At 46.3% G+C, this 144,179-nt stretch overlaps 1 protein-coding gene and 4 pseudogenes across 1 annotated transcript; 3 read left to right on the top strand and 2 right to left on the bottom strand.

The window, feature by feature from the left end:
• Positions 1-23,384: 23,384 nt before the first annotated feature.
• Positions 23,385-23,851, bottom strand: LOC115317143 (annotated as a pseudogene).
• Positions 23,852-29,420: 5,569 nt separating this feature from the next.
• Positions 29,421-30,074, top strand: LOC115317136 (annotated as a pseudogene).
• Positions 30,075-38,588: 8,514 nt separating this feature from the next.
• On the top strand, positions 38,589-124,632 carry LOC8027533 (luciferin 4-monooxygenase). The gene is made up of 10 exons (XM_029976689.3): positions 38,589-38,953; positions 84,359-84,502; positions 91,239-91,440; positions 93,010-93,113; positions 94,647-94,849; positions 97,902-98,070; positions 103,431-103,703; positions 105,287-105,431; positions 117,848-118,102; positions 123,374-124,632. The coding sequence occupies exons 1-10, from the start codon at positions 38,951-38,953 to the stop codon at positions 123,496-123,498; spliced, it is 1,623 nt and encodes a 540-aa protein (XP_029832549.2). The 5' UTR covers positions 38,589-38,950; the 3' UTR covers positions 123,499-124,632.
• A 2,888-nt stretch (positions 124,633-127,520) lies between these two features.
• Positions 127,521-129,636, bottom strand: LOC120838857 (annotated as a pseudogene).
• A 10,880-nt stretch (positions 129,637-140,516) lies between these two features.
• LOC115317137 overlaps positions 140,517-144,179 on the top strand; it is a 5,042-nt pseudogene continuing 1,379 nt past the window's right edge.

Below are 144,179 nucleotides of genomic sequence, written 5' to 3'. Positions count from 1 at the left end.
TGCCATTGTGCCTTCCGTTCCATTCATCTACATTAGTATGTTCGGACTTGCCACGGCTAAACCAAATTCGTACGGTCACTCCACACTCGAGACAAGCTTGGCGGAAGACATCGAAGTTCATCGATGTGCAGATTCTGTTTTGGCAATACCTGCATGGATGAAAGTGTACTGTCCCGAGAAAATCGGCGTAAACTTGCACAAAAAGCAGACTCGCAATCGAAACAATGTCTTAAGGAGGCAGGTTAATGCCTTGCGGAAACATGACCTACAGTCCGAAGACAATTGGAATATAAGTGAGTCGATGTATCTCCGTCAGTGTTCATTCAATGTGTATCAAATTAGACGATTGATCGGGGGAAAACCCTCGATATATGGTATAAATGTCAATCAAAGTGAACGTTGCGTCCCTCGGACTTTTTGAATTAAGAGTAATAAAACACGCTACGTGCGTGTGTGTTGCGTGTTTGCGTGTGGTGTGTGTGGTGTGTGTGTGTGTCTCATACAAACGTGCAAAGTCTATTGAAAATACTCAATTGAGTGTAAAGAACATGATCGCATACATTTTTACTTTTTTATTTTTCAAATTTACGTGCTTTAAACTATTTTTCTTTTCTGTGAGAGGAGTCGTATCTTTCCATTTCACAAGGTACTGCAAAGCAGGTGCACGTCATTTTATCAAAATCTTCTCGGTGATCCAGGCGTTGTATTCGGGGATGGGAACACGTTGCAACTCAGTTTCGAAGAAGGAACCGAGAACGAGCTCTTTTTTTCACCACGGTGACAAGGTAATATGATGTGGGAATACCTAGTCGGATTGTGTCGACGATTAATACCACATCTGTGAAAGGCTGTTTCTACTTTTTTAAAAGAGGTGTCGTACTTTAGATATGCGCACATGGTCCCCGATCCGAAATTTCGGTGTCTTGGGTAGTCCCGACGGAGGAGGAAAATTATAAAAAAAAGAAATCGATCTGATATCCTCGGTGACGTCAATGGGCCGAGCACCCAGAGAGCAATGCCCTAGTTCCGTAATTTTCGACAGGCATAGCGGAATACTGCCCGCAAGACTGCCCCATGAAATGTATTCGCAAAACGTTATCTTGAGGGGGTCAGTGCTAAAGAATGCACGCCTCCCTGACTGGAATATATCGAGAAACCAAATGCGTTTATTAAATGCTACCATTCATTTTACATTTCATTTCTTTCGTTTTGAGAACTGTAATTTTTTTATGAACTTAGACTTTTCAATTATTGTTATTGCAAAACAAACTTTTTTATAAAAATAGGAAAATAAAACCCTATGTAATGTTAAACAGAGTAATATGTTCATGCATTTTATCTCCTAGTGGTCCCAGATAGGCTTCCGTCTATCTGCGCATTGGCAAGAGAGAACTGCTACGGCTAAACCTCTGCATCGCTGAAACCAAGCGAACAAACAAACACAAATTAATCCGCAGCGCAAACATTTAACTTCAGTATTTTCGGCGACATAAGCAGTGTCAAAATCTTTCGCTTGATCGGGATTTTTTTTTTTCTTTTTGTGGTGCACTTAGTGCGCAGTAACATTAGATCCGAAGATTCCGTTAGATTCAAAGTTACAGCGCACAAAAGAAAAAAACACAATTTGCACAGCCACACAATAAAGGGGGCACTCCAAGAGCGCCGCATGAGTGTGCTTTATTTTATTTGTTCCCGTGCTAATTGTCTATGTTTTTGTGCGCTGCATCGTCGGATATATGAGCACCCAAGTCGCCGACACCGCAGTCCGTTGACTGTTGCTCCGGCGTGACGATTGAGTAATGTAGAGGGAGACCACAGCGTGTCTATGAATCACCCGTGTCGGTTGGCGTGGACCACAGCTCCGTATCGCTGAGGATGTCACTTCTCGAGTACACAAGCGCTTGGAAATTCGCCAAGCCGTCACGAAAATAGATTTCTGGGAAGAACGAAGTTGGCATTGTTCGTCGGCTGGGTTGGCGAACGCCGCGACCTAGGGTGTAACCTCCCTGACCCGATGTCATCGTGAAAAAAAAAAAGAAAAGAAAAACTAAGCAAATATCGCTCATCGCTCATAGTTGATATACGGTGCGTGCAGTAATTCTTACCATGTTTTGTTGCCCGGGCAGAAACCGGTGTTTTCTCTGTGTTACACGTATACCTTTTTATGAATTAATGAATGAATAATCTCAAATTCCACGTACGGTAGAAAGTGAAAAAAAAAAAACGCAGGCGAGCTGGTCAGTTAACTGCATCATAAAAAAAAAAAAAAAACACAATGAAATGACTGCCTACAGGGACATTCTGCGCGACCAACTCCAGCAGTTCCACAATTTGAGACTCTATGTGTGCTTGTTCGTATTTTGATTTTTTCCTACTGTGGGGCTTTTCATTACGGACGTGCAACTAGTATCTCAATTTGCACTATGAAGGTGGTAATCGGTAACGCTGCGCGGGGGTTTAAATGGAGTATTGTACTTGTTGGTCACTCCAACCTTCCCCCTGTCGATTGTTTTCAATGGTCATCGGGCTCACGAGAAACCTCAAGAATTATTTTCGACAGCATGTTTGCTTACGACCTTGTAAAGGTCATCAGTGAGGTCACGCGTGGGTACCGATCGAGTGGTTCTTTTTTAGGCCTTGTATTTATTCAGTTTCAGTTCAACCAAGCTTTCTGACCACAAGCTCGTAATTTTTTTGTTGTTTTTATAAATAATCCATTACTCAACAAAAAGTATAAAGTAAAAGTTGACAAAGAGTTTTCTTGATCTAACGGTCGGCACATCATCTAATATTTGAAAAACACACTTCACTGTTTTCATGAACCTGACATGAATCAACCTCGCTACTGTCTGTACAGAAGGGAACATATTTAACCTTGATGGTTTAACATTGATACAATGATTCGGCCCTTTGGCCAAGATGCCTTTCGTTCGAAAAAAACTGATTGGCATGATAAGTGATTATCATAGAAGGAAATGTACGGTTATGTCTTCGGACCTCGAGTATTTATTCTAATTTTTCAAGAAGAAGAGGTTGATGAACTCGGTGAGAAAGTTTCTGGGGTTAAATTATTATATATGTGTTTAATATATGTGTGAAACACATATATTATTATAAATGTGTTTCAAGATGGTTTAGCGGAATCCCTCGAAAGATCGATGAGATCGTCGGCGCCAGCATTGCATTTCACCGTAGAAAATGCAGACAAATGAGCGCTACAGTTCTTAGACGCACGCTTACAGGTTAGAGATAGATTATGTTGAAAGTACGGTAAATTGGCAAAGCAACCAGTTTTTTTGAAACAGAGTTGTCATTCAAAAGCCGTAAAAGCCGCATTAGTCAAATACGGTATTCCCGCTTGTTTGGAGCCTGGTCTTTCTTCACTTTCCCTAGTTGTAAGGGCATTTAACTTTCTTATGAACGAATCTTGATAGCCCAAATCTTCCAGTCTTATCCACGAGCTGTCTAAAACATTTTTTACCGAATACTTTTGGTAACAAAAAACATGTTCTGACTGTTGCTCCAATTAATGAATCTGAAGTCTTGGAGGCAATTAAAAAATTGAAACCAAAGTTATCTACGGGAATAGATGGAATTCCCAGCTTCATAGTAAAAGATTGTGCTCCACTCCTTTGTCCAGTTTTGGTTCATATCTTTAACTTATCACTTGCATCTGAAACATTTCCTACCGCTTGGAAGTGCTCTGTTGTTGTTCCATTACATAAATCGGGAGATCGATCCATGGTTAACAACTATAGGCCAGTCTCCCTCCTTTGTAGTTTTTTTTAGGTTTATGAAATTGTTTTGCACACCCGCCTTTACGCATATTTTTGTCGGAAAATTATTCCTGAGCAACATGGTTTCATGAAAGGCCGCTCCACAGAAACAAACCTGTGTTCCTTCCTACATCAGATTGTACCACCTGTCCATAGCGGAGGACAAGCGGATGTAGTCTACTTTGATATGAGCAAAGCTTTTGACAAAGTTAATCACAGATTACTGTTGAGTAAACTTTGTAGTTACGGTCTGACCCTTAAGTACTGTCGTCTCCTCGATAGTTACTTATCTCATCGGCTTAACTTTGTGCGAGTATCCGGCCGATTATCTGCTCCTTTTTTATCTACTTCTGGGGTTCCTCAAGGCAGTAACCTCGGTCCTCTGCTGTTTTTGGTTTTTGTAAATGATCTAACTTCCTGCATCAAACACACGCGGTTTTTGTTATTTGCTGATGATATTAAGTTGTTTACAGCGGTTAAAACGGTTGACGATTGTAAATGTCTTCAGCGTGATATAGATTCTATTTCGGCGTGGTGTTTTTCAAATGACCTACTCTTAAATGAGTCAAAGACGAAAGTTATGTCCTTTTCTAGGAAGCGTGAAATTCTGAGTTTTCCCTATGTATTAGATTCCACCAATATTACTCGCGTTGAGGTCATTCGTGATCTAGGCGTTTTTATGGATCCTGCAATTAATTTCAACCATCACGTGACCACAATTACGAATGCTTCCTTTCGAGTGCTGGGAGCCATTACACGTGTGACACGCAATTTTTCTAAACCACTTTGTATTTTACGTTTGTTTTCTTCACTGGTGCGTAGTCGTGTTGAATATGCCTCAGTTGTCTGGAACTGTATTGGAGTGACAAATTCAGGTTTAATTGAGAGCGTTCAACGTAGGTTTGTTCGTGTTTTGTTTGATCGTTATTTTCAACCGAATTATTTCTATAGTTATGAGAGGATTTGTGAACTCGTGAAGTTAGACTCGTTGCACAACAGGAGAACAATTCGTGAACTGACATACTTGTATAAGACTGTAAATGGAATAATTGACTCCCCAGAGCTACTCAGCCACATCTATTTGCACGTTCCTCGTCAGTCTTGTAGATTTTATACTTTGTTTTATCCTATCGACTTTTATCATGCTGCACCCATAACACGCCTACAATTGACGTATAACCATTTAGAACAGATTTGTGCGAATGCTAGCCTTGATATATTCGATGAAAAGCGTAAATTTCGACAGTGTGTTGGGGCTATTGTTCTTTCCTAACGTTTCGCTTTTATCCTGTTTAGCGTTGTATTTCTGAAGGAATAAGTGCACCACTAAGGAGGCGTCAAGCTGTTGGTGGGTCACTGAAAATAAGAGAATAAGAATAAACAAACAAACAAATGCTTTAGAGATATCGTGGACGCATTTAATGAACCATGGGGTACAGAGGGGTCCATATCACATGAGCGAATGACGTTTTAGCGAACAGCGACGTTTGAGCGAATCGACGTTTTAGCGAATAACGGGGGCGCGCGTTAACCCATCCGCCGCGCTGCGCTTTCGCCGCTTCGCGGCGACAGTCTGCGGCGGCTCATTACAAATATGTAAACCCATTTGGGCCACCCGAAAACGCCGCTTTGCGGCGTCCGACTATTCGCTAAAGTGTCATTCGGTGAAACATGGGCGTTCGCTCAAACGTCATTCGATAAAGTGTGTGCCTCCCGTTACAGAGGAGCTCGAAAAAAGTGGAAGATGCGGGCTATCAAGATGCGTTTATAAAAAGGCAAATGGCCGTACAGTTTGGGATGTCAAGTGAGACGAAGCTCCAAAGAGCCGGAGAGCGGTAATACGTTATTTTCATGACATCTCAAACATCATAAAGGCTTGTACAAAAAGGTTCGGTGTTGACACAGTTTTCACTTCGGACTTCAAGTTGAGTAAATTGACACCCTTTCACAATGCTAACAGTGGATGTAAACAAAGCACCGTGAAAAGTCAGTATCTTGCGAAAGTGGGGTTGTATATGAGGCACCGGTGGCTTGTGGGTTTGAATATCTAGGTCAAACTTCAAGATGTATTAATGCCCGACTGACAGGGCATAAACGAAACGTAAAGATCTAGGTCTCAAGTTCGGAAATAGCTGCGGATATTCAGGAATATAACAAATGTACGGTTGATTGGCCAGTAACTTAGGTGTTTTGCAGAGCGTCAGATGACATGAAACGCACAGTGAAAGGAACAGGATAAATGTCAGGCAGTTACATCAGTCAAGCTTCAATGCAGCTCAGAAACCACTCAAAAGTTTCCAGAAGTTGAGCTAAAGTAGGACAGTTTTCTTCTTTTTGTTGTGTGTTTTGTTTTCGTTTTCAAGCAAAAAAGTAATTTTTGTATGCATTGTTAAAATGCAATCCCAGTTGTGCCCTCTAAGTATTTGTGTTTCGAAGGGCTTAGTTTTGTTTTATTCTTTCAGTCAAGTTCCCTCCTGGGCCGTTCGTTAGTGTGTTTTGCTGTACGGACTGGCTAAAATTTTAATCATCCTGGTCTCCTTTTCCTTGCACGATCTGTATGCCGCAAGCTCGTCATCTCAAATGACATTGTTCTTCTATTCCGTTGCGCATCTGTATGCCAAAAGACTGAGGTCGGTTTTCAACTGTTTCGGTCGGGATTCCCTCCTGGGCCTAGTGTTTCGGTTCTGCCTTTGTGTGACGAAGTGACTTAGAATTAAATCAACTTGACACAAAGTGTATGTTTTACGTTGTGGACGACCTTGGAAGAAGGGTAAAACTGCATTGTATGAAATGTATTTTGTTAGCTGAGTTTGAGACGTTTGCCTGTCACCTTTTTTCTGTTTACTTCCAATATATCTTCAAGTTGCCTTCCCAGTTTTAGCGTTTAAACATCATGATCAATAGGCACCAGATAACCTGCAAGTTATCGTTTTTTCCCCTTTTAGTAATTAGGAACGAATCCAGTTTATGATTTCCAGAGGACGCCTTATACCACGTGCTTATTTTTTTAATACGTTTTTTATGGGGAACTTGCTCAAATGCCTAACTACAACAAAAAGAAACATCGACCTGGCCAACTTTGTCTAGTATATTTGCCAATTTATGAACTGTAGACAGTAATTGCGCAGTGGTTGAAAAACTCTTTGTGAATCCGTGTTCAAACTGCCAGCTTATTGACTGCGGTTAAATATTTTCTATTTACGTTACCGATAACGTGCTCCAGCAGCTTGCAACATGCACAGGTAAAGGAGATGGGTCGGTAATCTCTCGGTTATAAACAGTCCCATTTTTAATAAACAAGTACAACACGCGCTCTAAGCCGGTCATTGGGAAAAAGATCGGTGCCAAAATAAACAATGAAGATCACATTAAAAATCCTTGCTAAAACTTCAGCGTCTCAACACTAAAAGGCATTAAGTATGCTGTCGGGGCTCCATAGTCTTTTTTTAACAGGATAAAAAATGGTGACTTTATGAGTGGATAACGTCTAAAGTCAGCATTTGAAAAATGACAGGCATTATATCAGTCGTGAGGATCAAGATGCTGATCAAAGGGTGAGCAATTTTACTATGGTCGTAAGTCAAAATGTCACTTGCTTTAATCTGATCGAGTGGCCCATTTGTGGTACTGAGGTAACTCCACACTTTTTCAGAGGCATTATTTTATTAATTTAAGAAGCTTATTGTAAGGTAGTAGATCCTCACTTGCTGAACATGCGTCTTCTAATTCACTCCGTTATTCTGGAAGGCGAGAATAGTTGCTGTTCCTCCTTTCTTCAATTCCAATTCTACACTTCAGGTGAGTGATTCATCTATTAAGGTAGGAATTGTTCTCTCAGCGTGCTTACGTACACTACGGAAAAACATATCTAAGCACAACTGCACGATATTTCGAGTTTGTCTCGATAAAGGTAATTCATGTCAGGTTCATAAAAACAGTGAAGTGTGTTTTTCAAATAATAGATGATGTACTGACCGTTAGATGAAGAAAAGTCTTTGTCTACTTTTACTTTATAATTTTTGTTGAGTAATGGATTATTTATAAAAACAACAAAAAAGTACCAGCTCGTGGTCAGAAAGCTTAGTTCCCCCTAAACTGAATAATCGGCAAAACTTCGAATAAAAACAGTCTAAAAAAAAAGAACCACTGGATCGGTACCCACGCGTGACCTCACTGATGACCTGTACAAGGTCGTAAGCAAACTTTTTTCTTTCAAGAGGCCGTGTCGACCACCCGAAAGAGACAAAATTCTCTTCTGCGGAGGGAGTGGGGAGAGGGGGAGCCGGTGACACCTTGAAAAACGAAGAAGCGGCCACTGAATAGCCGCGTGGGGCGTCCCTCATGACGTACAGACGCTCCTTTGAGAGTAAACAACTTTCCTAAATGTGGAGTTCTTGTTTGTTATCAAATTCATCAGAACTTTTCTATCAAATTACCCGGTATATCAAACTTGTAGACGGTTTTTTGCGAGCTCGATATAAAAGGGTTTGACTGCAGTACATTGGCACTCCATGCCCCTGTAGCTGAGCATAATACTGCATGATCTGTCCGCTGGTATCTGTGGCCGTCCACTAACAGGCTCGGAAAGAAACGCTGAGAATCGGCATTGGCTTGGTAGTTCCACGCGAATCTTTCCTAAGAATCAGAGAAAACGCTTCACCTTGACGTCAAAATGACGGTCGAAAACTTTGGCCAAGGCGCTCTCTTGAGACGGCTTGAGATCAGTGTTCATGACCAGCGTGACCGCTCCACGAGCATCCTGCGAACTGGAGTCCGTAAAGAGGGCATGAACGCAGCCTACAGAATACCCGCGTCGGAAATAGCAACAGCGAAGGTCGCGCCGGGCCCAGTGGCAGGTGGGATGCATATGGCGGGGAATGGGAGTTAAAATGATTGCCCTGGCGTTCGCACGCTCCTCCAGGAGGGACACGTCGGTGAGACCGCGCTCCGTGGCAGCGTGGACCGGCTTGAGATCAGTGTTCATGACCAGCGTGACCGCTCCACGAGCATCCTGCGGGCTGGAGTCCGTAAAGAGGGCATGAACGCAGCCTACAGAATACCCGCGTCGGAAATAGCAACAGCGAAGGTTGCGCCGGGCCCAGTGGCGGGTGGGATGCATATGGCGGGGAATGGGAGTTAAAATGATTGCCCTGGCGTTCGCACGCTCCTCCAGGAGGGACACGTCGGTGAGACCGCGCTCCGTGGCAGCGTGGACCGGCTTGAGATCAGTGTTCATGACCAGCGTGACCGCTCCACGAGCATCCTGCGGGCTGGAGTCCGTAAAGAGGGCATGAACGCAGCCTACAGAATACCCGCGTCGGAAATAGCAACAGCGAAGGTTGCGCCGGGCCCAGTGGCGGGTGGGATGCATATGGCGGGGAACGGGAGTTAAAATGATTGCCCTGGCGTTCGCACGCTCCTCCAGGAGGGACACGTCGGTGAGACCGCGCTCCGTGGCAGCGTGGACCGGCTTGAGATCAGTGTTCATGACCAGCGTGACCGCTCCACGAGCATCCTGCGGGCTGGAGTCCGTAAAGAGGGCATGAACGCAGCCTGCAGTATACCCGCGTCGGAAATAGCAACAGCGAAGGTTGCGCCGGGCCCAGTGGCGGGTGGGATGCATATGGCGGGGAATGGGAGTTAAAATGATTGCCCTGGCGTTCGCACGCTCCTCCAGGAGGGACACGTCGGTGAGACCGCGCTCCGTGGCAGCGTGGACCGGCTTGAGATCAGTGTTCATGACCAGCGTGACCGCTCCACGAGCATCCTGCGGGCTGGAGTCCGTAAAGAGGGCATGAACGCAGCCTACAGAATACCCGCGTCGGAAATAGCAACAGCGAAGGTTGCGCCGGGCCCAGTGGCGGGTGGGATGCATATGGCGGGGAATGGGAGTTAAAATGATTGCCCTGGCGTTCGCACGCTCCTCCAGGAGGGACACGTCGGTGAGACCGCGCTCCGTGGCAGCGTGGACCGGCTTGAGATCAGTGTTCATGACCAGCGTGACCGCTCCACGAGCATTCTGCGGGCTGGAGTCCGTAAAGAGGGCATGAACGCAGCCTGCAGTATACCCGCGTCGGAAATAGCAACAGCCAAGGTTGCGCCGGCCCCAGTGGCGGGTGGGATGCATATGGCGGGGAATGGGAGCCAAAATGACGCTCCTCCAGGAGGGACACGTCGGTGAGACCGCGCTCCGTGGCAGCGTGGACCGGCTTGAGATCAGTGTTCATGACCAGCGTGACCGCTCCACGAGCATCCTGCGGACTGGAGTCCGTAAAGAGGGCACGAACGCAGCCTACAGTATACCCGCGTCGGAAATAGCAACAGCGAAGGTCGCGCCGGGCCCAGTGGCGGGTGGGATGCATATGGCGGGGAATGGGAGTTAAAATGATTCCCCTGGCGTTCGCACGCTCCTCCAGGAGGGACACGTCGGTGAGACCGCGCTCCGTGGCAGCGTGGACCGGCTTGAGATCAGTGTTCATGACCAGCGTGACCGCTCCACGAGCACCCTGCGGGCTGGAGTCCGTAAAGAGGGCATGAACGCAGCCTACAGAATACCCGCGTCGGAAATAGCAACAGCGAAGGTTGCGCCGGGCCCAGTGGCGGGTGGGATGCATATGGCGGGGAATGGGAGCCAAAATGACGCTCCTCCAGGAGGGACACGTCGGCAAGACCGCGCTCCGTGGCAGCGTGGACCTGCTTGAGATCAGTGTTCATGACCAGCGTGACCGCTCCACGAGCATCCTGCGGGCTGGAGTCCGTAAAGAGGGCATGAACGCAGCCTACAGAATACCCGCGTCGGAAATAGCAACAGCGAAGGTTGCGCCGGGCCCAGTGGCGGGTGGGATGCATATGGCGGGGAATGGGAGTTAAAATGATTGCCCTGGCGTTCGCACGCTCCTCCAGGAGGGACACGTCGGTGAGACCGCGCTCCGTGGCAGCGTGGACCGGCTTGAGATCAGTGTTCATGACCAGCGTGACCGCTCCACGAGCACCCTGCGGGCTGGAGTCCGTAAAGAGGGCATGAACGCAGCCTACAGAATACCCGCGTCGGAAATAGCAACAGCGAAGGTTGCGCCGGGCCCAGTGGCGGGTGGGATGCATATGGCGGGGAATGGGAGTTAAAATGATTGCCCTGGCGTTCGCACGCTCCTCCAGGAGGGACACGTCGGTGAGACCGCGCTCCGTGGCAGCGTGGACCGGCTTGAGATCAGTGTTCATGACCAGCGTGACCGCTCCACGAGCATCCTGCGGGCTGGAATCCGTAAAGAGGGCATGAACGCAGCCTGCAGAATACCCGCGTCGGAAATAGCAACAGCGAAGGTTGCGCCGGGCCCAGTGGCGGGTGGGATGCATATGGCGGGGAATGGGAGCCAAAATGACGCTCCTCCAGGAGGGACACGTCGGTGAGACCGCGCTCCGTGGCAGCGTGGACCGGCTTGAGATCAGTGTTCATGACCAGCGTGACCGCTCCACGAGCATCCTGCGGGCTGGAGTCCGTAAAGAGGGCATGAACGCAGCCTACAGAATACCCGCGTCGGAAATGGCAACAGCGAAGGTCGCGCCTTGCCCAGTGGCGGGTGGGATGCATATGGCGGGGAATGGGAGCCAAAATGATTGCCCTGGCGTTCGCACGCTCCTCCAGGAGGGACACGTCGGTGAGACCGGGCTCCGTGGCAGCGTGGACCGGCTTGAGACCAGTGTTCATGACCAGCGTGACCACTCCACGAGCATCCTGCTGACTGGAGTCCGTAAAGAGGGCATGAACGCAGCCTGCAGTATACCCGCGTCGGAAATAGCAACAGCGGAGGTCGCGCCGGGCCCAGTGGCGGGTGGGATGCATATCGCGGGGGATGGGAGCCAAAATAAGTTTGCACGCGCAGCGGGTGAGAGATTCGCAGCGGTGAGGGAAGCGGGACAGGGTGGGAAACCATGGGTGGTAAGTAGAGTCCGCCCCTGAGCCGTGGAGCGCAAGCGCGTCAACTGGGCAGCCTAATGTGCTTCTGCGAGTTCCCCCAGGATGCTGGTCACCCAAGCCGCTCTAGGCAAACGGTGGGTGTGCGATTGTGGAGGCCGAGCGCAAGTTTCTGCGTCTTCCGTAGTAGGGTAGATGTGCGTTTTTGTTCGGTCTGGGTGCGGTTAGGTACGGTAGGTGGTATAGTAAGCCTGTGCGTATCAGGGCCTGGACATGGCGTAAGCGTAAGGCATATGCCTTTTTGAGGTCATTTCGACGGTTAGAGACGCGGCTTAGATTGTGCATAATTTGGTTTAACTGGGTGGTTAGTTGGTAGAGAGTGTGTGCTGCCCATAGGCGTAGACTACGGGGGGGCATCAGGGGTCGTGCCCCCCCCCCCCCCCCACTCCTTCGGGCCATGATCCTTACCGAGGCGCTGTTTGCGTGCCATGTAACGAGCTTCTAGTAGTGGCATGTAATCAAAATAACGTACACAGTGACGGACACATGGCGATATACATACGCTGTAAAATGTACCCCCTAAAACAAACTACTGATAATTGCCGGTGTAAAAAAAAATTGCGCGGAAAAGCGCCCCCCCCCCCCCCCCAGAGAACTTCTCAGCCTGCCCCCCCCCCCCCCCCCCCCCCCAGGAAAATGGAAAATCTACGCCGCTGGTGCTGCCTTAGCATTGGATTGTAACGTGAAGCCAAGCACCCGCATGGCCGATTCACGCGGGACAGATTTGTCATCTAGTGTGATAGTAAGGAGGAGATAAGTTTGTCCATGAGCGTATTCTGTCACGACTTGTAGCTCCGACCTCGTGGGCGAACATGTGAGGCCCACATGCCGGCCGTATTGCTTGATGGTAGTAGCAGCTTCCTGCAACTGAGTTCCGATGTATCCGAGGGAGCCTGTCGTCACCCGTACAGTGCTGTCATCCGCATCAAGAGATGAAAAGGTACAGAGCCTTGTGGAGTGCCATGATTTGCCACAGGTGCGGAGGGAGAACAAAGGTGACCAAGGACGAAGCTGGCAGATCTGTCGCGGAAGAAATTGCGGATGTAATTGTACACCTTCGATCCGCAGCCAGTAGCAACCAACTGTTCGAGAACCAGGTCCTGGGACAGGTTGTCAAAAACACCCTTTAGTTCTGCGCCAAGGCCAGCGCGATATTGGGTCGTGCTCGGAGACACTAGAACATCCTAGAGCATCGTATCTGAGGCGGAGCAGTACATCCTGAGTAGAAATACCACTACGGTAGCCATAGAGGGTGTCAAGAACGGCGGAGGTGTCGGCAAAACAATTCGTTTAAGCGAAGCCGTAGAGCCACCCCAAGCAGTTTTCCCAGACATGAGCCAAGGAAAATCGGGCACATATTCTCCAAGGAGAGGGGTTTGCCAGGCTTAGGAATAAGAACGACTGTGGCTTCCTTCCATACCTTCGGGAGGGTACCTCACTTCCACAACCCATACAAGTAAATAGAAAGATGAGTGGTGTCTGAATCAGAGAGGTTTTAGGGATGAGAGTAGTCAATCTTGTCAGGACCTGGGCACGTGTTTCGGCGAGTGCGCTGAGCAGAGCGCGAATCTCTATCTCCGTGATGGGCCTGTTAAAAAGAGAGTGTTCGTGGGACCCGTGTAGTTCGCGCAGCGTGCAGTGTCAGGAGGGGAAAGGTAACGCGTTTGTAGCTGTGTGAGGCATTGGGAGTCTGTTAGGTTAGGGGCGTGGGGGAGTTTGTAAATGCCTTTGGCTCTGTCCGATTTCGCTTGGGCTGGTTGTATTAGATGACGGAGTAGGGACCACGTTCGTGCAGTACCGAGCGTGCCGTTGAGCTCGTCGCACAGCGTATGCCAGTTTTAACCAGTGAGGTTGGCAGCATAGGCTGCCAACCTCACTAAATTTAGCGGGAAATTGAATTGGTGTTTCGGTCACTTGCCGTCAATTTTTCCGCTAAATCTAGCGGAGAAGCTAAATTTCTTCATAGGTGACGTGACACGATGTCACGGGACATCATTTTGCCCGCTAAATTTAGCGGGGAAACTGAACTGCTGTTGAGATCACGTGGCGTCAATTTTTCAGCTAAATTTAGCGGGGAAACTATGGGAGGAGGGGAGGGTATGGAGGAGGAGGAGGGGAGGGGGAGGAGATGAGGAGAAAAGGAGGGGTGGAGCAGAGGAGGACGGGAGGAAAAGGGGAGGAGGAGGGCATACCCTCCCCTCCTTCTCCTCCTCAAGAGCTGAGCTCTAATTTCGCATTACACATTTGTAAACGCCTTTCAATTTTCACTATATCGCTCCTGCGCCGCGCCGGCAGTTGGCCCCTGCCGGTAGTGGCGGACGGCGGGCGAACAAAAACTATTGGAGAGGAGATCGAACAGTCACGCCACTAGCGGTACGCTTCAGCTAGAGCCACTAAATGGGCTGTGCTTAGAGGATCGGCACTCTGTTCCCCGACAGTGTTATGGGCGCCGCCATTTTGGGGCTTGTGCAGAGCAGACGCAACTTCCGATCGTCATGAGTCAAAGGTGCAACTTCCTCAGCATTAGATTCTGTGTTAGGAAGCTCATGTAATATTGATTTTCTATGTAGCGAACTGTTTAATCATTTGTGTAAGGCAAAAAAAAAAATGTTTCCTGTGATTTCGGAAAAGGCTTTAGATAACTGGCCACCACGATTTTAAGACACAATATGGCCAGGTGTCATTACTCTGAAGCGTAGCTTATTTAGTGGCACTAGCTTCAGATGTGGAGACAACAAACCGACTTTTCTTGTTTGTTTTGGATGAGATATCAAAGACGACGATTCGAAGGTCGCTCTTTGTGCGACCAAAGCGCTGGTAAGACCGAGGCTCTCGTCCCCAGACCATGCTAGAGAGGTTCAATTTCTTTGTTATGCTGTGTTAGTAAACACTGGGCTGTGGGGACAACAATCTCGATAAAGCGCCCCCTATAGGCGGCGTTATTCCGCGGAATGACGCCGCCAGTGAAAGACGTGTCTAACGGCGCTCCCCAGAGAGGCGTATGTGGCACGTGTGATGCTCGCTTCTATGGAAAGCAGCAGTATCTAATCTGCTTGGCTGGTTACAACCGGCGCTTCCACTGCAAATGCCTGAACATCGGCCCGGAAGAATACAACATCTCTATGGAAAGTGGTGCTAGTGCCTCTAAATGCGAAGACTGTACCCGGACAGACGAAATTCGACAGAATTTGACATGGATACCAACCAGACCACTCAGCGGGGTTCAGCTCCGTCACCGCAGCCAGCCGACCAACTTTACGGCAAGTATTTTCCCCCTGATGTTCTTCGGTTCTTCAACACTATGGCTCTCAAGTTGGACGCACTAACCGCAGAGGTAAAGTGCCTAAGGGTTGAAATCGACAATTGCTTTCCGAGTTGACGTTGCTGAACAGGAGGATGCTCGAACAACTTCCTTCTGCGTCGGCTTCTCTCAGCTCATGCTCAGCGGCACTGGCATCCTCGAAGGTTCCATCGGTTGTACCCGACCCACCAGCAGCAAGTGTCATCTCCGGCCTGAAACCGGCTTCTAGCAAGGAAAGTGCCAGCCACAGTTCTCTTGTGTCTATGGTTGCACGTCCTTCTTGGCATGAAACGCCTGATGTGCCGGAGGACGACGGTTTCACCGTGGTAGCGAGAAAGAAGCGAACTCCACCGAAGCTTGGAACGGCCAAGTCACTCAAGGTAACGTCTGCTACTCGTCAGCCTAAGGCATTGTTTCTCTCGAGACTTCATCCCCGAACGACAGCAAATGACGTAAGGGATCTTGTCCAGCCCCATCTTGGCGGCAGGTTTCTAACAGTCACGCAGCTACAGCCAAAATGTAACTCTTATGCGTCTTTTCATCTCGAATGTGACTACTCTTTGTTTGACAGTTTAAACGTCCCTGAGGTGTGGCCTGAGGGGATTATTTTTCATCAGTTTTACGGAAACTTCACAGGACTCGTTTACATGTACCTGAGACAGAAAGCTTAGACGACGATGCATCTACGCCCTAAGGTTTTTTATCAGAATTCTCGTGGCTTAAGAACAAAAACCGCGGAATGGATGACGAGTATTATTTCTACTGATATAGACATAGTTTGTCTGACAGAAACGTGGCTCTGTGACAGAATATCCAGTGTTAAATATTTTCCTCCAAACTATGTTGTTCACAGGAGAGATCGCGACTATGCAAACACTGGTCGAAAATTTGGAGGCGGGGTTTTGGTGGCTGTGGACTGTGCTGTCCAGTCCCTTCGAAGAGCTGATTTTGAAACCTATGCCGAGTGTGTTTGGGTGGAAATTCCCGCCAGCGACGGTTTCCACTACTTAATAGGGAATTATTATTTCCCTCCACTTTTTGATGACGTTGCGTTTATTCACCATTTTGAGACCCTTTGTTGACTTTTCATTTTGACTTTTTTTTACTTTGTTTGTTGACTGTTGACTTTTCTAAATACAAGTTACAAATATATGGAGATTTTAACCTTCCTGGTCTTGATTGGTCGACCGGAACGGTGTCGCATATGAGTAGTGTTACTTCTAAAAAAAGCGGAATGGTTACTTTCTTTTTCAAATTTCTGTGGGTTTACTCAGTTTAACTTTTGCAGAAATACTGCTGATAACGTGCTTGATTTATGCTCATCAAATGCACCCATAGAGTATCTTGTTCCGGCTGTTATACCTTTGGTGCCTGTCGATGCATGTCATCCTCTGTAGTTCAGTTTTGTTTGTCATGTAGGCCCCGTGCAAATCAACAGTTGTCGTTTTGTTATCGAAATGGAGACTGGCGGTTTCTACGATAGTCTTGTTCAGCATAATTGGTCTGATTTTTTATCGGATCAAAATGCTGACTAAGCCACTACGAATTTGACTACGGTAGTGTCTACTGCAATGAGCGTTTTTATTCCGAAACAACAAGCACATAAATCTAAATACACCAGCTGGTTCTCTAGAGAGCTAAAACACCTATTTCGCAATAAGTCTCACTGTAATCGAATGTACAAAAAAACAGGACTAACCGTCTGGTACGATGAATTCAGCGTTTACCGTGCTCTGTTGAAAAAAGTCTATAAAAAGGATAAGCTATTGCACTCGTCGAATGTTGAAAAGAGTTTAAAAAGAGAAACTTCGGACGTTCTGGCGCTATGCTAAAAACCCCATGCGCGACAATGCACAAAAATTATGCTTACGTGAATCAACTGGCTATTTGGCCTCTCCAATTGACATAGCTAATCGTTTTTTTTTATTACTTTAGTCACTGCTAATGTAGTTTGAGAACTGCCGGTGCATCAGACAACATTAACAACACAGACTTTTTATCTGCTTTTACTGTCGATGTCTCAGAAGTTCCTGAGGCGATAAAAAATTAAAACCTAAGTTCTCGACGGGAATTGACGGTATCCCAATTTTATTATTAAGGCTTGCTCCGATATATTTGCTGAAAGTTTGGAACATTTATTTAATCTATCTCTAATGAAGGGTACTTTCCCTAGTTTGCGGAAGTCTTCTATAGTTGTGCCCATATTCAAGACTGGTGATCCGTCATTACTAACTATCGTCCCGTTTTGTTATTGTGCGGTTTTCCGAAAGTTTTCGAAATGGTTCTGCATAACCAGATCTCAAATTACCTCAGTCAAAAAATTAGTCCTTTTCAGCATGGTTTTTAAAGGGAAAGTCCGTTGAAACAAATTTGTGCTCTTTTCTAGATTTCTCTGTGCCGATAGTCACAAACAGAGGCCAAATTGATGCCGTATATTTTGACATGTCGAAGGCTTTTTACCGTGTAGACCATACTTTACTCCTCTGCAAACTTTCTTTTTAAGGCAAGTGCCCGTAGCTTTGTGAATGGTTTGGGAGCTACTTGAGTTTACGCAGTAATACTGCTCGTGTTGGCAACTCTTTTTCGCAGAGATTTACATCAACTTCTGGTGTACCCCAAGGTTCGAACCTGGGACCACTGTTTTTTTATATATATTTTGTTCGTAAACGATATAGTATCATGCGTCAATCACTCAAACGTCCTTCTTTTTGCTGACGACATAAAACTCCTTTTAAATATTAAAGACCACACTGATTGTACTCTATTGCAAACTGATATTGGTGCAATTTCAGAGGGGTGTGGAAAAAATGCTTTGTCGCTAAATCCTGTAAAAACTAAAGTGATTTCTTTATCGAGAAAGCGGGACGTTTTCTTTTACCCTTATGTGCTCGAGGGAAACGGGATAGATCGTGTATCTGCGGTAAGCGACCTGGGCCTCTATATTGACAGTACCCTGTCATTCACTGCGCACGTTTCTAAGATCGTTGCATCAGCGACAAGAAAGTTGGAAACGATCACACGGTTATCGAGTTATTTCACTTCACCATTATCTGCAGTGCTTTTATTTTGTAGCCTTGTACGCTCAGGACTTGAATTTGGTTCGATTAGCTGGAATTTAGTATCTTTAACACAAGCTCAAATCATTGAGCATGTGCAGAAGAAATTTATGCGAATTATTTATGACCCATACATTGTTCGGAAACAGTGTTTTAGCTACGATTTGTTACTGTTTTTATTTTGCCTTGAAAGGCTATCAACGAGGAGGGCTGTTAGAGACATTCGTTTTCTTCATAAGGTAGTGCATGGTACTGTTAATGCTGAACATTTACTTATGAATATAGACTTTCATGTGCCCTGCAGAGCTAGTCGACATTTTTGAACATTTTATCCTACTGGAATTTGTGAATCATCGCCATTATGTCGCATGCAGTTTGCCTATAATATTATATGCGATTGTGACGTAGATATATTTCTTGATTTTGTTAGTTTCAAGTCGGCTTTGAGAAAGTATATTTTATCCAATCAAGAATTAATGTAAGCTTGTATTGCCTCTGTAAACATGTATTTGTATCCTTACAAATATCTGTGTAGTTTTGTGCATGTTTGTATTTTGAATAGTGCGAAATGACAGTGCACCACACAAAAGGCGTTACAGCTGTTTATGGGCCCTAAAAAAAATAAAAGATTATTATATTATTATTATAGTTCAATCGCTTGCCCAAGAAATGCATGCTGTAATGACGGAGGCTCAGACCCGTGAACCTTGCTTAGCAAAATGCTTTTGTTGGCACGAGAACTCCTGCATATGAGCAATACCACCTAGAACACAAGGCCTGCGCGTTTCCTCCTCTAAACGTCATCACTAGTAGATCCTTTCAGCGCCCCCTAGCTAGCCCGGATGAGAAACATCGTCTGCTACACCGTCTGCTCCATCGCCTGCTTCAGTGGTTTGTGTAACAGATAATGAAACAGATGCTCACGCCGAGTTTCTCTTGCAAATAGCATACGATGAAGTTAGACGTTCACGTGGAGCGTCAAATGGATGAGCGAAATTGCCTTACTGCTGCGCGAAGGGCTGAAAAGCCCTTCGTTGGACGCTGGACGCTACGCCATTTTCGAGGGCGCTGTTTATATTCCGGGTAGCTGATTCGAAGCGTTCTACCGCAGAACGAGCGCGCGCGCTAGAAATGCGCGTCTCAAAGCCAGGAACGCGTGCTAGCTCGCGCTCCTGGCCGAGGGAGCGTTCGCGTGCACGTCGCAAATGCACTGGAAGCTCGCTATCAGCTCGCGCTCAGCAGTCACGCACACAGCTGCGGCCGCAAGTGAATGCGACGTAGTTGCGACGCGGGCCCTACTCTCGTCAAGCTTCGGGGTGTTTGCCGCTTGGGGCGGGTCGGGGATCTACTAACGAAACGTCATGCGCAGGCCTTGTCTTCCAGGTGGTATTGATATGAGGCTCTTTGGAAAGCCATGCGCTCGTGCACATGCCTTTGTTTGCCCTGTAGATGTTTGTAATATGGAGTATAGCTCACCTAGATCGACTGCAAACAGCCCGTAGCCCGAGCTCATTTGGAGCGCCCGACCTGCGTGCGCAGCTGCGTGCATGCAACTCGTTTTTACCTGAAACATTCTGCACCATCTATGAGGTAAATCGCGGGGGAATCCCTTACAAAAAACGAAACGAGTGTCAATTGAAATTGTGAAGAATCCGCTCAATACACCACGTTAAGTCTCAAATGAAAAGTTTTTTTTAGTTCCTATTGAACCGTTGCAGCCACCCACTTTTAGTTAGATTTTAGCTATTACATTTCAATTGATTTATGTCAATAGTTTTTTTAATGAATTTTTCAATCGAGTTTCAATAGAATTTTTGCAATTGAATATCAATAGAATGTTTGCAACTGTGTATCAATAATTTATTTTTGCAACTATGCATGAATAATTTGTTTTTGTAACTGCGTTTAAAAAAAGGTCTGGCAAGTTGTTGGGAATTTCTATCTTACAATTCCTTTCACGATGGAAAATGCAGAAACAAACTTACGTCTGTAGAACTTGATTTTAAAAAAAAACGACTACAGAGGGCTCAGGCAGACATTATGAAGAAACTTGACTTTATCGAAAACATGTTCACCAAGTACAAAACTAGGATAGCCGAAATAAACAATAAACTTTCAGTCGCAGAGTGACAGGTCGAAGCCGTTAGCAAACTGGTATATGAACAAGCTAATTCAATCAAATATTTAGCCCAACAAGTTGAGGACTTGAAAGGCAAGAGCGTAGACCTGGAAAATAGAAATCGCCGGCAAGATCTTGGTTTCTATGGTGTAGTTTACAACAACCACCGAGAAACGTGGGATCAGTCGGAAAAAATAATCGAGCAAATTTGTAAAACTAGCCTGGGTCTCGAGTTACATTGGTACAAAGGGCGCATCGTAATGGTTGTTACACTGACGAAGAAGAAAACCGATTATTGTAACCTTTGCGTCGTAAAAAGAAAAGCAGGACATTATGTTGAACGCCAAAATGTTTAAGGATACAACCTACAGCGCAGGCCAGGTCTACCCACCCGAAACTCGAAACATCGCCAAGCGACTGTGGAAATTTGCAAAAATTTAAAAGACAGATAGAGACAATCAGGTAAAATAAGTTTTTACAAACTAATTGTTAATGGTAAGTTTTTTCACTTGGGACAAAGAAAAAGAGTAAGTTGTTCCTGTCCCAATACATTGACGCCCCACTAAGGAAAAGAAAACAGTCCATCGTGATTTAGTTGCTGTTGTTGTAAATTACAGAAGTATAGTAAATAAGGTGGATGAATTTGCAGGATTAATCGGGTCCGTCAAGGCTGGTGTTGTGTTTGGGACAGAATCTTGGCTGAATCCCTCTATTAGCGATAGTGAAGTATTTCCGAAGGAATTTATTGCTTATCAGAAGGACAGGCCCCGGCTCGGTGGAGGGGTCTTTTTGCTAATTCATTTTTCACTAACGTCATCTGTACATGATGTTATTCACGACGCCGTCGAGTCAATCTGGTGCACAGTTACTTTAACTGATCATTCTTCATGTGTTGCCGGGGCGTTTTACCGACCATCAATCTCGGATTTCGGCACATCTCAGCTACTGTACGATATTGTCTCCGAGGCCTCTGGCCAAACTATTTTGCTTGTGGGAGTTTGTAACTTGCCTGACCTAGACCGGCAAAACAGCACTTGTGTAAACAAGGTTAATAGCCACGTCAACTTTGAAATAAAAAGCATATCATACACTTTTGGATTGTTACAGTACGTGAAAGAGCCAGCTCGGTATAGTAGTATTCTAGACCTCTTTTTTGCAGCACACCATATCTTGTTAGTTCGGTAGATGTCATTCCGAGAATTAGTGATCTACTCGCAGTCATTGCAGGCATCAAAAACTGAAACTAATCAGTCGAAGTCGTGTGCATCAAAACGAGTCCTTTTCTTTGAGAAAGGTGATTACCGTAGTATTTCCAGTGGACTTCTTGACCATTTGCCTGTTTTTGATTGTCTATCCGAGGATTATGATATCCACGCATTATGGTTGGTTTTTAAAACGAAATTACTTGAAATTACGAATAAATATACCCCAAGAACAGACTCGGCAATGCTTAAAACCGGAAAAAACCATGGCTGACTTCCCATGTTCTTGGAATAATTAAAAAAACGGAGGCAAGCATTTCTTAGATTAAAAAAAAAGTAATGATCACTTTGAGAAACTTGCTGAGCCAATTTGGGAATACAAGTTCAATATAAAATTGCTAAGGAAAATTGGTTTTGTAGACTAAATGATTGGATGAAAGCGAATTCCAAAATGTTTTGGCAGTACTTAAAGGGATACGGCACCACTTTAGGAGGAATAAACGAAATTACCTATAACCGGCAGCTAATTGTACATGATGCAGAAAACGCTTCGTCTTTAAATAATCTCTTTCAATCTGTTTCATTTTATTTTCATTTACTTACACATTAAGGGCCCGTAAAGGGCAGTACACAAAAAGGGAGGGGGGGGGGGGGGGGATTCAAGATTCATAAACTAGAGAAAACGCAAATACATGAAAAAGAGAAAAGTAAGCTAAAAAACTTAACACGCTCAGGACTGCTGATAATTACACAAATCATACAAACCATAAAACTAGTGAAAAATAAGTTTAATACAAGATAGAAAATGATTCGGGTACAGAGTGTTGACAATGGATGATGGGAGGTTATTCGAGTCGCTGATGTACTGAGGGAGGAATGATCGATTAAATGCGTTCGTAGAGCCTGGAATACGTTGGATGGCACGTGTGTTGTTAAGGCACGACGATGTTCGGTCGGGGAGTGATAGCAACTCATTTTTAAGGTCTGGAATGGAATAGTAGATTTTATGAAGAAGGCAGAGCTGAGAGACTTTCCTGTGCAGCTGCAAAGAGGACATGGTAAGTTGGCTTTTTAAGGCGGAAACACTGAATGAAGGATCATAGGTAGACAAGATGAATCGGGCAGCCCTGTTTTGAACTGCTTCGAGATTGTTAATTAAGTCAATCTGATGGGGATTCCAGATTGTAGCGGCATATTCTACTTTAAGTTTGACGTACGTGTCGTACTCCAGCTTGCGGACAATGGGAGGTGCAGATCGCAGTCTACGTCTTATTTGTCCAAGGGTTCTTGATGAGTCAGCAGTGATGGCTTGAATGTGATTATTCCAGGAGAGGCCTGGTGTTACTGTTACATCCAGATATTTATACATAGTAACAGTCTCAATTAAATCAGAGTCTAGGTAGTACTGGTAGGAGAGTACAGATATTTTTCTAGTGAAGCGAATTAGTTTGCATTTAGACTTGTTTGGTGACATCAGGCAGTCATTACACCATTTGTTGATATTAATCAGATCACCTTGAAGTTGGTTGTTATCTTGAACACTTGCTACTTTGCTATATACGACTCAGTTATCTGCAAAAAGAGGTATTCTAGAGGAAATGGTGCTAGGGGGGTCATTTATATATATTAAAACAATAGAGACCCTAAAACGGACCCCAGCGGAACGCCAGAAGACACGTTTGTTAAAGAAGATTCGTGGTCATTGATGAACGTTGGCTGCACGCAGGACAAATGAAAGTCACGTATCCACGCAAATGTGAGTGAGTCAAGACGAAGAGATGACAATTTAGAGAGCAGGCGTTGATGAGGGACACAGTCAAATGCTTTTGAGAAATCCAGAAAACGGCGTCAGTCTGAATATGACATTCAAGGTTAGAGTGCAGTTCCTGAACAAAATCACAAAGCTGAGTCTCGCTGGAAAGTTCCTTTTGAAATCCGTGCTGGTGTTTAAAGAAAAAAGAATCACTTGTAAGGTGAGCCATGATATGGGAGTAAAGTATATGCTCTAGTGGTTTGCGAGAGATAGAGGTTCAAGATATTGGGCGATAATTACACAGAAGAGCGACTACCCTGCTTAAAAACTGGGATGACCCCGCCTATCTTCCAGTCGGAGGGAAGGCGGCATTCGGATAGTGATTGGGTAAAGATCAGTTCCAAAAACTCACTAAAAATTATACTAGTATTTTTTTAGATTTTAGAGTTGATGTTATCGGGACCAGCAGATAATGATCCCGGCTTTTCGAATATGTTGCCAGCAAATGATGTAAGTTTGAGTTTATCCGCGAATTTTTTTTTTTATTCCAGCAGAGTTAATAGCGATAGGAAGCATAAGCTCATAGGGTTTATCGGCAAGGATGGGAACGCTGTACAAACAATCGTTTGTAAAAACCGAAGAAAACTAATTGTTGAACACTCTAGGGCAGTCGCCTTCCAGGATGGGGTCACCATTAGCGTTCGTGAGATGGATGATAGGGTTGCCACTTATCGGAAAGACCAAGTTCCAAAACTTCCTTGGATTCGTACGAAGTATGTTAGGTAAGTCATCCAAAAAAAACTTTTTTTACATAGTCTGAAGCCACTGCTGTACATCTTTAGGGCATAATTATAAGCATCCCAAACATGGGGAGTGTTCGTACGTTTTGCTTTAGCGAAGTCTTTTCTTCCTGTTTTCTAATGACAGCAAAGTTTTTGTAAACCATGGGTTAGTTGCATCAGAGCATATATAAATGGTTGGAATAAACATATGAACAAGGTTATTCATTTTATTCTTGTATAACGCCCAGTTTTCTTCTAATGATCTACGATAAACATTAGAAATGGAATGGTCGTAGAAAATGGCCAACTCACGGTTTATCGATGCGTAGTCAGCCTTGTTATAGTCGTGAATGATTTTGGAAATGGGATTTTTCATCAGAACGGGGAGTGACAAGTCGATGTGCAAACCTTTGTGATCACTGAGCCCATGGCAGTAGTGAATAGACTTGACAAGGTCTGCTGACGTAGTTAAAATCAAGTCGAGAATGCTGTCTGAACGTGTTATTTTATCAACTAGCAGCGTGAAGTTTAGAGTGAGGCACATATTTAAGAATACTTTTGATGCGACGGAGCCTCCGGGTGATCGATTAGACCAGTCTATGGAAGGAAAATTGAAATCGCCAGAAAAAGTCAAGTCAGCTTTGGGGGACGATCTTTTATGTCCAGGACAGAGCACAGTTCAGCATGAAAGGATGACGCACAATCGGGTGGCCTAAAGCATACACCAAGAATGACTTTACTAGACGGCGTACAAATGCATATACACATAAATTCTAAGCCATGGTTTATTAGGCAAATTATAAAAAAAGAAATATACCTTTTTATTGCAATTAGCACACCGCCGCCTCTCCGGCTGGGCCGGTCGTGCCAGAAAATGTTATAGCATAGATGTAGAGGGAAAAGTTCTTTATTGTCGATATTAGGTTTTAACCAGGTTTCGGTGAGAAGGAGTATTTTAGACGAATTGTCCTCAAGAACATTATGCAGCTCGTCTCGTTTTGGTATGATGCTGCGAATATTTGGGAAAAAGACAGAAAATGTATTATTTTTATCGCACGCTACGGTATAATAATAATAATAATAATATTAATAATAATAATAGTATTTATTTTGTGTGTCCACAGACAGGGCAAGACCTTTTGTGTGGTACAAAGCAAATGACAAGATAATAATAATAATAATAATCTTATGTTTAATTTTTTCTTTGGTACCCACAAACAGCTGTCACGCCTTTTGTGTAGTGCACTGTCATTTTGTGTTTACAGCAACACTATTTAAAATACAAACATGCACAAAATTACACAGACATTTGTAAGGACACAAATACAAGTTTGCAAAGCAAATACAAGCTTACGCTAACTCCTGGTTGGATAAAATACACTTTTTCAAAGCCGACTTGAAACTAACAAAATCAAGAAATATATCTACGTCACAATCGCATATAATATTATAGGCAAACTGCATGCGACATAATGGCGATGATTCACAAATTCCAGTAGGATAAAATGTTCAAAAATGTCGACTAGCTCTGCAGGGCACATGAAAGTCTATATTCATAAGTAAATGTTCAGCATTAACAGTACCATGCACTACCTTATGAAGAAAACGAATGTCTCTAACAGCCCTCCTCGTTGATAGCCTTTCAAGGCAAAATAAAAACAGTAACAAATCGTAGCTAAAACACTGTTTCCGAACAATGTATCGGTCATAAATAATTCGCATAAATTTCTTCTGCACACGCTCAATCATTTCAACTTGTGTTAAAGATAGTGAATTCCAACTAATCGAACCAAATTCAAGTCCTGAGCGTACAAGGCTACAAAATAAACGCACTACAGATAATGGTGAAGTGAAATAACTCGATAAACGTGTGATCGTTTCCAACTTTCTTATCGCTGACCAACGAACTTAGAAACGTGCGCAGTGAATGATAGCGTACTATCAATATAGACTCCAAGGTCTCTTACCAGAGATACGTTGCCCTCAAACACTTAAGGGTAAAAGAAAACGTCCCGCTTTCTCGATAAAGAAATCACTTTAGTCTTTTCAGGTTTTAACGACAAAGCATTTTTTCTAAACCACTCTGAAATTGCACCAATATCAGTTTGCAATAAAGTACGATCAGTAGGGTCTTTAACATTTAAAAAGAGTCTTATGTTCTTATGTCGTCAGCAAAAAGAAGGACATTTGAGTGATTGACACAGGATACTATATCGTTTACCAACAAAATAGAAAAAACAGTGGTCCCAGGTTCGAACCTTGGGGTACACCAGAAGTTGATGTAAATCTCTGCGAAAAAGAGTTTCCAACACGAGCAGTGTTACTGCGTAAACTCAAATAGCTCCTGAACCATTAACAAAGCTTTGGGCACATGCCATAAAAATGAAGTTTGCAGAGGAGTAAGGTATAATCTACACGGTCTAAGGCCTTCGACATGTCAAAATATACGGCATCAATTTGGCCTCTGTTTGTGACTATCGAAACAGAGAAATCAAAGAAAAGAACACAAATTTGAGGTCCGGTTATGCATAACCATTCCGAAAACCTTCGCAAAACCACACAATAAGGAAACGGGGTGATAGTTACTAACTAATGATGGATCACCAGCCTTGAATATGGGCACAACTATAGAAGATTTCCACAAACAAGGGAAAGTACCCTAAGAGGTATTTATTTATTTATTCACAATACCTTAGAGGCTCCTTTCCAGAGCATTGAGTAAAGGGAGTATTATACACATAAGTCCACAAAAGAAAATAGAACAAACGCACATACAGTCTCACACAAATTTGTCATGTAGGCACAGCATACAATGAAGACCCAACTAACTACAAATTCAGAAAAAAAAAACAATAACAAAAACACTGGACTGATATAAAACGTTTTCAAGTTACACAGAAATAGAATTAAGCGGAATCGCATTGCTTAGAAAATAAGATTCAAAAGTTTAGCACGGAACAGTCTGGTCTCGGCAATGGCGACTCTGGATTCGGGAAGGTCGTTCCATGCGCGGATGCCACGTGGAACAACTGAGTTAATAAACGCGTTGGTTGACCCAGTGAGGTGTTGAAAACTTTTACTGTTAGTGGTTCGATGAGATGATCTATTAGGGGGTTTAAGGAAAGTAACGCTTCATAAACGATTGTTATAATAGAACTTGCGAATTAGGCACAGAGTAAAAAGGGTTCGACGCACTTCGAGCAATGGCAGGGAAAATTGATGTTTTAGGAGAGAGACAGTCATGCTATATGAATAGGAAGATGTTATAAAGCGTGCTGCTCGAGTCTGGACTTTTTCAATGTGCGTGATTAGGTATCTCTGATGAGGTCTCCAAATCGCGGCAGAATATTCGAGTTAAGGACGGACATATGTATCGTAAGCGAGTTTGCGGAGATAGTTAGGGGCCGCTTCTAAGTTACGTTTAATATAACCGAGCGTTCTAGATGCGTCAGCGGTCACAGAGTTAACATGGGTGACCCATGAAAGGTTAGATGTAAAATGGACACCAAGATACTTGTAGGATGAACACACGCTAAGGGATGAAGTGCCTAATGTGTAGGGAACTGTGAAAGAGATCGTTTGCGAGTCAAGTTCATTACTTGGCATTTGGATTTATTTAGTGTCATGAGCCATTCTTCGCACCAGTTGTTAATGCAATCAAGATCATGCTGGAGTAGTACGTGGTCATCTGGAGTGTTTATTTTCCTGTACAAGACACAGTCATTCGCAAACAAACGCACATTAGAAAACAATGCATTTGGGAGGTCGTTTATGTAGATAAGAAATAACAAAGGACCCAAGACGCTGCCTTGCGGAAGGCCAGAGGTTACATTAGTACTGTCAGACTGAAAATTACCACAGACAGTATACTGAGAGCGACAGAAAGTTGCGAATCCATGAGACGGTTAAAGAATCAAGATTAAGTGACGAAAGCTTAGACAAAAGGCGACAGTGGGGAACGCCGTCGAATGCTTTAGAAAAATCCAGAAATATTGCATCGGTTTGAGAGTTAGAGTTCATGTTAAGATGTAGGTCATGGGTGAATTCCAGCAGTTGTGCTTCACAGGAAAGGCCTTTACGAAAACCATAACTGATCTTTATAAAAAAAATTGTTAGACTCAAGATACGATGCAACATGCGAAAAAAATTATATGTTCAAGTACTTTGCACACAACACTGGTTAAAGAGATGGGGCGGTAGTTCTCTGCGAGGTGGCGATCTCCGTTTTTGAAAACAGGAATGACCTTCCCTATCTTCCAGTCGTCTGGAAGTATACCGGTGGATAATGATTGTTGAAATAGTAGACTGCAAATTTCACTGGATACGCGTTTAGTATTTTTAAGAACCCTAGAGTTAATGTAATCTGTGCCAGCTGATGTAGTAATATTTAGGTTATCTGTAATATTTTCAATTCCCGAAGTTGATACGGAAATAGGACTCATGAATTGATAGCTAACGTCATTAATAACCGGCACTGTTGACGCATCCTCCTGCGTAAATATAGATGCCAAATGGTTATTCATAACAACAGGACATTCAACGTCAGAAATGGTGTCACCTTCCCGGTTAGCCAAAGATATTATATTTAACATATATATTATATTACATGTTATATATATTTACATATATACATTATATTTGTGGTTTCATTCGGTGCAATGAGCTTCCAGAATTTTTGAGGTTTGTGTTTAAGGACGGATGGTAGGTCACATTTATAAAATTTTCCTTTGAATTCTCGTAGGCGATTAACATAAAGTTGAGCACATGTATCGCAATTGTGTGGTAGACAGCCAGGTGGCGCCCCCTGCGCACCTGGTATATAAAGAGCATGTCGCACGAGATTAAAACAGATGAACACTGGGCAAGCTTGCGTGCGCTCGTCAATGACCCGCTGTCCCGGTCACTCGCCGAACATTACAGTGGCGACGAGGAAGTGGAAGTGTTGAACTGCTGCCGTCGGACCGTGCGCCTGTTCTGGAATGCCGGTGGTCGGCAAACTAGAGCCGTTTGACACTGCAACGAACTGGAGCGAGTATCGGGAGCGGGTTGAAGAGTACTTCATCGCCAACGATGTAACTGATGAGAAAAGGCGAGCCGTTTTACTTACGTGTTTTGGACCGGCCACATATTCGTTGCTTCGAAACCTGCTGGCTCCTGTCAAACCGTCGGAGGCCAGCCTAGAAACCATTTTCGAGGTATTAGGCGAGCATTTCTCAATGAAGCCTTCGGAAGTCGTCGCCAGCTTTAAGTTCAGTTCACGGATGCGTCATGACGGTGAGACAGCGGCGGATTTTTTTGCTTGTCTGAACAAGCTGGCGGATGATTGCGGATTCGGCGCGTTCCGAAATAGAATGCTGCGAGACCGCATCGTCGGAGGTATTAACGACGAGATGATACGAAGGCGACTCCTAGAGATTCCAGATTTGACCCTCGACCTCGCAAAAAAGACGGTCGTTGCAATGGAAGCAGCGAAAAACGGTTCGCAGATGCTATCGACGTCTATACAGCCAAACCTCGCGTCAGCTAACACCGTGTCACGCAATGCAGCTGTGAACCCGAAGTGGAAGACTGGCACCATCTCGTGTTTTCGTTGCGGAGGCGAGCATTACGCCACACAGTGCCGTCATGCAAGTACCACTTGTCACAAGTGTCGGGGCAAGGGGCATCTGGCATGAGTGTGCAAGGGGAAGACAGCGGATGCGACCGCTGGCGGCCCAACGACGTCCACTAGAATACCGAGGTCGGTCCACACCTTGGATGAAGCGGGCCAGTCGCAAGATGTCTGACTGCCAGAAGTCTACGAGATGTGGGAAATGACATCTCCTGCAGTCGACGGCCAACCTTTCCGAGTGGAAGTTACGGTGAACGGGACCTCATTGCTGTTGGAACTTGACACGGGAGCTAGCGTGTCTGTTGTGTCTGAGGAAACATTTCGACGCGAAATTCCATCAAGGTAGCTGGACCCGTCGCGCGTCATGCTGAAAAGCTATTCAGGTGAACTTTTCCCAGTTCAGGGAAGCCTTACTGCAACGGTGAGACTTGGAAACCGCGAATGTCAGGACATCTTGTATGTTGTCCCTGGCACCTGCCCATCTCTGCTAGGACGTGGCTGAATGAAAGGCATTGGCATGAAGCGTTCCAACGCGAAGGATGTCAACTTGGTGACTTCTGTTGCGAACCTCGTTGCATTTACTCCAGTATCTTTGATGAAGGTCTAAGAACTTTCAAGGGGGTGGCCGCAAAGATAAATCTACAGGACAACGCCAAACCAAGGTTTTTCAAGCCTCGTTCAGTTCCATTTGCGATGCTTGCCAAAGTCAACGAGGAGTTGCAACGCATGGAACGGGAGGGAGTCCTACCTCCAGTGAAGACTTCGCAATGGGCTGCCCCTATTGTACCGGTCCTGAAACAAAATGGGCAGATTCGCATCTGTGGAAACTTCAAAGTCACTGTGAATCCTGTGACTGTACCTGAAAAGTACCCCAACCCGCGAGTGGAGGACCTGTTTGCTAAGCTGAGCGGAGGCGAGAAATTTAGCAAGTTGGACTTAAAAGATGCATACCTACAAGTTAAACTTGATGAGAATTCGTCACAACTGGTTGCCATCAACACTCCACGAGGTCTGTACCAGTACACTCGCCTGCCGTTCGGTGTGACCTCTGCACCACCGATGTTTCAGCGAGAGATGGAGAACCTATTGCAAGGACTTAAGCACGTCGTAGTATATTTTGACGACATTCTCGTGACAGGGCGAAACGATCAAAACCACCTGGAAAACCTGAGCCAAGTGCTGAGTCGGCTGCAGCAAGCTGGGCTGAAGCTGAAGCTGTGCAAGTGCGATTTCTTGGTTCCCCAGGTTAAATACTTGGGTCATGTCGTTAGCTCTGCGAGATTCCAACCAAACCCAGAAAAGACTGACGCAGTACTGAAAGCTCCAAGGCCTACCGATGTAAAAACACTGCAGAGCTACCTGGGACTGGTCAATTTCTATCGTCGGTTCCTGCCTAACTTGTCCAGCGTTCTACATCCGTTAAACCATCTTCTGGGGGCAAGGGCGCCTTGGACTTGTGGTGCGGACCAGGAACAGGCTTTTCGTCAGAGCAAGGAGTTACTGCTGTCTGCCGCGGTATTGGCGCATTATGAGCCGAAGAAAGCATTGGTGCTTATCTGCGATGCGTCGCCGAACAGAATTGGGGCTGTCCTTGCTCATCGAGAAGACTCAGGTACTGAGATACCAATTGCGTTTGCATCTAGAGGTCTTCTGCCGGCTCAGCGCAACTATAGTCAGCTTGACAAGGAAGCCCTGGCTCTGATATTTGGTGTGACTAAGTTCCGGCAATACCTGTGGGGCCGTGACTTCGAAGCGGTCACAGACCACAAGCCCTTGCTGGGGCTGCTTGCTGCGGACAAGCCTGTACCTGAGACCTGTTCGCCACGTGTGCTGCGTTGGGCACTGATGCTGTCGGCTTAGAGCTACAAACTGAAATACAGACCTGGTTCACACATAGCAAATGCGGATGCCTTGAGTAGGCTGCCGCTGCCAGTTCCTGCATGTTCCATTGAGCGGCCAGCCGAGGTATTTATGCTCGAGGGGGCCTATCCTTGCGTACTACTTGCGTCTGTCGTGGCCGACGCCATTTCAAAAGACTTGATTTTGGCGAACCTTCGAGATCCTTTGTGATTTGGAGCTGAGCTGCATGACCCACAGTTAAAACCGTACGCTCCACGAACAACTCAGCTGTGCGTACAAGAGATCTGTAACCTGTAGGGGTCAAGATTCGTCATCCCAGTATCCTTACAACCAAAGGTTCTATGACTCTTGCATGAAGGTCATCCAGGGCCTCGTCCGTTCGCCCGTCCGTCCGTACGTCCGTCTGCCGTCCGTGCTCACCTAAAAAAAAAAAAGTTTGCGCAGTCGACAGGATTCGAACCTGTGCGGGGAAACCCCAATAGATTTCTAGTCCATCGCCTTAACCACTCGGCCACGACTGCGGGACGAATAGGGGGCTCTGAGATGTGGTAGTAACTCAAGAGCTGGGGTTTCTGTCATGGATGAAACGTTGCATGTAGCCGCTCAACGTCTATACAGGAGAGGGCGCTGCGGTCAGATGCGTATATAATCGCGTTAAACTTTGCATGAATTGGCTCAACGTTTATGCGTATATAACCACGTTCCATACCACACATTCTCTTTCTGACATGGACCGTTGACTTAAGCGGTGGAGATGCGTTCCCACGGCTTCTAGCGGATTCAAGCTGATCCGCTAGAAGAACCACTGGCTCTGCATTTCACCGATCATAAAGCAGTAATAATGAAGTCGAAACGCATCCCGGAACTCAGCACTACCTATGAGCAATAAAAAAAAATCAGCACCATCAGCACTACCTATAAAAAAAATCTGTATCATTAGCCCAACCAGAGCTTCGCCCCAATCAACATCATTCACTATGTGGAGATGCGGTCATTTTTTTCAACATTCGACGAGTGAGGGATAAAAGTATAAGCACCGAGAAAGCATAGCTACCCCAAGAAAGCACTCACAAAACAAACGTAGAACAAATAGCAACATCCGAGAAGCAATATAATGTAAAAGAAGAAGAGGCACTGAAAATACAAATACAGCAACCCCAAAAGAGCAAAAAACGCTCAAAATTGCAAACCACTTGAATCATGCAAAAAATATACTCTCTAGATTACGCTGAAAAGTTGACTTGTCACTCAATATTTCTAGGAGCGAAGAATCGAACTTATTAAAATCATGCTGCATTCGTATTATGGGAGACGTGTGAAAAAATGCGGATGGATAGAAAAAGTTGCGATTACTGTTCGAACGTGGTGGGGCGTGAAAGCGTACAGCGCTTAACAAGGCAGGACAGTCGACAAGCCCAGTGGCGTACCAACTTGCTTTTGAGGGAAAAGGGGGATAAACCAGACCCCCCCACCCCCCCCCCCCCCCCCCCCCGGGCCGGGGGGCGATGCCCTTGGTATCCCTTGGGCGCCGCCGGCCATGCAATGTTTGTCCTGCCCAGTGGTGGCTGTTTCAGATGGGTCGAATACATGCCTAGCCCCCCCGCTCTGAGAACTGGGGGGGGGGGGGGGGGGGGGGGGGGGCAAGCGCCCTCCTTGACCCCCCCCCCCCCCCCTCCGGTTGGTGCGCCCATGCTGAAGTCGATTTACAAGTTTGCGTAAAAACAATATATCCAAACAACGCCGTCTGTCAAACAGAGCACATAAACCAAGTCTCTTGAGCAGCCGATCGTGATTATAATAAAACTTACGTCCAAAAAAAAAGATCGAAAACTATGCGAATAAAACGCTTCTGTACACGCTCTATAGAGCAAGATGCTGTATCATTTATACAATTCCACACTGCAGGTGTAAACTAGAGTTTTGAGCGAATTAGAAAACATAATGAACGAACGGCAGATGCATAGAAAGTAAATTGCCTTGTGAAACGTGAAATTGCTCCCAATATTCTAAGTGATGCGTAGCATGAGGGACAATGCTTTGTTTTTGTTTTTTTACATGTACCTAGTTATGCGAGATCCACTACAGACTGAGACTCTAAGTTAAAGACGAAACGTTTGTTATTGATGTGTAATTTGTTAAAACGAACTTTAAACGGTAGGTTTAGACTCCTTCCGTACTCATAAAGTTTACTGCGGGCAAAGCGCACGGACTCTGAAAATTCATCGCGAACGGTTTGAATCCCGGCAGTCAAAATACTCTCTTTATCTTTGAATCTGGTAAACTTGACGATGATTGGTCTATTTTCATCAGGTTGAAATTTCGCTAAGCGGTGCGATCTTTCTAGATTGGAAGAATCCAGCTGTACGCCAAGATAATTTGCTCAGAATTCAACAATGTTTCTTTCCGATTGACTCCATGTTTCCACTAAATTATCCTGGCAGCAAAAAAAAAAAAAAAAAACAGATTTGATCTTCAAAGCCTGTTTTCCTTATCTTCGCACTGTTTCTGTATGTTGGTTAACTCGAAAGACATGTTAAGGACGGGAAGGGATCTCAGATGTAGCGCTCGTCGCCTCCAGCCTTGTTTCTACTGCAGATGACCTGGTAGACAGTTGCTGAACAGTTGCGTCAGTTCCCTTTTGTCCGTTTTCTAAGGACGCTACTTTCGCTGAAATTTCAGTCTGCGAAGCCTCAATTCTCTTAACTGTTGCAAGAATTGTTTCTAGATGCTCACTGACAGTCAGAAAGCCCGGGTTAGATCTCACGTCTCCCGACAAAACTAACAGTAGTCGAGAGACCAAAGATACGTATGAGCAATGAAAACAGTAGTAACAAAAATACTTCCATGAAGTGCACACATTGTCCTCGACACTAAAAAGGGGCACAAATCATTACTGCGGAAACATTTGACATTTTCGAGGTAACCAACCTGAATGAGCTAGTGCGTTTTTGTCATGGCGTCAGCAGCGATGTCGAGACCCAACTGGCCGGACGGTTGCAGCGGCTTTAGTCGACACTCCCCAGTCGATGTTCCGGGTTGCCAGGCGAAGTTGGTGAAACTGGCTGGGCTTAGCAGGGTCAGCGAGTGCGGCGTTGATGCGGTGTCATCCTCCTTGAACAGATGATGTGCGTCGTCACCGGGAGCACAGGTAAACCACTTTAAGCTTCGGAGGGATGGTAGCGGACAGGAGAAGCACCTGAATGAACAAGTGCGTTTTCGTAATGGCGTCACCGGCGATGTCGAGCCCCCAAATACCCAAATTCAAGTTTATTCTTACTCAATACAAGTGTAATTGTTTATTACCCATTAGCACTGTCCCAATAATGCAGCCAGTCGAACTAAGCGCGAGTGGTGTCGAAGTGCTGCTAAAGAGTATCGTCGAAACTAAGGTGAATGTCCAGATGGCGTGTTTCCTTGTGTGCTTAAGTGCTGTGCTCATCCGATTCCGCTCAATCTTTATTTAATTTATGCGAGGTCACTTTAGGGGTCTCTTGCCAAACGACTAGGAGACAGCTCACATAGTTCCTACTTACAAAGGTGGTTCTGGGAAAGATGTCGAAAACTACAGGCCTATTTCATTAACCTCCATCTCTTGAAAGATCATAGAATATAATTTACACACTAAAATATTAGGAAATATTAAGTCATATAAAAAAAACAATCTATTATCTAAAGTTCTAAACAACAGCACTGAAGGGCTTACCTTGCACCACGCAACTTGTCCAATTTTATAGTGACCTGATCTCCGATGTTGATGAGGGAGGCCAAACAGATTATATATTCCTAGATTTTCGCAAAGCTCTCGATACCGTCTCACATTCACTTCTGCTCAATAAACTTAAGATGTTAAATATAGACTTGAAAGTACTAAGAGGAATTAAAAATTATTTCCTAGATCATTGTCAATATGTATGAGTGAATGGCAAAAGTTCGGCATACGTTGATGTTACACCAGGTGTCCATCACACAGGAGGGCCGCTCTGTCTTAGGACCGCTTTTGTTCTTAATATATAGCAACGATATTTCCTTGGGTATTTCATCTTGCGTTCGGTTGTTTGCCGATAATTGCGTGGTGTACAGTAAAATTAGTAAGAATATGTTGTCACCCAGTTACCAACAGATTTAGAACGCAATACTACGTGGTGCTCTACGTAAAAAAATGACTTTAAAAACCAAAAGGTGTGTACATTTATGTTTAACTAAAAAAAGAAGAAAGATGAAACCCAGTAATATATAATTAACAATTTAGTAGACAAGGCCTCTACGTATAAATACTTAGGTATCACGCTATCAACAGACCTATTTCTATATTACCCAAGCATCTTGGAGAATGCGGGGAATGGTGTTCCACGCGCCGCACGTGCTGACCTTAGCAGTAGTAAATTTTGTAAAGCAAAAACCTAAAACAAATGTAATTTTGCACGCGCGTTCGTCAACGCTTTATTTGGGTTATTTACATTGCATATTTTATACGGGGAAGGCGTGCGTGTGTGGCGCGTGGAACACCAATCCCTGCATTCTCCTTGATGCTTGGGTAATATAGCAAATGGTCTACTGACTGTTCGTAGAATTTTCATGTGGATGACGTAATTGTAAGGTCTGGCAGGGCACTGAACTTTATTCAACGAAGCCTAAAAGTTTCACTCCCTAACTTAAAGGAAACCGCGTATATAACATGTGTTAGGCTGATTTTGGAATATGCCTGTGCCGTCCGGGACCCGGAACAAAAAACCTTAACAGATAAACTTGTAAAAATACAAAATAGAGCTGCTAGGTTTGTTTTGGAATGTACGGGCGGGAGACGGCTGAACTCAAATGAAGACTGAACTGAATCGACAACCTCTCTCAGCCCGCCATAAAAAATTGCGTTTAAAATTTCTGTTTTTGATATTTAAAAATAAAACTGGAGTTAACAGTGAAACTTAAAAGAACCATAATATATTTCTAAACGGAACAATCATGATTTCAAAATTAGAGCGTACCACGCCAAAACATACATGTATGCCAACTCTTTTTTGTTAAACGGTACGAGAGTGGAATCAGCTGTCGGAGCTGCAAGTGTGCAGCGAAAATTAAAATTTTTTTTCAACATGGGCCGCGTTGAAATCTTCTAGCACTAAAATCGTTCTTATTCTTGCTTTGGTAATGCAGTCCAATATGTGCCTTCAAAGTCAATGACCCTGTTGGACGGTCGAGAATACGCATTCAGGACGAAAATGTTCTCGTCACCCCCACTCTTCTGCTGTGAATTTTGATGAGCGTATGTTTGCAGCCTCGCTGAGTGGTCCGTGCTGTGTGGCCGATACGTTGTTGCGGACCAAGATCGCCGTACCCTTTTCGCTAGGGTCCGTATACGTAATGTATCCCGCGAGCTTGGCTCGGCCGTCGGTCTCTTGTAACGCTATTATATCCGGTTTCTGGTCCAATTTATCAACGTATAGTTTAACTCCCCTGTCTTGTTTCTAATACTCCTACGGTTCCATTGAAGTAACGTCGCAGTCTCTTTCTGCTTTCCTTTAGTCTTCTTCATTTTCTACTTTTTGAGAGGTAGAGTTGTGCACGGAGCCAACTTCTCGCGGCTTGACCCGTAGATTAACTTGCGATGACTTCATAAACATAAATTGACTCCTGGTTATTTGCAGCTGTGCTCTTGCTCCGTTCCTCAACAGCTGATCTACACTACTAAATGACAAAAACTCGATTGAGTCTCTAAAGGGGAGACAAAAAATGTCCGTCAAGTAATAAAACTCAAGTGCATGTGCAGTGACTAAGCTAAAGATAATGAATGGCGAAACTGATTTATATATTTAATGAGTTAACTTAAAATAAACAATATAGAGCTCTTAAGAATGAAACTCATTTGCAAATGTAAGAAGTTCAAAATAATCGATATTGAGTTCTTGATGACAAAACTCATTTGCACAGCTAAGGAGTAAATTAAATTTAATAAATATTTAGTTCATAACGAGCAAACCCAGTTGCATTTTTAATAAGTAAATTCGAAAGAATATATATAGAGATTAGAATCAGCAAGCTCAATTGCATTTGTAATGAGTAAATTAGAAAGAATATGTATTGAGTTCTTAATGACCAACGTGAATTGCATTCCCAATGAGTAAGTTAAATAGAAACGATATCGAGTTTCTGATGATCAAACTCATAAGACGCTGAGTTTTTACTGAACTACCAACTGGCCCAGCAGTCTTATCAGTTTATACTGAGTTTAAATTGACTCTATACTAATACATTAAACAGTCAATTGAAACTCATTGATCATTTTTTGTAAGAACAAGGCCGTAGAGGTGATAATTTTGCGCCTCCATCGAAGGCCACCGCTGGACACGTGTCGGGAACGGGTGCTGCGTCAGTGGTCGGCTTCGAGTCAAATTGGAGCCGAACGTTGACGCAATCGTCGTGTCCAATCAGTGACCAGCGTTGACCTCCGCTGATGGCGGCACCCCAGCTGTTCTCACTTCTGAACCGCTTTGGTGGTGCACAAAGTCAGCGGACAGGGCTTTCCTACCACCTGCACTCCGGAGCGCCCTGAGAGCCTTTCGAGTGTTTATGGGCTTTGGAACCACCCAGCGCACGCTGAGGAAAGTCTCCGCGGTAAAAGAGCAGTCACCCATTGTAGGGGAAACGTGCAATCGGCTGCACGCTCCGTGCAACACGCTCTGTCAAGGCCACATCCCAGACACGGAAATGAAAGCGCTTAGAGCTCACTTGGGAAATAATATGCATCTATAGCATTTCCAGGACCAGATCATGTTTTCGGTCTTTTTCTGGTCCCCTTTCCAAAGAGCGACTTGAATTTTCGAGAGCATCTGATATACATTAAACTCGAATCAAACATCAAAAGGCCACTACCCACAGTCATCGGTATGTGTCATTTTATTTGTGGCGTTATTCTGCTACCTGGCGTCCTGCGTCCCAACAGATCGAGGCGGGATAATTAACCTCGAATGCCGTGCAGTGTTTCTCGAAGTCGCGGTTGGGTATCTCCCTCTCGCATCGGCATTCAGGGCCAACAACAAATACCGGTTTTCTTTTTTCTGTTTTTTGCCAATGAGCAGCCTCGTTTGAGAAACCCGCGGCACGTGGCTGCACTTGATAATTGCTCGTGCCGCTGAGCACGGCCGACCGGTTTCCTCGTTTCCCGTCTCGCGCGATGCAAAAGTAGAGGTCCCCGCCGCTGTCCATTGATTCGACCCGGCAAGCCTTGCCGTCCTAATGATTCTGCCCCGTTATCTTCAACAAGGACGGTTCAGCGACAGCAGCAGCAGCCGAGCCTTAATGCAGGATGCTATCAGAGAAGGCCAAGGTCGCCGCGCGTGGCGGTGATTGATCTGAGAGCGTTATTCTTCGTCTCGACGGCTTTCCGGAGTCGCTCTCCGCGCGCTGACGGGACTCCCAGACACTGGGCAAGTGTCGCCTTCGTGAATCGGACGTCGCGCCGTTCCAGACCTCTTCTGCGCACTTGGACTGCTGCATTGCGTAACCCTGTGTCCAGCGCCACAAATGGTAGGCTTCCTTCGCCGACATTTATATAACATTGGCTCCACCCATGCGCCTTTAAATTTTTCTCAATACGTGTTTGTTTTGATTCGTAATACAATTGTTAAATGGTTTCCTATAGAGTTCGTTTTAATCCGATGCAATAAGTGTATACACGCTTACAAACATCTTTTCATAATCCATAAATAATTTTTCATTATTTTTTATAAATTCTTTTTTATAATTAATTTTTAGGTATTTATGAATTTTTCTGTTAATATTTCGGGTTATATTTTAGCAAAAAATAATCGCTGATACAGCCCTCCCTGCTCCTTTGGCTTTCCTGCCAGTTTTTAAAACAAGCTTCGGTTCAAACGCTACTCTAAACGCCAAGCTAATGTCTTTATCTTTGAAGTCTTCGACAATTCGAGAAAAAACGAATATCGTGAAAACGATAGCGTCAGGTGTTTCAGCTCATACTGTCCAGGCGTATACGTGTCATGCAGAATGATAATAGTTAAAAAGCTAAACGCGATCATGTGTTCATTCTGAGCCGTGTCCCCCTGTTGGCACTTCTTGCAGCTATTTCTTTGTCACGGGTCGGTCTATTTACAGCCGATAAGGTGAGTCCTGTCGAAACTAAGAGGAGGGTACAGATAGAGCATTACGAAAACACAAAGAATCGATGCCCGTGATAAGAAGCAATCGCTGCCGCTAGGAGTATTCCGGCGATTTCTTAATGGTCCCCGATGTGCCTCAAATTTTGCTAACTGCAACAACGAACATCGTTAAAATGATATCCCAAATATTAGGTCAAAATAATTGGTTTTTGTGAAGTTATTGAATTTACAATTTCGGTATTCACTTTGTATTTTAAACGGAAGTCTCTTCTCGTAACAACGAAAAAGTGACGCCCGTGGAAGGCACAAGTTCACTCTTTGCACTGTAGATTTTGATTCCAGCTGATTACAAGCAGTTTCATGGCGTTCGAATGAATGCTTTGGAAGCTGGCTCCTGTACTCACTCACCAGCACGGAACAAATGCTTGGGACATTCTATTTTTTCGAGTGCTTGCTCGCCTGCCAAGCCTGCCTTCCACTGAAGTCACGGCATTTAAAAGTGCGGGTATATTGAAATGTTGGTTTTTGCAACATTTTTATTCGCCGATTTTACACTAATTATTATGAATATTGCGATACTAAATAGCACACTGCAAAGGATAAACAGCAGGGATACAGAACATATATTAAGTTATACTCGCCGATTTACCTTTAAGATCGGCTCAACACACCGATAGCCACGGCTGTTCCGATCCCCGAAAGTATTCTGTAAAAACAAAGAAAAAATCTGCGAAATTATTGAATTTCTTTGTCATCGTGGTTGTCAAGCCGCTACTGGCAACACAGACGTGTAACTACAGAAATTGTTATATCGGGCGCCTCGGCCCATATTGATAGGGAGGCCACTCCAGTCGGTTGCTGAGTATGAACTGTTTTTATACCCCCGGCACGCGTACGGCCGCCCAAGCCTGCTCACGTCCAGGGGCAGACTTACGGGTGAGGCCTGGGGGTGGGGGTAGGCATTTGGCTAGCGGAGGAGGAGGGGGGGGAAGGGGGGGGGGAGGCCGCTGAGATATGACGTTGCGGTCGAAACGATGCCCTGATATATTTTGTTGACGTAATGCTTCCTATGCGACCAAAAACTAAACTTCTGCTTGGTGTCTATGAATGATTTTATTGAAACAAAGTTGACCTTAAAGAAATTTAGGGGGGGGGGGGGAGCGTCGCCCCCCCCCCCCCCCTAAATCCGCCCCTGTTCACGTCACGGGCAGCTCGGGTCACCCGATCTCCGGATGCCGCGTCGGCGGACGGCGCTATTACGTGACCGCCCAAGTGGCGCCGTAGGGAGTTCCACAGAGCGGCGGCAGGTTCCTCGTATTACACACAACATCCCTTCCTCCTCTGACTGAGTCACCGTAGCGGTCCGGGGGACGCCGTTCGCGCTGTTGTCTTGGCACCGCAGTGAAAACTGGCGCTGACTCGCTCTCCCGCTGGTCGGAAGGTACCGTGTCGCACGGGTCAGATTGCGCGCCAGCTCCTAATCGAAGCTCGGGCGCTGGAGGTCGATTGTGTTCGGACGGTGCTGGGGCGTCCGGCTGTAGAACATGTGGAGCCGGTAACTGCCTTGTCATCGGTTCCTCGCTGGAATTGCGCGATGACGAGTTCGCTGTCTGACACTTCTGTGCACCGGGTTTAACGTGATCTAGGTGTCGACGAACCGTTCCATTCTCGCACTTTTCCAGCCAAGAGTGGTGCCCAGTCTCTTCATGACCGTTCCTACCATGCAAGTAGGGTTTCCTACGAAGTTGCGAACGAAAACGGATTGTCCTACTCTAACTTCTCTCGGTGATTTGTCTCTACCGCATTCAGATGCCGGTTCTTTTGGCACGCGGGGCTGTAGGCGTGTGGGTGCTGTAGGAAGTTCGTGGCCGAACATGAGCGCCGCTGGTGTTTGTCCAGTTGTACAGACGGTTGTCTGCTGTTTAAGCAAGAAACCTGTCAGTCTGCACTAAAATTTCGCTGTTTCGCTCGGACTTTTTTTTTTTAACGCCTGCTTCGTTTCGAGGACCATTCTTTCCGCCTCTCCGTTTGTAGCGGGATGGTAGGGCGCACTTGTTATGTGAGTCACACCATTTTTCTTTAGGAAGTCTTCCACCTCAGACGAAACAAAGGATGGTTCATTGTCCGATACCGTCCTTTCAGGGACCCCAAACGTTGCGAAGAGTTCCTATGATTCCTCAATCAGTGTGACTGACTGTATGTTGCGCATGCAGGGTACTTCTAGCCACTTGCTGTACGCGTCGACAACAATCAACATCATTTTCCCCTCCACGGAGCCAGCGAAGTCCGCCTGAATGGTCTGCCAAGGTGTCTCACACGCGCCCATTTGAGGATTGGTGACTTCGGTGGTGCCTTCTGGTGTCGCCAACAAGTTTCAAAGCTTCATGCCAATCTTTCAATGTCGCTGTCAACACCTGGCCACCAAAACTAACCTCGCGCGCATGCCCTCATAGCTACTACTCCTCTATGACCTGCATGTGCCAAGTCAAGCACATCCTTCCTCGCCTTTGTGGGCAACATTCTTGCACTGAAAGTTCTGTGCTGAGTCTACAGTACTGTGAAAACTGTTGCTTTTGCGGTTTATACAGTTCTCGATTTGAAATAGCTGTGAGCACTCGGGACGAGAGTCAATCCCGTCGGGCCACTTCAGCGAGTTTACGTGGCGCCAGTTTGGAAACTTGGCGGTGACAGCAACATGAGTACGTCCGCCGGAGGTCAGGGCTCGTCGGCGTGTGCCGCTCTTCCCCAGTGGATCCGTAGGAGTTCCACGAAGCGGCAGCAGGTTGCTCGTATTATACACAACAGAAATGGTACCCAGTGTGGCCGGTAAACGTAAACCACGTACCACCTGATTACAAGACGTTTCATGGCGAGAAAAGAATGCTTGGAAACTCATTCATGTGAAAAAACGCTCGACATACTCTGCTTAAGACTACCTGCGCGACGTGAAAGTCCACCATTTGTGACGTCACACCACCGGAGAGCGCGCGGAAATTTGTATGTTGGCTTCGGCATCATCTTCATTTACGATTTTCCTAATAGCTACGTGAAATTTCGAGACAATAAGTAGCAGACCGTTTACACTAAAGTCTGGGATTGAGAAGATGAAATTTGTTTGGGTATACCTCACGAATTTCCGGAGTACCCCTTTAAAGGTTAAAAGTAGAGATAATAAAATTACTGGTGACGATTCCTCCCAGTGTTAAGGCCAGCCCCTTGGAACGCGACATCCGACAGCGTAACACTTTGGCTTTTGTGACATCATTTCCTGGCACTTCGGGGCCCACTTTTGATATCTGGGCGGAATAGAACACTAAACTCATCACTCGGAGATACGTTCCAGGGGTTGCTTTTGGTCACCGCCAAAGCGAGATATAATTTACGAAGAAAGGGTAAAAGCACAGGCGAGCTGGTGAAGAACTTCCATCGTAAACCGGAGACACGGAAAAATAAAAAAAACAAAAAAAAACGGACAAAACAACAAGTCTCAAACACAGCTTCTAGATTATTTGAACACCTCCGCTCTTATATATACACAACAACCCTCCTCTCCAAAGGTCGACACACCTCCTCTCCACTCCATCAACGACATCTCAAACTGAACCAATGACACATGCTACCTCCCTTCCTTTCATACCAACCAAAAACTGACCCCTTTCCAATCCACGAAACAGGCACTCAAACCCTGCTAACAATGAAAACACCCCCCCCCCCCCCAAAAAAAAAAAAAAAAAAAAAAAAAGATGGATTTTTCGGAACCGACCAGCCACAGCTGATAACAGGCCTATCGAACAGACACGGTGTTAACATTCAAACACCCCTCAAAAAAAAAAAAAAAAAGGAATTTAGAGACATAGAAAGCGTTTCAGTTCACTTCCGAAACCCAAGGACTCCAAAATACATAAAGTCTCCCTCACAACTCTCCTACCATTTTCTTTTTCTTTATGCAATACCTGGGTATCCCCCCACTCAGGCTGAGAGTGATTGCAGTCTACAACATGTTTAGCTATTTCTGAATACTGCGCATTGTCTTTTACCGCCCTTTTATGTTCCAGCAATCTATCATTCAAACAGCGACCAGTTTGGCCTACATAAGACAATCCACACCGCAACGGAATGTCGTATACAACTCCTACTTGACAAGTTAAATCAGGGTTTTGGTGTTTCTTTAGGCAACCCTGACGACCACCCGAAAAGGGGGTTAAGCTTTCCAATTTATGTTGTGCCTTGAAAACTAAATTTACTCCGAACCTCTTGGCCACTGACTTCAAATTGTGAGATATTCCATGATAGTAAGGCACACAGACCACATTTTTCACAACCGGTTTTTCTACCGGAGCCGAACTGAACTTTCTTAACACCTTAAGCATAACACTAGAAATCACATCCTGGTGATGGCCCGCTTCCAAAAGACGCAACTTTTGCAACCCTATTGCCTCTCCAACGTGATGTACACATGACTTTTTACACGCGTTATCTACCACAGATGCGATTACACCCCTCTTGACTAACTTCGAGTGACAGCTGTCAGCAGCCAACAAGGGTTTTGCCGATTCCTTACCAAACCTCCAACACAAGCCCTTTTGTGTGTGTAGTAGGAGGTCTAGATACTGAATCTTGCACTGAAGAGTGCTTCCTTCCGTGAACGTCAAATCGTGGCACTTTTCTATTATACACTTCTTAACCGTCCCTGCTAACCCTTCCTCAAAAGAACAAATCAAAATGTCGTCTACATAGTGACGAACTACAACAGCTCCACTCGGCAAAGACCGCACAAACGCGTCTACATAAACATCCATTTCATTTTAAAAAATCTGATAACACTGGCGCAATTGAAGACCCGATACACACTCCCTCTTTTTGGATAAAAAGAGCACCTTCAAAGTCTATAACAGTGGACCCCAAATAAAACTCCAGAATGCTCATAAAGCTATCCACATCAATTCCAGAGGAAGACTGAAATTTTACTAGATGGTCATCACACTACCTCCTGACCCTCCTCAAAAGCTCCGACTTATTCATAGAATAATAAAGATCCTTGATGTCTAAAGTTATTACTTCGCAGCTTCTCCCGTGATGGGGATTCAGTATTTCTATTAATTGCTCAGAGTTTCTCAATGATAACGGGCTATCGACCTCCACTCCGGTTAGACACTTTTGTATAAAAACCGACAACACCCTCTGCCAATCACCATTTTCGTTCACAACTACTCTCAACGGGAAGCCAGCCTTGTGGTCCTTCAACAAAAATTTCAGTCTTAAGGTAGCCTGTGAAACCTCCCCTAGCCTCTTTACCACCGTCTGAAAGTCACACTCCTTAAGTACAGCTACCACATTCCTTTTCGCTTTCTTGAGGTCCCCAACATACGGCTTAAAAAGTTTATCAACCGCTTCAGCTGCCTTTGCTCTAAACATGTCATTTCCTAGGACAGCAAACCTCCCTGATTTGTCCGTCTGAAGTAAAGTAAGCTCTTTCTGTTCTAGGTCCTTCTTTACATCCCTGAACAACTTACAGGATACCTTATCCCTCGAAAAAGTCTGATCCACTATCCTTGAGACCTTCCTTATTGATTCATCAATAAAAACTTTTTTCTTGTCCTGATCAGAAATTTTCTTCGTGATTTCAAGCACATCAGATACAATATCCACCTTAGATGGCTTCACGTTAACGGAGAACTTCGGTCCCTTCCCCAGACATGCTTCTGTTTTTTTATCTAGCTGCTTTCCCGACAAGTTGAAAGGCATTCCTTGGCGATTAATTCTAACATTCTTTGCCTCACATGCAGTTCGCTTTGACACGGAAATTATAGCTTTCCTTCTGCTCCCACTCCATAGCGCCTCCCTTTTTGACGACAACAATCGCAGCCAGGTTGAATACTCAATAGTATTGCCATAACTTTCCCCACGTGTTAATGTCCAAATAGTGTCACACACCTTCCAAGCTTGCTTGAGTTGGTCCTGTAGAGAGTTCCTGTAAACCGTCAGAACTTTGTCTCTAAATTTTTTTTTTTTTTAGGGGTGTTTGAATGTTAACACCGTGTCTGTTCGATAGGCCTGTTATCAGCTGTGGCTGGTCGGTTCCGAAAAATCTATCATGTCGTTGATGGAGTGGAGAGGAGGTGTGTCGACCTGTGGAGAGGAGGGTTGTTGTGTATATATAAGAGCGGAGGTGTTCAAATAAACTAGAAGCTGTGTTTGAGACTTGTTGTTGTTTTGTCCGTTTTTTTTATTTTTCCGTGTCTCCGGTTTACGATGGGAGATATAATTTACCTCTCGCGGAGCGAACGAAGATAGCCTTCGTAGACGGTCGTACGCTAAAGAGAGCGAAGAAGGCGGTTCGCGTGCTAAGGAGCGCCATTCGCAGACGGAACTGAAACGAAGAAACAACGCACTGGTGAGACGTTCTCTCACAAACATTGAGCGACTGTGAACTCGCAAAACGGGTCAAAAATGTCTGAATGGTTGATCACGCTCAAGCCGTGGCGCTATGACCAATCAGCTGCCGAGAACGCTGTCACTCTCAGCTTGACCAAAATCGGACCTCAGGCATCGTATCCTTAGTGCTCTTGGGTTGCCAAAAACCGTCGGCGTAAATGAAGGGATTATATTTATCGCACTTGCCAATTTATTTATTGGTTCACCGGTAAGTCGCTACGTCATGCGCCCGCTGCACTATTACTTGGTGCGTTATCATCTGTTTGGTGGCGCTGTGGGATCACGTAGAGAGCTTCGATCGGGAGCCTACTGCGAGCGCCGACAATCGCCTCTAGGGGTAATATTAATAACCTTTTATTTACCTTTTTTCATTACAAAACTAAAAAAGGTGGAAAAGAGGGCAAAAAGCTGCTACTGTAGCTTGACGAGGTGTTCCCATACACACCTTGGCGGAAAAAACAGCGGAAAATAAAAATACGCTAGACCAAAAAAGTCTAATATACACCAGCACACCTCCCCAATCATTATACTTGTTTGTGTAGAAAGATAACTAAAAGGCATATACCACTCAGATAGAAACAATTTCAGAACACATGCGTGACACTACACGGTATCATAAAGAAAATGGGATTGCAGTAGTATGTCCGCTAACATTCGGTTTGACTTTCCAAATATACACACATCATTTGCTACAAGTTCATTTAGTAAAGATGGCAACACATACTTTAATAATCTGAAACCATAATTAGTACGGGGTGTTGAAACATTCCAGGTCTCGCCATGGCGGGTAACATATTTATGATCTAACTTGGTTAAACATGACAGTGCAGAAATGAAAAAAATATTGTTGTGTGTTAAGGCTTCATTATAAGTCACCAACAACCGAAACTTGTGCAGCTGTTCAATAGGAATTACACGATGCTTAAAAAAGGGTTCCTTAGAAGGATGCAAAAAAGAAACATTTGAAACAATTTGAATAACCCTCTTTTGGGTTAGTAGTAGTCTTGTTAAGTTATGTTTTGTTGCTTGGCCCCAAACTAAATGACAATATGCATATTGAGTATCAACCAAAGAGTAATATAAAAGTAATCTTACACTTGTTGGAAACACATAACGGTTTCCACATCTGAGAGCAATAGATTTCCTAGCTTTTATGTGGACATATTCAACGTGCTCATTCCATAATAATGATTCAGTGAAAAGTACACCCAGTGTTTTTGCCGACTTTACCACCCCTAGTGTGGATGAGCCTAAAGTTATTTGAAACGAATACGGATATTGGTCTACTTCGAGGTCGAAATATTTTCATAATTTATTTTTAGTCCATTTACTTTTGTCCACAAGTTAAGGTCTGAAAAAACTCCTATTGCTTTCCTTTCTATATTATCTGCTAAGCCGCCTTTAATAAGAAATAGTCGTATCATCGGCATAAAAGACACAAGGTTTGCATGCAGTACGCAATTTTCAATATCATTTATGAAGATTATAAACAAGAGTGGCCCGAGCACACTACCCTGAGGTACACCAGTTCTAGTTTTTTTATTAGTTAAAATATATTTGTTGTTATTAACGAACTTCGTGCGGTACTGTAGTTATGACTTAAATAGGTTTAGAGCAGTTTCACGTATACCGTAATTTTCCAGCTTCATGAACAAACTTTTGTGAGAAATTAAATCGAACGCTTTGGAGATGCCAATATATGCATTCATGATGCGTTCTTTATTCTAAAAATATTCTATAATTTGTTGCTTTTGTACTAACAGTCCTGATTCAGTTAAGCGATGTTTTCAGAAACCGAACTGACTATTAGAAATTATTGGAAATTTTTCAAGGTAAATATAAAGTATTTTATTAATAATTTTCTCAAGTCCTATAAAAATGGATAAAAGAGAAATAGATCTGCAGTTTTTAAACGTATTCTTGCCCCGCCTTTAAAAAAAGGCTCGCCTCCTCTTGTGGAAGCGAGCAAAGGCGTCGGGTTGTGTATTGCACAATCCCGGGTTCGAATCCCATTAAGCTGCGTCGTGGACCTCACTCGTACATTCATTCATTCATTCATTCTTTATTTGGATTTTCACCGGCAATGCCGGGTAGGGAGGCAGGGGTAAAAGGAATTTCTGCCTGACGGGGCCCCCACCAGCTGTACTGTTCAGAGCCGCACGCAGAGTACATTTGCCTCGCTAAAAAAAAAAAAAAAAATACGCCAGCAACATGTTTCATGACTAAAACGCCGAGCAACATAAAAATATCACTACAGTTAAAATAACATAGTGATAAATTTGGAAGCAGAAACAACAGTAACACTTGTCAGCCCTCAGTTGCTTCTAAAAAGTTACATTTTAAACGGCAAGAAGAGCCATAGAAATATGGACAGTTAAGGGTGAATATGTTTCACTCAAAACAAAATCGTTATGCGAATGAAATGAGAACATGGTCTAAAGCACGGTAGAAGACTCATTACAGATCCGCAAGGGACAACGGCGATAAAATCGGAAGCACAAGCAACATCAACACATGTCACAGCCCTTTGTAACTATGAAACTAAGAGCCTGAGCGGCAAGGAGAGACAAAATATGGACAAATAAAAAATAATATATTTCACGCAAAGCCAAAGTGGTCATCAGGAAAAACGAGAACAAGTAGAAGACGCATCCCAGATCCGCACGGGGAATGGTGACATGGTGAAGTAATGTTAAATATATACGCACCGCAGAGTCATGAAGATAATCTCTATGTCGGCAGGTTTAACTTTGGTAATTATGAGTAAGTGATAGTGTGTGTTATAATAATGCTCTTTGCAGCTTGTTTATATTTTAGATAAGTAACAGAAAAATCGAGATGACTGTCAACCTGATTCAGCAAATTTGGTGCGTGATAACTCTTTTTTTTCCGTAGTTTGTGCGCATACTCGGCTTTCTCTTTTTTCATGTCGAAATCTAAATCGATTATTTGAACGGTCTTGATTTGTTTCATAGAGTCTTTCCTTATATATCGCTTGCAGTAGTTCAAAGTAATACATTTGGTTTGCCTTAAGAACTGCGTGTTTGGTGAAATTGTATCAGCTATTAAATTCAATTTTATTTCCTTTGTAGTTTTCGAGCAGGCGTAGCGCCCTTTTCTGTATAACAATTATTTTGTCGTAATTGGAAAGAGCTGTTGCGCCCCATATCAAAATTCTGTACCATATTTTAGAATAGAGCAAAGTATAATACATTTTCTTTAGCCAGGTAGGAACAAGCGTTGCAATACTTTGCATGCGACCAACCGACCTGCTTATTTCTGACTTCAGTTACGTCACATGGGTTGTCCATTTTAACTCTTCATTGAACCAAACACCAAAAAAATTTTGATCCTGCACTTGTTCGATTAAATTATTTTCAAATTTAATAAAAATCGAGCCATCGCTGGGTTTATTAACAGGTCTAAATATTATATATTTGGTTTTGTCCGCATTAAGTTGTAATTTGTTATTTTGAAGCCAGGACGACAGCTTTGTTAGATATTTGTTTGCTGATTTTTCTAGAGCCGATTTATTCCTACTAGTGAAAAACACATTTGTGTGATCGGCGAACATGGCCAAGTTTGGTGAATCTGGAATGGTCACGATATCGTTAATATATGCAAGGAATAAAAGTGGTTCCAAAGTGGAACCTTGAGGGACGCCACACTTAATTTCGAGCTTTCTTGATAGTATACTTTAGTTTGAACACATGGAAAGCGGTTTTCTAGGTATTATGATATAATTTTCAAAGTTATAGTTATAGTTAATTATGCCTAATTATGTGTACGACTACATAATTATGGCTAAGAATGCCTACTTTTTGGATGCTTTTGTTTTATGTTGTCTCGGTCTGTGTGTAACGTTTTTACGTCCCAGTCGAGCGTGACACTTTTCGCGTCCAGTCCATAACTACAATATTTGTGAAAACTTCGCGTTGCTGACAGCAGCTCGTGCCGTCACCTTGAGCGCGGATCATCACCCGCCACGAAAGGCCCGCAATTTGCGGCACACCCGATTAGCTCTGATCGCCTCCCTTATTCTAGAAAGCCTCTCAATACCACGTCGGAGTCATTGAGCGCGCGGCCGCCGGAAAAAGGCGAGAAGCAGCGCCGCACGGTTACCCGTATGGTAGCGCAGAATCACTTCTGGGGTAACCTAGAGTAAATGTATGGGCCAACAACACACGCGGTGGCCTCTATGCGAAATAACACCAAACGCCACGGAGGAAAGAGTTTAAAGGCTACAAGCGCGTAGAGAAACGGGAGAGGGGCGGGCAGAGGAGGGTTGACGCAATTTGTTCTTCTATCGTGAAAAAAAAGAAAAGAGCGCGTTTCTGTTTTTTGGATTTTACCGCTGGGGCCTAGTTGGGCGCTGCAGAGCTCCTGCTCGTAGAGTAAGTGTATATATATGATCCGCTTGCGGAGCAGAGTACCGCAATTACAGTGTAGTAGGACACGTGGTAGTGTTGGGACCGGAGCGGCTCGCGTGAGGCGTGTGGTGTAGATCGCGATAGCTGTCGACACCGGCGCATCGGCAGTAGGGCAGTAGTGTGGTGGTGGTTGTGCTCGTGCACAGCGTGCCCACGCACGTGCGCCGGCACGTGCGGACTGCAGCGACTTGCTGCTGCCCTGTCGACTCCAGCGCCGCGATTGGTGTCTACACGCGCAGCCTCACAAGATCCCATTATCGAGTGTCGCCAGTCCAAACACTATCCCGTATTCTAGTACACTGTACCGCAATGGTGCTTCCGGCGCGGCCATGTCGGACCCAAGGCCGCACTTCGGGAAGCGACCGTCACTTCTGCAAGAGCTCCGGATGCCGAGCTACGCGGTCGTCCTCCGTGTCTTCTTCCCAGCCTTCGAAGACGTGTGTGAAAACATGGCTCGCGTAATAAAAACCTCGATTATACTGTATCCGGTGGCAACGTATAATGTTGAATGGTCAAGGAACCTTCCAGTTCGTTCTATTTCAGTATAAAATGTATATTTTGCGAACGCAAAGCGAGAAATTTGATCCGCACGAAGCTCGGCGCCTGCAAGGTCGCTTTCCCGCACGAATTTTGGATTCAGCTCGGTGCACGCGACCGCTTTTCCGCCAATACGGAGTTGCAGCGAAAGGAAAAGGAACACGATATCCTGGTTCTGCAAACAGAGCCTACTCAGTTACTCTACTTGCGCGCTCCCTCTTCTATCTCCTTTCCCCTTTACAGCGGCGACGATCTTTCTCGATTTGACAGGCTTTCGGAATAAATGGCTCTACTGAAAAAGTCAGAGGGTTAAGGTCGCTTGCATCCCCCCACCTTGTTCTTTCTTTACGCAGAATTCTCTAAGCGCAAACACGCTAAAGAACAAACCGAAAAGCACCGGCATAGAAAAGGAGAGGGAATGAGGAAGGAGATACGCAGAAAGACCAAGTTATGCCTCTTGGGTTGATTTGGCCTATGTCCGTTTTGTCCTTCCGAGCGCACTACAAGGCCATATGAAACGCTGTTGCCGACGGGTGGCTTGTAAACTCTGCTATCTTGAAATACCGCAATTTTAACTTTGAATATATATTTTTTTTTTTTTCTTCTCTGCCTCGCAACCCAGCGACCGGTATTATTTCGTCTGGAGCCGGCCATGAAGGATGTGGCAACTGTCGCATCCTTGGCAACTGTCCAAAGCTGACGGGTAAAAAAAAAAATGGCCGGAATTGGGTGTCAAAAAAAAAAAAGAATACAAAATCAGTTGAAGCTGCTTAAACAATGTTTCCCTAAATCTAAACTCAAAACTGTCTCCTGTCTTGACTTAGTAGAAGTATTACAGCAAACAAGAATGTTTCACTAACTAAAAAAGACAACTAATTATGTTCTAATCGGCCATTTCAACGTCGAAAAAAACAAGTTCCAAATTAGATTGCAGTTCGTGATATAATTTCATTTTCATTTATTTTTGCTTCCACGCTGCTTTCAGTAATTGGAGGATTTATAAATCAATCAGTAATCTTCAAACATCTGGTAAGGAAACAATCAGTATTTTTATAGAGGTACCTTAAATCATACGTTTATTCAAATCAAACAAAATCGGACATATGATCACGATTATATATTTATATATAAAGGGAGAGAAAGAGACACTTAATTGTTTTAAAAAGTTATGAAAGCTACATTTACGCGGTTTGTGCAGTTAAGGTATGCGGCCAGGGGGGACATATTAGGGGGGGCTAATCATAACGATCAGCATGCTAATTCAGGAAAAAATGTTAATTAACTTTTTTATTAGTGAAAATAAACATAAGGGTCTCCTTAGAAACTTGCTGAACGTCATTGAAAACAACTAAATTAGTCATTTTCAGAAATACTTTGAGCGTGTGGGAACTGTAGTAGTGCGCTACATTCACCACTCGTGTAGCAGGTACAAGGCTGGGGCACAGATAAGAGACGGAAAAATCGCACGGGCGCCTTATCGATTAAGCTGAAACCGAGTACTCTACTAAAATCGGCTTTAAAGACGCCCCGCTGCTCTTTAGCAGGTGGCAAGCGGCTTAGCTTTTAATGCAGCAGCACTGGGCGACGCGTACCACAGTTCCACCGTGACGTCACATCGCGGCCGTAAAGCTGATACAGTGTTGCCATCCTTCTCTAGCAGATAGTTTCGGTTTTGCCGTATACGCCCGACTTTGAGCAGTGACATCTATAAACCAAACACGCAATATCGAAACCTCGAACCTCGAAATTCGGGGGCACTGAGTGACCTGAAAACAGCCGTAATCTCAAATTCGAAATTATTCACCGGAGTTGGCTTTAGGAATTCAGCTCTACGACCTTCTTATCTAGAGGTGTTGTGTCTGGCGACCGAGATGATCGAAAGGAAGAAAGAGGGTTTAATGTACAACGCTAAAGCTACTGATCGAGTAGGCAAGTCCTGCTCGCGTTATTAGGCCATCCGCTATCGAGACGCTGTGATAAGATAACCGCGTGTGACTGACCGCTGATCTGTCAGTCCCGAGTGCATCGGCCGGAAACAGCTCAAAGGGCCGGCGTCGTGCCACCTAGATAGCGAGGCCTTCGAACTCTCCTATTGACGTTATCTACTGATATCGAGCGTGGGACATACGCTGGACGGGGCGCTGCTTCAGAGTTCGGGTGGTACTCGTGCTCCACCAGCCGAACGTCAATGCAGAATTCGCGTCGAATCTTTGCCCCCGTGCGCGATCGAGGTCGATGACATAGAACACTCCGTCTTACTCGTCGTACGACAAAACGCAATCGAAGGCTCGAACACAAATCATGGGACACACGTTCTAAAAGCGCAAGTCACCGGGAATTATGCGCTCATACAATGAACACGACGTTTTATTTTCTCATTGTCTCTGCTCACGAGGGACTTTTCTCGAATCTTATCGCATTCCGAGCTCCGACCACGTTTCGGATCCTTCCGTTCCTCGCAGTAATTGGCCACCTGAGTGTTCTGCACAAACAAAGGAACGTGTGTCTTGTTTTCGTTGTGGAGCTGCGATCAGCTCTCGCGCGCAACAGATAACAGAGTTCGTCATGTTGTCCCCTAAATATTTTGAATTATGCGTGTGAGGCGAGTGTCATTTTCGTACGGTGTTTAATGTCGCTACACTGCATTTTGAATAGAAACAGGGTTATATGGTGCGGCTTTGAAAAAATATAACTATCGCAACACGACCCCTGCATATAAGACACCGAGAATGAGAGGATATTAAACGAAAAAGTCTAATGAGAAAAGGGGTAAAAAACATATCACAAACAATAAACAAAGGGTTTTGTCCGTCCCTCTGTTTATTCTTTCTGCTGTTTTAATCGTTACCACCGCGCTCACCCTAACTTTTGGAGAAGGGGTTGAATGCGTCTAATTCCGATTTTCCCTTGGTGTGTATGTGACTGGACAAGAGACCAAGTGTTGGGGGTACCCTGCGGCAGTAAGGCGGTCACACTGATCGCGGAAACTGGACGCCATTTCATGAACACATGATGTGTTCATTGTGTTGTTTCATGAACACATGACCAACACTTGGTCTCTGCTGTATGTGTGCGCTTGCTACAGAAGCAGAAAACTGGTAGTAATGATCAGAGGCGAAAAGAAAAAATGCGCGTGCATGTCATCCCGTACCACCACGGCCTGTCCCATAACCTGAAAAAGGTAGCGGCCAGGTATGGTCTCTCGGTCGTCTTTTCAGCGCCCTGCAAACTCAGTAAAGTGTGCCCTATGATGAAGCCAAGAGTGAACATCAACAAATGCAAAAAGGAGCACAGCACGCGCTACACGGAATGCGCATCCGGTGTTATCTATGAAATTCCGCTTTCTTGCGGACGAGTATACATTGGCGAGACTGGACGTTGTTTCAACCTGAGGGCACGAGAACACTTTCTGTCGATAAAAAACAACACAGGCGGACATCTGTCTGTACATTGTTTGAAATGCGGTTGTCATCCTGATTTGCAGAGGACACGTGTTCTCGAAAGAGCAAATGAGGCAACGGAAAGAAAACTCGTAGAAGCCTACTTCAATAAAAAGAAAGGTCACGACTGCATAAGCATGCAATCTGTTTCACTATCAGACACGGAATTCTCTTTTTTGGACGGTCATGTTTAAACCTTATTTAACCGCAAACTGATTGCTGCTGTCATATATACTGTTGTGTCTGCGTGTCACGGTCCGGCGCGGAGCGTGAGGGGAAGCGCACTCGCCGTAGACCGCAACGGGGGTTCGGACGCCCGCTATCCCACAGTACGTGGGCTCCAGGGACGGGGGGACAAAGACAAGGCACGTGACGAACAGAGCACTAGAAACATTTAATAAAGGCTATAGTACGATGGTGACAAAAGTGAAAGGGTAATACACACACAGAGTCTCAATCAGGCGGAAGCATACAAGAAAAACTTAATAGCTATTGACAAGACAGAGAGTACACAACAAGAGGAATGGGAACGATACCGCACTTTGGCGATATCCGGCACGACGAGGCTCGCAGAGGCGTGGACGCACCTGAGGTCGGTCGCTTGCGACGGGCTCTGTCTGGACGGGGCCGCGGTGCGCCAGAGGCGGGGGTTGTTGGCTTTAGACGCTGTCACGTCACGGACGGTCGACGCACTGGGGCAGTCCGGCAGAGGAAGGCCGCATAGGGTTGGAGCACAGAAATAGCTGACGTTCAGTGTCCCGACGGGTCTTCCCCTTTACCGCGGTGCCCGAGGCTACGCCCGGAGCCGACAGGAAGAGCGGGTTGCGCTCTCGAACCTTCCAAGTCGACTCCCGCGCCGTTTCCCAGTTTCAACCGAACGGCGCTCTTTCTTAATAAAGTAAACAAAACACACCCGCTCCCCTACAATCGCAATACACTCACACACACACAAAAAAAAAAAAATGACCGTCACAGCGGCGAAGACATTCGTTGCCCCAAGCTCCAAAATCAACACCAAAAACGCTCAACTGGGGCATCTGGCAAACTCATTACCGAATTCCACGAAGTGGTACCGCGCCCAAGCATCGGGCAAAAGCGTCCCCCGAACGGGAGTCGAAGAGGCCATAAAAAAGTCAAGTAAGGGTCCCAGTCGGGACCGGCGAGGTGCTAACTAGCGCCAACCAGGGAGTGTCACACCACCCGCGGCGACCACATGGCCCCGCAGGCAGTGGACGGGGCGCCCTTTACAATGCGCAAGGCCCGGCGGGACCAGGCCGTGTTTTTGTGACACTGCGCCAAATAAACAGTTGGAAGTCTGCGCTCCGTGTGTCGTACTCGTTTCTACCTTTGTCCTCGTCCTTTACGCAGTTCATTTATTTCTAAAATCATGAACCAACTAGCCCGCCAAAAGGTGTTACTTGTGCGAACCATACCTCGGGCGAGTCCGCCGAAAACGGCGGAAGTTTGACGGCGGCACGGCAGGCGCCAAGTGAAGCAGCGTTCGAGATGACAGCTGCAGGGGTTCCGCCGTCTGCTGCGGTGCCAGTAGGCACGGGCGGTGTTGTGTTGGCGTTAGCAGGATCATGTTGCACGGGACCATCGAGTTGGTGCTGCTGTTGCCTTTGAATCAGCTCCTGCTGGGTCCGAATCTGCTCCTAGGGTAGTTTCATCTGTTGTTGAAGGTCCTCTTGGTCGGACGTGGAGACGTGTTGTGCCCGTTTTCCGTGTCACCAGATGTGGGATACTGTGTCGTGGTGAAGAACAAATCCCAACATAATAAAATGAAAGCCGTTTACAACTCCCTGTAACGCAGAATTAGAGCGCAGCTCTTGAGGAGGAGGAGGGAAGGGCATTGGGGGAGCGGGTCAAGCGACCTCGGGTGGCGGAGGGGTTACGTGACCTTGGGGGGTCACGTGACAATGCTGATAATGCATCATTGACGTCATCAGTGATGATGACGATGACGATGCGGATGCCGGTGACGTCACTAATGCCCGGGTATACGGGCGGATCGGGAGCACTACGTCCTCCAGGCGGGGATACGGTGGGACGATCCGGAGGCCTACAAGACCTGGACGACCAACAACGCCTGCGCTCGAAGCCTTCTAGACTTCGTCCATACCGCCGGCCTCCCCGCTTTCCTTTAATTCCTTTCCCACTTAGGCCTGCGGGCCTTTCCTCTGGGCAATAAACAACAACAACAAAAATAATGACGTCATCAGTGATGATGACGATGACGATGCGGATGCCAGTGACGTCATCCGTGACGTCACTGATGACGTCATCAGCGGCGATGACGTCAACGGGGGTCACGTGACCTGGGTAACCATCGTGACTCTCGTGAGGGTAACCCTAGTAACCCTCGTGAGGGTAACTTTCGTGACCCTCGTGACGGTAACTCTCGTGACCCTCGTGAGGGTAACTCTCGTGACCCTCGTGAGGGTAACTCTCGTGACCCTCGTGAGGGTAACTCTTATAACCCTCGTGAGGGTAACTCTCATAACTCTCGTGACCCTCGTGAGGGTAACCCTTTTGAGGGTAACTAACCCTCGTAACCCTCGTGAGGGTTACGAGGGTTACGAGGGTAACCCTCGTGAGAGCAACCCTTGTAACCCTCGTAACCCTCACGAGGGTTACGAGGGTTACTCGCGGTTACGCCGACGCCGACGGCGACGCCGCTCAAGCCGGGAACGGGCGCCTAAGAGCTGCGCTCTAAAAGTACGGCCGGTTTATTGCCTTGGCAGTGGCAGTCGACCAACGTTCCGGTGCATCGCGTGCCTGGGTAGCAAGTCTTCGAGCTACGCAGAGTAGCGCACGGCCGTGCTTCGCCGAAGCAGACGACGACGAGGCGAGGGCTGCGCCGAAATGTTGGGGATAGTGCGTCGCGACGGGGGCTTATCCATCAGATCGCTGCTAAAGACGAAAGGTTTCGCTCCATTGGGACAGGGAGGTTAGGTGTCGTTTGGCGCGACTTCAAAAGCTGATAACGCCGGTTCGCTCCATGGGACAGTTAAAGGAGCAGTGCAACGATATTTAATAGGAATTTTTTTTTCCCTTTACACGAGCTTACTGGCACTAGTGGGACTCAAGGATACTCGCACGCAACGCCAATGGCCAAAAAAACTCCTTTGTTGCGGTGTAATTTCAATGCCAAAAGCGATCATTTTCATTCAATCTTTTCTTTGCAAAATTTGATGACGTAACGTGGGGATGGCAATACACCCCAATGACGATATTTGAATGCGGTTCATAGACTGGACCCGAGCATTGCGTGGACATCGATTTGGGCTCGTTAAAATTTCTAGCTCGAGAAGCATTCGGGTAGGAGGCCCGTGTCCAATCGCTGCAACGACGACAATAGCTGAGCCATAACAATGTCTGGAACTCAGCGCGTGTCCTGTGCTTTGCCAACATAAGCGCGTGGCTATGATCAGCATTGGCGGCATATAATGGGATCCATAATCACGTAGCCGCTTGTTCTGGCTGCTTGGTTGGTTGGAAAATGTTTTTATTATAATTATAAAAAGGTGATTTACGCTCGCCTATCTTGACTAAAGTCATCTTCTTTGAGCGGATAAGTTTATGTTATGATTCTTTTTTTTTAGATGAATTGTGTGAGTTTGGCTTCCTCCACGTATGTGAGGAGGGAATCGAGGGTTGCCTTGCGATGCTCAGGGGATCCAGTGGGCAGGACCCATTCTTCAAGGCTATTCGGTCGCATTTGGTGTGGTGATGCCTCTATGGCTTTCCGTCTCGACTCTTCAGTGCGGGGACAGTCCCAGAAAACGTGGGTCTCTGAGGCGGTCTCCTCGCAGTATTCACAGAGGCTCTCGTTCCTGGGTTGGGTCGAGGGTCCTGCTTGTGAGTCCTGAAGTTCTGTATCGTGCTGTTTCGTTGCTAATCTGCTTTTCTTGAAAATGGCTGTGCGTTGCGAGTTGAGGGGGTGAACGCTGCTCATTTCTCTTTAATTTTTTTCTCTGACTTCTATTGCGTGGGGTGAAAAACGAGTGCGTGTTTCATAGGTCATTAACGTCAGGCATCCGTTCTAAGTGGTATTTGCGCAAAGTACAAAAATTGTTGCATCGCCCCTTTAATGTTTTCGCATTAAAAGCAGCTGTGTATTTGTTCGTCAAAGTAACGAGAAGTAACTCGCTGCATTTGAGGTTAAGTAACGCGTTTCTTTTGAGAATAAGTAGCGAGTAACGTACGTATTTAGTTGCCTTTCGAGCGAGTAACGAGCAAGGAAAGTAATGTGCACATGTCTGATTCAAACTCATTTTATGATAAGGAACTCTTCGAACTATTTTTAAACGGAAAGGACTTCGTTTTTTTTTTAAATAGTAAACTCATTTTAAAGAGAAATTCTGTCTTAAAGTCAGACTCCTAATGCAAACTAACCGCTGAAAGTTTTTTCACCAGGCAACAATTTTTGTTACGGTATTTCGTTCGTGTTTGTTTTATCAAAAATTATATCGTGCCTCAAATATTCAGTGTCCCAAATAGCAAGGAGTGGGACTCTGTTCCTGTTGTGCGTGGAACTCAGTCCTGTCCCTTGTAGCACTGTACGCGGTCCGTCACTTCTCAACCGCAGCTGTTTGTAGCAAGAAGATGCAGAAAATATCTATCTTTGAAATTAAAGTTTTCAATGGTTGCGAAAGCAGATCAATGTAGCGAGCCTGCGGTGCCACTGAGGAAAAACGAACAGCAATCGCTACAGGCAAAACGGGGAAAAAAAAAAAAAAAGTTTCTCCTCGGAGTGCCAGGAGAGCGGCGTGACCGACTCAGGTCAGCGTCCGGCAGAAGAATGCACGCGACAAGCGCCGAATATGCGCCCGGCATTTGGATTCATTAAACTCGTTCCAATTGTACCCCATTCAACATTTTAAATTCAACTCAGTTTTATTTTCCAACAGAGTGTTGGGGGTCCCCGGGCGAAGGAGCTGTCGTTGACAGCCTGAGACTGCCTGGGGTCCATACAAGCAGGAACGTTTTGTGGAAAAAAAAGAAATATGACGCGTAACAATATGAGTGCACGTAAACACCGTATGAATGTACATAATTTTATATGACACATGTCGAACACTGCAAACAACTATTAACCGTTGATGGAATTATAAATGACATAGATAAAAGTTTCCTGGATGACTTATTTGTTTAGCAAAAATTACAATAAGGCTTGAATACCAAAACCTTGCCATATACAAGATAGAAACTAATGCATCACTATGTAATATTTGCAAAAAAATTCTCGCATTTTTTACTAATAAATGTATGAAAGTTAATATTTTGTTCTGGATACCTTTTCAAAATAAAAGGTTATTTCTCAGCGACTGTGTGAAGTATTCCGTGCCCCGGCACGGCACTAACCACCTGTCACGGCTGCGGGTGCGGGGGTCACTTATTTCCTCCGATAGGTCAGACGTCATTTTTGAGAATGATTTGAAACTTTCATTCGACAAGAATAAAGAATGCAAAACACGAAATTCACAAATATATATTACACTTATTATACCATAATGTGTGAACAATTGTGCGGTTGATTGTAAGCGTGGCACAATAGCAATGTAACGAATCACCCCCTTTCGAAGAACAAGGATGGTGTCTATGTTTCCTGCTGTGGTCGTGCCCCATACGAGCGTGCAGCAATAATATACACATTGAAAAGGACCGCTTCTAAAACACTTCCTTGTGGAACACCGGCAGTAATTAATCAAATGCTATTATCTATTGCTACACGCTGCTTCCGGTCGTAAAGGTAAGACTAGAACAACGATTGGGCAACCCCGCGGACACCGTATGCGTGCAAGTTCCTTAGCAATATCTCGTGGTTTATGTAATCAAATGCCTTACTGTAGTCAATGGATACTTCGAGGGTAAGCCAATTTTCTTCAATATTCTTACTTAATGATGAGTTCCTTTATTGTAAAAGTGATGTTTTTGTTCATTTTCCCTGTCGAAAGCCATGTTGACAGTTTATAAGTATGTCGTGGTTAAAGAAAAAAGTTGCTAAGGCTTGAAAAAAATATTCTCTCAAGTCCTTTAAAGAACACCGGAAGAATGGATACTACCTATGATTGTTAAAGTAATTTTTTTCTCTCTTGCTTTAAAGATTACCGAAAGTTTGGCCTTTTTTATTCTACTTGGAAAGCAACCAAACCCTAGAAGTAGATTAAATATGTAGTTCAGAAAGGGAGCGATAGCACCAATTACGTATTTTACAAGCTTTATCTGAACGTCCTCTATGCCTGCTGAGTAGGTCTTTTTCAAGCTTATAAATATACAACAAATCTCGATTTCATCCGTAGGTTCAAGGAACACGGTTCCACTACATTGGTACACGGGTCTCAAACCAGTGATATTATTGACCGGTCTAACCATATTTACAAAATGTGTATTGAAATGCTCGGCTAATATGTGACCCCTGAAAATTTGTTGTTTGCTATTGTTAATTCAGTTGTGTTACATTTCATGTTTAGTCGTCTCAGCACTTCGCTTATTATCTTCCATACTCTTTCAGGGCGCTTTTCGGACACCTATAAAAAAAAGGCTGTTATACTAAGATGTTTTTGTTTTCCTTATTCGGCGGGGAGCTTGTTTCTAAGTTGTTGTTTTTAAGCTGCAAGTTTACACGGCTCCCTCGTACGCAAGAACGCTTGAAAAGGTTTGGTTTTTTCGTTGATCATTCTTAAATGTTCGGGTCCTATCCAAGGCTTTTTAATTTTATTTTTTTTTTCTTTTCGGTTATGCGAGGGAAAAAGGGATTATATATAATGGTGAAGAAATATTGATAAGAATTCGTCATAATCGTCACTACCGTTCATTTTGCTATAGACGTATGACCAGTCAGAATTGAAGGTATACCTACGGAAAATAACCAGGTCTCTGCTTGATAGGCACCGATATGTCAATTTAGATTGACGTGTTCTTTCCCATGAAGTAGATGTAGAATGCGCTATAAAAATTGGAGAGTGATCACTTATAGCATATTGTACCAGCCACGTAAAGAGATGTCTATATTTACAATGAAAAGGTCACTAATTGATTGACCCTTGAGTGGTACACGAGTTGGGGTCGTAATGTCATTCTGGAAACCGCACAAATTTATTCTTTTGTAAAAATCACGGGCATGCGTGTTGTCATCAAGCATATTTATATTAAAATCGCCCCCGATTAGCAAGCGATACCGATGAACTGATGCGAAATCTAGTATTTCTTCAATAAAGACCAGAATAACGTTCCGATTACCAGAAGTGTGACGATACACACCCGCAGACATTTCATTGTTACTTTGCAAACAAAGTGCTTCGTAATCTGTTGTGATAAGTGTGAATCTTTCCAGCACTTAATTCGCATGACAACTGCTGTTTAACATGCATCGCTCCGCCATTACCTCGCAATCCACTTCGGTTCATTAAATAATGATTGTATTCATTCGAGACTAACATATCGCTATCTGTGTGATACCATGTTTCAGAAAACCTAACAGTGTGAAATCGGAAGTTAAACTCATCAAGAAAAGTGTAAACTTGGTCTTGCTTAGGCGCAAGAATTCGCGCGTTGATAGGAAACAAAAGAAAGAACGTCGTTTGACTGCTTTCGTACTGCAATATCAGATGATAACTCGAGCTCCTGATATAGCATTTTAGAAGAAAAATGAAAGCCGTTTACAACTCCCTGTAACGCCGAATTAGAGCGCAGCTTTTGAGGAGGTGGAGGGAACGGTACTGGAAGGGGGTCAAGTGACCTCGGGGGGGCGGGTGGGTCACGTGACCTTGGGGGGTCACGTGACGATGTCGATGACGTCATCAGTGATGATCACGATGCGGATACCGATGACGTCATCAGTGACGTCACTGATGACGTCATCAGTGATGATGACGATGACGATCCGGATGCCGGTGACGTCATCAGTGACGTCACTGCTGACGTCATCAGTGATGATGCCGATGACGATCCGGATGCCGGTGACGTCACCAGTGACGTCACTGATGACGTCATCAGTGGCGATGACGTCAACGGGGGTCACGTGACTTCGGGGGTATCCCCAGGTCACGTGACCCCGGAGGGGGTCACGTGACCTGGGTAACCGTAGTAACCCTTGTGAGGGCAACTCTCGTGACCCTCGTGAGGGTAACTCTCATAACCCTCGTGACCCTCGTGAGGGTAACGCTCACAATCCTCGTGACCCTCGTGAGGGTTACCCTCGTGACCCTCGTGAGGGTAACTCTCGTGACCCTCGTGAGGGTAACTCTCATAACCCTCGTGACCCTCGTGAGGGTTAGTAACCCTCGTAGCCCTCGTGAGGGTAATCCTCGTGAGATTAACCCTCGTAACCCTCACGAGGGTTACGAGGGTTACTGGCGGTTACGCCGACGGTGACGGCGACGGCGACGCCGACGTCGCTCAAGCCGGGAACGGGCGCCTAAGAGCTGCGCTCTAAAAAAGAAATCGTAGTCTAGCAGAGTTTACGCTCATACAATTTTGTACAAGTCACTTTCAGATACGATGTGGACTACTCGACTTTGCTTTGTTTTGCGTGCAAAGATTTTACCGTTCAAGGTCTACAGAAATTGCCATTGGCACTCACGCTTCTTGGCAATCGCGAGAGAAAGAAGCCGTTTCAGCGCGAGACATAAGTACTCATTCAGATAAACTTGTGTTTCGTTCTCAATTCCGACATCAAGTTTCCTGGTGCGACTCTTACGGGCCTTCACAAGAACGGTGTCCCGTTTCTGCCTGCTTCTGAACTGCACAATGACGCTGCTCTTGTCCCCCACTCGCGTTGGTACGCGACGACAAGCATCAACATCGTCGGCGGCCATGGGTTCAACAATCAGGTCACCTATCTTACTCATCAGCTCAGTGACGCTTTCATTTTCGTTCTGCACAAGCCCTCTTATTGTACGTTAGACCTGCGCGAGTACGCTCACGTTAAACAACCCTCATCTGAAGTTGTTCAATAAGACTCTCGATCTCTTCGCACCTCCGGCACAAGCCTTCGTTTTGCTTCTTCACAGCCTCCCTTTCGCCCCGTGCCTCCTCAAGCTTTTTCTTCATATCTTCAAATTCCGCGTTTATAAAAATCATGCTGTCTTGTAGCCCCCTCATTTCAGTCCGGAGCTCGCGGAGCTCACTTTGATCCTCTCTTCCTGAAGTAAGCGCCGCGGGTTTAGTCATCGCACTTCGCAATAAAAAACAGCTATTAAACTCCGCAGCAGTGACAGCAGTAACAATATACAACTACGGCGGAAAAAAATCACCACACCAACCTCCGGAGCGAAAAACGCTTGTTTAGGCGAAGCGTCAGCTGGCTGTCGCTGCTGCTGAAATGACGGTTCCAGCGAAGGCAGTCCTGTTTTCCGGGCTCGCTCGGTGACGTCAGTGGTCGACAGTGGCCTCCGGCGCTGTCGACCACCCACTGGAACGGATAGCGTGCCCAGGAAGACCACGTGGGCGCCGATTAAATCGACAACAAGGTCTTGCTTTTCTGCGGAGCGAACAACACTTGTTTAGGCGAAGCAGCGGCTGGCTGTCGCTGTTGCGGAATGTGTTAATGTGTTATTCCTTGTCCCTATTTAAACCTGGTCGTCACCAGCCAAGCCTCCCTACGAACGGTAGGCTGCGAAATTCACTGATCCCAGAAGTATGTACTTAAATTGTTGACTCGTGTCTCATCTCTAATCTTTTGTTTGAATTCTTATTTTTCACGAACTCCTGTCACAGTGCTTTGTCTTCACAGACTTCCTACATTTCCGACCCCTTTCTTGCCCTTGTTTGAAATTGACCAACATCCTATCTTTTTCTACTCCCGATACGGCGATTCTGTATATTTAGCGCTCTGTAAATTCAAGAACACAAAAATAGTGCAACGCATTTTTTGAAGGGCCTGATCAGAGAGGTTATAAGCCTCGATGTGTGACGAGTAGAAGAAAAATTAAGCTGGCCTTCATTTTAAGCTGATCTTCCAATTATTGCAAAATCAGTAACCTGTCTACATTTCAGTGTATATTTTAGAATGGTTATCGTTTTCAATTTCAATGACAGTTTATGCAATGCGTCCAAATCATGTTAAAAATTTCAGTTTCTAGTTATTTGAGACCGTATTTATATAAAGCTTTGAATTGCTTTGTAATGTTAATACATGTTTACCTCTTTTTATTTTATGCACAGTCTCTGCACAAACAAAATTAAACCTAAGGCGACAACAGCCTTGTTTTTTTTAGAAATATCCAAAGGGACGGTTCTATGCAAGTCGCAAAAACGTGGACGTATACCGAGAGGGACTTTAGGATTTTTGTTCCTCAAAAAAAATTTTATATTCCGCAAAAAAAAAAAAAAAAATCGAAGATGTTTTTGCGGTTGCACAAGTAAAATACATCTTTTGGTAAAAATAAAGAAAAAAGATGACCAGACATGGTCGTTCGATCTTATCTGAAAACGCCCAATACAAACAATCTCAGGCGATCGGATTTTTTTTTTCTCAGTATCTTTATTTTCTACGCGTTGTGCGGCCCCCCGAGGCGGTGGATCTGTTGGCACACACAGGCGGCGCAGGTTCCGATTCTGCCGCGCCCTGCCTCCTATATCATGGTATCGCCAAGGTTGTAGGCTGACCTGTTTGCAAAGTCGCTCAGGTTGCTTCCTTTACGTCGAGTAGACGGGGACGCCACACGCCGTCTGTTGAAACAGGCAGAGCGAAGAATGTTACGGGGTGACACCTCTTTTGACATTTTTGTGTCGGTTGTACGAGAATGTGTAAGGAGTGTTCTTTTCAAAACTACCGTTTACCTCTGTGTTGTCAGTTTGTCTTTTCCTGACCGCCCCGTATCATCTTTTCGCCTTTTAATAGTAATGAAATTCTCAAGAATGGGTATGTGCACTCCCCATTTATGGCAAACGCGTTAGCGTCAATTCAGCCATATTTCTCTTTTTATAACTTCAAAGCCACAGAAATATTTCATTATGTTTTTTGCAGATTCTTTAAGTACATACTATAAACGTTAAAAACATCAAAGATGCCCTTTGTTTTTAATGATTTTCAAAATAATGCATATTTAGTCAAATGCTCCTGTGTGAGCAATGCTTGTAAATTTCTTCCGCCAACCAGGACAACAATATTTCATGCAAAGATGAACTATATACAGGGCAACACACTGGCAAAGCTTCAAGACCTTAGCTTTCATAGATACGGAGAAAAAATCTTTAACCCCGAGCGTTATTGCGCAATGTTTGCGATTTCGTTTCTCAAAATAACGACCCCAATACTCGGGGATTAATAGGTACTTTCTGTTAATCCTTGCTACACCTAGATTGCCAGTAAATATTTCTAGACCCGTAGCCAGAACAGTTTTTTGGGAGAAGCCGCCCGAAATGCAAACGTCGTGCGATACGCAAAACGCGCACATGCCTAAAGGTGCATAAAATTGAAAGAATGAAACGCGGAGGACAAGCACAGGACAACCACTTTCTTTCTAGAAAGTGGTTGTCCTGTGCTTGTCCTCCGCGTTTTATTCTTTCAATTTTATGTATTCATGTTCAACCCGCTCGCCTTCACCAGACTAAAGGTGCTTACTTTTTTTTTTCTTGCGAATACATTTTTTTTTTTTTAACATGGAATGGTTTTGCTTTTTGGGGACGAAGCTAGCAAGGTATAATTTTTTCATCAAAATTAAAAATGGTCACCGGACATGGCTGTTCGAACTTATCTGAAAACCCCCAGTACATTGTATTTATAATATTTTACTTTTATTACATTGCATCCGTTGTACTTACTACTTTACAAGTACATAACTCTAATTTACTTTGTACTTCAAGTATTTTTATATTTACTTCACGCTTCATTGTAAAAAGCAAACGCTGTCTGCTAAATCAAGCTCCGGCAGTGCTAAAACTCAAAGTAGAAATTGTACATCCACAGTACCTCATTGACCAAAAAAAAACAAAAACGTACAAAACAATTAGTCACGCAGAAGCAGAACCAGCTATTAAAGCATTTGACATGGTTAAAAATCGCGCACAAAGAGACGAGGACTTTTTGTTGTTAACCATGTTCAACGTTTACCAACTCGCCCAGCTTACTACCCTTCTATTAAAGCATTTCTGTAAAAACACAAGCCACTTTATATTTGGCTAGCATAATTTCGCTAACGGATCACAACCTATGTACTCTCTTGTTACCATAAAAATATAAAAGTAACTTCAAAAGCAAATCGCTACGTTTCTACGATCATTTGAGTAATTTGTACTCTCCTCGAACTACTTTTTAGGTCAATACTCATTAATTTAACTTAATTACTTTTTAGTAACTTGTACATGTCTGACTGAAAGACACCTCCGGATCTCAAAACGTGCAGCATCATGATTTATACGTCTTTTTCTGGTAAAATTAATTTGCATTATGATAACCGCTGTCATCATATGACAATAAAGAAGGCATGGGATGAATTTAGCGGAGCTGTTTAACGCCGCAAAAATGAATCTGTGCTGCCAGGCGGTGACGAACAGGTTTGGCTTCAATCGCGTCACCGCTGGAGCGCATTCTGAAACTCGAGTGATATGTAGTAGTTAAAGGCCGAGGATCAGTTCGCGCCTTCCACTTTTGCCCCGCTTCCTCCCCTCCCCCTTCTACGCTGTTCACCATTGCCTGTTTCCTCTTGCCCCATGGTGAGGAGGATTTTCTGCCTTGCAGAATCTCGAGCATGGTCGTCGGCCTTTAATTAACAGACCTCGTTTGACTCCGCCGCTTCTGAAATGTGTAAACGGTCCACTACTTCTTTTCCTTCAAACAGTTCATATTTTGATTAATATGCAATATTTCGCCGACCCCAGTTTATTGTCATTTGCAGTGAAAGATACTGAAACCTCGGCCCGTTTAAAAGACTAGCATTGAGTGCCTTCCCACAAATACGCGGTTTGACTTAAGTGGTGAATTCTCAACCATTTTCCCGCCCAATTCATTTTTTTGTGTGTGAGCGCAATCCGGTGTGATTCAGCTCGAGCTCGTAGCCTTACTCTTAAAAAAAGCTAGTAATTGTAGCAGTTACCACCTTTTTTCTGACCTTTACTGCCTTTCACTAACGATTTACTACCTCGAACGCGCGATAGGTACTAAAACGTTACTAAATGCAGAGGTTACTACTTTTTTAGGACCGTTACTTTTTTCCCTAGCTAAGTACTGCCCCGAACGCGCGGAAGAGATGGCGGCGTCTGCTGCATGCATCGCCGATGGCCAACGTTAGCGACGCACTTACTGTTGCTGAACTCGGGGGGAGGTATCCGCACACAATCGCAGCATCAAATATTGCGGGAGGGGGCATGTTTAAGGGTTGTTGCTGACTTTATTAGCGATGTCTGCGACCAAAAGTGTCGCTGCGTTAAGCTTTCCACGATTGGCCAAACCAAGGGCATATGAACATGGTCAGATTGTAAACTTTGGCGGTGTTTCGGATTGCGATGGCTCCTAGCTCCCGCTGTGATTTTTAAACACACCACCGAACTCGTCGTCGCACCTGATGGTAAGTAGCCAGGGAAACAACTGGTGACGTTACGGCGAGGCAAATCCCAGTAGCGACGTCACGGATGGAAACCAAAAGAGAGCGCCACCGAAACATCTCGGCGCTAATAGTGATCTCAGCCTTCGTTCCAGCACACCGCGAAAGCCAGCACTGCCGCGAGCGAAGTCAGGCGCAGCCATTGTCGATGCAAGGGCCATGCGGCTTCTGACTTTCCTTCCCGTTTGCACTCTTTCGAGAGCGCTTGGCAACATCATACGACAAGCAGGTTGGGGCCATTCGAGGTTTGCGAGACTCATTTCTGCGATCCAAACCTGCCGCTTTTGCCGTGTCTCGTGTGCTGTTCTCGTGTTCCCGTGTTGGTGTGCATAGATAACGTTCGTGCGCTCGAGTGGACGAGTGTGTGTGCGCAACGTGAACAGCTTCGAGGATAGTTCTAACGAGCCGGTGACGAGTTTCCGCTCGTCACCGGATCCACACCTCGACAGCGATCATTTGGCCGGTTCAGTGGCACGGGTTTCGCCGCCCAAGAAGCTTCGCTGCTTCGCTCCTACTTGACACTGAAAACGTATTCTTCACAGACTATGTGTGCTTATTGGTTGAATGATTCTGCTTGAGCTTCCGTCGTCATAGTGCACTGTCACGACCGTTGATTTGCGTCATAAATCTAGCTTTAGAACTAATGAAAAGAAATGGTTTGGCATTCTATGAGTCTTTCTGAATTCGCGTATGTCTTCCCGAGAAACGGGAGCATTCGTCAGTGGACTACACAAAGATTAAGATGCGAGCTGCACACATTATTTTTTTGCAAGCATTTCTGTCACGAAAAGAGTGTGACTGCGCAGTCAAGCTGGTGGTAGCTAATCATGTCGTATAGCACCCGAGTCTGGGGTGAAGAAAAATTAACCTTTGGTCGATGGAACAGACAATTAAGGGAACGTCTCAATTGAGACGTTCCCTCCTGTGACTGTTCCTTCGTCTCCCGTGTTAAACGACATGATTTCTGTCGCGCAACGTGCGAAACGAGTGCAGCTGCCGTCGTATCTCACCGTCAATTTCAGCCTTCGTTCGCCGAGGTTGATGGCAAGATAGAAATCTCTAGCCGACGGTGACCGCATTCCTTTTAATTCTCGATTAACGCGAGTGACGAGAAAGCTGGTTCGGAGCTGCTATGCGGGGAAGTGAAGATATAGATTCTGAGCACCGGTGAGGGACTTTGTTTTATCGACTGTCGCAAATACTTTTGTTTAGGAAATCGAAGCTTTAAATTGTTTAAAAACTTCCTTTAGTGCAAAAAGAGCACTATATTTCCAACATTATTCACTGACAAGGTGATACACGACCACAAGTTTGCGCTCTCAAATGGTCAGTATAGAAGGCTCATGGGCAGTCAAGAGAGTTAGCGATTAGAGTGACCAGAGTAGTAGTGTCACGTGCATCCGTCGTATTTGTGTGTGAACTGTGTTGAATGTATTGTATCAATTGTGTGCTCAAAATATTTGTGTGCAAGATGTGTATCCAGTCGGAAATGTGGAAGCGTTGAAGCAAACTCTATATAATCTACGATAATAATCCCCGGAGAAGGGGAGCAAGGGGGAACAAAGGTCAAACACAAAACCGCCTGGTCCTTGTATCGAACCAAGGACCTCTCCATTTCCACTTGAGCGCTCTCTACCAACTGAGCTAACCAGGTGTTAGACGTCAGTAGAGTAAACGGATTTTAACAACTGGCACCAATACAACACCAACAAGGGTGAACGGCCTGCAGTTTAAGGTTATAATGATAATGCAAACAATACAAACGTGCAAGCGAGCAGGACTATAAAATAGCGATGAGAATTTTCGCAGAAGGGATCAAGACGGACAAAGGACAAAAACAAATCTCCAAAAACAGCTTGGTGACTAGTGCGCGATTGAAAAGATCCGCCAGGTCCTGGTACTTCGCACTGTCTACTTTCCAAACATATGTTTCGAGTAGACGTTTAGTGCATTTTAAATATACTATTGTAAACACGTATAAAATTGAATTAAAATATTTTTGAGAATTTAGAAAAAAGAAAGGCCAAAGAAAGACTACTTTTTACTAGTATATTTTGGATCTTTTTTGAACAAGCCTAGAGTGTCACAGCTGGAAGGGAGGCATCCGCCAATTTGCATCTGGCGTTCGTCATATAGCGGCTTGGAATTTCGGACCCACACTCGATTCGGCACGCCAGGCATGTGTTGAACCGTCATCGTAATGAAAGTGTTTCTTTTTAAAGCAAGCGTCTTTAGTGCTGTGCACACAATGAATTGCTCAAACTTACTTATTTGCTACAATCTCCTAAGATTATATGATCTAGAAAATGTAGTGACTCAGATTCCACGAAAACCAAGCGCTAGCCTACTAAAGAAATAAAAGTTGATGTGCTGGTTGTTAAGATAACAAAATATGGTTTATAGCTCGCCGGAACAGCAGCACTTGCCAAGCCCCTCGTAGCCCCGTCGTCCTTCTCTTCTTCTGGCTCTGCACCAGCTAGTCCCTTCACGTGCGGCTCCCGCCGTAGTCACCTGCAGCTCCCTTGTTACAACTGTCACACTCCTCCCCCTCAACTCACAGTGTCAATCAAGGAGAGTACCGTATCGGAGGTCTGCGCTGTCTAGTTGAACGTCTCAAAGTGTCATTTCTCACAGGTTCGCCCTGAACATCCTGTCCTGAGCGTTCCCGCACCGCACTCGGAGTCTGTATATCGGCTCTAGACACACAAGAACCACCCATGTCACGCACACGCTCACTAGGTAGGTTTACCACACTGCCTAATGGTGTCTGCCTAGCTACGCTGTCTTCGGGCCGCATGAAAGTTTGTTGTCCAAGAGGCATGTTAACTACACTCTCCAATGGTGGCTGCACATCCATGTTGTCTTGTGCACTCTCCAATGGCTGCTGCACATCCAAGGTGTCTTGTGGTGGGACTGGTGCTCGTTGCCTCAGGTGATCCCCGTGGCGATTCCAGGTGCCGCCCTCTTCCAGCATCACTCGTGCCGACGATGCACTGGTGGGATGCTCAGCTATTGCAGGGACCCAACGATCTCCTGGTCTGAAATTTCGAGCCCAGACACGATCACCAGGCTGTGGTAATCCGTCTCGTCTTGCAGATTTGTCCGCTCGCTCCTTCTGCTGTAGCTGCTTGAACCCTACTCTGACTCGGAGATCTGGGTGCAGCAGGTCCAGGGGAGTCTTTAGGCGCCGCCCCATCAACAACTCTGCTGGTGTTCGTCCAGTCAGGTGATGCGGCGTCGTTCTGTAATTAAACAGAATTCTGGGAATCTTGACTTCGAAACACCCTGGTTTAGCTTTCTTTAGCTTTTCTTTTATCGTTTGTACCACCCTCTCTGCAGCGCCGTTTGAGGCAGGGTGATACGGTGGAATAGTGATAGCACGAACTCCATTTCTTGCCAGGAATTCTTTGAATTCCGCACTGACGAACGCCGGGCCGTTGTCACTAACGACCACATCAGGTAGGCCGTGTGTGGCAAAGATTGATCTCAAGCACTCCACTGTGGCTTTAGCCGATGGTGAGGGCACCCGGTGCACTTCCACCCACTTGGAGAACGCATCAACTAGCACCAAGAAATAGATGCCCTGAAACGGCCCTCCAAAGTCAACATGTAGACGTGACCATGCATTTTCCGGGAATGGCCATGGTGTTTGTTGTACCGACCTCGGTGCCCGCCGGTGAACTTGGCATATGGTACAACCATTTACTTTGTTTTCAATAGCCTCGTCTATGCCTGGCCACCAGACATGGCTCCGAGCGACCATTTTCATTTTCTCAATACCCGGATGTGTCTCGTGTAGCACGCTCAACACCGCTGGCCTTAGTGATGTTGGAACTACTATTCGGCAACCCCACAATACACAGCCGTCCTGCACTGAAAATTCCTCTAGTCGACATGAGAACGTCCTTCAATCAGCAGATTCCGGCAGACGCTTCCCAGACCACAAAGCCTCTCGTACTGTCGACACTATGGGATCCTTATTTGTAGCCTGTGCTACCGCTGCTGCCGACAACAACGACGGAAACGCCTTTTCCAGCATGAACACTTCCCCAGCCGCGTGGTCCTTGAACGAGGATCCAGGCAGTGGCAGCCGACTCAGCCCATCCGCATTTCCTAGATTGACCCCTGGTCGATATACCAGTCGATATCAATAAGCGCTCAACGTTAACGCCCATCGAAGCACTCGAGGAGAGCACTATTGTGGGATTCCCCGATCATGTCCTAGAAGACCCAGCAATGGCTTGTGGTCTGTGCAAATGTCGAATTGTCGACCCCACAGGAATTGGTTGAATTTAGTCACTCCGTATATTACGGCCAGGGCCTCTTTATCTAGTTGGCTGTAGTTTTTTTCAGCTGCGGATAGACGCCTGGATGCAAAAGCGATAGGCCTTTCTTCCCCGGAACTTGTTCTGTGCGCCAAGACCGCACCAACACCATATGGTGACGCATCGCAGCATAGTACCACCGGCTGGCTCGGGTCATAATACACTAGCACTGATGCAGACGTCAACATCGCTTTGCTTGTATTGAACGCCGCTAGTTCCTCAGCACCCCAACTCCAGGCCTCCCCTTTTTTCAGCAGTTTATGGAGGGGATGCAACACCGATGACACGTTTGGCATAAACTTTCGGTAAAAGTTTAGTAATCCAAGGTAGCTCTGTAGTTCTTTGACATTCGAGGGTTCTGGCGCCTCGATTACCGCTTCGATTTTTTTGGGTGCGGGGTGAATTCCTTCAGCGTCAATAATGTGTCCCAAATATTCCACACTTCTTTGGAAAAGTGAACACTTTGCCAGTTTGAGTTTCAACCCGGCCTCACTTAACTTTTTTAAGACTGCCTCCAGATTCTGGCAGTGGTCATTTTCTGTTGCCCCTGTGACCAAGATGTCGTCAAAATAGACAATGGTGCCGTTACAATCTCGTAAAAGATTTTCCATCTCTCTTTGAAATATGGCGGGAGCCGACGCTACTCCGAAAGGCAGCCTGTTGTATTGAAACAGTCCTTTCTGCGTGTTAATTGTGACAAACTTCTTAACTGCCGGCTCCAGTTCAATCTGCTGGTACGCATCGCGGAGATCTAGCTTAGAGAACGTTGTTCCCCCAGCAAGCTTCGCCCACATCTCTTCCAGTCTCGGTACCGGATACACTTCTGTAATAGCCACTTGGTTGACTGTGAGTTTAAAGTCGCCACAAATTCGTATCCTACCATCCTTCTTTAGTACAGGTACGATAGGCGCCGCCCACTCTGACGTTCGTACGGGGGTCAAAATCCCGTCGCGCTGTAAGCGTTGCAACTCTTGCGCTACCAGGTCTTGCAACGCAAAAGGTACAGTTCGCGGTCGGAAAAACCTGGGTCTGGTTCCCTCCGGTACGCTGATAGTTGCTTTCATTCCTTTGAGCGTCCCTAATCCTTCAGAAAACACGAAGTGAAATCTGCCTGCCAACTCTTCAGTGCTGCTCACCTGATGCACATTGACGAGCTGATCTAGAGGCATGTTGAAAGCCCTTGCCCAGTTCCGTCCCAGAAGAGCCCGGGAACCACCTCGTACAACAAACAAAGGTAGTAGCTCAGCTTTCCCGCCAAACTCCGCCATGACCGTCGCCTTGCCGACTACGGCAGCCAGCTGACCGAAGTAGCCCCGCAGTTTAACGGTTGATGGTTCGATGACGGTATCTGGAAACCGTCTTTCGAACTCAGTCTCATCCATAACCGAAAACACAGCTCCGGTGTCCAGCTCCATTTGTACAGTTTTTCCTTGTATCGTCACTTCTGCAAAAATTGGCGGGTCCTTGAACTCTGGTGCCTCTTTTCGGCCGTTTCCTGGTAGCGCTATTTTTTCGCTCGGGTTTAACGGCCAGAGGTCCCCCACGACGCTCGAATCTGACTCTTCACTGTCTTGAGCTTGCATGACGTGCACCGAACGGTGTGCTGGTGTCCGAGTTGAGTTCAGCGTCTGCTTCGTTTTTCCTTCGCGATGTTTGTCGTTGCTGCTGACTCTGCCTTCGTGGCTTGTCTTGTTCTGGCACAGTCTTGATATATGACCTCGTTGCCGGCATTTGAAACAAACACTATTTACAAACTTGCACGTTGACTCCCGGTGCTTGCCGCCGCAACGGAAACAGCTGCGTCGCTCTTCCGCTGACTGCGCCGATGTCGACGGTGCTGTCACGCGGTTCACCGCTGTCTCGGCTGTCCCGCTCGCTCGGCCGGTGATCTGTTCAGCACCTCTCGCGGCGGCTTCCATGCTCGTGATTAGCTCCACCGCCCGATCCAACGTCAAGTTAGGCTCTTCCAGTAGCCTCCTCCGCATCACGTCATTCCTGATGCCGTGCACGATGCGGTCCCGAAGGTTGTTCGCCAACTCCGCCCCGAATTCGCACCGATCGGCCAATTGGCGCAGGCCGGCGACAAACTCCTTCACGGTTTCCCCGATGTCTTGTGTGCGGCAGTAGAAATGATACCGTTGTACAATCACCGACGGTCGCGGGGAGTAATGCTCTGTAAGCAACTCAAGACATCTGGCGAGAGGGGCCTCCGAAGGTCTGATGGGTGCCAGCAGCCTGCGCAGGAGTGAGTACGTTGGCCTGCCACAGCTGCTCAGAAACACGGCTCGTTGCTTGTCTGCGACGATGTTGTTCGCGATGAAGAACTGATCCACAATCTCGACATACTCTTCCCATTCCTGACCACCTTCCCCCGTGAACGGCTCTAACTTTGGCATGATGTTCGCGGTAGATTTCACATACTTGTTATAATAACATGGTTCGTAGTCTTAACCTCGTCGCCAGTTGTTAAGATAACAAAATATGGTTTATAGCTCGCCGGAACAGCAGCACTTGCCAAGCCCCTCGTAGCCCCGTCGTCCTTCTCTTCTTCTGGCTCTGCACCAGCTAGTCCCTTCACGTGCGGCTCCCGCCGTAGTCACCTGCAGCTCCCTTGTTACAACTGTCACACTGGTGGCCCGTGACACTCGCACGCCTCGGCGACAGAACAGAAAGAACACCAACTGGACGGTCGCTCTTTTCTTTGATCCCGACAAGTGGTGGCCTGGACGTGATTGCGACTTCGAGCATGACCGACAACCAAACCCCGGCTTCCACTCCAGCTCCAGTTGCGGCTGTTGCGGTGCGGCTGCCGCCGTACTGGGACCGCAACCCGCGAGTCTGGTTTCTGCAAGCGGAGTCGCAGTTCCATCTCGCACCCATTACAAGCCAGCAACGTATGTACAATCACGTCGTATCGGTTCTTTCTCCAACTGCAGCCAATGAAGTGAACGACGTGCTGTCCAATCCGTCGACAACGAATCCCTACGATCAGCTAAACTCGGCCCTGCTGCAGAGGACCGAACGCACTCGCTGGCAGCAACTACTCTCCGCAGAAGAACTCGGGGATCGACGTCCCTTACAGTTGCTGCGGCGAATGACGCAGCTTCTCGAAGAGCGAGCTAGTATTGCCGCGCGCGCAGCTGGCCAAGTAGGCAGCGCGCGCGTGGCCTAATGGTTATCACGCTTGCCTTTCACGCAGAAGGCCAGGGTTCGATTCCTGGCCGCGGCTACACATTTTTGTTGACTCTGTAATGGTGAATTCGAGAACCGTCTTGGGGGCTGATTCGAGGTTAGAATGTTCTACGCGCCGAACCTTCTACGCCGAACGATCCAGAAACCCACGAGGGTACATAGGGGATTCCGCAAGGCGAGCGGAGTCAGTTTCGCCCCAGCGTTCGACTCTGCTCCTACGCCGGCTTCGGCGCCCGCGACGCTTTGTTATTATCTTTTGTACCCTTTTAGTTTTTGGCACAAGTTCGCCACATTAAACGTTTTTTCTTCCTGTTTATTTCTTGTTTTTTTTTTTGTTTTTTTTTTTTTGGTCACCACCCGTGAAAGTATTATTCATGACGCTCCACTCCGAGAACTTTTTCTTCAGAGACTCCCACCGAGCGTCCAAATGGTTCTAGCAACAGCCGCGCCCCTCAACCTCACGGGACTCGCCGGGTTGGCCGACGCGGTAATGGAAGTCTCCACCCCGTCCACCAGCAACATCGCTGCCACGACCATCCCGCCGGAAAGCGATGCCCCTAGCACGGCACAAAATGTCCAGATACCAAACATATCACAAGGATACGTTGACCAGCTCTGCCAACGTTTGGAACAAGTGGTACTCGCTGCAACAAGCCGTCGAGACTCAGCGCGATCTCCAAGCCGTCGACGGCACTCTACATCGCGCCGACCTGAAAACGACCACTCTTCCGGTTTGTGTTACTACCACCGGCGTTTCGGTCCCGACGATCGCCGCTGCCAACGCCCCTGCGCGTGGCCGGAAAACCGGCCGGCCGACAGCTAGAGGCGACAAGCGGTCCTAGCCGACAAGAGAGTCGCCTCTTCTACGTGACGGAACGAGCCACCGGAAACCGCCTGCTCGTCGACACAGGGGCCGAGATCAGCGCCATTCCTGCGTCTCGTGCCGACCTTTCATGTAAGCCCATCCCCTTTTTACAGGCCGTGAACGGCACGAACATCCCAGTCTACGCGGAACGCCCCATCTCACTGAATCTTGGCCTTCGACGAGTTTTCCGGTGGATATTTCTGGTGGCAGGCGATCCTTGGAGCAGACTTTCTTAAATACCATTCGCTGCTGGTTGACATCTAGAGAAAGCGCCTCCTTGACTCAGCTACACAACTGTCCGTGCAAGGCGTCGCAACGACGGAAGCTCCGGTGTTCCTCTCCATATGCACTCAAGTGCAAGGAGCGTTTCAAGCACCGCTCGGTGAGTTCCCCTCCTTTGCGCGACTTCCCGACTGGAAGAAACCTGTTGAGCATGATGTCACGCATCATATACCAACAACAGGCCCACCAGTTTTCTCTCGGCCACGTCGTCTACCTCCGGAGAAATTCCAGACTGCTCGGGCAGAGTTCGAACACATGCTCGAACTAGGGATCATACGACCATCCTCCAGCAGTTGGGCATCTCCGCTGCACATGGTCTCTAAAAAGAACGGGGACTGGAGACCATGCGGAGATTACCGCGCTCTGAACCAAAACACCGTTCCAGACCGGTACCCGCTCCCCAACATCCAAGATTTTACGGTCAGTCTTCAAGGCTCTACCATCTTCTCGAAGATTGACCTAACCCGAACGTACCACCAAATTCCGGTAGCCGAAGAGGACATCCCCAAGACAGCCGTCACAACGCCGTTCGGCTTATTTGAATTCCTCCGCATGCCTTTCGGCCTTAGTTATGCGGCGCAATCATTCCAACGATTTATCGACGCTGTGACTCGAGGCTTGCCCTTCGTATACTCCTATGTCGATGACCTACTGGTCGCAAGCTCTACTGCAGAAGAGCACACCACCCATCTCCGACTTCTCTTCGAACGGCTCGCCAAACATGGCATCATCATCAACGCCATGAAGAGCGAGTTTGAAGTGCCCGAACTAGACTTTCTCGGCCACCGTCTTATTAGCTGAGGCCTTCGACCTCTGCCTGCTAAAGTCAGCGCTATTCAAGACTTTCTGCGGCCAACATCACCAACATCACTCATCGGCCTCATAAACTTCTACAGACGCTTTATTCCACACTGCGCCAAGCTGCTTCAACCACTCGACCTTCTCCTTGGCAAGAGCGGGCAACCCACCTCCCATTTTCCCTGGAACGAAGCAGCTGAGAAAGCGTTTCGTGAAGCGAAACGAGCGTTGGCAGAGGCTACCTTTCTGCAACATCCCATGCACGACGCTCCGACGTCGATCAAGACGGACGCCTCCGCTACCGCCGTAGGAGCCGTACTCCAACAATACATTGACGGTCAGTGGCAGCCACTCGCATTTTTTTCCAAGAAGCTGAATCCCACACAAACGCGCTACAGCGTGTTTCGGCGTGAATTGCTGCATACTTGGATGTCCCCCACTTCCGACAGTTCGTCGAAGGAAAAATATTTATCATCTGGACAGATCACAAACCTCTGACAAATGCCTTCTCCAACACTGGATCCCATTACACCACCACGGGAAATTCGTCAGCTCGCCTTTCTGTCAGAACTTTCAACAGACATCCGACACGTCAGAAGCGTGGACAACGTACCTGCCGACGTCCTCAGCCGCACTGATGCAGTTTCCTTGAATCCACTACCGGACCCTGCAGAACTTGCCCGTCTACAGATCAACGACGAGGAACTAAAAACGTCACGTGCGTCATCGTCTCTGCAGCTGCAGGACGTCACCTTTTCAGGAAACATACTCGTCACGTGCGACATGAAAACTGGAAAGCCACGGCCTTTTATTCCTGCTCCTCTACGTCGAAAACTTTTCGACGTCACTCACAGTCTGTCACACCCGGGCGTTCGGGCAACGCAGAAGCTCATGACAAGCATATACGTATGGCCCGCATCAAGGCAGACGTCCGCGACTGGGCACGCTCCTGCATCCCCTGTCAACAGGCCAAGGTACATCGGAACCCTGTGCTCCCGGCCAGGACCTTTCTCCAACCAGATACGCGTTTTGACAAAGTGCATCTAGACCTGGTCGGGCCTCTTCCATCGTCACAGGGACACCGATACATCCTCACCTGCATAGACAGATTTACAAGATGGCCAGAGGCGACACCCATACCTGACATCACTGCCTCCACCGTCGCGGCCGCGTTCATTTCGACCTGGGCATCTGAGATTCGGATGCCCTTCCGAGATTGTCACAGATCGCGGAAGACAGTTTGAGTCCTCACTCTTCACAGAGATCAACCGCATTCTCGGAACGACAAGACTAGGGACCACAGCCTATCATTCTCGGAACGACATGACTAAGGACCACAGCCTATCATCCACAGTCCAACGGTCTTGTCGAGCACTTTCACCGCCACCTAAAATCGGCACTAACAGCATATGGCAACCCAAACGGGTGGGCTCTTCAAGTACCGCTCGTGCTCCTTGGCATACGCACGGCCATCAAAGAAGACCTTGGATGCTCCACCGCAGAGTTCGTGTATGGTACCCTCAGGTTACCATCAGACTTCTTTGAGGCCGAGCCAATATCTTCAAGAAAAAAACCAAGATTACGCTGAAACACTGCGGCAAGTCTTCGAGAACCTTCGTCCCATTCCAACTCGGACAGGTCAAACCAAGTCGCCCTATGTTACCGAAGATTTAAAAACGGCCACACACGTCTTTGTACGTCAAGATCACCACAGGAAACCACTACGCCCTTACTATCAAGGACCGTTCCCTGTGGTTCAGAGAAGAACCGACACATTAGTGCTCCGTATCAACGGCAAAGACGATACAGTTGCTCTACACCACCTCATGCCTGCACACCTTGAAGCCGCACCAGTAAACCAGGTCAACGCACAAAGGAGCCTTCAATGAAAGGATATAACAACTCCAACTTAAATCCTCCAAAAAGGGGGGGGGGGGGGGGGGGGGCATATCTGTAAGGACCCAGATTCCACGAGAACCAAGCGCTAGCCTACTAAAGAAATAAAAGTTGATGTGTTGGTGGCGCGTGACACTCGCACGCCTAGGAGACAGAACAGAAAGAACACCAACTGGGCGGTCGCTCTTTTCTTTGATCCCGACAAAGGCATTCCTCTTTTGTCAAAAAGGGGAATGATAAAACCTGTTTACTCTACTGACGTCTAACTCCTGATTACCTCAGTTGGGAAAGCGCTTCACTGGAAATGAAAATGTGCCTGGTTCGATACCAAGACCAGGCGGATGTTTTCGGTCGCGCAACAGTCACCTACCTGTGTTTGGAGCTCTGTGTTTGTCCTTTGTCCACCTGATTTATTTCTCCGGGGATTTTTATCGTAATTCTTGTCTAGCTCGCGTGCATCTTCGCATTAATTGCATTGTCACCATAACCTTAAAATGCGGGCTGTTTACCCATGTTGGTGTTAGACTGGTGGCAGCCAATAAAACCCGTTTGCTCTACTGACGTCTAACGCCTCGTTAGCTCAGATGGTAGAGCGCTCCACAAGAAATGGAGAGTACCCTGGTTGAATACCATGGTATCAAACCAGGGTATCAATCCGCCTGGTCCTGCAGGACCAGGCGGAGTTTTTTGGTCTTGCACCAGTCACCTACACACTAACTATTTCACATTCTTACTGGTTTTGTTTTTTGTTTTGTTTCCTTTTGGGCGCATATTCTGGACAGAGTGATACGAGCTCCTAAGACGATCTCATGACTTCGATCATCTTTCCAGCGGTGCGAAGTGTCTCTGAAAGGATGATCGCTCATTAAATAAATACGATAAAATAATGTACGATAAAATGGCTATTTGACACGGAGAGTTATTTGTTCATAGGTATGCGTACGGCTTCTAGGGTGCCATCCAAATGCTTTCTTAAATGTTTGTTTATGCCTGATTTCGTCATGTAAAATGAATACGCCGATTGAAGGTCGGATGCAATTCCGAATTTCCCGGATGCGGTTCGGATGCGGATACAAAGTCTGTGGATGCGGATCGGAAGCGGTTGATCCAACTGTTATCTGCGCGGGACTCTACTGCTAAGCGTGCCCCCTTCCCCTCCTGTGGCCCAAAACAAAAATTGTTCCTGAATTAAAAAAAAGAAAGCTCCCAGTCTCGGCACCTTTATATTATACTACGTGCATACAGTTGAACTGCTTTTAGACGCATAGCTGTGTCCAGTGGCCCTGTTTCCTTTATTGTTATAGAAATAATTATGAACCGCATACACATAACGGGCGTCAGGGGCAATGGCTGGCTAGCGAACCCTGTATTCTTTTTTGCTTAGCTGTTGAAGAAACCTTCTGCTGCCGGTTGTTACTCGTAGTCCAAAATTATATTTCCCCTTTGTGAAGGACTGTTCCTTCAATATCCTTTCTTGTTAAAAGTACCCCCCCCTTCCCCCCCCCCCTTTTTTTTTCTTTCCTGCGGCTCTCGGAACTTTTGTAGTTTTTGTTTGCGGCTCTTATCTCATGCCACTCTAGCCACCCCTGCTCTGGGCCATTTTATAAGGGTGTAATGGCAGCAGTACACCCTACAAAAAAGGTGTGTTTCTGCATTACAAAAATTTACTTGGGGTGTAATGGCAGCAGTAGACCCTTCCAAAAGGGTGTACTGCAGAAAAGGGCATGGTGAAAAACCACGAGACTACTGGCAAACAATTGGGACAACACGGCACTGTCTCAAAAAGTTTGAGAAAGTGTTGTTGGGACAAAATTGGGACAGCACAACACTGTCTCGATCAGAAGGTTTTGAGACGTATAGTGTGGTCCCAATTTTTTGTCCCTATCCGGCAGATGTCGCATATGCAACTGTTCTGTATCAACCGGATATCGACGATGCGATCGCTTTTATTCGGCAACATCGGATTTTCACGCCTACGTGGCGCAGCTCGCACGCATTCATAGACAAACGTAATTGTTTTCAATCTCTCACAGAAGTTTATTAACCCAGTATCGTTACAAACAGCCTGTTCCTGAGACATTTACAAAAGCGATACCACTCAGTGGAACGAAAAGGATATGCATGCATCGAATTACACTGTTTTCATGCCTAGCGAAATTGATAAATCAAACGCGAAGGACCGTGGAGATAGAGAGTTTTAGTAGATGGTTTCGATGACTTCGAAAACGATACCCGATACTCCGCGGCCGCCTTTGCGCACACATTGTACCGTTATCGGGATATCGAAGGTGTCAGAACGATATACTAAAACTCTCTAGAGACGGAAGCAGGACTACTATCAGTAGCTTGCTTGCCGATATCATGTAATCCGTGATACATCCGTGACAGCGATATAATGTCATCCGTGATAGATGCATAATCCAACTGGGGCAGCACAGGGCAACGCAAAAACAGAGTCGAGCGAGAAGAAGGTCCTCCAGATTCAATAAAAGTTTCACTGTCGCCGATGAGCACTTCTTTGTCGAAGCGCGTCCTACAAACACAGCACAATATTTCCATGGACTCCGAGAAAGAAAACGCCAATTACCGAAACGTTGGCATGGATGTATCGGCCGTTCATGATGAAAAACCACGGGCGTGACTGCAACCCCGAAATGCACGAGAACACTGAAGAGCGCTTTTCGAAAACCGGACCTACGTGGCATTTCTCGGGGAACCTGTGACAACTTTTGCAGTGGACCCGAAACATAGTTTTCAAAGCCGACGAGAAAAGAAGGGGTAGCGCCAAGAACGCGAGGAGCAAGAGTGGACGTTCTATCGCTCGGGACAAGTGCGTTTCGGCGTTTCCCCGCAGCGGGGCGCCCGTTACCTACCTCTCCTCTCATCCGTTGTGTGCTGCTCTACCTTTTCGGCAATATCGGTGGCCGCTTCTTGTGACGATCTGCCAGGCTTTGTCAGAATATAGGAGGTTATGGCAGTACAAACTTGAGCGTCTGAAACTGCCATTCATGTAGAAGCGTGCCTGCTCTGGTGCGAACCGCGAGATAACAAAATAAATTTTAAAAAGTTTTACGTCGTCAACGCAGGAGTCAAAGCCAAAGGCCCCTACGCGTATCTGCATTTGAGAGCGTTTGAGTCCGTTTGACTGCCTTGCGCCGGGAAACCACAGCGAGTAACCGGCACATCTGTGGTTTGCATGAAGCGTGGAACCCAACTCAAGGAATAGCCTGGCACGCAGCATAAGAAGCAGGGATGTCCTGCTTTCTCGCAGCCGCAACTCAGTCAAACGAACTCAAACGCTCTAAAACGCAAATGTGCGTAGGGGCCTTAAAGTGCCCCTGAGAAGAAAATTTTAAAACAGTATGGTTAGGACGATATATTTTACGCGAACAATATATATATATATATATATATATATTGTCTGCAATATTGACGGCGAGAGACTTATTTGAAATTCTGCGCGCAAAGTCCATGATGCTACGGAATGGTCATTCGCTCTTTCCACCTCAACGCGAAGGCGAAGCCGATCCCCTCCACGCGCCCGAAATGCCGAGAGAGAAAACAAATGGAAACGGGGTGACAACCGACTAAATCGCGTCTCGCGCAGTCAATATTGCTCTAAAAAAAATTTCGCGTAAAGTTTATTTTTTGACACACGTGTCCCGACCAGACTGTTTAAAAAATGTTTTTCTTTTCAGAGGCATTTTAAGACGCTGAGAGCATGTGATAAGAGACGCGGTTTCACGCGTTCCAAAGAAAAACCGAAAAAGAAAAAAGAAGCGTCTGGACGCTAGATATTTTGGTGTCACCACGCAGAGATAAGAATCGCGTATCTATAGCGGGGGTATCATGAATCCGGCGCTTTCGATTGTCTTGCGGCACCGTTTCCTCAGAACTACACAGAAAGATAAAGTCTCAACAAAGGTGCTATAAGTAGCACGAGGCCCAGTAAGGTGAGCTTGTACTACCCGGAGTGAGGGCGCCAGCGTCTGTTCAAAGCTTCAGCGCAGGAGGTCATTCTCGGGCTAAAAGAAAGCAGATTCCGTTTCGCTTAATCCTTTTTTTTTTTTTTTTTACGTCAAGTTCGAGGCGGTCAAGCAATAGAAATCCCTCGCCGGCATAGCCGATCCACAAAGGAGACTCTTGATACTTAACCAAAAACGGCGTCGCGTACGGTGTCAGGATGGCGTCGGCGCGACCCATGCCATTCTTCACAGATATTGGCTGGAACAAAATGGTATCGGCACGCTCTTTCTGATTGGAGGCCAATGTCGGCGCAAGAGTGTGTGCTGCCTGAGCTGTATATTTCCACGTCTTCGTTAAGCTTTTGTGAGCGGAGACGATTTTTTTTTAATCGAAGTTGAACGGATGAAATCGATGCACGCGCGACACGTAACTTTCTGCTCGTGTTGGACGGAGAGTGCGATCGGAGTTGCAAAAGCTATTTTCGAGCAGTTACTAATCATACGCGACTTCGTGTGGCGACTAATTATACTCGATGTTTGTACCGGCGCACCATCAGCAACAGTCTCACCAAACCAATAAACATGAACCGCTATGAAGTCATGGGTGTATTCGACTGCATCATCTTACGCCCCTTTCACACCGTGAGAATGAAGGGCGTAAAATTTGCCCCTACACCCTTTTTACATTTCTGACAGCATCGCTACAAGTGGGAGTAAAAATGGCGTGTAACGGGGTGCGAATCATCAGCGCATGTTTCTTACGCCCACCGATATTCAGAAATCGTGTAAAAAGGGTCAAAGAAGGGTGTTTTTTTCCTAACTTAACCCTTTTTACACGATTATCGGTGTTACAATGTTTAGTGTGTATAGGTTGTTTTTGTCGATTCGCACGCATTAGACGAGCTTCGACGAGCGAGGAAGGCACGGCTTGATGTCGTCTGCTCCCGACCACCACCGCCGAATAGCTAACAGCTGAGGGAGCGGAGCCTCTTCGCGTCCGTCGCACGCGTGGTCCCTCCCTCTCTCATACGCGGAGGGACGCGTTTCGACGGGCTTGCCGTCCGTAGTAACTTTGGCGCGTGCTCGTGCTCTTCCAGGAGATGCCGGGGACACCGCTGCAGGCCACCATAGAAGACGGCGTCGTGTTCTCGCCGTACCCCCAGGTGGAGCTTCATGAGGACCAGTCTTTCTACCAGTACTTCGCCAAGCAGCTCGAAGAATTCGGCGATAAGCCCACATTGGTGAGCGACGAACCTCTTACTGGTTGCGAACACGTGCCGGGTTTTCTTTCTTGTTTTTTTATTTCCTGAAAGAGATTCGGAGCACGAGGTAGCGGCTTCAAAACGTGCCATGATCTCCTAGATAGGCGAAAGCCTGCGGGTTCAGCGCCAGAACCAGCCACCAAATCTGCGATGGAGAGAAGTAGCGTGAAAAGTAGGAAGGCCAAAGCCCCTTAAAGGCCGACGACCAGACTCGAGATTCTGCAAGGCAGAAGACCCTCCTCTCCACGCCTTCGGGCGAGGGAAGCGAAGGATGGAAAGAAGGGACCAAGAGGGCCGGGCGTGGGTGGAAAGGGTAGGAGGGAGAGGAGGAAGCGGGCGAAAAGTGGAAAGCGCGAACTGGTCGTCGGTCTTTAATAAAGTTAACGCTTCGCGTCTTTTTTTAACGCGTGTCTAGAGCGAGCGCTGAGTCGCATTCGCTCGAAGCCGGCTCATTTTAGTTCTGCGCCATCATTTGCATCCAAGAGCGTTTCGGTCTGCTCACAATCCTGTTGGGGAGCCAACACATCTTCCTTTCCATTTATTTTTCTCGGCGCAAAAGCCCAGTGTTTCAAAAGGGTTTCCTTTCAGGTCTTCTTGGATGGAGGCATTCGGTCTGTCGAAGACCCATCGAATGCCATGAGCGCGAATCCAGGGACTGGGTTCTTTATCCGGTATCTCGGTCCATAATTCCCCGGTTTAAAGTGTCTCCTGCACGCAACATTAGACAAAGAGTGTGGTGGACTGGGATTATATGTGGACGTGCATCTACGCCACGAGTCGCAGACGACGACGACGAGAAGCAAATAAGTGTTCCTTCTGACCGCGCCTTAACCTCTTCTGAGAGGCACGTCCACCTTACCGTGTTGGTCTCTTTGCTCCGGGGTTGAATTGGAGCAGTTCCTGGAGTAATTAGGCACACAGGCCATGGAGGTCGCCGGCCTGCAGGAGCTTATGCGGAACAACTCTTCCGTTTCGTCTCCTTAGGAAAGGCGTCGTAAAAACAAGCGTTTATAAATATCATAAGACCAAACATGTTTCAATCGCGGTGATCAAAGAGCAGTTTTCAGGATGGCTCGGGTAGTATTTGGCAAGATAGTGTGGTCGCACCCCCCCACGCGGCTAAAGAGTTCCATTGCTCTTAGGTGAAAGTGAAGGCCGCAAGCAATGCTGCTCTCTAGCCCGGTCATAAAAGAACATGGCAGTGAAGCGCTAATCATATCGCTTAATTTGATTGCGAAAAATTATTGCGGGCACTTGCAAGAACGACAAACAAGCGAGAGGAAACTTCAGGAGTTGTGATCCTGGCTGCTTATCATTACTTGCAAAGCACCAGGGTGATTGTGGGTGTAAAACGTACAGTTGAAGCTTGGGGGAGTCGTCGCATTATTAAACTAATACCGTCAAAGTTGGTCGTCTGACATTGCTTTTATTTAAAAAAGAAATAAAAGAGAAATTATGCAAAAGAATGACGACCTAGGGAGAATTTAGCCCATTGTGCAACGCTTTTGGTAGCGCACTTCACGGGTAAGGGTTTTCTTGGACCCTTTCCCCGAGCGTCAGATTTGAGCGACAACAACTGGCTTTCTGTTACCGCACAATAAGATGGCCAGCCGTAAAAATGGGTAACAATGAATCAAGCCAAGACTTTTAGGAAAAACGCTGTTGTGAATGGAGCTCAATAAGCAGCCTCGCGAAGTCAGGAATGAAGTGAAGCGTACAAAAGGAGAGGAGGAGAAAGTGAATGTCGGTCATGGCTGCGTCCATGCACACCTGCTTAAGAGCGTCTAGATGTCAAGTACCAAATCATCGCCACCCTAGAAATTTTCCTGAAGAAGTAGGTCTTCAATTTTGGTCACAACTCGACAGATGGCACAATCGGCCATGAAACTCCAAAAGAACTTGCGATTATGATTTTGCTGACTTTAGACGAAATTTATCAACGTTTACTGAAATAAGAAGCTGCTAATTCGTGTATGCGATAGTAATCTATCATGCTTACACTGACATTATCTTTTAAGCGTTGAAACATTTATATTAAGATTACCTTTTCGTGTCTAAAAAAGGTGCATTATTTTTCTGCAGTTAAAGATATTTTCAAAAAAAAACTAAAAACAACATTCGAAAAGAAGCCACGATATGCATACGAGCATATATTTAAGTTTGCCTCCCAGAAATTCGGATACCTTATGTTGAAAACTAACGGTGGTCCATTTGTGCTACGAAACATTCTTTCCCTAGTTTCGCCATTTTATTATTTTTCACGCAAGCCCTGCAACAAGCACTGAGCATCCCTCCTAATGACATTTGGCACGCTTTTTGAGGTTATACTTAATAGTAACTGTTACAAGTTTCAGACGTATAAACCGAGCAGTTATTGTAGATATTATTCTAAGTTACACTATTAAGCCCATTTTGTAAGCATATATCTCCTAATGTAGGACGAAATTGAAAAAAAAAGGCTACGATATGCATAGCAAGCACTCTTTGTCTACACTTCTTACAGATTTTAACCAATTCGGTCCAAATGTAAACTCCGACCTACTACCACCACCAACTACCACCACGTACTACCAAACCATGTACGGCCAAGAACGCCACTTTTCGCATGCTCCCAGCGAGCAGAATTACTAATATACTGATATATATTTTAATATCAAGATGAAAACAATTCTCTATTCTATATATTCGCATATAATAAATATTTTAGGAGGCAACCAAGCCTGATAATTGCGATTTAAACACCCACCTATATTGTCATTTTTTCGTGTCCGCCGTGAGGTCTTATAGCCTCGTCCCACTAAAGCGACAAACACCGATTTTTGTCCAGCGATACACAAAGTTCCGTGTCGCTGATGCTGTTCCGCTGTTCCGCGACAAACGCCGACAAGCGCCGGCAAACGATCGACGACGGACGAGTTACTGTCAGTCGTTCGACTTGAAGCGCAGCAAGCAGTCCCACCGAGGAAAATCTCACGGAGACAAATTTATCCTCCTCGCCCGCTTGTGCCTTCTGTTCCCTCTCTTCCCACCCATCTACCCTTCCTCCCGTTCCTCCCGTGGCTCGTTCTGCCACTCGCCTTTCTGAGAAGTCCTTGACGGCCACTGATCGTTCCCGCAGTTCCGGTGCCTCGATTGCTCATAGTGGTAGCGGACGCGACTTGCTTGCTGGCGGTCATGTTGCGAAAGGAAATTTGCTGTGGCTGGTTTTGCTCGCGAAAACTTGGTGCGCGAGGTGGTGTTTCGAGACGCCAAGGTCTACGCCCCTACATCAGGATGGATACACCTATGTTCGAGGACTGAACAAAAAAGTAAGACTGGTCACCACGAAGTAGGACACGACGTTCCGCGGCAAGCCATTCCGGCAGACGAGAGACTTGTCATCATGTTCTGTGATGATCGAGCTGCCGTATTGTCCCCCCAAAAAAGCGCCTGCCCTCGATTATTTGAATATGAAGTTAAAAACATCCTAAAAATCGGCGTGAAATTTCGTGACGCTCACCTAGAATGCCTCGAACGACTCAAAAAAGGAACGATTCGGAAGTTGCAGTTCGGAAAAAGTTTGGTGTCGACTGTTTGCGGAAAGTCGCCAACGAAAAATGAAGACAAGCGGAAACCTAAATCAAGAAATAAAGTAATCGTCTCCACTTTCACCGTGTTTCTCGGCACGTTTTACGCCCAAAAAGGAAAACACGAATACTGCGTCGCCATATTTTGTTTGCCTGGGTATTTCGAAGTGTTTTGTTGACAAGTCCAGTCCCAGTAGGAAGCAAGTTTTCTTGTCCCCGTATTCTGCGTTGTGTCCGCGAAGTGGGATGGCGGACTCCGACAGACAGGCTGTCTGTCGGTGTCGTCTGTCGCTCGTTATCGTGGGTCGCTGTCGTTCGTTTCTGTGTGTCGCTCTAGGGGGACGCGGCTATTAGCCTCAAGGCTGGGGCCCCGCGGCGGCCATAAAAAAAAAAGGCGATATAAGCAAGTGTTTGAATCGCAGTTCTCACGCTTGGTTGTTTTCTAAAAATATGTATTATATGCGAATATATGGAATAGGGTGGCGGTCTTCATCTTATCATCAAAACAAAGGAATATATTAATGCGAAAGCATTACCTATCCCATGGAGCGTAGCCGGCGGCGTCTGTAAGCGCGAAAAAGCGCGAAAGAAATGCCCATTCTCCCATTGGCTGAGCGGAACGGCTCCTGAATAGCCATTGGCGGCCGCTTCACGAGAGCGCGCGCTCGGCCGCTGCTCTCGCGTCAGGCGTTGCCGGGGAGGAGAGGGGTGGGGCGGATCCTTCGGCCGTTTCTGGGTCGGGTTGCTAAAACGGCGTGAAACCTGAGAAAAGGTAAAGGAAAGCATTGCAAAGGCTGGTGCGCGCGAGCGTCTTGAGACGCGGCAAGACGCTCGCGCACTGGCTCGTGCACTGGCTTTGGCAGTGCTTACTTTCCCCCAGTTTGATGAGACGCTGTTTCTAGCAAGTCTGGCCTGCTCCCCTCGGCGCCGAGGAACATGGCGTCGCCTAAGTCATTTCCATCGTCGGAGGTCGCAACCTCGGCAGTAACGAAACGTGCCCGTCCGCGCCAGTACACTGCAGACGAACTAAGGGAGCGGAAGGAAGCAGCTAAACGAGCGAAGAGGCAGGCGACGAAATCCACCATCCTAAAGTTCAGGCTTGAGCGAGTTGGTACATACTTTGCTGCCAAGCCTCCGAATACACGGCGGTCGGAACGTGCAGCGGCGTTCACAACTCGTAAGTGCTTCTATGTCCTGGCAATTCTTCAGAAATTCGGCTCCCTGGCAACATGTGTCACGTGCCGTTTGTGGCTTAACATGGTTTGGTAGTGCAAACGGACAGAGTTTAAATTTGGGCCGATTCGGTTAAAATTTTTAAAGGGGCCGTGAAACGAATTTTGGGTTTTGATGAATGATCTTAAATTGGGACTTTACTAATCGCATATCGTATAGTTGGCCAAAAGAAAGAGGCTAGAAAGTCAAAAGCCAGCTTTTCGGTACGAACATTTGAAAATATAGCGGACTATTTTGTACCTTCTTGCCTTCGAAAGCTCTCCGCCTTTTCACTATGATACATTCGCGGTTCCAAAAGCGCGTCACCGGCGCCAAACTGACGTCAGCAGAGCCCAGCTCACGCATTGGAAACGAGAACTGCGTCACTCGGACGTATGCGCTCGTCAACAATCAATCCGTCGACGAATATTCGGATTCGCGTTCGTGGCCAATGAGTGCCCAGACGGAACTTATTGTCACTGGGGAATGACAAGTTCTATGGTGTGCATAAAAAGCACGGTGGAAGCTAGGAGTCATCGCACCGGTGCCGAAGGAATGTCACGATCACGTGATTTCACAATTTGCATTTGAGTTGAGGATTAAGCTAAGGATAAAGAAGTAGGAAAATCGTTTCATGACCCCTTTAAGAGGTGTAGATAAAGAGTGCTTGCTTTGCATGCCGTGACACTTTTTTTATTTTCGTCTTATAGTGAGAGCTATATTTTTTGTAATATAGGTTTCATGCGAGTAAATTCACGATCAATTTCTACGACAACTGCTCGGTGTTTACGTCTGAAACTTGTAACAGTTAATAATGGGTATAGCCTCAAAATGTATGCCAAATGTCATTAAAACTAAAGCTCAATGTTTGTGGCAGGGCTTGTGGGAATATAAATAAAAATTGCCAGAATAGGCGAACATTGTTTCGTAGTACAGTTGTAGAGCCGTTATTTTTCAACACAAAATATCCGAAATTCTGTCAGGCAAACTTAAGTACATGCTCGTTTGCATATCGTGGACCTTTTTTCAAATTTTGCGTTTAGTGTTTCTAAAACTAATTTAAACTGCAGAGTAAAATCCCTAGGACACCTTAGCACTCCTTATGAGTTGTAAATGCGAATGTCGTTTTTCCGCTCCATTAGTTCGTCTGCGGTGTACTGGCGTGAAGGCGCACGGTTCGCTACTGCCGAGGTTGCGGCCGCCGGCGATGTAGATGCCTCAGGCGACGCCCTGTTCCTCGGCGCCGAGAAGAGCAGGGCCGACGTCCTAGAAACAGCGTCTCAGCTGAGACGCGGGGAAAGAAAGCAGTGTCAAAGCCAGTGCGCGGGCTGAATGGAACCCTTGCCGCCTCTCAAGACGCCCTCGTGCGCCCCAGCCTTTGCAGTGCCTTCTTTCAGCCAGCCTCAGCTGAGACGCTGTTCTAGGAAGCCGGCCCAGAAGCGGCCGAAAGCCCCCCTCCAGCAACGCGTGACACGAGAGCGGCGGCCGAGCGCGCGCTCTCGTGAAGCGGCCGCCAATGGCTATCTAGGAGCCGTTTTCGCTCAGCCAATGGGAACACGGGCATTTCTTTCGCGTTCTTTTGCGGTTACAGACGCCGCGGGCTCCGCTCCATGGGATAGTTAATGCCTTCCTTAGACGCAATCAAGTAACTTCGATATATTTGCTTTTTTTACAGCTTGAAAGATAATGTGAGTGTAAACGAGATAGGTTATTATCGCGTAAACAAGTTAGCGGCTTTTGATTGCAGTAAATGTCGCTCAGTTTTGTCTAAAGTCAGCAGAAAGCATAATAGCAAGTCCTTCTTTGGGGTTTTTATGACCGATTGCCGCTGGTGTAAACCTGCGTCCAGTTCTCATTTCGAGCCTTTTCAGGATTAAAAGGGGCTTGCGTGCCAGTGCCCAGCGGCCCTCTGGTAACCGTTCCGCTCTGTCCCCCAGGAAGCCGACGGAGTCTGGCTGAGCGCGGTCGAGGTGCTCAGCCTGCTGCGTCGCTACGCGGCGGGGCTGCAGCGCCACGGCGTCCGGCCCGGAGACCGCGTCTGCGTCAACCTGTCCAACTCGGTGCAGGCCTTCGTCATCTCGTACGCCGTCTGCTCCGCAGGTGCAGCGGTTGTCCTGGCCAAGCCAGTGCTCACCGAAAGCAAGTCTTCACCCCCTTCTTCCCGACCTCTCAATACAGCACTTGGAGAAAGACGTTCGCGTTTAAAATAACCACGATATCCCGAAACAAAATTGACGGGGTTGCTTTCGCGGCAGAATTAAGCCACGCTTCGCCGAACGCTCATTCCCCGCCCAACTGCAGCCCTAGTGGTTCTAACCAGATCCCAAAGTTTCAGCTATAACCGTTCTTATTCAAAAGTTATATATATATATATATATATATATATATATATATATATATATATATATAGAGAGAGAGAGAGAGAGAGAGAGAGAGAGAGATTTATTTTTTGAATAGAAAAATGGCGGCCGACAGAACTTCCGAATACATAGAGCTCTCTGGAGCCAATTACCGCAAAAACGGTTCAAAAGGACCCCATTTTCCTATCGGAATTTTCAGAAAGTCATTTATAACTTTTGGATAAAATAGCGGTTCGCACTAAAACTTAAGCACCTGGTTTAACATTTAGAAAAACTGATCTGCGATGCATAGTTAAATTTTTCGGGGGGGAAATACCGCATTTTTTGGGGAAGACAAGCTGTATATAAATTAAAATATGCATTTCAACCAAGGCGTCAATCCATAATTGCGTAATAAAAACTTGCCATCGAATGTTTCCGGCAGACCTGCCACGCCATTTATGCCTACCTATACCGCGGGTTTCGGACACTTCACGTCGTCAATACTGGCGGCTCATGCATCCCCAGAGACTGAAATCGAGGTGAAGCTTCGTCAGATGAAGCTCCGGCTGTTAGTCGACGCGTCTTTTCCTCGAGAGGCGTCAGGTTAGCAAGAGCCATGGCGCAATGAATCGACGGCTGCGATGGCACACGATTCATTTTGTATGCTAGATGGTGCTACGAGAGTGCGACTCTCGCCGAAGGTCTAAGCTGCATTTGCGGTGAGAAGCTCGCTAGGGGCGCTTTCGTTTTCCTCGCTATGGGCAGTGCACATTCGACCCACGCAATTACATTTTAATTTTCCTACGGCATAGAAACTTGGCATTGCACGTGCTGGCACCAGCAGAGGAAAAAATTCCACCAGGCGGCGATAGCCAAACCTCTCGCCTCGAACGGACAACCAGCAGCGCGTGTTCGAGATATCACTCCGCGGTTCCACCGGCCGGAGGCTCTAGGATCATTCGCTCGCTTTTGGCTGACACTGGTTTCGGCTGCCGGCACAATGCTCCTCCCATCGCCGGAGGTTACCTTGGTGTGTTCGATCTTTGATGGCTTTTTTTATAGGGAAAACGGCCGCGCATCGTTAGGATTTATGGGATTTTAGGATGCTCAGCGCCCGTCGATTGATTTGTTGTCATATTTAGGGGATCTAAAAAAAAAGAAGAAACCTCAGGGCATTTTAGGCAATTGCTTTTAAGCGAGCGCCCCGCGGTCATGATATCACCCGGGAGCGGGCTTAAAAGCACCCTTCAAAGGCTCTGGTAATGCAGTTTCCCTTTTGCTCGCGTTTACTAATTCACACGCCAGCATGTGCGAACTTACTTTCGACTGAGCGCAGAATGACGTTGACCACGTGATGTCTTTGAAGGGGAGCTCCTGTACCAGATTGACGACAGCGGGTCCACTTTCGTCATCACGGAGTTCGCCAACGCCGAAAAGGTCCTCCGCATCCACGAAAAGAAGACTTTCAAGGTGAGTCACGGGCGTTTCGGAAAACATTCGCCTCACTTATAAGCTGAATGTGCCCGAGTAATAAAGCAATAAAGTTACAGAAAACATTTTTAAGCCCCTTAATGGGCTACGTATGTCATAATAGGAGTTAAAAATTTGCTTAATATTTACGTCGCGAGACAGATTTCGAGTAAGGAGGAACATTGAAGCTAACCTTTAAATCGATGGCGACATCTCAAACTACAAGTTGGTTTTGGTGTCAATTCTACCTCGCAATGTGTCTTGCAGTGTAGATTTTGCACCAAACTTCGTTTTATGTAAAATTTGCTTTCTGTCATTTTTTTTTTTTTTTTGGTGGGGGGGCGGAGGGGGATAGGAGGGGGGGGGGGGGGGGGGTTAGCGTCCCTTTGGTGCTCTTAAATGAACGTTTAAACATTGCAGCGTAGTGTCTTGGTACGGGTCTTGCCCTAGATGTTTCGCCACTGTTGTTTACCCTGGTCTCAAAGTTGCGATGGATGAATCTGCGCACGTTTAAAAGGAACATGAACCGGCAAGCCAATCTTATATGAATCATCGTTCTCCTTTGGCACTTCTGTGATTTAAGCAAAAGTGGAACAAAATAGTTAATTTCTTAGATTTTGGTAGGTGTTTCCTGGGTAAGTAACGCGATAAGATGTTGCAAAAAGGTGTATCTACTAGAGGGCGCAGGAAAAGCTATTTTTAGTGAATGCTCCGCTTAATCATCTCTTGTTCGTAGAGACCATTTCAAGAAAACAATACTGTTTTAGAGAAACTTTATCATTTTTTTCATGCAGCTTAGAAGTGTGTATAACATTATCAGTTTGTATATGAATACAAAGGAGGGACGTGTTCTTTCAGGCCATGTTGGAAGCAACGACGTTAACCGACTACTTTTCGTAACACACTGACGGCCTTGTTGGATTTCTTGATGACTAAGTAAATTATTCTGGTTGTTATTTTATGGTATCGACTATCCAATTATGTTACTCGTGACTTTTGACTGATATTTGTTTCCAAGTTAAAAACAGTTTCATTTGAATTTTGTAAACTGCGCCAAAAATATTAATACGTTTTCCTCGGCATCATTTCGCAATCTTTTCGCTCAGAAAGCAGTGTTAATCCAATAAAAATGTTACAAACTTTTTTCTTTCAAATTTGATAAAACTATTCTAAACAAACACACTCGTAAATGTTCCATTATTGTCGAACAGTGTGCCTGTAACTCATCGCTGCCAGGTAATGCCAAAACCTAAAATAACTTAAGAGTAGCGTTCGTTTTGGAAGCAACGGTTACGGTACTTCGTCACTTTGGCGGACGCTAACGAGTCTCAGTAATGCGTTAAGTTTCGGCAAACTAACGGGTAACTGTACTGCGTCACTTTTTCGGTGACAAGAAAAACACTGCATATAAGACAATGCAGACCGACACGGGCATTCACCTACCTCTTTCGTATAGTACTCATCAACACACTGAACCGCCCAAACAATAAATTCGTGTTAGCATTTGTCCTTCGTGTTTCCCCGTTCTTTCAGGCCATGTTTTCTCTGGACGACATCCCCGGCTTCCAGTCAATGAGCAGTTTCCAGAGCCTCGAGGAGTCGGACTTCGAAGAACCGGCCATCCAAGAGCCCCGGTCCCACACGCTCTTCTACACGTACACGTCGGGAACGACGGGTCTGCCCAAGGGTGTCGAGATCAGCCACTACGCCTTCATAGCCGCCCTCAAGCTCAACTGGTACGTCCCCGAGTGCCGGGCAGCCTCAACTCAAATGTGAGGCTGTGCCAAATCAGCGAAGAACATCTGGCACGCCCCAGGGGAGAATTAATTTGGACCACCCGAGGATCTTCTGACGTCGAAATCTCGGTTACACGGCGCCTCCTCCGCATAAGCCTCCGTCAAAATTCCTCGATCGGCTGGGATTCCAACTTCCACCTGAGGAGACGAGCCGTATGCCAAATCGGGTTACTGGAGTCACTCACTGTTTAAGAAAGCTGCGGCCGATTACCTTTCTACTTGTTGCTTGGTTCTTGGGCAGTTCGCCGCAATCTGATTATCTGCGGGGCGATGAACTCGCCGTGTCCGGCATTAATTCAGCTTTCGGAAATCAGAATTAAAATAACTTGCCAGTATCATGAAGCACAATAAATATTCGCACGAGTAATCAGATTTATTTAAAGTGCCGAATTCGATAGATTAATCAGTTTAAAGTGAGACTACACAAATGTATTCCACAACTATTGGGGTTTTCAGACAATTCTTTGAGTGAAAACATTGACCATGCACAAACAATCTGTACCAGAATCCACATATCTTAAAAACAAAGCTTCTCGATATACACTCTAAATACCAGACACCATGAAATTTCCCCGCGCCATGAAACTAAGAGAGAGGAGGAGGGACGTCAGAACGCCTAGCTCTGATTGGAACGATTAGTGGGTAGACCAGACCTTCGTCTGCACTGCACTCGTCGAATGCGTTAAGACACAGAACACTGGCGTCCGGCGTTTGGCTCTCGCCTTTGAGCGCATTCGACGAGTGTAGTAGAGACAAAGGCAGCTAGCTTTAGGTCTACCCACTAATCGTTCCAATCAGAGCTCGGCGTTCTGACGTCTCCTCCTCTCCCTCTCAGTTTCACGGCACATAAATGAATTAGATATAAAGATCAGCCTTGACAACACTTTAGTACTGAAGCAAAATATTGTCACGATTGAAGGCGATGAGAGGGTGAACAGTGAACTAAAAATAAAGGTTTAATCGGCTAACTTATGCCAGACAAAACAAAGAACAAGCGTCGAGACAGCAGAAAAGCAAGCGGCGATTCGGCGGCGTAACAGCAAGCGAGAGCGAGACTGACTCGACGAAGTCCCGCGCAGCTCCTTATCTAGTGTGCATCGGCACCGCGAAAATTCAGCCCAGAAAGTTCGAGCATCGAGCGTTTGGGGGGACAATTAACTGGCACTCTCGAGAACAAGAAATTAGGGCGAAATGATAAACATCGCGCCCCGAGTAAGAATAAACGCGAATCTTCTCAAATACCGTGACCGGGCGTTGCTTGCTCCGCCCTGCGCGCGGCAATATTTACGTCAAACTTTTAAACGAGGATCCCGCTAGAAAAAACTGGATGTGACATTAGCTTCCTCTTAAAAAAGTAGACATCAGACACTGCTAGTTTGACGGCGTAATGCAGATCTGTGGTTTTACTAAAGCTTGTCACTATCAGTTGTTAAGAAAGCGTCTTTACGCTATCCAAATCGCGTTAAAAAAAGTCTAGATATAATACGGTTCCCCAGGTAATTGTAGGGAAGCCGTACGTTATATTCGTAAATATAGCGCAATTATTGTGGTCAATTTCAGCTGTGTGATCTGAGACACGAATCAGGAGAAACATGATCCACTTCACCAGTGTAACGGTCACTTTAAACTATCCGATTGAACTATAACTTAGTTTGCTGTGGCTCGAAAACCTCGAGGCAGATTTTTTTTTTCACAAAAGATGCATGTCTGTATGGCATTCTGAGAAAAATTCCAGAATAAAGGCGGTCGCAAACAGTAATCCGGCGGCTTTTGTTTTACGTTAGTGAACATTGCAAAAGCCAAGGCAGGAACACTTTTCTCCTGCCCGTGTGGGCTATCGCGCAATTTTTTTATTCACTATACATCTACAGCATTATAGCTTTCTTAGACACTTCCAGAATAGCGCTTACTTAATTGAAAGATTTTATTATATATTAGAATGTTTGGTTAAAGAATGCCAAACTGCATTCCCTTTGATGACGACGTAACTAGAATAAATAATTTGGGGGGTGTTTTCTTTCTTTCCTGTAAATTTGTGGAACCTTTTTCCATGAGGAGCCAAGCAACGGCCCTCAAATATATACAGTTCGCCCTGAAGAAACGTTCGCCCGTCTAGATCCCAGAGGATCGCGAGAGAAGTTTGTCCCTGCGGCGCTGCGTGAGGATCCTCAGCATATTGCAAGACCCCAGGAAGTGTATCGATCGAAAAATTCGGTCTACGCTGGTGTGAACTGGGCGTGGCGTCTGGTACGATGACGTTACACTCAGATATACAGCGCGTAAAAGTTTGCCAACGTCTACAGCGGACAGTCGAGCTAAGGACTCTCCAAACAAAACACAGCATATACCGTACACGGTGTTCTTTCGTAACGGAGGTGGATGTTTTTCTCTCGATTCCAATGTTCCCGTCAGCATTGGGACTTTTGTTTGTTTTGTTGAGTGTGTGTTTTTTTTTTTTTTTTTGTTTTTTTGCCGGTGAGAAAGCCAGTTTTTGTTTCTGTCTTCGGCAGAAACTTGGAGCGTACTCATCACGCGGGTTCGGACAGCCAGTCACGCGCCCTGCTGGTTGTCGTCGAGGCCTCCGCTTTTGTCAGTTCTCATGAAAATACGGAAGGGGGGGAGACAGGAGGCGAAGAGGAAATGAATGAATACATGTTTAATACAGAAAGTTACACCGAGCCCTTTTTACTTAAGTGAGCTGGGACAGCGGATGATGAGATGCTTTAGATGTAGGAGGAGAGACCTGCTAACTCGATCAAGTACAAAAACGAGTCGAGGATTTGCTTGCGGTGCTCCGCTTCACCATTTGCGCTGATCCATTCTTACCAGCTGTTGGCGTGGCTGACGTCCTCATTGAATACGGACGCGCGCGCCGCACCTTTCACGTTCTCTTAAAAACGTACTTTTTGTTATTATTATTTGCTGTACACGGTATTTGTTGTGTACTGTTTGCACGGTCCTTTACACCTGGCTGGTTGTTCTTTACCCTTAGCCGCTGCGAGGTGTTTACGGCGAAGGACACGGTACTTGCCTGGAACCCCATCTCCCACGTGTCTGGACTTTTGTTCGCCGCTACCGCCCTGGTCAGCGGAGCCAAGGGCATCGTGTCCCACGGAGGAATTCCCGCCGACCAGTTTGTCAATACCATCAACGAATATCAAGTGAGCCCAGCTGCTATATTTGTTGTGCGAACAAAGAGGAAATATGTCTTACTAGGGATAGCGATATCTTTGTCTACCTCCTTCTGGAGGTCATAGATAGGTACCTGCATCCAAAAAGTATAATGTACGCACTGAATATCAAACATAATTACTAGAGCCGTCATGATTCAGACACTGTGCTATGGCTATTGTTATTGTGTTATGATCGGTATTCCTCTATATGGCGTCATACTATTTCTGAACTTGGAGATTCAACACCATCATTAAGAACGCCACGAAAGTGTTTGTCTTATCACCACGCGGCGTCTGGCACCTCCGGTCTCTGGTACCTGTTTTCAAACGGCTGCACTCGTAAATCAAAAGAGACGGTGTGTTCTGTTCTGTTTTTATGTTGGCAACGCTGTATATATCATAACGTCATCTGACAACCAATCACTGACATAAAAAAATACTTTTCGTTCAACGTTCGAACGGACCGGTCGGCTCTCCTTCGTGTCCTCAGGACACCACATAATGGCGACGAGTGAAGACCGTTGAGGAACCCTGTCTGGTCTGCTACTGCCTGCTGTGATTTCTTCCGTGATCCGACGCCAAGTTTAACTACAGTCCGTCACCACCTCCGTTCCTCACTACGCCGGGACCAGCCGCGTGCCGTGGCGGCAGTAAAAGTTAGCCTTCCTCAACTACTTGGAAGCCGTTGGCGGCGATGACTTTGCTCCAAAGCGTAGGAAGGCTATTCTCCTAAATGCGCTGAGCCTGGAAGGACAGCAGATCTACAATAGTGTGGCACCGACTCCTCCGGCATCAGCCATCAAAGAAAAAGAAAAGGAAGGAGTCACCAAAGGGCAAGACGAAAAGAACGTATTCGACAAAGCGCTGGCCGTGCTGGACAACTACTTCTCGACTACGACGAACGCACTGATGGAAAGACATCGCTTTCATCAGCGCCATCAAATGCCAGGTGAAGCCTTCGAAGCCTACGCCGCCGCCCTGCGTGAGTTGTCGTCAGACTGCAGCTTCAGAGAGGCAGGTGACAAGACTATACGCGATCAGCTGTTAGAGGGGACAGCATCGCAGCAGATATGCGAGCGCCTGCTCTTCGAAGGAACGAGTCTGACTAAACCGCGCGATCGACCTCGGCAGGCACATCGAACAAAATCAGCAAGAGCTGAAGGAGCTTACCGGAGACCCCGTCGTCCAGCGAGTTGTCGACAAGCCGACGAGGGGGGGTACCGGAAATGCGTTGACTGCGTGGTGGTGCTGTTGCGGTTCGACTGCGCACCGCGCGAATGCGAAGGAATCCCCGGCCAGAGATAACACTAGTCGCAATTGCAACAAGCGGGGACACTTTGCTGCGGTGTGCAAGTCGAAGCGGGGACAAGGGCGGCAGGAAAATCATGCAGCAAAAGAATCGTCGGCGGCCACGAACTCGGTCACGATTTTCAAACTGAACCCTGACAACATACAAGGGAAAGGGATCTATCTCTACGTCGACATCGACGTTGACAACGTGGCGTTGCGGTTTCTGGTAGACACCGGCTCGCCTGTTTCACTTCTAAGTAAACATATCTTGCACAAGCACTTCGCTTTCCGCTCGCTGACTGACGCTACGGTGACGCTGCTGGATTACTCCAAGAGGCGCATCCCAGTTAAAGGCTGTTTTTTCTTTCTTTTTTTTTTTTTTTTTTGGGGGGGGGGGCTGACGTGGCCTACAAACACACACGCGCGTGTGTTTTGTTCCATATTGTACATCGCGGCAAGTCACTTCTTCGACTTGGATGCCATTCAGAACCTGCAACTGAACATCCACGACGACACGCTCAGCTGTCTACAAACAGTCGCACACTCAGTGGAGCGCAGGTGGAGAAATATGTCTGGTTTGGGGAACAATTCGAAAAAAAAAAAAAACTCAAACCAAAAGTTTAGAAACGAAGAGTTCCCAACGTCTCGGGGTCGACTCCACTCCTTCTTCAGGGGTGCTACCAGTGAATCTACGCGGTGAATGCTGGTCTGGCCAAGCATTCACCGCGTAGCATTCACCGCGGTGAAGCTTGGTCTGGCCAAGGGCTTCCTCCATCAAGTCAGGGTCCGTGCTTTGGTGAAGCCAGTCGCCGCGAAGCTACGCAGATTGCCCATTACATTACGCAAACAGGTGTCTGAAGAGTTGCTACGATTGGAACGTCTCGATATCATTGAGTGGGTAAATGCGTCAGAATGGACTTCACCCATTGTCGTGGTTCGAAAGAAGGACGGTACGATTCGGTTGTGCGTCGACCTGAGAGAACCGAACAAAGTCATCATCGTGGATGGGTTCCCACTTCCCCCTACTGAGGAGCTGCTGCACCAGATGGTGGGTGCTACCAGGTTTTCAAAGCTCGACTTGGCATCTGCGTACCACCAGGTCGAACTGACGCCCGACAGCCGTGAGTTGACAACTTTCGTCACCCACGATGGTTTGTTTAGGTTCAAGCGCGTCTGTTTCGGACTTGCATCGGAGTCGGCTGCCTTCCAAAAAATGATGTCGCTCATCCTGAAAGGATGCAGTGGAGTTCTCCGTTACATCGATGATGTGATCGTTTAGGGGAAGACGACCAGCGAGACCCAAGAAAACCTGAGACCTGTCCTGAGGTGCATTTCCGAGGCTGGGACTCCAACTGAATGACAAGTGCGTGTTCGACGTGGACCAGCTTTCTTTCCTCGGACATGTGGTGGGCAAGGAAAGGCTCGCTCATCTGCATTCGAAGGTGGTGGCCATCGTTCAAGCACCAGCACCGAATGACGTCTCAGCGCTGCGGTCATTCTTGGGACTCGCAGGCTACTATTCCCGTTTTGTGCCACACTATTCCGATGTGGTCGAGCCTTTCAGAAAACTCCTGCGTCAGAGCCAAGCATTCCCTTGGGATGACGCATCGCAGAGAAGCTTTCAGAAGATCAAAGAGGTTATTTCGTCATGTCACGTCACTAAGATGTTCGACACTAACCTTCCAGTAGTTCTGACCACCGACGCATAAGACACTGGCCTTGGAGCCGTCCTTCAGCAACAACCTGGGGGAGAGCTACACACTGTGGCCTTTGAATCCAGGTCCCTTACTTCTACCGAGCGGAGGTACTCTGCTGGGAAAAAGGAGGCTCTGGCGTGTTTGTTCGGTTGTGAACATTGGCACATCTACCTCTGGGGCCGAAGGTTTCTACTTAGAACCGATCACCAGGCGCTGGTGACTCTGCTATCGTCTAGAGGTTCTGGCTGGAGGCCCCTACGAATCACAAAGTGGTCAGCAAGACTCCATTACTACAACTTTGACATCATCCATCAAAGAGGCAGTGAAATGCTGTCGCGGATGCGCTGTCCCAATTACCTTTGGTGGCAGCAGCAAAGCCAGAGATGGAGGAACAAGTTGTGTCTTTGGTGTCATCTTGCATCACCAAGGATCAAATGGAAGTCGCAACGGGCAAGGATCCTACCCTACAGCTAGTGACCAAATATCTCGAGAAGGAGCGGCCAGCAAAGAGGATGCTCACTCAGGAGCCCATTTTCTTCCAGCTCAGGGAGGAATTGTCCGTTGTGGTTAGCATAGTCTTAAGGGAAGACACAGCTGTTGTGCCGGATTTGCTGACCTCGGACTTGGTTTCTTTTGCATACGAGGCACACCCTGGCATCGCGAAAACCAAACAAAGACTTTGAGACAAGTTCTGGTGGCCCCGGATGGACAGGCAGGTGGAGTATGCCGTGCGAAGCTGTCACGTGTGCCAATCAGCTGACGAGTCAGTACAACCGGTCGTGGCACCAGTACGCCTGGTTACCCACCCGGAACAGCCCTGGCAGAAGCTGGCTATGGACATCGTGGGTCCGCTGCACCTGACCACCGCAAGTCCCAAGTTTGTCATCACCCTTGTGGACTACCATTCTAAGTGGCCGGAAGTTTGTTTTGCAAATACAGTTACATCACGAGCGGTGATAGATTTCTTGCGAAGCGAGTTCAGTCGGGAGGACCACCCGGAAGAACTCGTGACAGACGACGGGCTACAGTTCAAGTCGAGTCTTTTTGAAGAATTCCTGAACCAAAGAGGAATCAAACGCTGTGTCTCGTTGGTATACTACACGTAGGTCAATGTTTTGGTCGAACGATTCAACAGGAGCCTGAAGGACTTTATTCAAGATTCAGTTCTGGAAGGACGACCGCTTAAAGAAGCCGTCGTGGTCTACTCGGGTGTACACCGGTCTACCCCACACTCGATCACAGGTGTGTCTCCTGTTCAGCTCCTCCACGGTCGCCAACCAAAGACCCGACTTGACATCATTGCCCTTCCATCAAAGAACTTCTTCCTGGAGCCAGCCACAGCAAGGGAACAGTTACGAGCTTGTGTCCAAATCAAGCAGAGCTCGACGAAGGAGTATACAGACGCGAAAAGAAGTGCCGAAACTCCAATATTCAAGGAGGGAGGTTAGGTGCGGGACCGTAAACCCGCAAGTATCAGTAAGGGTGAGCTTTCTTATTCCCGACCACTGAAAGTACAGAAACAGTTGGGTCCAGGCACTTTCCGCCTGGAAGATGGACGCAGCTGGAGTGCCTCCAAGCTGGTGGTTGTGCCTGAGGAATGTCTCACGGAAAGAGGGAAACGGTTGTTACACTTGCTACCCATTCCTGGAGATCGAGAACAGTCAGCCAGAAGAACCGTCTCGGGCAACCGAGGCGAATATTCTGTCGGAGAGAATCGCGGAGCTTTGCCAACGCCATGTCAAGTTTCAGGAAGCGCAGACTCAGTTGAGGAACATCACCTATAAGCATCGGCGACGCCTATAAAAATTTATGATTGGACCACATTCCGTTGAAGAACAACGGCAGGAAGTTTTGACGTGGCAGGTACAAGTGTCAGAAGATGAAAGTCATGTTGCTAGACATCGGCTGGAAGATTATGTAGCGCCTACACAGGCTCAAGGAAAGACGTGGACGGACGGACCTCGCAGAGAACCGTCGACAAGAGAACGACGGCGTCCCACCCGTCTGCAGGAATTTTATATGAATTAGCTATCTTTCACTTAGTTGTTTCGTTTTTTTCAGAGGGGGGGGGGGGGGGGGAGATGTTGTGTTATGTTTTTATTTTGGCAACGCTGTATATAACATAATGTCATCTGGCAACCAATCACTGACATGAAAAGATAGTTTTCGTTCAACTTTCGAACGGACTGGTCGGCCCTTTCTTCGTGTCCTCAGGACACCACACGGTGTTCACCGGTGAGAAAATTGTGGGCAGCTAGTACACGCTAACAGTGTCGCACGACGAGTCCCTGACACTGCTGACTCCATCGGCTGAATGCTGCCGCGCGAGTAAGCCGAGTTTCTTTCCCGTTTCTCTCGCAGATCACAGCGCTGTGCGCGTTCCCGACCGCCTTCCAAAAATTCGTCATGAAGCTTGAGGGTATGGACGTCCGGATGCCGTCCTTCAAGCGGCTGGTCATGTGCGGCGGCCGGACGACCGAGGCGCTCTTCGAGCGCATCTCCAGGGTGTTCCAGCTGGAGAGCATGCGCAACGGCTACGGCCTGTCCGAGGCCTCCGGCTTTACCTGCATCACGCCGCCCGACGCCATGCAATACCACAGCATCGGTCACCCGTTGTCCAACATGCAGTTCAAGGTCTGTTAACTAGACTCTGCTACAGGAAAGCAAGAAAAGCCCTCTTCAGGATTCGTGGTTTTCTGCTCCCTACTCGCCTCCTGTCCAGCGCTCGCTCGGCTCAAGTATAAATAGTCGAGTTCTTTGAAGGAGGGGCTTGTCCTGCTACTCTAAGCTTGCAATATACTCCTTTCCAGCGAGGAAAAATGCCACCGGGCTGTGTACCCATGCGCTGCGTATATGATATTCCGCCGAAGAGAGTAAATGCGCATGTTCGGGACGCGTTCTGCAGCACAGTAAAAAAGACGGCAATGCGAGGAAGGCAAATATTGTGATGGTATATAGCACCCGTTTCTTGCGCCTGCGAAAATATATCCCTCTCCTATTCGTCTTACAACCACCAACTCCAAAATCCTGCACGTCTCGAGGCATTGTCTGTTTCGACCGTTCTACTGTCTCCCCTTTTCCTCCCTAGACCAGTTCTTGCAAGCTCGATGCAACTTTTAATCGCCTTCTAACTGCCAGCCTAAAACATACCGGCCAGCCGATTTGGTCGCTATCGATTTTTATATTCCTAAGTGGAACTCGCGTATAACCTCCGATATATTGCAAATTTGGGACATACTCGTATTTACTCTGAGGTGTTACTGTATTCCCAATGGCAAGCTTTTTGGAAAAAAATATTGAACTTCTGTTTCGCAGTCAAGCGTCTGCCTTGAATTTACAATAAAAACCGAAAAATGAAGCTCCAACCACCAACCTGCCAAGAGAGACATTATTTTTACACTTGTACCTGATTCACGCGACATTCGAGAAACGAACGTTGCGATGGCTCACACACAGCGTAAGAACACGTAAAAAAACGGAACTGTGTGAATCAGCCTTCAATGTGTTTTATACCCTAGTTACACTACCGCTCTAGACTATCATTAAGTCAACGATCTTTGGCATCTCCCAACTGCCATTGAGCGCGATTAAGTTGTCTGGTGTTACACGGTACATAGGTCCTACAATCCGAGTTGAGATGCGCGTCAAAGGACACAGTCGAAACCGAAACAAAACCAAAACTTATGTCACATTACCTTTTCTTATAAAGTGACACAAATTAATTATATGCACATTTTTCATTCATGTCAAACGTTTAAAACAAAAAAAAATTAACTTCTTTTCTTTTTTAATTTTTAGAGTAGTAAAGAAACGATAATCAGAACGTTTCACAGAACTCAAGCGAGAAATATAATGAAAGTCTTAACGGCACCGACATCACAATGGTGGCCCTCGCAGAGCTTTGACTTCTGCAACCAGCCGTGATCGTTCTAGCGGCAGCTCAGGCCCTGAATCGTACCTCTTCAGACAATATTTGCTTCTGCGATACTTTCCAGATACGTCCCCCAACCTTCTACAGTAAGAAGTGCTTCGCTGGCGCTGGCCATTGGGGGCGATGCGGCGGACGCCGACTCAATGAACGTTGGCGCCGCCGTCTTAATCCGGCCGATCGCGATTGAATCAACTGTCGCTGGCTTAATGACAGCTAAGAGCGCTAGTGTAACTAGGGTATTAGAGCACTCTCGCATTGATCGCATCGGCCTGTCTTTTACCCTCAGGTTCTTGACAGAACCACCGGAGAAAAGCTCGGTCCTGGAAAGTGGGGAGAGCTCGTATTTCGGGGCCCTCCGGTCATGACTTGCTACCACAACAAGCCACAAGCGACTGCCGAAGTTCTCAGTAGTGACGGCTGGGTTTCCAGTGGTGAGACCTTTTGGAACAATATATGGTGACGGTGGTGAGCGGTGGTAGGAATGCATTCAACGCTAGACTGGAAGACCTGGTTCTGCAGGCATCCTGGGAATGTCCTAATGATGCCCTGTGGACATTGACAGGATATCACTGCCGTTTTCCTTGCAGGGAGTGGCTGAGTCTGGCAGGAAGGGGAATATTGAAGCTCGGGGTTAGAGCTATAAACAAAATTAAACATTTTTTGTGTGTGCGTTAAACCAACAGATGGCATCTGGCAAGCCCCAGTGGGAGGCTAAGGAGTAATTTCGACCACCTGGGCATTTTCCGACGTTCAACCGAAATCTCGGTTACACGGAGCCTTCTCCGCAAAAATCCCCCGTCAGATTGCGGGCACCTCGGCCGGGACTCGAACCCGCCACCTGGGACCTCAGGCCGGCGCCTCGCCTCGGAACCACAGAGGCGGCTGTAGAGGTGTAGCTGAAGTTTGGGGCAGCGCCCCTCGGGAGCCAAATCGAATATTTTATCTCGCGTTTCGATTGCGCGTTCTTACGCTCCATCACGTTGCTAAAAAACGCCGTAAAAAACATACATGAAACAACTGAAAAAATTGCATTATTGGCGTTTTGATAGGACACTAAGGCCAGGAGCCGTGCATTTTTGTTCATTTTATTTTGTTTTCTTATACGGGCATGAGCTAACGAGGATAGGGGTTTAAAGCGATAAACTGGTATCCCGTTCAACAGGCAAAAGTGACCCCACTTGGCTGCCGCCATGTTGTACAATTTTGACCACTAGGTACCAAATCCTGAGGCTTTTATGGACAACTGAGCCGAGATTTGTATTGGGATTGCTGAAAAAAAAACATGATAAACTATTTTTTTAATACTGTTAGCTCCAGAAATCAAGTCTAGCTCCGATAAAAACAGCCAAATACAACACCGCGGTTGACGGCATCTAGCGGAGACATTGCGAAGCTGCCCGAGTTTCTGTCGTAAGACCACATTTTGGAGCTAAAAAAAAACGAAACGACTTATGTCGTCGGTATACTCTTATTGAAGATCAATAAGTAATTATTTGTGCGCGGTACTTCGTTGGAATCTAGACGTAAAACTATAAAGTCACTTGTCTAGTGGTCAAAAATGGGCAACAGGACGGCGGCAATTGGGAGTCACTTTCAGCTGCCAGTTTACCGCTCTAAGGCCCTCTACCTCGTTGGCAATGAACAGACGTTGACAAGCGCCAGCATTGGAACGTAGCTCGGGCACGATCGAACGCTACAACGCCGCCCTTTTGCTCGCGTCTTGCAGTCGCCGGATCCAATATTCCATGGCCGCGTCTTCTAAACGCGCTCGCTCTCCTTGGCTGAGTGCAACAGCCAGGGGGAGCGAATTGGTGAAGGACGATCCACAGAGTTATTATTCTGTACCCTAGAGGTTGAACTGGCGTTGCAAATTGAAGCAGACAACGACCAGTAGAAAATTCTGCTTGCGCTTTATTATGTTAGCAAATACAACGAATAATTTGTACGTACAGCTTGGAACATTTCTCAGTCACGCAGATGAAATAATTGGTCAGTTACGGCGTTTTTCTTCCAAATATATGGCATGAAAAACAGTGAAAAAACGGCTTCGTAAATGCGTTTATGAGCACTGTAGGACACTATTAGCGCGTACACGGCGTCGGCGCTTTCCAGGCTGGGGGATATACGTTCCAAACGAACGAAGGACATCTGAAAAACTAAGAGAGAAAGCAAAAAGTACGCCGTAATACTGTGTCAGTAACTTCTTGTGCATATAGACGACCAAAATAAATTCGAGCCACGTAAAATAGTCCGATTTTCAATAAAGTGCTGCTTTATACTTTCTCCTCATGAATATGTGCAAAGATGCCCGTTCGATGCTCAAAACCTCACCCGCACGCTCGAAATCTTTGAAAATAGGGAGACGCCAGTCAACAAGTTCCAGAAATAAGCTGCCCGGCAGAGGAAATAATAAAGAGAACCACCCTTCATAACCCACGACCTTCACACTTTGCGTTTTCAGTGTTTTTAACCGCTCGTAAATATGCACGACGTGTTCATATATTGAAATAGTGACAGGACGGGCATATTAACATATATAAGCGTCACCGGAATGCTGGCGGACCTTGAAAACACTCCATATTCCTTTCGATTGTTATTTTAGTTAGATTCGTCCATCGTGTTCACACAGCTTCTGCGGAACACAGGTTTCGACCTGAAATCTAGCGAAGGGAAACGTCGTTCACTGATGAAGAAAAATGCTGTAACTGAAGCAAATATACTTTTACAATATTAATAATGGTACATACTATTCGGTGCGACACAAATAACAAAAGTGATCCGTGTTATTTTCCGTCGAATAGACAAAATGCACGCGCGTTTCCCCATAGGGACGCACAGGAGTACCGCAAAAGTAGACTGGTTGCTGTCAGCATCAGTTGGCATCCCGGAAGTCGTATAGACTCTAGAGCCAGTGGAATCTCTAGCTTACATTATAATAACTCTACGGGGTGATCAGGGCGCTCTAACATCTCCTATTCGATGACAGGTGATATCAATTTAAGAGTCGATGTGCGGAAGTCCTTTCTTTGAGGAAAAGGCATCATATTAAAAACAGCGCACAAGCAGTGAGCAAGAGAAGAGAGCACTGAACGCTGACTCACATAGCGTGTGTTGTGAAATAAACAGGAAGGCGAGGGATCAGAATTTAAACACACGCACCATTAAAAAAGGAGGAGAAGCAGTGATACATGAATTTGATGTACTATAAGGGAAAAGAAAAAAAAAGAAAACCACATGCGGGAACCAATCGAATTCAAGCAAAAAAACTGATGTGTTTTAGAAAACATTAGTTGGGAGTCCGCTTTCTGTGTTCTCTTCCTCACTGCTTGTGCGTGTAATATAAGTGTGTCGTGCGTATGTTTATACAGCCGGACGTTAGTCAGCCCCAATGGGAGTCCGGTGCCTCATGCTGTAGATGAGCAATTCAGCCAGTGCCGTACAACCGCTTGCCTGAGGTCTTTAACGTGCACCACGCAGTAGTGATACACGACCGCACGCCGGTACGATGCTCATCTAGATCGAAACGGGCGTGGGGATTGAACCCAGGATCCTGGGTTCTGCAGCGCGAGCCTTTCGCACCACGTGCTCCAAGCTGGTGTGCATCAGAGCCGTTTATGTAGAGTTTGGTCATTAATTGGTAAGAAAAGGCCGAAAAAAGGGCACGTCATTTGCCGAAATTGTTTCAGTGACCTTGGGCACGATGATTTACAGCTCTTGGGACCAATGACTAGCCAAATATATTCCCCTAGCGGAGGTTACGAGCTTATCCAATACCCTACAATCACAATTGCTAAGTAAGCATGTATTCAAATATTTCATTTCAGCACGCTAGAGTTGAAATTTTCGACTCTTAGTGACTGAAAGGGCAACGCACATGGCGTTGACGTCACAGCGACATTCCGAATGCACTCCATGCTCTCTTTGGATTGGCAACGACCGAGAGAGCAGCTAAAACCGTAGACGCGACTCCGCTGAAATTTTGAACCTAACCATGAACACCCATGGGCGCAGTTTCACCTCTTGTTTCAAAACAATTTTCTCGTAAATGTTCCATTTTCTGGCTCAGTAAAAGCACTCAGCACCTTAGACTCCCTATTTCCACCAATATCTTACAAAGACCCATTCACGTACTTTCAGCCTCGTCCAGAACAAAAAAAAAAAAAAAAAAAAAAAGAAACCTGCGCCGCAATGCGCGGCTTTGTCAAGGTCATCCCGGCTTTATTTTACTTCGCAGTATCGTCACAGGGGGAATATGCGGCGCTGGCGGCGGCGACGCCTTTCCCGCCCTACCCGGGCTCCCCCCGGCTCCCCCCAGTGACTAAACACTGTCGATATATGGCTCTTGCGTACGCTAGCCCCCTCGGCCTCCTGCCCCCCCCCCACCCCCCCCCCCCCCCTGCTTCTGCACTGTTTTAATGTGATGTCATTTTACCAACTAGCTAAACTCTCCACTTTACTACAAAGTTAGAAGCTGCACTTTGCTGCACTTTGCGTAGAAGCCAAGAGGGGAAAACTCCGATCCTTTAAACTGGGTCCAAGAAACCCACAGTGGCAGGAGGTGCTCATGAGGTTTTTCAAATGCCAGAAAATTGCAGTCAAAGCAACAAAGTGCTCCAGAATCTCCGGCGTTGCGCAAGTTTGACAGTTCGGTGCGTTCACTTTCCAGTATATGGAACACGGTGTAAGACATACAGGGTGTTTCCGGAAACGCTGGCAAAATCGCTCCTGCGAAAACTAAGAATCGCGAAAAAAAAAAAAAGGTTTATGCCGTAGTGGTTTGTCAAAGGGCCCATTAAGAAAAATTATTACCCTTCAATAAGTTACGTAAATGATTGATTTTGAATGATTAAATTGTCAAGTATTCATTTTAAAAGGATGGTTTCAATAAGAATTGCTGTGCATCATGGAAAACTACTAAATACAGCGACATTACCATGATATATGGCACGCGCAGCATTTTACGGCCTTCCGAAAAGCGCTCAATTTGGGTAGACATAGTAACCCTAGAGCGAGGGGTGTTTTTGCAGACTTGTGCTCGTTACTTGAAAAAATGTAAGGGATTACAATTACAAATTACTGACTCTCAAATGTAATGGATTACCGTTACAAATTACTTTCGCTGAAAAGTAACGGATTACTTTATTCGTTACGTTACAATTTACTTTCACGTTACTTTTTCCGTCCACTCATCCAGAAAACAATAAAAATAATTTTGATATTTTTCAAAAATGTTTCGCAACACTACTTTTCATTTCTAAAGGCCGGTTCTCACATGCAGCGAAGCTCTGATGTAGCGCTACTCACGTGTCGTCGACTACTTATCGTCTGCCATGAGCAACAGTTTTGACGGTGCGATACAAAGCAGGTGAACGCTACCGTGAGCGCGCGCTTAGCGCTATGCTTGTAGCGCTCCGCTGCATGTTTGAACATGCCTTTATACGCCCATATTATGGTAGTCTTTGGAAGGATAAAATATGGTATTGAAGAGAAAGAGTGTATGTGCACTCCGTTCACCTGTAAGCTGACAAGGCACCGAAGGCTGCAACTGCAACCGCCATCCCGCTAGCTTACGGCCTCCGGAAATGATCCCTGGAATCGTGCAGAAGAAGCTAGCGGTGCGCATGCTCAGTAGCAGCGCCTACCTCCGCTACGAGATTCAGAGCTAATGAAGCGATCTGCGAAAGCTCCCTTTTGACTCGGGTGTTTCGCCTGTTAAGCACAGGAAAAGAAGGACTTGGTGCTAACGTTACAATGTATAGCCAATGCAGAATGCAGGTGTCCCAGCTTACCTTGATGTGTTTCCGTAGATTAGAGTTTGTTGTTCTTGACGATTAAAATGTGTGTGTTTTCGGCAAGCAAAGTATGCACTGAAACTCTAGGTTTCCGTTCTCCTTAATGCCTTCAATTGTGAACATCTCATTAAGAGGTGGCCATGGACACGACGGACACTCCATGACCAAAAACGCGACAAGTCAGAGAAAAAGTGGCGGTTGGGGGTTATCGATCGTTCATGGATTCCTGGAGGCCAGGGGAGGGGAGGGCATAGAGAGCGAGAGAAGCGGTGGCCATCGGTCTTACAAAACAATAGAGTATCAGACCACTTTTACGCGTTCTTTCTCTCTCTCTTTCAGCACTCCTTAGATGGCCTAACCCCCCCTTTATGCTGACAGTTGACTGCAAAGTGAGGAGTGGACTCGAGCACCATGCCCAGACGAGTAAACCAAAAAAAATATCGTCCGTACCCTCGAAGACGATGCTCTTAGCCCCGCGCCGGGCGCTTTTCAGCCGTGCCTCAAGAACGAGCTAGAATACAGTAGCGCACATCAAAGACAAAGGAAATTCGACCTCTTCGCGCGAGGCCGCATCGTTTGTTATGCGAATTCTGAACCCGCGAATCAAGGGGGAACGGACCCGCGTTTGAAGTCTGTGCAGGTGGCGGCAGACATCGACGAAGTTGGAAAGGGTGAAACGGTGTAAAAGACAAAAACAAATAAACACGAAGAGCTTTTTCCTACCCGGGAGAAGAACAAAAACACGATGGAAGGCGACGGAGAGCCTACTCGGCGTTGTCTTACTTGAATTTTGTCTTTCATATATTTGTACATGCCTTGCCCATTTTTTTAGTGGTTCTAGTGACCGGTCATACAAAAAGTCGAGTTTCCATTTCGGCCCTTCTCCCCTTACCGATGTTTTCGGTTTGGTTGAGCTTGCTTTCTTTATGCTGTAGAATTACTGTATTATGATCATATTTAAAAAAAGTAACGAGTAATTAAAGTAATCTGTTACCAATATTTTGTAACGAAATTACATTACAAATTACTTCCGAAAAAAAAGTAACGTGGCAATTACAACGTTACTTGAAGAAGTAACGGATTACTTCCGAAGTCTGGTCTTTCGTTCTTTTGTTCCTTGGTTCTTACCTGCCACGGTTGTGTGACCTCAGGCAGCGTGTGTCTTCTTGTGGGTTTGTGGGCCTATTTAAGGAGGTGTTACGAAAAATACATTTCTAACCGTGTTCGGAGTTTCGTGTCTGTCCGGCCTTTTAATTCCTGGCGCTGCGGCCCGCGCGCCGGTAAAAAAGAGAAGGTGGCGCGCCGCCCGGCCGGCCTCCGCGGAGGACAGCGGCGCACGCTGCTTGTACGAATGTTTTCACATTCCTACACGTAAGCAGTCGTAAGTGTCCTCCTGTATTTTCTAAGAGGTTAACGATAAATGCATTTGGTGTTTTTTGCCTCCTCGCTCCAGGGCAGGCTTGTACAAGATACTCACTAAAAGTATTTAAGTTAAGTTACTGAGTAACACGAAAAATAGTAACTGAGTAGAGCACTAAATACTCAAATTTGTAAAGTAATTGAGTAAAGTATAATATACTCCAAAAAGTAACTCGTTACTTTCAAGATACTCTCAAGTTACAATTTTCTCTGCAATTCATCGTCAAGCACAACCGAAGTCGGAAAAAATTCTTCCTCGCAGCTACTTTGGAATCTCCTGGAAATCTCTTAGCTAGACTTTGGCTGCCACTCAGGCTTCTAGGAGGTCCCAAGTAACTACGAATGAAACAAAAATAAAAACGTCATTCATTCAACTTTTTTTCACTTGCGAAAATGAAAATCAAAACGCCATTACCAAAAAGCTTAGTCGCGTCTTACAAGTCTGGAGTGCGAAGAGAGCCTAGTGAAACGAACGAGCGGTGTGTGCGACTGCGTGCGGATGCAAAGGCATTTCTGAAGCTGGAAGGCTTTCTTTTATATGCTTTCATGCCATAACATAAAAAAATAAACTCCGGTTTAATGTCGGCTCTCACCAGACACTGGTAGAACCCACCCTCTCTCCGACACAAGTGCCCTCCCTCTGGCTCGTAGGCTTGTACACATCTTATGCTTTCACCGGCATGCACTTCTGCTTCGGAATCTTTGTTTCTCTTGGGCTTGGCCACAAACAAAATGTAAAAAAAAATGTTCTTTGACGTTTTGCCCACTTAGGAGACAGAACACGCGTCCGCTGGGCTTGAGGCTGCGACAACTCCTTCTCAGTGTCACCTCTTTCAGCAGAAGCACGGAAGTGCGCTGTATTACCTGGCACGAAATGTATATGCAATCGCAGGGCGCTTAGCCAAAAAAAAAACTAGAGTTCAATATTTTCCAAGCTTCCGGCCTCTAAACAAAATAAAAACTAGAAAGTAACTGAAAAGTAGCTTTTAAATGAGTACAAGTTACTTGAAAAATGTATTTAAGTTAAAGTGCTAAATAGTGGAGGTTTGAAAGTATTTGCAAAATGTCAAGTTACTCACAGAAGTATTTAAGATACAGTAACTTGAGTAGAGTATTTAAGTTACGTACAAGTCTGCTCCAGGTTTGCCATGTCTATCCTTAACCACCTCGCCTGCCTATATGCTTTAACCTCAACTTGGACGCGTTTCTTCTTGTTCTTCTTCTTTATTAATACTGTTAACCTCTTTCGAGCTTGTTACGGGAGTGGGTGAAACATAATATCACACAGGTTGCACTTGCTGCAATAGCTTGGAACAAAAAATCTAAAACGTTTGTAGTATTTACAACATCAGGTGGCAAACCATTCCAATCAAGAGTGGTTCGAGGAAAGAAGGAATATTTTAATACGGCATTTTTATAACTATATGGTTTTTTTGTTCTGCTGTGAGAATGCCTAGTAGACCTGGGGCAAAAAAAAATGTAATGTAGTCATCTTTGTCTATTCCAAGCTCGTCGTTAACAATAATGTAGAGAAATTTTATACGATTCATTCTCCTCCTTTTCTGTAGGGGTTTCCAGGCCCGCATCAGTACAAAGTTTTGTGGGGGACAGATTAGAGGAATACATACTCCTTCTTTCTTTCGAGTTCTGAAATACAACATGATGTGTGGGGATCCCAGATGACACTAGCGCATTCTAACACTGGCCTAACCAGAGTTTTATATAATAATAACTTTGTCTCACGGGAGCCATGCTTCATATACCTGCGAAGAAAACCCAACTTACTCATTGCTCTAGTACATATGGGACTAACATGTGTGTTCTACTTTAAGTCGGATGTTATAGTCAAACCGAGATACTTATATAAGCAAACTTTAAGAAGGCTAAAGTTACCAATAGAAAAATTAAAAGTAAAGGACTTTTCTTGCGAGTAATAGACATACAAAGAGTCTTTGATAAATTCAATGACATTTTCCAATTCGCACACGATTTAAACAACCTTTCTAGCGAGGAATTTAATACTTCACAGTCTCCGAGACTTTTAATTTCCTTTAAAAAACAGCACAATCATCTACAAACAATCTTATCTTGACTGGAATTTCACAAACAATATCATTAACAAATATTAAGAACAATAGAGGCCCGAGAACTGATTTTTGTGGGACACCAGACGTCACGTGTGTAGTACTGGAACACGCGCTATCAAATTGTACAAATTGCCTCATAGCCAAATAACTTTCTAGCCACCTGAAAATATTAGTATTATTTAAGACAACAACCAATTTTGTTTGTAGCTTCTCATGTGGAACGCGGTCGAATGCTCTTGAAAAGTCCAAGAATACAACGTCAGTTTGGCCTCGAGTAGTAATTACCGAAGCGAACTCGTGCACTGTTTCGGTGGTAATGGTAGACACTTTTTGTCGGAAACCATGTTGAGCTTTAGTAAAAAAAACTATTTTGCTCCAGATATGCCGATATGTGTTTAAATACAATAAGTTCCAATATTTTACTACAAATACTGAGCGAGGAAAAAGGTCGATAATTGGAAACAACCTTTGAGTCACCGGATTTTAAGATGGGAATCACTTTTGCTATTTTCCATTTTGAAGGTACAGGGTAAGTTTCTAGCGACTTTATGAATATTACAGTCAAGTACTTAACGCTCCATTCCGCATACATTTTCAGGAAAGCATTGAGAATTCCTTTTTAACGTTAATATTCAAAATATAAATTAGAATACCTTCCTCCGAAATTGTTATAACTGGCAAACCGTTCCTAGCGCAATCGCTGTCTTCTCGAATTGCATCAAATACCGGACTGTGACCATTGTCCAAACTGAAAACGGACGTGAAATATGTATGGAGAGCATCAGAAATATAATAGGAGTCATCCACAGCTTCGTTATCAATATTCAACTCGTTTACTTTTGGTTTAGAGGGCGATATAAAGCGCCAAAACTTCTCAGGCGAGGACTTGAGAAAGGAGGGCATTGTTACATTAAGAAATCGGTGCTTCGCATCTTTAATTGTATCCTTAAACTTGCGGTTTAATTGGTCAACGAGGTTCGCGTCTTTCAATCGTTTCCGAAGTCTAAAGGGTCTACGGCGCGTTCGAATAATTTCCCTATTTATCCGCGGATTTTTTTTTTTTTTTTTTATTCTTACACTTCACTTTTTTGGCACAAGTTTCGAAATTCAGTCAAGAACAATATTTTCAAAAACTGCCACAAAAATTGACATCGATCTCATGTGTATTGGAAGCACTGAAGAAGTCACTAAAGGAGAACGCTAGAGCGTCAGTAATAGCGACATCATCGGCCTTGGAGAAGTCGACATATTCTTTGCGACTTCCTGCGTCGCAGGGCGTATTATTGGTGGAAAAAGTAAGCAATACTATTTGATGATCTGAAATGCCCTCAAGCACCTCAATACTTTGCACTCTTTCACATAAATTCTGAGTAAGGAAAATTAAATCGACTATAGAGTCTTTTTCTTCGGATAATCTTGTGGGAGCGTGTACGATTTGATTCAGATCATAAAAGAAAGCCAGCTCTAGTAAAGCCTGCGAGATATAACACGCTGACCATGTGCTTTCTCAATCTATATTAGGCAGATTAAAATCCCCAGCAAAAAGAATTCTAGAATTAGCATGTAAATTTTCGGAGAGATAGTCGTTTATTTTTACAAAATCATTGCCACTGCTAGGTGATCTGTAAAACGCACCAATGATAAGAGCTATGGAAAAAATGCTGACACGAGTCCACAAAATCTCAACGCCACTGATATCTGGCATTCGGTTATAGCGCAAGTTTTCTTTCAAGACTATGGCCACGCCCCCACCTCGGGTATCTCTGTCCTTCCGTACTATTTTATAATCTGGGGGAATAATTTCCCAGTCAGTACCTTCAGTATGTAACCACGTTTCCGTGACGACTGTGATATGTGGGTCACGTGACAGCAAAACATGTTCAAAATCAGTAATCTTATTCATAAGACCTCTTGCGTTCAAGTTCAAAAATGTAATAGAATCCGTGGGCTCCCGCCTGGATTGTCTGCTGCGACGGTCTGGGATGAGTTCGTGCTACGCGTGCCTGTTTATCACTCTGCTAGACAAAGAGTGTGCTATTTATTTTTAACTCGTTATAATTTAGACTGACCTTATCGCCTTTTCTTCGATTTTCCTCAGAACTGTCCCACAACTGCTTGCGAATGTTGCGAATACGTACCGAAAAATCTTCTGAAACAGAAATTGTCAATCCCTTCAGCTTAGGGCAGTTTTTAAGAACTGACTACTTCTCTGAGAAATTGAGGAACTTAACCCTTACTGGCCTCGTTTTGCCATCTGATTTGCGTCCAAGCCTATGAATTATTTCTTTGGTTGTACGTGGTAAGCCGAGTGTTTCACCGAAACTCTTGTTTACTGCTGTATCCTGAAGTAATTCCGCTGTCTCACTAACCCTCTCATACACACCATAGATGACGAGGTTATTTCGGCGGCTTCTATTTTCTAGGTAATCGATCTTACCCAAGAGGTCACCTATTGTGTTTTCGACGGTAGCAACTCTGTTTCCACAATCAGATAATTGTTTTGTTGTCGCCTCTAGGGCTGTCAGTTGGGTCTCAGTTTTTTTTTTTCAGTTTTTGGTGAATTCGCGTGAGTTTTTCTTCTGCCCGTTTCTGATTTTCTTTGACTGTTGTTAAGTCGTTAGTCATTTGCGCCTGGTTTTCTAAAACTAGATTTAACAATTCTTCAACTGTGGGACCAGGGCTGGTTTTCAATGTCACCGCTCATTTGCACGAGTAAAGCAATGCTATCAGCTAGGGTGCCTTCATGTGCGCTTTGCTTGGGGTGATGACATCTGGCCATTTTGTTTCGAACGCTTATTTTTATTTTTTGTTCTGAAGCGCGTGAAAGGGCGTCTCCCTGCACGCGCTCGTGGCGCTGACTGTGTTACGGCGACATTTTGTTTCCTGCGATTTCTTTGTATTTTCCCTGTGGGCGCGTGCTGTCGGCATCGGGTACTACAAACGATGGCATCACCCTAAACAGAAGGGCATTGAGGCACACTAGTATCAGCAATACACGGGAAAAAACACTGGGACACGGCAGCACCAGCAAAAAGAGGTCATCGTTTTTGTATGAGGAGTCAGAACAAGCAACCTGCACAAAGAACAAAAGCGGGTTTACCCGCATGTTCGTGTCGATGCTGCCGTGTCAACTGGCAGCATCGACACGAACACGTGAATTTCTAGTTTTTCTTGTTTCCTTTCGGAGAGCATCTCCGAGCGGGCAATCCCGCCTAGATGTCTAAAACGTACAACCTGCGTACACCGCCACACATCGCATGTAAAGGTGCCTCTTCACACTGGCACGGACGCCAAAAAGGAAAACCTCATGCGGCAGCCGGGAGCTTTCTTATCTAGCCTCTTCTACGTGCGATACGCGGCGCTGCACGTACGTTGAACGTTTGGCCATCGAGAGTGGGGTTGCTCGCGTGGAGATGCGCTCCGATAAGAGACCGAAACTCAGAAACGCGTACGAATTGAAAATTTTTTCGGAGCGATAGTCGAACCGTGCTGTGTGAAGGGGCATTTACTCAGTCGGCCGTAATCAAAAGGCGCGCGTCGCGTTTGCAGGCGACCTGGGCTACTACGACGAGAGTGGGCAGTTCTACATCGTGGAGCGCCTAAAGGACATGATCAAGTGCATGGACCAGCAGGTGGCGCCGGCCGAGGTCGAGAACCTGCTCATGGGCCACGAGGCCGTGGCCGAGGCAGCCGTGGTCGGCATCCCGCACCAGGACTTTGGGGAGGCGCCTACGGCCTTCGTCGTCCTCAAGGACGGACGTCGGGACAGCGTCAGCGAGGACACGCTCAAGGACATCGTAGCCAGTGCGTGGCACCGTTTGACCCCTTATTTATTAGCGACTCCGGTGACCTAAAGGGGCCCAACCCAACACCACCTAGACAGAAGGCCTCCACACGCGTCATCATAGTCAGATCGATCGAGGCGAGAGATTGGGCACGAGTGCTGCGTCAGTGTTCGGCTGCGGCTCGTGGCCAATCAGCGCGTCGAAGGTCGGGCTCGGGTCCAATAGCCGACCGAGCGCGATCCGACTGTGATGACGTTTCATAGAGGAAGAGGAAACCATGCGGAGGCCTTCTGTCTAGGTGGTGTTGCCCAACCTCTTTACTAATATGGCAGCTGGTAACAGGTCGCGTCACTCAGGCCGGCCGGGATGCCTGAACGGGAGCTGTAATAAAGTTGAAAGCTGAGCTAGTTGGATGCCGCTGTACATGGTGAATAAAAACAGCGCTAAAGACAAGGACAAAAGCGGAAGATACTCGACAGGACAGACGTTGACTCGCAAATACTCGTTTTTTGTACAAACAGAAATGAAGAAAGAAAATACGCAGCGCCCACATTCACACGCGCACTTTCCACTCATGATAGCTAGGGATGCCGCGAACCTTTTTCGAATCGAAGTTTCGATGATCGAATCAAGCAGTTCGAAAGATTTCGAATCTTCGACCTTTTAAATATTGAGAAATCCGACGGAAGTCGAATTTTCGAACTTATTGAACTAAAAAGTTCGACGCTTTTCGAAATTTCGAACTTATTACGCTGCAAAATTCGGTGCTTGTCGAACTTTCGACCTTGATTGACTAAAAATTCGATGATTTTCGAACTTTCGACCCTCTTCCACTAAAAAGTTGAAGCTTTTCGAACTTTCGACCTTCCTACGCTAAGAAATTCGATAATTTTCGAACTTTCGAACTTCTTAATCTAAAGAATTCGAAAGTAGTCGAACTTTCGATTCCTCAAAAATTCAAAACTTCGACGAACTTCAAACTTTTAGGGTAAAAGTTCGAAGTTCGTCGACCTTCGAAAGACCGGCGGGCTGTTTCATTTGGATTCAAGCAGCGAGGTACATTCGTAATTTTTTTTCGCAATTTTACATGCGGTGCCGAATTCCTTGCGAAAGACAATGCCGTTTATTTCAACCATCTGGCATGCTTGGTTTAAAAGAAATAGATTCCCGAAGGAGCGAGAAAGGACGACGAGTTTTTGACGATTGTCGTTTGTGCCATATTTGAAGCGCGCTATAGCCGAAGCTATTTATGGTAGAGATGTTAAACTTTTTAAGAATGAGCTATGCATAGCCTAGGTAGTGTCGCCTTAAGATCTGATTATTGTTCTTCAAGACGAGTTTCGAAGAAATATCCAAACATGTACCTACGGGCAATTATGCCCTAAACTTGGTAATTGTTTCGCCTAACTTGTTTGAGGTATCGCATTTAAATTAACACCAGAGGCAGTACATATCATTCCCATCTGCAGAATACAAAATAATGTATTTATTGTTGTTTGTTTACGTGGAGGAATAAATTAAATCATTGGGGAAGATTTCTAAAAGTGTTCAAGTTCAGCACGTCATAAAAAAAATATATATATATATATATACATTTTTTTTTTCCCCATTTTACGTTCTTGGGACGAGTTCCTTTTGGCCTGTACACATTTTGGTAGGAGCAACTTGTTTCATAGTTCTGAGCCTCTGAATATGCAAGAATACAACACTTCCGGCGGGTTCTTGATAGTTTCTTTTTTTTTTTTTCTTCTTCTTCAACTTTTTATTTTTGCATTTATTGTTATGTTTATTTATTGATTATTTTTTTATCAATTGCACAGTTATTTAGGTCGAAAAGACATAGCTCTGAACCAGGGCCGTAACCAGGGGGGGGGGGGGGGGGGGGGGGATAGGGGGTTCTGAACCCCCCGGAAATTTTTTTTCTGGGTACGGCCCTGGTCTGGTGCACTGGCAGCCAGCCGATTTTAATCTCCACCTCTGCGCACGCGCAGTGGCGCCGGTCGGCTACCGGGTACCAAACCGGGACCGGTTCTCCGGTTTGCTGTAACTCTCCATTATATGCCACCGATGCACATGATTCATAGGCGAAAATAAGACAATAGACACTTTCAAAATGGCCGCCGTTGTCCCCGAAACCCCCCCCCCCCCCCCCCCTCCGACATTTTTTTCTGGGTACGGCCCTGCTCTGAACTTCCGAGCCACCGAGCATGTGACGAATAGTGCCTTCTGACAACGAGTTTCTAAAGGCCTGTTCACAAATGCAGCGGACCGCTACAAGCATAGCGCTGACCTCGCGCTAAGCACCTGCTGACGGGAGCGTTCATCAGCCTTTGTATCGCACCGTCAAAACTGTAGCTCATGGAAGACGATAAGTAGCTGACGGCACGTGAGCAGCGCTACATCAGCGCTTCGCTGCATGTGAGAACCGGCCTTAACAATGACTATTTACGCGATCTTTTATACAGTGAAGAGCGACGCTATACATATGCATAAATAATTTCAGATTAAAATAGGCTCGACCATGCCCTCCTTCCCCGTATTGTTTTCTTTAACAATCCGAAATATCTGGGAGGGGGGGGGAGACTGGAGCCCCCCCCCCCCCCCCCCCCCCCCCCCCCCCGTTTTTCCTCTTCCGACGCCACTGGTATGGTAGAACGCTCCTCGACCTCAAGTTGCGTCAGCTTCTCTGCTTTTTGCTCAGCGTTCCTTCCGCCCCTGAAAATAAACCTCCAAAGCAATTACAAACAAAAAACTTGTCAAGGTGCAGGCGAGCTCTTGTTTGTTGATCATGATGCAAAATTCGAGACTGGGAATGAAATTCGCGAGGAATAGTGTAAGAAGAAAGAAAAAAGGGGACAGGACAACGTCTCAAATTCAGCTGAGTTGAGTTTGAGACGTTGTCCTGAGCTGAGTTTAAGACGTTGTCCTGTCCCCTTTTTTCTGTCTTCTTACACTTTTTCTTTCAAATTTCATTCGCAGTCTCAGGATTTTGCATCATGTACAAACTAAACTTACTATATGCCAGCGTCACTCGGGCGGCGTTCGATCGGGTTACTACCAGCGTGCAAGGGGGTAGGAGGGGGGGGGGGGGGGGGGCGGCAGTTTCCCAGATCACTTCAAGGTTTTTCTTAGCCTCAACCACCTGCCTGCCCCTGGCCGTTTCAAACTGGATGAGTATCGTTAAACAGTGCGTTCGTAGGATCGCTACTTCGTGATGCACGTTAATGACCACCCCAGGCTGGCGGTCACAATTACTGATCTATTGTTACACGTCACTCTGCACTGCCAAATATTCCAGCATATCCGGGACACTCGTCGTCTCATTTAATTGCCTGACCAACTTCGCGCAGTCTAAATATCACACCCGAACTTCTCTAAGCCTGATTTCGTCAAAACCAGTGAGGCGTGAAAACGTTATTTGAAACTGAGACTGTGGCGGAACATGAAAACCGGACTTCGAACTTTGCGCACTTGGACTTCAAAGCAATTGGAAACCTTCGAAGTTTTTTGGGTTTTTTTCGAATGTAGTCTTAGAAGAGAATCGAAACCTTCGAACTTTATGTAGAAAGAAATTCGAAATCTTCGAGTTTATCGAACTCTATGTATTTATAAGAATTCGAAACGTTCGAATTTTTTTATTTTTTAGATCCAAAGAAATCCGAAACATTCGAATCTCTCGAATTTCAAATTAGGGAAGTTCGAAATCTTTGAATTTATCGAACCTCAAGTAAACAAATATTCGAAAGAATCGAACCCGAACTTTTAAAGACCGTGAAAGCTTCGAACTTTTCGAATTCGAAACCCCACAATTTTGGAAGGTTGCGAATTTTTCAAATTCGTACTTCCATGCGGTCGAAAATATCGAAACCCCACAATTTTGGAAAGTTCCGAATTTTTCAAATTCGAACTTCCGTACGGTGGAAAATATCGAAACCTTTCGAAATCGAAGATCAGTTCGGTTCGAAAATATCGAAACCTTTCGAGTTCGAAAATAGAGTGGTTCGCGGCATCCCTAATGATAGCTGCTCATTACACCACCCTCTGGCCTCATTGTCATTTTCAGGAACTCCAGTTCGTTCCTAGACAAAATGATTTTTTGGCCTAGTTGGTTAAACATTACGAAAATTAAAAAGCAGGAGGGAGACTACACAGGACAAGAGCTTACTCGCAACTGACGTTTTAATTCGGAAGATGAGGAAGATGAAAAACCCTAACGTTAAATGTAGAAATATTTATGAGAAAGGAGTGAAAGTTACGAAAATTAAAAAGCGCAAAAGACACTCCTTTCTCATAAACATTTCTAACATTTAACGTTAGGGTTTTTCATCTTCCTCATCTTCCGAATTAAAACGTCAGTTGCGAGTAAGCGCTTGCCCTCTGTAGTCTCCCTCTTGTCCTTGTCTCACCACGGCTGACGTCCGGGCATGAATGAAAAATGATAATTCGTCTCGTTGCCCTAAATCCACTAGATACTAATCGCCTTATCTGGCACACTTCAATCAAATATTTGTCGTCTGTCGTTTGAACATGCTATAGCAGTTGAGAAGTCAGAAAACAAAATTCTTCCAGGCGCTATCTAATGGTAAACTTGGGTTCTCTGGAGTCCACCATACCGAAAAAAGCGGTAAAATCTGCGCGCCCAACGAGACACCACTGTGTGGCGCACCTTTTCTCAGCCATGCAACCATAGGTAACACAACGCTGTCAGATCGGCTCGCGATGACTCGCTACCCTCATTCGGTAAGGAGGCTGACGTCGCTCCCGGTTAGAACTTCCAGCGCATTTCACCGTCTACTTATATCCCAGTCTTCTCACGGCTTAAATTTCTTCAAGAATAGCGTGCAGCAGAATATAGCTGTCGGGATTTAAACCACAGCTTATTTTGACGACAGGAAAAGGATCTCTAATTGGAATGCGCCAGCTAACGCGAATACTACATCGAATTTAATTTGATAGGTGGGCCTTAGGTGATTAATTCTCTAACTATCGCTTTACACACTTACCCTGACGTGCGCCACGGTCAATTGCGTGATCCAGAAAAAATATTTTCTTTACTTCGAGGGTCCTTACTTAAAACTTACTCTCTGCCCTCTAGGATATCCGGTTTTCTTTTTTGTTTTTTTGTTGTTTCTTTTTGCACCTTGTTATTTTGGAAATGCTTCTGAGGTTGGAATATATTACACGAATGACTACCTTGTAAGATCCCCGGCGGATAATTTTGGAGAGTTCTGCTAAGGGTCTCGTTAGTAAATTATGTGTTCTTGCTCACTGACCACCAACAAAATTTCAGGTCAATCTGCGACTTACAAGCACCTGCATGGAGGCGTATTCTTCGTTGATGCCATTCCAAAAACGGACACTGGAAAGTTTCTTCGAAGAAAACTTCGAGACCAGCATGTCAAGCAACAGCTGTAGTAGAGAGCCACAGAACATGTCGTGTCAGATACAGTGGGAGCTGCATGGACTGAAGTGCGGGCCTCTAGCAGATTTAAGGCAAAAAGGACGATGCGCACGAACCACCATATCTGCAAAGTAGTCATTTATGCGGACAAAATTACAATCCTGGATCACTTGTCCCGGTTAGAGACAATCATTGGCACGTACCGTCTGACAGCACGTATTGTGTTGCGAATTCTGTACAGAGTTCGAAATGCATAAATCCTGTTTTTATTGTGTTTTAAGAGATGTGCGTTAAGCCTTTCCATGAAAAACTAGATTATGCCACGGCTTTTCTCAACTTTTTTGTTCGTATACATATTAAAGAGAACGAGAGTTTATTGCTGACAATCTGAAATACTCAAAACAAATCAGTTTGTATAGATTAACATTCATAATTTGACAATTTTCACGTGCGGCAGGAAAATATTTTATTTATTTAGATCGTTCTCCGGTGAACAAAGGCACATGGGATGTTTATAACACTCGAAATCTCTATACTCCGCGACAACTTTTCTTGGCAATCCAGTGGAAGGTACAGGCCCGCGTCCCCTCTCCCATTTTGAGTGTACGCAGTCTCTCCTCCTCCCCCTTTTCCGGGGAGAGGAGGAGAGCCCGCGCACACTCAAAATGGGAGAGGGGTCGCGAGCCTGTACCTTCCACTGCATTGCCAAGAAAAGTTGTCGCGGAGTATAGGGCCGTAAAGGACGAATCCGGATCATTCTACATATTTGAAAAACAATGCAGTCCTTTTAGTGTGGCCTATAAAGACCACACGCCAATTATGTCGTTCTAATATAGCCTAAAAATTTATGAAACTGGCAAAGTATGAGGTGAGTGAAATTACAACACTCAGCTAATTCTAGCAGGCGAGGCGCGGCGTAGTAACAGCGCAGTCAATGGGCGCGTTGAGTAGTAGCTCCGGGAGTGCTTCTACTCTACTCCGTTCATCCCTAAGCTGAGAGAGTGGGGGAAGCTACGTCATCTCTTTAGCCACGTGACCCGCCCGGAATCGGGCGCAGAGAGTCTGCTCAGGCTATTTTCGACAAATGTTTTGGAGCGTATTTCGTTTGTTTTTGTTATGCTAATAAACCACGTAAACGTTCATTTGAAGCAGTGTTTTCACCGCCGCTGCACGGAAACTCGGTGATTATCGACGATAGTCGTATCCGTGTTGAACAGAGCAAGGCAGTGTATGCATAGCCTCCTCTATGCATAGCCTCCTCTATACTGCCAAAGCCTGGCAGATCGCCACGAGACGCGGCCGCCGAAAGTGAAAAGGTAGAGCGGCAGACAACGGATGAGAGGAGAGGAATGTAACGGGAGCCCCGCTGCGGCGAGACGCCGAAACACACCTGTTCCGAGCGATGAAATGCCCGCTCGTGCTCCTCGCGTTAATCAGCGCTGCCGCTTCTTTTTTCGTCGGGTTTGAAAATCATGTTTCGGGTCTCGCCGCTGCAAAAGCTGTGCGCTAAATACCAGGTTCCCCTCGAGTTCCTAGGCTCCCTACGGCAGCCAGAGTTGCGCGTCTGTTTTCCACGTGCCGCCGCGCCGCTATTCGCCGAGATCCGATCACGTGAGGAGCCGGATCAAGTGCCGTGCAGGAAAGTAAACGTTGCGCGGCACTCAAGTACCGTGCGCCTCAAACGCACGGCGCCGCTATTCGCCGAATTCAGTGACGTGAAGAGCGGGATCAACAGGCCGTGCGGGAAAGACGGCGCTACGGGGATGTACGCGCAGCTCTGGCTCCCTACGGGAGCCTATAGAGGAACTCTAGGTTCCCCTAAAGGGGGGCTTTAGGTTCCCCGAGAAGTGCTCTTTCCTAGCAGATCCTCGCGCTCCAAATCTGCGACCGGGCACCCTATGGCTCCGTCGTCGAACTATCAGGCTTTGTGAGTATGGAGATGAATGTGACTTTGGCGCGCGGTTGGACAACCCGGCGGAACATGATCCCGATTTATGTTCTGTTTGGCGTAGCTAAATCGGGGTGTATGCAAGTATGAGACGTTGGCTGACGCTCGCTGCGGCCGACAAAACTTTCAACGCCAAGCGCTGCCGACCCCGAGCGTCTACAAATACATTTTATAGGAAGTTCGTAAAGAAGGGCAGAACAAACGTATGGCCGCATAAAAGTATCGTAACCGGCGGCGTAGATTTGCCGAGCTCGATATTTTGCGTGTGTTGATATTTTTTTTTTTACTTTATTTATTTTGGAATACTACCACTCCATCCTTGGAGCTATTGCAGGAGTGGTAACATAATAGAAACCAGAAAAAAGCAGTGGCGCACCAACAAAATAATTAGCTAAAGTAAAATTCAATAGCATCTAAAAAGTGGGGGAAAGACGTCAAAGTCATAATGTCATTACTTAAGTTGTTCCATTCTTGAATTGCCCCAGGAAATAAATAAAATCTAAAGCAGTTATTTTTAAACCTGCATTGTGTTAGTGCTCGGCAATTATTTATTCGTGAGGACCTTGACGTAGCGATTTTAACTAATAGGAGCTATCTATATTGTACTGGTCTCGGATGGTCACTATGAAAAGGTGCGCTCAAGCACGTGGCCCGAATCTCACTCGGACACGGCCCGCAGGCAACCGGCTCGAGTTCCAGTTCCCATGTCTCGAGCGCTAGAAATGGCTTGCGCCACAGAGATCTCATCTCTACGATTCATTTTCGCTCAAAAAGTAGCTATGCTCTTTTAACGTATTTACATAGTTTATACTGTGTGAACTTTCCCTTTGTTTTGTTTTATTTTTTGCTTCCCAGCCTTTAGTAATGCACAACCATTCCGCTATTAGGCTGCAAGCACCAGCTCTTTCTTGAAGGATGCATCTCGGCTGCGCGAACTCTCGTTCAGCAGGAGCAATTGTCAAGGATAAAGCGCTACGAGCTCAGGATTCTCCCCTTTAAAAAATATCAACATTAAAAGGGAAGTATTTGTTCCGTGTTCAGAGTTGGCCCTCAACCTTTCCGGTGAGGACTATCTGGCCCCCACACTCAAACGCGTTTGAGACCACTGGTATATAGGGACATTGCAATGCTAAGGAATAGGCTTAAGCTCAGAAGGCCGGTGAGGAAATGGAAAGGCTTGCAGGACGTGGCGCGCGGGACAAAGGACTGTCGATGGCTTGGGACCGGCGGGCACAACAAGGCGAAAGAACACGTCAGACCACGTCGGAGTTTGGAACAAGTACAACAAGACTCTCCGTATTTACAGATGTGTAAGACCACGGCCGGTCTCGACGCGCGCGCTCGCTCTCCCCTCCGGCTTGTGCAAGAGGGGCATTTGCTGCCTATCGCCGCAACTCTCCGGGGGCGCTGCGAGCCAACCCCGCTCTGACCCCGCTTAAAGCCCCTTGATAAAAAACGCAAACACATGGAGGGGCTTTAACCCCGAGCAAAAGCGCGCGTGTGTATGAAGGCACTCTAACCCCGCTCCGCTCGACGGGAGCCACTGAAATGTTCGCTCGACGTAGCCTCGGCGCGCGCTGTTTGAGGCATCTTGCACGTGTCGCTGAACGGCTGCTCGCACTGCGTTGAGCAAGCACTGTACAACCGTGCCTTATGCAGTCACCGCTACAGGCATGCAATGCAGGGAACTGGTATATGGATCTGAAAACATTGAAGTTGGCATGCTGTCATGGCGCATAGTATCAATGGGCAAGGCTGGATTATTTGCGAGTCACATGAGTAAAAGTGAAGCAAGATATTTCAGCATGTAACCAGGGTTAGGAAACATTTATTTTCCTATTAAAGGCCTTCACAGTCAGCAGTCCAAAATGTATTATGATAATAACAGCGTTTGCCGCTCCAAAAGGTTCAAATGTACCTATTCAACCTTCTCTCACTGAGCGAAAAACACAACATCAGACAGATTCTTTACTTTTTGAAGCGCTTAAATCGTTTCACATACGTAAAAGGACTGAAAGCAATAACAGGCATTGGTTGTAATGACATATACAACGTTATCGTGTGACTCAGAGTTCCGAGGAACGTCAGTCACATCCTGAAATGCTTTCGCGTTGGTTTGTGACAAGCCAGACGGCTTGTCATTCTGATCTGTTAATTTCTTTGTGTAGTTGACGAGAAGAATTCGCAGGAATTGTTCAGAGATCAGATGTGCTGAGCGTTTGGCGTGACTCAGGTCAATACATTCTGGGCAGCTTAGGAGGGGAGAATCTTCTAGATGTGGCTCAACTATTAGCTGGAAGGCTTCGAGAATCTTTGATCCTGAGAGAGCTTTGACCGCCTTTTCAAAAAAAGTCGACATTGTTTCCAGGAGAGCTAGAAACTCGGGCTTCGGATAGTGAAGTTCACAATTTTCTTGTGGGCTCAGAAGTTTGTACAGAGGACTGCTAGTCTTGTTTGTCGTCACAAGCATGACGCAAGCGTGACATCCAAGATCACTGACAAGCTTGGCAAGGAATCTACCTACATACACCAAGCCTGAATAAGCAACAGACGCAGGCGGTGTTGAAAGATGTGCTTTCAGAGCTTTCAATTCTTGAGCCACATCTTGAGGAACAGAGGCGGCCGCTTCTTCTGCGTCTTCATCTTGTACAGCGACTCCTTTCGATGGCAGGGCTTTTTTCTTTACTATGTGGTCCAAAGCTGTTGTAACGGCTCTTCCGTCCAGCGCGTCGTTACCTCCGCACATAAAGCGCAGTTGTCCAAACAATGCCTCAATGGGATCACTGTTGAATTTTCTAGTCAGAACGTATCTGACGCCTTTTCTTAGTAGAAACCTGGTTACCTTCACTGTGGATTTCGTGCTGAAAAGTAGGGCACTGCATGTTTCCTCAGTGAAGTTCCCAACACCAGTGGCAATGAAACATTCTTGAATCGTCTTCACGTAGCTGCAAAACTCATTTAGCAGCCACAGTAGTCTGTCATCGCCTTCTCTAGAGATGGGCATTTTGCAGCCACTTCCATTGTAGGTGGTGTCGCGAATGTCGAACCATTTCTTCATCACTTTCATGAAGTTGATCGTCGATGTTGCATCCCTGAAAGTGAAGAGAAGGGAGCTGACTCGCGAGTTCTGCTGGAGATGTTCCAGTGCGGCAGTGACTTGGGGCGAAAACACCTGCACGGCGCGTAGCACGTTCATTTTTCTAGATGCGACGGATACACATGTTTCCTTGTAAGATTTCTGGCCAACTTCATAGACATGTCCTTCTGGTGCTCATAGAGTTTCTAAACAAATGTGCCACTGATGACGCCAGTGCCGTCTGTGAGCTCCCGTTCCACAAATTGGCTGCGGACATTCTTGAAAACATGGCAAGGATAGAAGCTTAAAAAAATTTCTCGTTCATCGTCGTGAGGATGCTTCACTATGGTTGACAAAGAACCATTCCCCATGAGCTTGAACATTGTTCTGTTCGCTGAGTAGTTATCGGTAACTATTCGGATCACCACAAAGCCGCATTCCTCAGCTGCAGAGATGACGTCCTTCGTCCACGCATACAAATCTCTCCCGCTCAGCTGCTTGGTGAAGTAGTACGAACATGGGATCTTGTACGAGCTGGCCACTCCGTGGAGCACAAAACACAGGACTCTGTTTGCAAGTGTTTCGTTCTTTGTAGGTGGTGCACCGCTTTCTGGCTTGTCTCTGATCCCAAATACTACATCGGACTTCCGGTCGTATATGCACTTTGGCTTTATTGCTGCTTCATCGATTATTAACGAAGCCATGTGCTGTTTGTGGCTGAGAAAGGAAGCCTCGTGAATGAGCCTTTCCTTCATGGCGCCACTCATTCCAGAAGAAGTTGAGCTGGTACCTACGTAGCGCTGCAGTGTGCACTTATGTGGCAGTGTCAGCAGGTTAGTCCGGGCATGATCGTAACCTTTTGGCGAAAGAATGCGCCATATGACACACTCTCTTATCACTTCTTCGGGATCAGACTGGAATTTCTTCTGGTATCCGTCAACTTGGTGAAACAGGAAGACAGCTTTTTTCTCTCCCTTTTCAGCGTCTGAAGCAATATATTTCAAAGCTGAGTAGCGCTTGTCGTCACGATTTGAGGAGATTACCTTTCTCTCTGGCTTCTAGTTGCTGCTGTGTTTTTGAGCAACTGGAGCGATAGTACGCTACTTGCGAACGAAGTCTTGCTATCATTAAAAGATATCGACTTGCTCGCTGCGCATCGTTGTTTCTTGTTTCGGTACATATAGTAGCTTTCTGCTTGATTTCACCTCGCGGCGACTGAAGCACTGCATTCTCGCATTCTTCTGGCTCTGCCTTTCGTTTTGATGGCTTCCTAGAGGGAGCAGTGTCTCGGACTTTTAGGGTCCTACGTGCTTTCTTCGCACTGGGTGCTAGGTAAGAAGGATACCCTTCAAATACGGTTGGTACGGCACCAGGAACCAGTTTTCTTATCTTACGGTCAGTGACGTAGTCACTCGCCAAGAAGTGCTTGCTGCATACTGCAGTCGAGGGTGATTTGTCATTAATGACGAGATTTTCTCGAGAAATGTTTTTTTTTTGCCATTTGGCGCACAGTTCCTGGTCAACTGGAAACTGGTGAAACGACACACCGGGAGTCTTTCCGGACCGCGACTGACAAAACGGCACACAACAGTACACCATATCCACAATATTGATATGCGCAGCTTGACTTCACAAGTTTGTGAGAGAAGCATGAATATCCATGAAAAAGTCGATGCAGAAACTTACTGAGAGACGTGACCTCGTCAGCAAGGCACGCGAAGCATGAGGCACTTTCGTTCACACACACAGCGGCAAAAACACGTGTAAAAACGGGCCCGCGCGCTCGCCGGCTTCAGGGCCGCCCAGACTAGCGAGAAAACGCGCGTGGCACGCCGATCGCGGCAAGTAACAAAATGTCGCCGAAGCACAGTCAGCGCCACGAGCACGTGCAGAGACACGCCCTTTATCTTCCCGCTTAACCGATTTATCGGCGCGCCGGGCGCGTTTTCTCGCTAGTGTGGGCGGCCCTTTCCTCTCCAAAACCATCCGGCGCCGCCGCACCACGGGTTGGCTCGCAGCGCGCTCTCGCGGAGAACACCAGTGGCGCAGCGCAGAAAAAAATGCATTGCCTCCTCGGCGCCTGTTCAGGCCGTAAGCGAGCGCGCGCGTCGAGACCGGCCGTGGTAAGACATCCCGAGGCGGCGGGTGCCGCTGTCGGACACGTGTCGCCATCTCGTTCCAATACCGCACAATATAACTCAAAGCGCCATCTGGTGTTTAGACGCTACTCTGCAATACTGCATGTTACCCTTCCTTTATAAAAATGAATCTTCAATGTGTGTAATTATTACAGCTTCCAAATATGACTTTTGCAAAAAATAACACCATAAATGACATGTGAAAAGTAACACTATAAATGTAATATTCATTACGTCACCCTTACACTAGAAATGTGAAAATAACACTCCTCACAGCCATGCACCACTTTCTGTGGTGCATGGCTGTGCCTTGGTTGTGCATTCCCAGACCCTCACTCTTAAAAATGAGTCGTGAAATTTACGAGGAAAGTTTCGGCAGCTCTATTTCCAAACATGTCTCGTCAAAATAACGTACCATCATTTTATAAAATTATGTCGGAAAAGTTGACAAAAAAAATGAGGCACCGCATTCTTAGCTTGCAACCATAGACGTGAAAATGACGACTGAATCGTTTCCAAATCTTCCCTCGTGAAAATAACGTACTGCCGTTTTTCTAAATTGAATAGGAAAGTCGTAATTTTGATTTGTGGCTATGTATGTGAAAATTACGAGGAAATCTTTGGCAGCTCTATTTCCAAACATTCCTCGTGAAAATGACGTACCAGCGTCTTCTGAAACTGTGTGAAAAAAACCATAAAGAAAAGGTGCATTACATTTTTCAACTGAAAGTATGTATGTGTAGCATACAAACATTATGATCAGTGTTCTTCACGTAATTAATAAGACAAAAATTTAAATATTACTTATCACTTTATTCAAGTTTCCGAGCCTGCCTCACTGTACAATCTCCTTGGTGATGATGGTGTGCCATAACATCCTGCGTAAAAAGAAAAGAGAATATTACCCTATGCCACCCTATGATATAACCTCGCATAACTTGCTCAAAGGACCACTATGTGAGGAAGGCAAGAGGGATAGTAACAGCTTCATCCTGACACAAGGGTGAGGAAAATCGGACAATAGCCTCTCTGAAAGCCTGGTTTGTCAGACAAGGGTGGTGTGCCTTCTTGGCATGCCGAGGGCTATGCTACAGGTAATACTGTTCATCGCAGGGCACAACATTTATTACCTCAAACCTTAGGCACCACAAAGAAAATGTGTGACAAGCAATAGCCTTTCCCAGATTCCAGGTTGCAGCTGCTACATTTGGAGCACATTGGATCAATGAAAGCCACACAGAAAACACCCGAAAATGGCCATTTTTCAGGGCTGTGCTAATATTAAAATTTTCTTATAGCAGTTTAGTATAATACAGTATTCGATATTGGTTTCAACATTATTCATGCTACTGTAAACGACTTAATTTTTTGCAAAGGCTTAGTTTTTGCGAGATTATCGAAATTGCTTAAATTTAGTCATGTAAATAAGTAACCCCATGAATACGAATACATTGAACATTACTCCTGATTTCGAAATTTTGTATCCGCGATGTATTTCCAAAACTGACACTTCACAAAATCTATGAAATATCAAGCTCGTGAACATAGACGTTTACGCCATTCTAACCTCTCAAAGTGCTCGTAAAATCACCATTGCTACGAATTTGCTTTGTTCAATGCGCTTCTCCGCATATGCCAGTGCGCTGCGGAGAAGCGACAGCCATGGAGCAGCTTTCGCAATCGCATTAATCACGCTAACACCCAACACCACCTAGAATATTCAAAGCCTCAGCATCGCCTCCTCTCCCTTCATGAAACGTCATCAGAGTCGGGTCGCGCTAACTCGGCTATTGGGCCCGAGTCCGACCTTCGAAGCGCTGATGGGACACGAGCCCCGGCCGAACACTGACGCAGCACTAGTGCCCAATCTCGGGCCTCAATCGATCTGGCTGTGATGACGGTGCGGAGGCCTTCTGCTTAACTAGGTGGAGTTGTAACACCCCGATCGGAAGAATCTCGCTTCGTCGCAGTGAAAACTCATACTTTCGTGGGAAAAGCACACCTCCAGAGCGGAGAGGTTCACATGTACACGGGAAGAATCAAGAATAAAATTGAAATATGGTTAGGTGAATGTTTATGCATCTGATGGATGTCGGTGCTCCCCTCGGGGTCAAATGTAGAAAACAACTAACACTGTAGTTATTCTGTTATCAAAAATATGTATTAGGCTGCAATGTCCTAACAAGCTATGTCACGACATCGCAGCAACAGATCTAATTTTAAATTTAAGGATGAGCATGGCGACAAGATCATCAAATCCTCTATATACTTACAACCTCTATGTGGGCCTTGACCTGATCACAGCCAGAGCCACTACATAATTTGGATCAGAACTAACCGAGCTCTGGCAGTGGGAAGGATGATAATGAGATCAATTACATTTTCATTTAAAAAGTATATTTATTGCCCTTATGCTGATTATGTACGCGTATAAATCTATGTGTCAATGCAACATGCTGCATAAATAAATGAGAAGCTTTGCTTGCTGCCTCGATTACAACTGCACAGATTTGGCAGATCCTTGAGAATTTTAAAAAAAACATTCAGTTAGGTAATAAAAATTATTCACTTCTAACTTTATTTCAGTGGATAGCTATTTGCCCTCGATATTAGGTATTTTTTGTACCATACCTAAAGTTACTATTCGTGCACGATCATGCTCTTTCACTGACATATTACTGCGTTTTGAAAACATATGTACTAAAGTAACCAAAGCAGCCTACAACTAAGCAAGTGATACCAACACTATCAGGATGGCTAAGGCTAGTGTGACGGCACTAAGGCTTGGAGAGAGGCGCACACACTGTGATATTCAACGGAAAAGTTTATAAGCTCAAGTCATCATCCACTTTAAGCCCGAAATCCATGATTCGCACATGCCTATTATTTTCAGCATGAAGCCAAAGGCAAACCAAGTAGTAGTCCGCTGATTTATTGCCAAAATAGAATACAATTTGGATACTAAACTGGATGCTTTGCTTATTTATGGAAGGTTGCGATAAAAAATGCACAACTTAATTTGGTGAAAAACAAAGCGTTGTAACACAATTATGTGCATGATTAAATTCCACAAGTCGTTTTACATGTATACACATCACTCTATTTCAAAGCTAACAGAATTTTCCAAAAAGGCCGGGAGGGTTATGAGGATGTCTTCTTCACTGCGCATTCGTGGGACTCTGTGGACATTAGAAAAAGAGATAACTGTCACAGTAAGTGGACTGACTGACGAAAATCTGTTAGCTTTGTAACTAATGGCTTTATGGGCCATGTTGAAACTGCAGTGTTAAAAGCCAGTCAGTATTAAAGGCTATCCAGACTTAAACAATTCACGAAAAGCCAAGCGGCTTCGAGACATTCATTGTCGAACTTTTGTGCTTTAATGTCGGATGCAAAAACTGCGCTCAGCTTGAGCTCGAGAATTCGTGCCGTTAATGGTGGGTAGAAGAGTGACATAATCGTACTGGGCACGTCGTCAATATCTCGAGAGTGTGTCCTTAGTAGATGCATCGGCGTCACACTTCCAAGATAGTGAAGGTGCGTTCGAAGCAAACACGTCCGCACAACATCCCGAGGTCTTCCCCGAGTGCGCAATTTTCGAATCGGGCGACAAAAAGGCAAATTTTTAGCATTCAATATCTTGGACCTTGTAGCTGTACACAAACAGTGCTAGTCTTTAATATTCACTGCCTTTGAGACTAGAATTGAAACATGCCCCATAAAATCATTAATTAAAAATATTATTAAAAACTTTTTGTTCATTAGTTTTGATTAACATACTGCGACAGTTATCCCCGTATTTAATGTCTTCCGAGCCCCACAAACACACAGTGAAGAAATCATTTAAACCTAACACTCGTACCGTTTTTTTTTTTTTTTTTTTTTTTTAAATTTTGTTTGAATAAAAATAGACAGCTATGTATATATGTATATATAAGTGCTGGGTGCATGTGCATGCAGCCGTGCACCATCCCACTATAGAGGTTCACTTTTTTCTTAGGTAAAATTGGATCAAACTGGAGAAGGTCAGTTTTACATAAATCCCAGCATGGCATGTACCAAGGACCGTCAGAAATGGTTGCTCACTTCATAAAACACTCTTTGCGGCTTGAAGAGAACGGCTTGCGGTCTTTGACGGTGGGTCTACCCGCTTGGTGCAGCTGGGGCCTGCAAGAAAGTTAATGCAATTTGCCATATACCAGAAAGTAACAAAGACAAGGCCAGTATTACATAAACCCCCAGCATGGTATGTACCAAGGATCACCAGAAATGATTGCTCACCTCATAGAACACTCTGTGCGGCTTGAGGAAAGCGGCTTGCGGTCTTTGACGGTGGGTCTACCCGCTTGGTGCAGCTGGGACCTGCAAGGAAGCAGCTTGCCATATACCAGAAAGTAACAAATACAAGGCCAGTATTACATAAACCTCCAGCATGGTATGTACCAAGGACCACGAGAAATGATTGCTCACCTCATAGAACACTTTGTGCGGCTTGACGAGAGCGGCTTGCGGTCTTTGACGGTGGGTCTACCCGCTTTGTGCAGCTGTGACCTGCAAGAAAGTTAATACAGCTTGTCATATACCAGAAAATAACAAAGACAAGGCCAATATTACATAAACCCCCAGCATGGCATGCACCAAAAGACCGCCAGAAATGATTGCTCACCTCATAGAACACCCTGTGCGGCTTGAAAACAGCGGCTTGCGGTCTGACGGTGGGTCTACCCGCATGGAGTAGCTGGGAACTGCGAGAAAGTTAATGCGGCTTGCCATATACCAGAAAGTAACTAAGACAAGGTTAGTATTATATAAACCCCCTGCATGGCATGTACCAAGGACCACCAGAAATCACTGCTCACCTCAGAGAGGTGAGCAGTGATTTCTGCAAGCAAGCCGCTCTCTTCAAGCCCTGCGGCTTGAAGAGAGCGGCTTGCAATTTTTGTTGGTGAGTGAACCTGCCTGGTGCAGCTGGGACCTGCAATATATTTAATACAGCTTGCCATATACCACAAAGTTACAAAAACAAAGTCAATAATACATAAGCCTACAGCAAGACATGTCCCAAGGACCGCTACCAATGCACGTTCACGTCATGGAACACTCCATGCAGCTTAAAGAGAGCGGCTTGCAACATGCACCTGCTTGGTGCAACTGGGACCTGCAATAAATTTAGTACAGCTTGCCATATACCACTAAGTAACAAACACAAGGCCAGTAATACATAAGCCTACAGCACATGTCCCAAGAATTCCTAGAAATGCTTGCTCACCTCATAAAGCACTTCATGCGACTTGAAGAGAGCGGCTTACAACCTGGGGGGGAGGTGCGCCTGCTTGTTGAAACTGGAATCTGCAATAAATTTAATACAGCTTGCCTTATACCACAAATTTACAGAGACAAGACCAGTATTACATAAGCCTCCAGCATGACATATCCCAAGGAGCACTAGAAACGCTTGCTGAACTAATAGAATTCCCCATGCAGCTTGAAGAGAGCGGCTGCCAATCTTTGGATAGTACCTACGGGTTCATTTCACTTACTTGGTAAGCCTGAGCATTTTCGGATGAATGCCGCTCTTTGCGGTATGGCATGTCGCACCCCTGGTATCTCTTTTGGGGTTTATCTGACCAAAGTACCAATAACAAAAATACAACTGGGTCACACACTGCAGGAGCCAGCAATCCCACAACAATATCTTGATCGAAGTAGAGTAGGAAAAGAGGATGAGGGTGCTAGTGGAGCAAGTTATTGCTCATTAGTATAGTAGCATTTATCATGCGGATGCCATCTTCACTGTATAACTGTGACTCGGCGAGCATCAGATAAGTGAATAAACATAAAATTATTTTACTAACCAAAATATGTCAATTACCTTCTTTAATAATAATACTATTATTAATATTCATAATAATAATATGATACATTTATTGTATCTAGTGCACATCACTTAGCATGACGGGCACATCAAAGCCAACAGAGGCTTGTGGGATATGCCACCCTAAAATTAACAGTCCAACATCGCTATGCTTTGAACCCGAATGCAAAGTGAAACTATATGCAAACGTCCTTAGGATGTCACCGGTGTCATGTGACACAGTTAGATGCAGACACACATGCACATACACACAAACATACGCAAATGCGACAATAGGTTTGCAAATAGCCACTGTAAAAAAAGAGGAAGCAATGATAACCTCAATAAGGGAAAAAATCATGCACTAGTGATAAATAAACGCAATTATACTAAACACAAATAATGCAACTATACTGAACACAAATTTATTATGCCGAGTCCAAAGGGGAAATGTCACGGCCGATGTGTCTGAAGCTGCACAGTGTAAACTACAGTGAAATAAAAAAAAAGAAAACAAAAGCTATGTAATTAAACAGTGACTTTACAATTTTTGGTTAATTAGTAAACATATTTTGACGTTTATCCACCTGTCTAATGTCCACCGATCCCTACAATTATCCAGTGAGGACGGCATCCACATATCTATCGCCTTCATTTTCCTTTACAAACCGTTCAAGATCACAAAAAAAAGACAAATGAAACAAGAAAGCGCAGAAGAGTAAATAAAATATAAACTCCTGCGAAGCCGATCAGCCGTTGGGTGTGCTGAGCTAATTATTACGATTTCGCGAAATGTTCACCCCTAAACTGACAGTGCGGTGGAAGCTGCAGGTTCGTTTGACCAGTCAACTGTCGATTCTGCACAACGCGATCACCGCCTCTCCGCATACTCACGCAGGGAGAGCGAGGTCAAGCGGTAAGAGGCTTTGATTATAGTTGTATTGAATTGCCCAATTCGACTTTTCAACTCCGTAAAGGCCTCCTCTTCTCTTGGGCTATACTCAATATCACTGCAGGCTCCCTTTTTCGTTAGATACACTAACGGTGCTGCTATATCTGCGTAGTTTGGTACGAACTGTCTATAGAATCCTGCGAGCCCGAGGAATGACCGATCTTGGCGCTTCGTTTTGGGTCTAGGTGCGTCTTGGATCCTTTCCAGGATTTTTGGGTCAGGGGCGATATTCCCAATTTTATGCCCTAAGAAGTTGATTTCGCTGAACCCTATTTGGCATTTATTTGGTTTGATTGTAATGTTGGCTTCGCATAGACGCTCAAAGATCATCCTGAGAGTTTCCACATGCTTCTCCCACGAACTCGTCGCGATCAAGATATCATCTATGTAGTGATATGCACCTTGAATACCGTCTAGAACATTTCGCATTAACTTCGTAAAAGTAGCAGAGACGGTATTGAGGCCAAAGGGCATATATCTGATCTGGTAATGCCCGCTTGTTGACGAAAACGCTGTCTTCTCTCTTCCGTACTTCCATGGGAATTCGCCAGTAGCCCTTAGCTACATCTAATTTCGAGAAAAATCTCATGTGTCCCGCTGTAGCAAATGTCACGTCAATTCTGGGTATTGGCTCTACATTTGTCATTGTTGCGTCGTTCAATCGTCTGTAGTCGACACAAAATCTGCTCGATCCATCCATTTTCTTCACAATCACAACCGGAGCGTTGTACGACGATGTCCACTTCTCGATTACCCCCAGCTCGAGCATCTTGCTGATTTCATCCTCGACCACATCTTGTACTGCCAGAGGTATTGGGTACTGCCTCACGTAGATCGGCCGCGTTGTTATGAGATGAAGATCACACGTCATGAGGTTTGTCCTCCCGGGGACATCAGAAATTATGTTTTCGATTTCCCTTAGCAATTCTCGAACTTGACCTATCTTCTCGCTCTCTAGGTCCCTATTTATGACCACATCCTCCCATCCTTGCTATCTGGTCCAGATTGGCATCGGGATGTCGCAGTCTTCGGCATCATGCTTGTCTTCGTCAATTCCTTGTTTATTCACCACATGCTTTTTGCCTGAACCTGCAGGCATCGTGGTTGATGTTGTGGGGTTTCTTCCATTTCTTTATATTTCTTGACCATGTTAATATGAAATAGCTTCTTCTTGCCTCCCACCTCTAGCTCGCAGTCCACTACATCCCTTCTTGCTGTTACAAGAAAAGGTCCCTCCACTGCATGATCATCTTGTTATGATTGGTGGGGAGAAGAATGAGTGCTTGATCTCCCTGTTGCATCTTTCGGTTAGAGCTCTTTCTGCCGTAGTAGCCTTTGTATTTTGCCCTCGCTTCTTCCAGGCAAGTGTGTGCTAACTTGCACGTGTCCTCCAGTTTTTTCCTTAGCTCCAACACGTATCTGTTTGAAGTCTTCAAATCTTGCTTGAGAGCTTCGTATGACCAGATCTCCTTCAATATAGCCAAAGATTGTTCTTCATATCGTTCTCCTCGCGAAACTGCAAGACGCCGAGCAGAGGTACAGTACCTTTGGAAGAGAGCCGCTGGCGGCAGACTTAGCTGTTAAGCACTTCACGCATTTTCTGGAAGGCCACGCGTTCTTTATTACCACTGAACACAAGCCACTGGTCTACGCAACGAAGTCTTCGAGCCAGAACCATTCACCACGAGAGCTACGACATCTTTCCTTCATCGCAGAATTTACTTCCGACGACCGTCATATGCAGGGAAAAGAAAACAGTGTCGCAGACACCTTGTCTCGCTTGGACCTCAATGTGGTCAACACGGAGAAGGAGCACATAACCTACGCCGAACTCGCCACGGCTCAAGCAGAAGACGACGAACTTCATTTCATGCGGCTGACTGACACATCACTCGTGCTCAAGGAAGTGAATTTTCCAGACAGTAACCTTACATTGATCTGGGACACCTCTAATGGCAAACCCCGCCCGTGCTTGCTACGTCTTCTACCCCTCCCGCCCCCCCCCCCCCCCCCGCGATATATACATATCTTCACACACTCTGTCACCCTGGCATACGAGCAACACAGGAATTGGCTACATCTCGTTTCGTATGGCCTAAGATCAATGCCGACATCCGAGATTGGGTGCGCTGCTGTCTGGCCTGCCAGATATCAAAGATACAGCGCCACACGCAGACACCACTAGGAAAGTTCCCTTTGCCTTCGGCTCGCTTCGAGAATGGCCACGTGGACATTGTAGGAACACTTCTAATTTCACGCGGCTTTACCTACCTACTGACCTGTGTGGGCCGATTTACTCGATGCCCGGAAGTAATACCAGTGAAAAACATCACCGCGGACCCGGTAGCTCGAGCATTCGTTTTCAACTGGGTCAGCCGCTTTGGTGTCCCTTCAACGGTCACCACCGACTGAGGACGCCAGTTCGAGTCGGCCTTGTTCCACCAACTCACATCACTCCTTGGCTGTGTGAGGACACGTAACACAGCATACACCCTGCTGCAAATGGTTTAGTTGAACGCCTCCATCGACAGCTCAAATCCGCTCTGCGAGCACAACCTCTCCCTGACGCGTGGGTTGTTGTGTAGGGAAAATGTTACGTTCAGTTTAGTCTATCTAACTTCTTCCCTCCTTTATTTGTTCCTTCTTTGCTCGTCATCTGTGGTAGCGTCCCCCTAACACGTGCGACGCTGCCGAACGGCACGCGCTAAGAACGCGCGCTCTGCCGCGCGCACTCTGTTTGTTTGTTTGTTTTCTCTTTTCTCTCTTTTTCTGCTTCGAGAATTAAAACAGTTTGCAATGTGACTAGGACTCGGCTGGTCGCTGCTTAGGTCGCCTCCACAGTTTTGGCGAAAAGGGTGCTGAACCTGCAGGCACTCTCAGTCACGGAGGCCACGTATGCGTCGTTCGGCATAAGCTCTCGCAGGCGGGTGCCTGGCGTCGCGATCACGTCTGCTTCCGACGAATTCCGGGCTCACCAGGGAACCTCAGTTGCTGCTTCTCGGTGACCGCGCGTTCGATTTCGAATGTCTTTCTGGATTGCTGAGGCGCCTTCTTCCCCGCATGCATGGCTGATTGTGACAGGCCAACACCAAACTTTCTGGACAAGGCCGGTACTGTTATGTATGGAGGTCAACACTACATCACGGCAAACTCACGTATTTAATAGAAGAGAAAATAGAGAATATACTCGAACCGCAGCATGCCCCAGAGTCCCCGCTCGTGCTGCTCTCTGGTCCGCGTGGCAGGCTCGCGTATTGTCGTCTTCCTGCTCACGCGGTAATACCCGCGATACTACATCCCTTTCCCCCAAAATCGTCACCACCCAGTCCGTAGGTGCCTTAATCCACCTGGTAGCCTTGAAGACACCGTGGTGCTCGACATACTCTCGTCGAACGACCAGTTGGCACTTCAGCGTCAGCTGTTGGTCGGGGAAGCGTTTCCGGTTCGCATATCGGTGTTTCGGAGGACTCGGCATCCAAAAGCTAATCAGAAGACTGACTCGTGTGGGTCATTGTTGTTCCGAACTCCGCATGCGTGGTTGTCTCCAAGACGTCTTCACGGTCTCTTCCCCTTTGCTCCCAGAGACTTGCCTCGCATTCGGGCGCCATGGACATTGTCGTGTCCTTCCAACGTGGACACAGGTGATCGATATGTCGTCGGAATCTGCGACCATCTTCCAATAGCACTTTGTAGGACAGAGGTCCACAACTTTTAATCACTTTTCCTGCCAACCACTTAGGATGGGGCGACAGCAGATTCCTTACCCAGACCATCGCATCTTTTTGAAAAGTGACAGTTTCCTTCCTCTGCTCCAAGAACACCTTCTCTTGTCTTTCAATCGTGCGGTTTGCCGACGATGGATGAAGCAGGTCTAAAGCTGTTCGTAGCTTACGTCCCATCATTAACTCGGCTGGGCTTTTCCCAATAGTAGTGGAAGGTAGAACATGTTGAGTTATCGAAAATCTTGATATCCTTGTGGACCAGTCTCCTTCCTTTAGGCGTGACAGCGACTTCTTGGTTTCCTGAACCATCCTTTCAGCTTGGCCGTTGGAAGCTGGATGATACGGTGAAACAAACGAAAGTTGAATGCCGTTACCACTGATCTCTATGACAATTGCTGGATCGCGCTTCCCCGCTTGTTCGCTGCAGCGCAAGTGAAGCCACCGGACCTCACTCGCTTGGGATACGATTTGCCGTTTTTGCTAGCCTTTGCTGCGGTTTTCCAGCGTGCTGTAGACACGTTTTTTACTCGTTCGTCGTCATTCGCCGAAGAAGATTTTTGAAGACTCTGTGTATTGTTGAGACTTGCCGTTGTGAACACGTGGAAAATTTTACGAAAGTGCAGTGTCGCAGAAAAAAGGCACAACGCGTCGAAAGGAAGGGCTGGCGGCGTGTTCAAAGCTTCCTTGGCACGCCGAAGTGCCCTGTCTCTGTGCCTTCGCACGCTTGGATACCGACCAAGAACAGCTTGAGGCTTGTGGTACTTTGGTTTGGAGTCTGGCTTGAGCTCGATGTGAACTTCGGATCCTTTGCTTTCCCCAAGTCCTGACTCTAAGGCGTTTGGAAATTCCCTCTCCAGTCCTTGCAATCGGGGCTGGGCCTCGGATAGTTGATGAATTCCTTGAATCTTGATCCCAGTGCTCGAAACCAGTTCCTTCACAACGGGCTTTCGCCGCTTCCTTTCACTATCAGCAGTTGTAGCGTGTACTCCTTTCCTTTGAATTTCACAGGAACATTGACACTTCCTAGAACCATCAGTTTTTGTTGAGAATATGTCCTGAAAGTGATTTCTGTTGTCATCAGTTTCTTCTTGGTTAGTCCAAGGCGACGCATTGTCCTCGGATCGATGGGGATTCTATTTACTTGAACTTCGACTGTCGCTGCCGGCTCAGTGACGTTTAGGCGATACTCCACCTTGGAAGCTTTATGTAACTCCAGCTTATGGCTTAATCCCGCTTTCGAAGCGCTGTTTTTGGACTTGGCCATCTTCTGGCGGCAGGCACGTACGACGTGCCCTTTCTTGCCACAGAAATGGCAAACGGCGTGTGCGAAATGGCAGTTACTCACGTCGTGTGTACCACCGCAGCGCCAACATTTGCCAACTGAGCTTGGAGGTGTCTTAACCTTGCCAGGGTTCTTGCCTTGCGTCGATGAGCTGTTCGGCGCTTTATGTGAGATGTTTCTGTCGATGTAGCAAACTTCAGCCGCCTCCGGGCTATGAAGGTCACGCATCTCTTGCGTACGTTTCTTGGCATACTCTGCCGCGATCGGGAAGGTCCTGACCCTGTGCGAAGGTGAGGTCTGGTTCGGCGAGAAGACGGCGCTGTACAGCTTCTTCACCGACCCCGCATACCAAACGATCTCGGAGCATCTCATCCAAAAACGATAAATAGTCGCAGTGTTCAGCGAGGCGACGCAACTCCGCAATGTAGTTCGCCACGGACTCGCAGTGTTCAGCGAGGCGACGCTACTCCGCAATGTAGTTCGCCACGGACTCGCCTTGACGTTGGCAACGCTTGTCGAACGTAAATCGGTGAGCAATTACCCATGTTTTTGGTGCAGAGTGCTTCGTTAGAATGGCTAACAGCTCTTCAAAGGTACGTCACCTTGTGTCTTCGGAGAGCAGAGTGATCGAAGCAAGGCGCATGTGGAAGGCCCACATACGCTGCAGAAGACGGCCCGCTTCACTACGTTGTCCACGATCCCGTTCGCCAAAAGGAAGAACCAGAGTCGCTCAACGTACTGCGGCCAAGACTCCGGTTTCGATGTGTCGAACTCCTCCAGACGTCCAAGTGCCGGTCCTGGTCCGTTCTCTTTCGTTGCCATGCTCCTTGCCGCTGTTTAGCCTCGTCGCCGAATGTTATGTATGGAGGCCAACGCTACATCACGGCAAACTCACGTATTTAATAAGGCAGATAAAATAGGATAGGGAGTATTCACTGGCGGCCATATCTGTGTGCGCGAATGCTGAGCGCGTGCTGACGGCGAGCTTCCACAGTTCTTTCGCAACGTGCATTCCGCACCATCAAGAGTGCCGGTCTTAGCAGCCTACTGATATGAGCTCGTTCTGAGCATGCGCTCTAAACAGCACCCACAAATATGGCGTCTATACTTCGTCTCACCCACGGTGGTCTCACCTTAGCAGGGACTATTGTTAGCCGCGCATGCTAAAAGCGCGAGCTAGTTGCTTTGGTGAAAGCCTCGGCGGCTGCACGAGCGCTCGTGCAGCGAGTGCTGCACTCAAGGCTAGCCGCTCGCGCTTGCATAGCCTTCGCAGTTAGTCCATGCTAAGGTGAGACGAAGTATAGTGAATACTCCCTACAAACTCGAACCGTAGCATGCTCCAGAGTCCCCGCTCGTGCTGCTCTCTGGTCCGCGTGGCAGGCTCGCGTATCGTCGTCTTCCTGCTCACGCGGTAATACCCGCGATACTACAGGTACGCCGCCGATACCGTGGAAATCCTGGCTGCGGATGTTCGAAAGGTACATCTTGGCTACAGGCGCTCAGGAATATTCAGCCGAACGACGACAAGCGAAGCTCCTCAACTGCTTGGGGGTCGAAGGACAGCGCGTCTACGACTCTCTATCATCTCCTGTCGGAACGGCGCAAGCAACGTCACCGGCAGGAGATAGTCAGCAAGTTCGACAAGCGTCTCGCGACGTGTATAGCGAAACCGTCAGGGCCCTCGAGGCAGAATTTTCACAGCCCATCAACGAGAGCCTGCAAC

The sequence above is a fragment of the Ixodes scapularis genome, unplaced genomic scaffold (genome assembly GCF_016920785.2).
Source record: "Ixodes scapularis isolate PalLabHiFi unplaced genomic scaffold, ASM1692078v2 PGA_scaffold2__306_contigs__length_199485367, whole genome shotgun sequence".
NCBI classification, from domain to species: Eukaryota; Metazoa; Arthropoda; class Arachnida; order Ixodida; family Ixodidae; genus Ixodes; species Ixodes scapularis.
Note: the sequence above shows the minus strand (reverse complement) of the source record. Positions and strands in the feature narration are given on the sequence as shown.

What these genes read in the sequence shown, in the direction of transcription:
- LOC8027533 (XM_029976689.3), top strand. An exon ending in ACGAAAAGAAGACTTTCAAG is followed by an intron (nt 93,114 to 94,646) that starts GTGAGTCACGGG and finishes CCGTTCTTTCAG; the next exon opens with GCCATGTTTTCTCTGGACGA. An exon ending in GCCGCCCTCAAGCTCAACTG is followed by an intron (nt 94,850 to 97,901) that starts GTACGTCCCCGA and finishes CTTTACCCTTAG; the next exon opens with CCGCTGCGAGGTGTTTACGG.